The sequence below is a fragment of the Setaria italica genome, chromosome IX (assembly GCF_000263155.2).
Source record: "Setaria italica strain Yugu1 chromosome IX, Setaria_italica_v2.0, whole genome shotgun sequence".
Taxonomy (NCBI): domain Eukaryota; kingdom Viridiplantae; phylum Streptophyta; class Magnoliopsida; order Poales; family Poaceae; genus Setaria; species Setaria italica.
This window is the reverse complement of record NC_028458.1, coordinates 15,636,780-15,768,358: the sequence shown is the minus strand read 5'-3', so window position 1 is coordinate 15,768,358 and position 131,579 is coordinate 15,636,780. Positions and strand designations below refer to the sequence as shown.

The 131,579-nt window shown below is 45.8% G+C and overlaps 9 protein-coding genes and 2 pseudogenes across 12 annotated transcripts; 6 read left to right on the top strand and 5 right to left on the bottom strand.

Moving 5' to 3' along the window:
• Positions 1-1,946: 1,946 nt before the first annotated feature.
• On the top strand, positions 1,947-2,842 carry LOC111258438 (annotated as a pseudogene).
• Positions 2,843-19,203: 16,361 nt separating this feature from the next.
• LOC101773905 (probable N-succinyldiaminopimelate aminotransferase DapC) lies at positions 19,204-21,824 on the bottom strand. Its single transcript, XM_004982754.2, has 9 exons — positions 21,541-21,824; positions 21,329-21,459; positions 21,119-21,204; positions 20,931-21,025; positions 20,706-20,802; positions 20,452-20,566; positions 20,189-20,343; positions 19,964-20,089; positions 19,204-19,674 (listed from the first exon to the last, which is right to left on the bottom strand). Exons 1-9 carry the CDS (start codon positions 21,720-21,722, stop codon positions 19,423-19,425), a joined length of 1,239 nt encoding a protein of 412 aa, XP_004982811.1. The 5' UTR covers positions 21,723-21,824; the 3' UTR covers positions 19,204-19,422.
• Positions 21,825-25,319: 3,495 nt separating this feature from the next.
• Positions 25,320-27,369, top strand: LOC101773083 (type III polyketide synthase A). The gene is made up of 2 exons (XM_004982752.2): positions 25,320-25,615; positions 26,131-27,369. Exons 1-2 carry the CDS (start codon positions 25,321-25,323, stop codon positions 27,102-27,104), a joined length of 1,269 nt encoding a protein of 422 aa, XP_004982809.2. The 5' UTR covers position 25,320; the 3' UTR covers positions 27,105-27,369.
• Positions 27,370-27,507: 138 nt separating this feature from the next.
• On the bottom strand, positions 27,508-29,228 carry LOC101773489 (pentatricopeptide repeat-containing protein At5g16420, mitochondrial). The gene has a single exon (XM_004982753.3). It carries the CDS (start codon positions 29,145-29,147, stop codon positions 27,837-27,839), a length of 1,311 nt encoding a protein of 436 aa, XP_004982810.1. The 5' UTR covers positions 29,148-29,228; the 3' UTR covers positions 27,508-27,836.
• A 1,235-nt stretch (positions 29,229-30,463) lies between these two features.
• On the bottom strand, positions 30,464-40,454 carry LOC101772674 (pre-mRNA-processing protein 40C). The gene is made up of 16 exons (XM_004982751.3): positions 39,929-40,454; positions 38,750-38,896; positions 38,452-38,634; positions 37,716-38,349; positions 37,479-37,642; positions 37,329-37,366; positions 36,207-36,285; positions 35,263-35,730; positions 34,838-34,921; positions 34,487-34,627; positions 34,257-34,363; positions 34,057-34,168; positions 32,410-32,553; positions 32,179-32,325; positions 31,426-31,548; positions 30,464-30,945 (listed from the first exon to the last, which is right to left on the bottom strand). The coding sequence occupies exons 1-16, from the start codon at positions 40,355-40,357 to the stop codon at positions 30,649-30,651; spliced, it is 3,297 nt and encodes a 1,098-aa protein (XP_004982808.1). The 5' UTR covers positions 40,358-40,454; the 3' UTR covers positions 30,464-30,648.
• A 651-nt stretch (positions 40,455-41,105) lies between these two features.
• On the bottom strand, positions 41,106-50,358 carry LOC101772271. The gene is made up of 8 exons (XM_004982750.3): positions 50,056-50,358; positions 49,254-49,670; positions 48,302-48,354; positions 47,752-48,156; positions 45,148-46,831; positions 44,482-44,579; positions 43,476-43,617; positions 41,106-41,980 (listed from the first exon to the last, which is right to left on the bottom strand). The coding sequence occupies exons 1-8, from the start codon at positions 50,243-50,245 to the stop codon at positions 41,388-41,390; spliced, it is 3,582 nt and encodes a 1,193-aa protein (XP_004982807.1). The 5' UTR covers positions 50,246-50,358; the 3' UTR covers positions 41,106-41,387.
• A 4,509-nt stretch (positions 50,359-54,867) lies between these two features.
• LOC101771074 (protein EXECUTER 1, chloroplastic) lies at positions 54,868-63,896 on the top strand. 4 transcript variants are annotated; one of them, XM_004982749.3, is made up of 12 exons: positions 54,868-55,480; positions 56,690-56,806; positions 57,438-57,503; positions 57,657-57,763; positions 58,550-58,628; positions 59,368-60,087; positions 60,645-60,753; positions 60,949-61,115; positions 61,440-61,514; positions 61,590-61,682; positions 61,757-61,862; positions 63,324-63,896. In XM_004982749.3, exons 1-11 carry the CDS (start codon positions 55,007-55,009, stop codon positions 61,847-61,849), a joined length of 2,100 nt encoding a protein of 699 aa, XP_004982806.1. In that variant the 5' UTR covers positions 54,868-55,006; the 3' UTR covers positions 61,850-61,862; positions 63,324-63,896. The 4 variants fall into 4 exon arrangements, with proteins under 4 accessions (XP_004982806.1, XP_004982805.1, XP_004982803.1 ...); XM_004982748.3 differs by having other exon boundaries at positions 63,321-63,896; XM_004982746.3 differs by having other exon boundaries at positions 61,757-61,875.
• Positions 63,897-65,151: 1,255 nt separating this feature from the next.
• Positions 65,152-68,548, top strand: LOC101770675. The gene is made up of 3 exons (XM_004982745.3): positions 65,152-65,635; positions 65,825-65,961; positions 67,427-68,548. The coding sequence occupies exons 1-3, from the start codon at positions 65,375-65,377 to the stop codon at positions 68,112-68,114; spliced, it is 1,086 nt and encodes a 361-aa protein (XP_004982802.1). The 5' UTR covers positions 65,152-65,374; the 3' UTR covers positions 68,115-68,548.
• A 279-nt stretch (positions 68,549-68,827) lies between these two features.
• LOC101770270 lies at positions 68,828-74,830 on the top strand. The gene is made up of 2 exons (XM_004982744.3): positions 68,828-69,183; positions 74,402-74,830. The coding sequence occupies exons 1-2, from the start codon at positions 68,940-68,942 to the stop codon at positions 74,554-74,556; spliced, it is 399 nt and encodes a 132-aa protein (XP_004982801.1). The 5' UTR covers positions 68,828-68,939; the 3' UTR covers positions 74,557-74,830.
• Positions 74,831-84,707: 9,877 nt separating this feature from the next.
• LOC105915120 (endoribonuclease Dicer homolog 3b-like) lies at positions 84,708-95,929 on the top strand. Its single transcript, XM_012848973.2, is given in 25 exon segments — positions 84,708-84,920; positions 85,022-85,135; positions 85,666-85,800; positions 85,980-86,049; positions 86,641-86,717; positions 86,719-86,946; positions 87,092-87,244; positions 87,841-87,976; positions 88,765-88,835; positions 88,969-89,151; positions 89,227-89,387; positions 89,559-89,774; positions 90,025-90,290; positions 90,752-91,026; positions 91,109-91,614; positions 91,692-91,789; positions 91,912-92,120; positions 92,208-92,417; positions 92,803-93,279; positions 93,410-93,691; positions 93,919-94,245; positions 94,504-94,590; positions 94,685-94,760; positions 94,909-95,020; positions 95,392-95,929. Coding segments are annotated over 25 exon segments (4,881 nt in total). The 3' UTR covers positions 95,591-95,929.
• Positions 95,930-96,308: 379 nt separating this feature from the next.
• LOC101769868 lies at positions 96,309-99,928 on the bottom strand (annotated as a pseudogene).
• Between the last annotated feature and the right edge of the window lie 31,651 nt (positions 99,929-131,579).

Here is a 131,579-nt window from a genome sequence, read left to right as displayed (position 1 = left end):
GGACACTCGGCAAACGTTTTTCTAAAAAAAATTAAAAAATATCCAACAGTTTCAAAAAAATACCAAATTTTCACACGAACTAATATATATTCTCTATTGATTATAAAAAAAGTTTTGTAGTCAAATCAAACTCGACCGTCACTTCGACTCTAAATCTTATCGAATCCTCTCAAAGTTACTATTCTTCTTCTGAGATGCTTCGGTTTGTAATCATCGTACATGATGAAATGTGCAAAACCTTCTCAATTTTTTTCCACAGCCTCCACGTATTATATCATCACATCATGACAAATCTTAAGATTTTCAGACTTTGATTGTTTTTTTTACAATTTAAAAATACTACTGCCACACGTTCATGGTCGTGTTTCCTGAACAAGATGTTCGAAATTTCTTTTCATTTCATGGGTCAGGTCTCAAATTGGTCCAAATAACATGAATATCATTTTTCTACTCATTTTATTCCATAATTTGAATCACTTGCAGTTCAAATTTGACTTATACCAAAAATTCCCTTGAAATGCAATTAATTAATTAAATATAGCAAATAAATTCAAAAATATACCAAATTTTAACATGGAGTACCACATGTTGTATGTGGGGAGTAGAAAAAATTTCATGGTGAAAAGAGAAAAAAAATTATTTTTTTGCCGAGTGTCAAAAAAAAACACTAGGCAAACCCCCCTCTTTGCCGAGTGTTTTTTTTGACACTCGGCAAACCCCCCTCTTTGCCGAGTGTTTTTTATTTGACACTCGGCAAAGCCCCTCTTTGCCGAGTGTTTTTTTTTTGCCGAGTGTTTTTGGCTTGGCACTCGGCGAAGAGCTTGTTTGCCGAGTGTCCGAAAAAAAACACTCGGCAAAAAGAAAACACTCAGCAAATTTAAGGTTTCCCGTAGTGGTGGTCCGCCACGCTCTCCTCGGACTACTTCGTCGACCTCCACGCCCGGCGAGCAAACAGGCCGGACCGCCCCTGGTTTCTCCTCACCGCGGTCGGGGACTCCTACGACGGCTACCTGTATTCGTGGCAGCCCGGGGGTGCGGTCGAGGAGCTCGTGCCGGACGAATTCGGGAGAGCGGTAACTGTGCCTCTCACCTCCAAGCCCTGCCGCGGCCTCGTCCTAGTCCGGTCCTGTGACCATGGCGGCTATTTCGTCTTCAATCCTTCCACTGGTGAGGCCCTAGCTCTTCCCGACAGTGAGGAGCCATTGAAGATGAAGTTGCGCTTGGGAATTTCAAGATGGAAAAAACCTGAGCTACCGCACTACGTGAGGGTATCTTACGGCCTTGGTTACTGCACAATGAGGAAGGAGTATAAAGTAAACACGCTGGAGAAACGACGTCGCCGGCGAGCTCACAGCCAAGAACACAAAGAACTCAATTTGCATTGTCAACTTGGCAGCTTTTCCAGAGTCTATTGCATTGCTTGAGTAGACGATTACAAGGTAAGAAATTAGGCCCTCACAATTAGGCTAGCTGTGCCATCCTTAATTGCAAATTGCTAAATTAAGTTACTGGTTAAATAGGAAAGTATAAATCTAGCACCCAAGGATTATTCTTAACAATCTCCTCCTAAACCTTGTGGTGCAAACTGCATATATCAATAGAAAAATTGGTTCTGTAGCATCGAAAGATCATGACTTCCGTGAAATACCACTGAAAGACACCGGCCCCATAAAATACCACTGAAAGGTGCAGACCTCAACTGAAAATACCAATATGTTAGATTTCAGCGTTAGCTCTGTTAACCTGGACAAAAATGCCCCCAAACCGGTACCGGACGGACACCGGCGGAGGGCGCTGGGCGCGGGTCCCTGAAGGACGGCCGCGGGCACCGGCGGAGGGTGTCGGACGGTGGCTGCCTCTCTCTCTATTGCTTGTTGCTCAGTGGCCGGGAGGAAACAGACAGCGGAGAGAGAGCTTGCCCTGCCCCAGCGCGTGGCGCTCCGTCCATGGATTGGGATCTCAAGATGACAGTCTCGTGGCACCTGGCCAAGCTGGAGCACTACACCGTGCCGGCCATCGCCACACATCCCGCCGCAGCGTTGGGCATTGCGACTGTGGGTCTGTTCGCTTCAGCTTATTCAGCCGGCTTATCAGCCACCAAACAGTGTTTTCCTCTTACAACAAATCAGCCGTTTCAGCTTTTCAGCCGGCTTATAAGCTGAAGCGAGCAGGCCCTGTGGCGGCGGCAGCGGCATCAGCACCGAGCTGGGCGGAGTGCTCCGTCGACCTCAAGCTCGGTGGGCTGGGCGAGTTCGGCGTCGCGGACCGGATGAAGGAGCCAGCAGCGGTGGTGGTTCCGTCCGTGAGCCCGATGAAGCACCCGCGCTCGAGTGCTAGCAGCGCAGGCGGGGCGCAGTGCCTGTCGTGCGCAGTGGACGGGTGCAAGGCCGACCTCAGCAAGTGCCACGACTACCACTGCTGCCACAAGGTCTGCGAGCGCACTCCAAGACGCCCGTCGTCATCGTCTCCGGCCGGCAGAGGGCGCCGTCCCTTGTTGGTCATCAAGCCAAGGGTAAAAGGTCCTTTCATGTTCGCGTTATGTGCTGAAAAGTGCCAAAAATAAGTTTTCAATGAAAAAATATGACGGAATGCGAGTTTCAGTTAACATTTACATCTTTCGGTGGTATTTTACGGAGCCGAGATTTTCCAGTGGTATTTTACAGAAGCCGCAATCTTTCGATGCTACAGAACCAACTTTCCCTATATCAATCAGGCCAATCTTAGAACGCGGCTCATGGAACTTGGTCTTACCAAGCGGCTTCGTCAGAATGTCGCCCAGCTATTCTTCGCTTCTGATGAACTCTACCTTGATCAGACCTACTTCAGCAGACTCTCCGACTAGATGATATTTAACTTCAATGTGCTTACTCTGTCCTTGAAGCACTGGGTTTTTAATCAAAGCAATGGCAGAGTTGTTGTCCACCCTTAGCGATGGCACTCTTGATGCTGATCCTTGCACCTCTGCTAGCACTCTGGCTAGCCACAATGCCTGCCTCACAGCTTGACTGTGCCACCACCTTCTACTTCATCGACTGCTAGGTGATTGGGCTGCTGCTAAGGAAGAAAATCACCCCAGTCGTGCTCTTCCTAGCATCGACATCGCCATCATAATCACTATCACTAAATCCCATGTAACACCCGCCATTTTAGTCATCAAGGTGACTTTGAAGAATTGGAAGCAATTCGAGAAGAAAAGAAAAAGGAATTGGCCGAAAATCAAATTCGGGGCAAATTTGACCGAAAATTTGAATTTTGAATTTGAAATTCAGAAAAATTCGGCAAAAATATGGAATAAAAGTGTAAGAGTGATTAGAACTTGAGGATCAAGAATTTAGAATAGAACCGGTCCTAAATATCTCAAAGGAATTAACGAAAGAAAATGGAAAACTGAAATTACTGTTCATCGTCTGAAAATAGGAATTCAGAAAAACAGCAGCAGAGTCTATTTTCAAAATTGAATTCTGCTAAAATTTTCAAATAAGTAAATCAATAAAACTCTACCATATTGAAGTATGGACTTTGGACAAGTATCTTCAGGTGTTGTTGATCAGGAATAGTGGGGGGAACAAATTCAAATCCAAGCTCAAAGTCAGCACATTATCACAGGTGACTGTCTTGCCGAAATGGCTAAGTCTGAAACAGCAATATAAGGCTGACTTTGGATTTGATTTCAGAGAAATGTAGATCAAAAGGAGTAGATGTTCTTGAGCAAAATGGAAACCTTGGAGATGGTAGAACACGAATGGGAAGAAGTTGGACTGGAAAAGGAGGATTTGGATCACAAAATTCATTCACAAAGTGAGGCAAATGTCACTGTTGTGTTACTGACGAACTGAATGTCGATTTCAGTAAAGTTCAGACAAACACAAGAAACAATTCAAAATTCGACTATGGTTTGATGTTTATCTCGGGTCAGAGCTAAAATAAAATTTCAAGAGTTCAAGTTTATCTACAACTTCGGTTAAGACACATGTGCACCGTCGGATGGAAAATCAACCGTAATTTAGCTCTGAAGTTCGGGCGTCAGAAGAAAAGGAGGGAAACGGTGACAGAGCCGAGCTCGACGTGTCGCCGCTGCCGCTCTCGGTCGCTCGCCAGCACAACGGCTACGCCACCTCCTCACCACGCAAGCCTATGGGTAGACCACGGTAGCAACCATGCGCGCGGTAAACCGTTCGTATATCTACTGCTCCCGCGCCGCCCATTTTACCGCCGTTCTTTTTACCGCCGCCAGCGCCTCTGTCCAAGCCGCCGCCGCCGAGCAAATTCCATCGCCACACCGCAGCTCCTGTCGATTCCCTCCGTCCACACCTCCGCCCACACCCCACCAGCAACCCTAGCAGCTTGTTGCCCAGCTTCTTCGCCGGCACGCCATAAACCGCCGCCGTTTCTGTCCGCCGTCGCCGCGCCTCCCGCTCACGGTGAGCACCCCCTTGCGCTTGTTCCCTTCCTTCTTGGGTAGTCTTAGGCAGGTCCTTAGGATGCCAGGATGGTGTAGCCGTAGTCGTTGGGGTAGTTTGCGCCGTTGTCGTGCGTAGCCGCGACCGGCCGTGGGTGCCGCCGCCCGCCGCCGTGGAGGGAATGGCTCCGGCCATCTCCCGAGGAGCTGTTGCCACGTGCGGGTGCGTGAAGGTACAGAGGTGCTGTCTTGACCGAGTTCCGCCGCCGGTAGAGCGCCGGCCGGCGAGTCGCGCCGCCCCCTGTCGCGCGCGCGCGTTTTGGCGGGAGGAGGAAGAAGCGTCTGGAGCCTTGGGACCGCTCGTCAGTGGGATAGGAGAGGAGGAAAAGAAGGCCGAGTGCGGCCGTCTATTGGGCCGCGGCCTTAAAGGCCCAAGAGCGCGTGCGGACGACCGTGGAAAGAAAAGGGCCGAAGGCCCAGTAGAAGGCAGGCCGCGCTCGCGAGGGAAAAGAAAAGGAAAGAGGGCCGCCGGGTCGTCGCGGGTAAAGAAGAGAAGAAGGAAAAAAGAGAAAGCAGCCCAGTAAGGCCCGTCCGGGAGAGAAGAGGCCAGCGGGTAGAAGGAATAGGAGGAGAGGTGGGTCCGCGCCGCGGGCCCAGTGCAAGTGAGAGGGGGTAGGGTCGAGCCGCGTGAGAAAAGTTGCCCGGGGTGTTTTGGGGAAAAATTAGATTTCCTTTATAGAATAATTAGTTTAAATCCGAATTTCACCATTTAAATCACAGAAATTTCTAGGAGTGTCCAAAATTAGTGAAACCAATTTTGTTAGGCTTATTTTATTTTCCTTTATGCATTAAAATTTTTACACCCTAGAAAAATAATAAAAAAATTGGATATTTATTTAATGCCTTTCTTTTAAGGTAATTAAATAAATACTTAATCTTTATAAAATGCATAAAATATGAAATAACATTTTCATAATTACAAACTATTCTCAACTCATAGGAAATTAGGTTTTTAAGTTAGAAAATAATTATAACCTTTTCTAAAAAATAAAAAAAGGCCTTAAGTAAGGTTAAGTAGGAAAATAAAAATTGTGGGTTAATCTTTTGGGGTTTTTGTGTGTTGGCTTGCAACTTTATCATGATAAATTGTATAGTCCTTGTTGGCTTGCAACTTTATCATGAAGGAAAGTTGTATAGTCTTTTATTCAAAAAAAAAATTTGCATTCCTAACCCCTGCATGTGTTGTGCTATAGATCCCGAAGCACCAGAAGGAGATTATTTGGAATTTTCAGAAGGATCTTCGGAGTTCGAAGAAGTCTTTGAATTGGTCCCCTTCGAGGCCAACCCGTTGGACAATACTAACTTTTTAAGTGAACAAGGCAAGCCCCGATGCATTTATACCTATCTATTTTGGAGTATTATTTCATGTGTCCAATTATCGGTTATTTGCTTTATGTATGCACTAAGTCTAGGAGTTGCTTGAAACCTATTATTGTGTATGATCATGCCTTGCTTTAAGGACATCTTTGCCACTTGTTCAAACCTTTAGTAGATAACCCAAGTCTAGAATTGCTTAGTTGCTTACATACTTGGTTTACCAACCTTAAGGAAAACTTTTGAGTCATACATGTTATTTATGGGAAAATGACTTGGAAATTGAGAAGCGGACAGAAGCTAAGGATATAGTTCTGTCTGCTAGATTAATTTGGTTAAGGCCCGATTCGTTGTCTTAACCTTTGATCAAGTGATAAGCATCTGATCACTTACTGGGTATGGGACCAGTAAAGCCCAGTAGGTTAGTAAACTCTCTGATCGGGAATACTTCGTACCCGCGCTTGACGTGCTGGAGATTGGCAGGGGCGTAGCCTGAAACTCACATGGTGATCGGGCCAGACGTGGGGTCCCATGTGGGGGTGCGTCCCTGGGTCCGGGTAGTCGTATTCCCAATCATTGATCTTACTAATCAAAAAGTCGTTATGTACGACCTGGACAGCCGTATAAAACTGGTGATCAGGGTACTCTCCTGCAAGATGTAAATTGAGCCGGATCGCCGCAATTCTCGGTTATGAATGCACTTGATCACCGTTGAGCATCGTAGCGTAAATTCATGAATGATATACCTTTCTGATAAATGAGTGATGTATGGCTTAAATACCTTATTGTTGTATTTACTCTTTTCTCATCATCTAGAATGGTTAGGTAATCACTTAACCCAAATAAAAGATAAAACTAAGGCATCACTTGTAGTAAGATTTTCGGCAAAAGTTGTATTAGCCAAGTACACCAAAAAGCTAGCATATACTTCCAAAGAAAGCTATTATATTGGTTAGTCGGGTAAGACTTGCTGAGTACCCCGTACTCAGGGTTATCCCTTGTGGCTATCTTTCAGAAGCACCGCAGGAGTCTACTGAGGAGGAAGCCCCGAAGCCCTAGGGTATTGTTATGAGTCTCACAATACCCTTAAGAAGAAGTTTTTAAATGCCCATCTCCTCCTGAACTGTTTATGTTTTAAATCTTAGAACTCTGTCTAACACTGCACTGTTAAGTTTGCTTCAATCTATGTTCTGTAATAACTCGTACCTTTAATATGTATGTAAAAGTGTAATATTTGTTGATGTTATCCCATCGCGGATACTATCCTGATGTATGGCTATGAAACACAACGTGGATCTTTCAAGGAGTCCTAGGGACACTCGACGGACGATCGGACTTATACTGTAAGTGCGTTTCGGATAATTGCTGCGTCGGCAGCAATTAGGCGCATTTAAACCAGTTTAAGTTGGACGGTTCCGCTACATCCCGTCAGGTGAGCCTCCTTCTCCTTCTTCCTGCCAAACCGAGTCCCCAGTTCTTGGTTCCCTCCACATAACGCAGGATGTGCTTCACTACCACGAGATGATCTTCGCTTGGCTCTTCTAGGAATCGGCTTACATACCCAACGGCGAAAGCAAGGTCAGGGCAAGTGTTAACCAGATACCTTAGGCTCCCGACGATGCTCCTGTATACGGTCGCATCGACCAGCGGCTCTGAACTGAACTTGCTCCATGGGCACCTAACAAGGGTTGCACCCTGCCATGCCGCTTCTCTCCAGGATCTTGACGGCATAAGCTCCTTGGCTAAGTCAGATTCCACTCGCGCTCTGCTTCACTTCAATACCAAGGTAGTAGTGAAGTAGGCCAAGGTCGCTCATCTTGAATGCGGCCGCCATCTCGTACTTGAATCTCGACGTACACACCGACCACCAGCTGCATGTCGTCGTTCTGCCTAACGTACATGGTGTGTTCCGAGGGGCTCCTCTTGGAGCCATGCGATAGTAGTGTGTCATCCAGCTTCACGTTCTAGGCCCGCGGCGCCTGGTGCAACCCGTACAACGCCTTCTGCAGCTTGAGCATCTTTTGCTCCATGCCAGTGATGACGAAATTGGCTAGCTGCTCCACGTACACCTCCTCCTGCAAGTCGCCGTTCAAGAATGCCGACTTGACATCCATGTGGTGCACCTCCCACCCCTCGTGCGCGTGCAAGGGCAATGAGCAGGCGCACTGAGTCCAGCCGCACCACCGCGCAAACACCTCATCATAGTCGATGCCGTGCCATTGCGCATATCCCTTCACCACGAGACGCGCCTTGTGCTTGGACACCGCCCCTTGTACGTGTCGTCGTTCCTGCCGGCGAGTGGCAAGGCAAACTCCACTACTTGCGTCCTGCCTGACACTCTCGGCGCCTCCCCTGCAGTGGCGTGTGGCGATGGTGGCGGGGTCAGCTCGCCGTCTGATGGAGCCTTCCTAGGTGCCTCGACGGCACCCTAAGCCGTCGGAGTCGCCTAGCCCATGATGGAGTATTCCACCGTGAACACGTCGTCGTTGCCTCTCGTCACACCCGAGTTGCCACTCGTGCCCCAGTTCCACTGGGCTTGATCGTCAAACATGGCTCCCGCGTCACATGGACGCTCTTGGTGACGGAATCGTACGCTCATAGCCGATGAAGATCATCTTGCAGCCTCGATCCTCTAGCCTCTTCAGATGAGGCTTCGTGTTGTGGACATAGATGATGCTGCCGAACATCTTGAGGTGGTGCACTGCTGCCTTCTTCCCGTGCCAAGCTTCGAATGGTGTCATCCCATCCACGCTCTTCGTCGGGCACCTGTTCAGCACATACACCGCTGTGCTTACCGTTTCACCCCAGAACTAGTCGGGCATCCCTTTCTCCTTGAGCATGCTCCTCGCCGCCGCCACTACAGTCTCGTTCCGGCACTCCACCACGCAATTTATGTTGTGGGCTGTAGGGCATAGTGTGTTGATGGTGAATGTCGTCCTCCACACAGTACTCCATGAACTCAATTGAGGTGAATTCACCCCCTCGATCAGTTCAGAGAGCCCTCAGCTTGACTCTAGACTCGCCTTTTGCCCATGCCTGGATCTCCTTGATGGCAGCTGCAGCATGATCCTTTGAAGAAACTGCAGCTACCCACATGACTATAGGTCGCCAAGGCCTAGAAGTACAAGTGGTCGCCCTAACGGTCACTCTCAAACTCACTTGAGTGACGAAAGTCACTTAGCTTCTTTAATAGGGCTTGTTTCCAAATTAGTCCAACTTCGTACCTATCCGGCATAAACAGGACTTGCTCAGGTCGTCCACCAGCAACAGGAAGTACATGTTGCCCCTTGGCGTCGTTAGCGCGATGGGGCCGCATGGTCCCCATGCACCAGCTCCAAAAGTTGCCACGTACAGTACTCTGCTTGCATCGGGAAGGAGGTGTGCCTCTACTTGCCTGCCTGGCAAGCTTCGCACAACCACTCCACCTGGCCGAGCTCCGGTAGCCCTTGAACCAGCTCCTCCCAAGCCAGCTTCGGCAACGCCGCCATGTTGACATGGCCAAAACACTCGTGCTAGTGCCACGCTACCTCGTCGTCGCATCCGCGCACCGCTAGGCACACCGGCTGTGCCATCTTGATGTGGAGCATGTACAGCCGGTTTGCCCCCCGCGACACCTTCGCCAGCAACTGGCCTCCAATCTCCCAGATCCTCATGACTCCGATGTCGATCTTGATCTTGTACCCCAATTCATCAAGTTGCTCGATGCTTACGATGTTCATCGTCAACCGGGGGATGAAGTAGACCCAAGCGAATGAGCGAAGCTCACCGTTCTTTCACCCAAACGTGACCGTCACGCGGCCCTCGATCCACGCCACTGAATCGTCACCAAAACGCAAGGTGCCCAACACCGTCGTGTCTCGCTTCGAGAAGGTGTCCCTGGACCTGGACATATGGTTGGTAGCCCCGGTGTCCAGGACCCACGTCTCCGCCTCGTGCTCCGCCTCCTCTCCAAGCTAGGTGAAGACCTTCTCCTCCCGGATCTCGATCTGAGACCTGGATCTCGCCTCCGCCGCTTCACATCCGCCACTGCCATGTGCCTGCCCCGCCCTCTGTAGCGGCAAGACAACAAGCGGCAGTGGGACCGCTATCGAGGAGGTGGCCGCCGGTGACCCGGTCGGCATTGCTCCCTCTTCAGCTTCGACGGGCATTTGCGGCCCAGTGGCCCAGCTTGCCGCATCTCCTGCACTCATCACTAGTGGGCTTACTAGATGACGACCAGCTTGACGACCGGCCTCCTTGCCCACGGCCACGCCTGCATCCTCCTCCTCTGCGGCGTTCTGATCCACCACTCGTGCTGCCGCTGGAGTGGTTCTCCGCCTCTCGCTTCTTCCGCTAGGCGTCCCACTCCTCCTCCGTGAGGTAGAGCCACCCGTCGTGCTGCAGCGCCCCCGGAGCCTCCTCGAAGGTCTCCTCCACCACCTTCAGTCACCCCACCTGATCCGAGAGGGTGAGGGTTGACACATTGAGGAGCGTGGTGATCGCGAGAACGATCTGCTTGAGCTGCAGTGGAGCACTACGGATGACCTTCTCCACGATCTTGGCCTCCTCGACCCCTGCGCCAAGTGTGGCGAGCGTCGTCGCCATGCCATTCAGGCGCAACGCAAAGTCTTCGATGGTCTCACCATCGTTGAATGTCACTAGGTTGAACTTCCGCAGGAGTTGCACCGAGGCGGATTTCTTCATGCAGTCGTTGCCGAACTGCATCTTCAAGATGGTCTTCCAGGCCTCCTTTGCCATTTCCTTGTCGGCGATGGAGGACACCATCTCTGGTGGCACCGCGCTGTAGAGAGCATCGAGCGCCATCATCTCCTCCTGCGCATCGGCACCGCCGTGCTCGACGACGTGCCAGAGCACCCTCGCCTTCAACTTCACCTTCATCAGCAGCACCCAATCGGAGTAATTAGTCTTGGTGAGGGCGGGGTAGCTACTCCCGCTGCCCACCTCACGAATCACCCGCTGGATCACGACGCCCTCGCTGGAGGAGCCGCTTCTTCTCGTCACCCATCAGCACCCCAGTCTGGAAACCGGCTCTAATACCAATTGTCAGAAACACACCGGAGAAACAACGTCGCCGGCGAGCTCACAGCCAAGAACACACATGAACACACCGAACTCAATTTGCGTTGTCAACTAGGCAACATGGCAGCTTTTCTAGAGTTTATTGCATTGCTTAAGTAGACGATTACAAGGTAAGAAATTAGGCCCTCACAATCAGCAGGTTGGCTATACAATCACTCAATTGCAAATTGCTAAATTAAGCTACTAGCTAAACTAGGAAAGCATGCTGCTAAACTCGCTCTGGATTGCTCCAATTGGTATGTACTACTCAGGTGGCGGACAAAAGATCATGTTCAGGACAGGTTCTTGCAAGGTGTTTGCAGTAGACCCTGATGGTGGCGACCCAGAGATTTTATTCACACCAGACGATACCATGGTTGGAAGTTGTGAGGATGACTATGTACCAGCATTTGCTCTATTAGAGGAGAGCCTCGTGCCCGTAGGCGTCACAATTGAGGACATGATCTACTCATCGCCAACAACTGAAGCTTGGTTCGACATCCTCAAATGGCTGCCGGACACGTTCTATTTTGGAGCTGAGATTAGTTTGCAGGGAGTGGTGCGGAATGTTCATGACTGATTCATTTATCGAATCACATGTTATCCATTCAAACTTGAAAAGGAGCCCGCAGATTAAGTTCATCGTGGATCCTCGCTTCGGTTACTATATGGATCTGGAGGAATGGATCGGTCAACATGAAGAATATCCAGACCTTAATCTTGTATGTTCCTAGCCTTGTTACGGTCTCAATGTTGGGAGCTGCTCATACTGGGATTTCGTATGCAATCCAACCATAGGTTATTGTGAGCACATAGAATTTGATGATAATGATGGTACATTCTTTGCGGGTGGTATTGGATTGGGGTACAACACAGAGATTGACAAGCATATCATGGTGCATGTCACCTACACAGAGAAGAACCTGGAAACTGCTGGATAAGTCTTGGCTTTCTTGTGGGGTTGCTGGACAGTCTTGTGGGGTTGCTGGACAGTGGGACTGCTGTCCTCCTTGTTGACTGGAGGAGGACAGTCTTGTGGGGTTGCTGGACAGTGGAACTGCTGTCCTCCTTGTTGACTGGAGGAGGACAGTGGGGCTGCTGTAGATACTGCTAGTCCTTTGTTGACTGAAGGAGGACAGTGGGGCTGCAGCATATGCTTGCTGCAGCACCACTTTTGTTGACTACTTTTAGGGTAGGACAGTCCTAGGCATCTTAGACTAGATAGGACAGCATCAAAAAGGCATCTTAGACTAGCATATGCCTTGATGCTTGGCTGGTTGGCTGCTTGGCCAGCTATAAATATGTATCCTCAACCCTTGGTTGGATATGGTATTGTGGAAAGAAAACCCAGAAAATTGCCCCAACTCTTCCTAAGTGCCATCCTCTTGATGAGAGTTACAGTTCAGATCCTAACAACTGGTATCAGAGCCGTACTATCCTGTAGCTTGAACATCTCCTGCTCACAACCCTCCCCAGCCACCTTTTGTCCCCAGCCGGTAGCAGAAGCACCGGCTGTCCCTGCTCACTCCTCTCCCTCCACGCAGACGAGCGGCAGCTCGTCGGAAGCAGCCTCTTCCCCACGCAGCCCCCCGGTAGCGCGCTATGTCCGCAGGACAGTCTCAGCACTCGGTTGCCTCGAGCGTACGACGTCGGCAGGAGGCCGAGCTCGCTGCGGCAGAGGAGTGTACCCGAGTGGCGGCGGAGACCGCTGCGGCGGCGGCAAGGGCGTCGAGGCTGGCGGCAACGGAGCTGGCTGCAGCAAGGGCGGAAGCGGAAGCGGCGGCGGCGGCAGATGCCGCACGTGCGGCGGCAGCGGAGCTCGAGACTCTACGTGGCGGTAGCATCAGCAGCGCTACCTCTGTCGATGGCGGTACCGACGTAGAGCTCGTGCAAGCAAGGGAGGCGGCGCAGGAGCGGGCGGCGCAGTGGGCAGCCGAGCACACCCGCGGGCGCGGCGGCGGCAGCCTCGATGGGCGTGCACGCGCCGGCGGCGCTCCAGGCGGGGGCGCGCGCGACGACCGTGTTCCTGGCGGACATGGTGACCGCGACTTCCAGGGCGACCCGCACATCGACGTCGCACTGGAGGTCCAGCGATTACGGGAGAGGGCTGCCCAGCTGGAGGCGGAGATGGAGTTCGATCGACGGCACGGCGGCCGGGTCGACGGAGAGCGCGGCCCTTACAGGCAGCGTGGCTCTCCCTCCCCGGACCGTCGTCATGGCCGCCACGGGGCCCATGCTGTTGTCAGGGAAGTTGGCCCCGGTGGTGGGTGGCCTACCCTCACCAAGACCAACAACGTCGAGTGGGCCGCGGTGATGAGGGTGAGGCTCCAGGTGCGGCACATGTGGGAGGCAGTCCGGTACGGCGACGTCGACTACGATGAGGATCGACGGGCGCTGGACGCCCTCATCGCTGCAGTCCCGCCCGAGATGCAGTTCTCGCTTTCCCAGAAGTGAACTGCCAAGGAGGCTTGGGACGCCGTCGCTGCGGCACGCATCGGTAGCGATCGCGCCCGCAAGTCCACACTGCAAGCACTTCGCAAGGAGTGGGAGAACCTGGCCTTCAAGCCAGGTGAGGACGTTGATGACTTTGCTCTCCGTCTCAACACTCTGTTGCAGAAGATGGTGCAGTACGGCGACGACACCTACGGCGAGGAGAGAGCTGTCGAGAAGCTCCTCCGCTGCGTACCCGAGAAGTACAAGCAGATCGCTCGCTCGATCGAGTCTCTACTGGACCTCTCCAGGATGTCGATCGAGGAGGCGATAGGTCGCCTGAAGGTCGTCGACAGCGACGAGTCACAGCCTCCCTCAGGGCCTGTCATCATCGGCGGGAAGCTCCACTTCACTCAGGAGCAATGGGAGGCCCGCCAGGGTGATCGGAAGAAGGGGGAGCCTTCTTCCTCGATTGGCGGCCGCAGGCGCGGCAAGCCACGCAAGGCGCCCAAGGCTCGACGAGGTGCCGAGGGCGGTGCGCGAGGAGGCGCCCAGGGTGGTGCTAGCGGTGCACGAGGAGGCGCCCAGGGTGGTGCCGCCGGCGAGCACAGGCCGCCACGAGACGACACGTGCCGCAACTGTGGCAGGCTTGGCCATTGGGCTAAGGACTGTCGACAGCCAAGACGCGGCCAGGCTCACGTCGCACTAGCGGAGGAGGAGGAGCCAGCTCTGCTCCTGGCACATGCAAGCATCGAGCTAACTCCAGCGGCATCGGCCGCAGCGGTTCTCCTCCACCTTGACGAGCCGAGGGCACACGCCTTCCTCGGCGACGGCTCCAGCAACGATAGGACTGAGGGGTGGTGCCTCGACACCGGCGCTACCCAGCACATGACCGGTCGGCGAGAGTTCTTCACCGAGCTTGACTCTAGCATCCGAGGCACCGTCAAGTTTGGGGATGCCTCCGGCGTAGAGATCAAGGGCGTCGGCTCCGTCATCTTCACCGCCGAGTCTGGAGAGCATAGGCTGCTCACCGGAGTGTACTACATCCCCGCGCTGAGGAACTCTATCATCAGCTTGGGACAGCTGGAAGAGAACGGCTCGCGCGTGGTGATCGACGACGGAGTCATGAGGATTTGGGACCGCCGTCGTCGCCTCCTTGCCAAGGTAACCAGAGGCGCAAATCGCCTCTACATCCTTAATGTGCAGGTGGCACAACCCTTCTGCCTTGCTGCTCGTCGGGACGACAGGGCGTGGCAGTGGCACGAGCGCTTCGGGCACCTTCATTTCGAGGCCCTGAAGCGGCTCAGTGCCAAGGAGATGGTGCGAGGCCTACCATGTCTTGATCATGTGGAGCAGTTCTGCGATGTCTGTGTGTTGACAAAGCAGAGGCGGCTCCCATTTGCCCAGCAGGCGAGCTTCCGAGTCAAGGAGCGGCTCGAGCTCGTGCACGGGGACTTGTGTGGCCCGATGACACCGGCCACACCCGGAGGACGACGCTACTTCTTGCTGCTCGTCGACGACCTCTCCCGCTACATGTGGGTGATGATCCTCGGCAACAAGGGGGAGGCTGCGACCGCCATCAGGCGCACGCAGGCTGCTGCGGAGGCGGAGTGTGGCCGCAAGTTGCGCGTGCTGCGCACCGACAACGGCGGCGAATTCACGGCGGCTGAGTTCGCGTCGTACTGCGCTGATGAGGGCATTCAGCGCCACTACTCCGCGCCGTACAGCCCGCAGCAGAACGGCATCGTTGAGCGGCGCAACCAGACGGTTGTGGGGATGACTCGGGCCCTCCTCAAGCAGAGGGGGATGCCGGCTATTCTCTGGGGAGAGGCGGTGGTGACGGCCGTCTATATCCTCAACCGCTCGCCCACCAAGACGCTCGACGGCAGGACGCCATACGAGGCTTGGCATGGGCGCAAGCCGGCGGTGTCCCACCTGCGGGTCTTCGGCTGCCTCGCGTTTGCCAAGGAGCTTGGCCACATCAGCAAGCTTGACAACAGGAGTACTCCAGGAGTGTTCATCGGTTACGCGGAGGGCTCGAAGGCCTACCGCATTCTCGACTCGGAGACACAGCGTGTGCGCACAACGCGCGATGTTGTGTTCGACGAAGGGCGAGGATGGGCGTGGGACAAGGCGGTGGATGACGGTTCGACTCCGACATACGACGACTTCACTGTCGAGTACGTCCACTTCGAGGGAGCTAGGGGAGTAGGCAACTCTTCTTCGTCGAGCGTGCCTACCCTGGTCCCCGAACCTCCACCGACTCCGACGCCTGCTACTCCGGCAGTGCCACGCTCTCCAGCCGCGACTTCAGCTGCGACGAGCTTCTCGCCGGCACCACCACAACCGGCGACGCCACGTACTCCAGCACCGACGGCCACTCCTCCGGGCACATCTACTCCAACACCAGCTCATGTCGAGCACAGCCCGGTGGAGTTCGCCACTCCGCTCTCTCATGACGAGGAGCGCATCGACGCGTACCACGACGGCGAGCAGTTGCGGTACCGTACGATGGAAGACCTCCTCGGCGACCAGCCGGTGCCGGGACTGGTGCCTCGCGACCTGGAGGCACAGTTGCACCTTGCATGCGACGATGGCGAACCTCGGTCTTTCGCAGAGGCCGAGAGACACGCGGCATGGCGCGCTGCGATGCAGTCGGAGATGGACGCGGTTGAGAAGAACCGCACCTGGGAGCTTGCTGACCTCCCTCATGGTCACCGCACAATCACCCTTAAGTGGGTGTTCAAGCTGAAGAGGGATGAAGCCGGTGCCATCGTCAAGCACAAGGCTCACTTGGTGGCACACGGGTTCATGCAGCAAGAGGGGATCGACTTCGACGATGCTTTCGCCCCCGTGGCACAGATGGAGTCCGTGCGACTCCTCCTTGCGCTGGCCGCCCAGGAAGGCTGGCGCGTTCATCACATGGACGTTAAGTCGGCGTTTCTTAACGGCGACTTGAAGGAGGAGGTCTACGTACACCAGCCGCCGGGTTTTGCGACCCCCGGCAAGGAGGGCAAGGTGCTGCGCTTGCGCAAGGCCCTCTATGGCCTGCGGCAGGCTCCGAGGGCGTGGAATGCCAAGTTGGATTCCACGCTCAAAGGGATGGGCTTCGAGCAAAGCCCGCACGAGGCGGCCATCTACCGGCGGGGCAATGGAGCAAATGCCCTGCTGGTGGGTGTCTACGTCGACGACTTGGTGATCACCGGCACCAAGGATGCGGAGGTGGCGGCGTTCAAGGAAGAAATGAAGGCCACCTTCCAGATGAGTGACCTGGGGCCTCTCTCCTTCTACCTGGGGATCGAGGTGCACCAGGATGATTCCGGGATCACACTTCGACAGACCGCCTACGCCAAGCGCGTCGTGGAGCTAGCCGGGCTCACCGACTGCAACCCAGCTCTCACTCCGATGGAGGAGAGGCTGAAGCTGAGCTGCGACAGCACGACGGAGGAGGTAGACGCTACGCAGTACCGGCGTCTTGTGGGGAGCCTTCGCTATCTCGCCCACACACGATCGGACTTGGCATTCTCCGTCGGCTACGTCAGTCGATTCATGCAGCGACCGACGATGGAGCACCAGCAGGCCGTGAAGAGGATCGTCCGCTACGTGGCGGGGACCCTCGACCACGGTCTCTTCTACCCGAGGTGTCCCGGGGTGGCACACTTCGTCGGGTACAGCGATAGCGACCACGCCGGCGACATCGACACCAGCAAGAGCACGAGCGGGATTCTCTTCTTCCTCGGCAAGTGCCTCGTTAGCTGGCAGTCGGTCAAGCAGCAGGTGGTGGCGCTGTCCAGCTGCGAGGCCGAGTACATAGCGGCCTCCACTGCTTCGACTCAGGCGCTTTGGCTTGCCCGACTGCTTGGTGATCTCCTTGGCAGAGACACTACAGCGGTGGAGCTCATGGTGGACAGCAAGTCTGCTCTGGCCCTGGCAAAGAATCCCGTTTTCCATGAGCGGAGCAAGCACATCCGGGTGAGGTACCACTTCATCCGAGGTTGCTTGGAGGAAGGAAGTATCAAGGCGAGCTACATCAACACCAAGGATCAGCTTGCGGACCTACTCACCAAGCCCCTTGGGAGGATCAAGTTCCTTGAGCTCTGTTCCCGGACCGGGATGGTCCAACGTTCCCACAAGACGACGCACAAGGCTTAGGGGGAGAATGCTGGATAAGTCTTGGCTTTCTTGTGGGGTTGCTGGACAGTGGGACTGCTGTCCTCCTTGTTGACTGGAGGAGGACAGTCTTGTGGGGTTGTTGGACAGTGGGACTGCTGTCCTCCTTGTTGACTGGAGGAGGACAGTGGGGCTGCTGTAGATACTGCTAGTCCTTTGTTGACTGAAAGAGGACAGTGGGGCTGCAGCATATGCTTGCTGCAGCACCACTTTTGTTGACTACTTTTAGGGTAGGATAATCCTAGGCATCTTAGACTAGATAGGACAGCATCAAAAAGGCATCTTAGACTAGCATATGCCTTGATGCTTGGCTGGTTGGCTGCTTAGCCAGCTATAAATATGTATCCCCAACCCTTGGTTGGATATGGTATTGTGGAAAGAAAACCCAGAAAATTGTCCCAACTCTTCCTAAGTGCCATCCTCTCGATGAGAGTTACAGTTCAGATCCTAACAGAAACAAGATATTATGAACTGCAGTGCAAAATGAAGTATGTGGATGGCTGCAAGTGGGATCCAATAAACCCTCCTTCTAGACCAGTAGCTGGCATACCGGCATACCGCCGACCTTTGTCAATGGCAAGATATGCTGGATGGTTGACCCTACTCTCGGACCAGTCTCTGCAAGATGCGAAATTGTCGCATTCGATGTCAACAAACAGGAATTTGAAGTCCTGCAAGGTCCACCATGCACCCATGGTAGTGGGCATATGACCATCCTCGAGCTTCAAGGAGCACTTTGTATTTCCTATTCAGACCAGAGCAGGAACACGGTCGACCTGTGGATTATGAAAGATGACGGTATCTGGTTAATGGAGTATCATATAGTGCTTGACAAGTTAGCGGAGAACGCTGCACCATTGGCTGTTGACCCAACAGATGGACGGATTTTGCTGAACACTGGTTGGTCATTGGGCTACTATGACCCCAGGACAGCAGCATTTGAGACCATCTACACCAAGGCCTTTCCGGACTTAAAGTTCAATCCCATTGTCTGCCATGAAAGTTTAGTCTGCCCACTAAACTAGTTGCACTCCTATTTTGATTTTCTTTCACTGTTCTTAAATCTCGTACCTTTGTTTGAAGGAAGCATTAAACAAGTTTACCAGAGCATTTCTACAAGAAAATGTGTACTCCTGTTCATTGGTGTTTGTGGTCATGGAACCTTGACTATAGTTTCCTAAGCATATGCTGAGCAGTTGTATCTTCTCGTTTGAAAGGATCATGTATTCATGTTAGAACTCGGCTACTCTGCATTCACAGATTACTGAATATAGCTTATCATGGAACCTACCTTACTTTGGTTGCGAGTTTGCTCAGTATGAACGAAAGGGGTCAGTGTTTTGGTTGTATCTTTGTTTGAAAGGAGCATGTATACTCAGCCCTTGAGTCAAGGTAAATATGATTCTATTTGTGACGAGTCATATCTTTACCTGCATTGCAAATTCAAACATTATAAAAGAGTGGACAATATTTTAGCTGTATGAGCTCTAGCATTATTATTTGGTAGTTTTGAGATTCATTGATTTTGCTTTCTTTTTTTTTTTTTTTTGTTTCTATCGACTGATGAATGTCTGCAGTGGAACTAATTCATCTGAATTGGACATGTTTCACTGTCAATTGATGGGTGCCCTCACTGGTTCTTATTCACCTGAGACATGTCACAATTTTATCATCGAGAGAAGAGATGAATGCCCCCAAAAGGTTCTTATTCTTGTGTTCTCGTTACAGTGAACGTGTAAGAACTCTAAAACCCTGTATGTTGACAGACAATGGCCACACAAGATGTTATCATATTGTTCATCCTTCTTGTAACCATTTTGAATGCATGAGAAAGATGAAAGATGTCAGAATAAAGGTTTAGTTTATGTTTTTTCTAGTATTGTGCGTAAAGAAGCATGTCATAACATCAAACTTCTATCCAGAAAACTACAAAAAGAAGAAATCTATTCAAGCAAAACCGCACCACGCATGGACATTCAACCAGAACCGCATCAAAGAGAGGCAGAGGCAGTCTGATCTTCTTGTCTGGCACTGCCACTGCCAGTAAGCCACGTTTTCACCTTGCTGTCCGCCAGCTTCCTCATCCTGAGAGCAGCAGCCATCAGTGTGTCATCGCTCTTGCAGAAGGCAAACCTGACGTACTGGTTATGGTAGCTTTCACGGTCGCAATTATCGTGGAAGAACCCATGGCCAGGCACGGCTGCCACACCAGCATCGTTGATCAAGTTCGTCACAAAATCTATCTGCATTGTGTTTTAATGCGCCACTGGTTAGAGTGCTTGCTCGATATGACAATATGGATGCAAGCTTATCCGCAAACATACATTGATACATCTTGATTATCTACCAATGCCCAGTAAGTTCAGTCAGATCATCGTGAATAATAGAAGAAGCATGTGAAAGTACCAGTATCAGAATATCATGTTTTGCACATAAATTTCCTGCACCAACTAGTTGTTCCAAATTCTATAATTGTCAGATATCAGTAGCATCTCCTATTCATGCTTCAGATATGGTTCAGTAGGGACTCACATCTGAAAGTTGCCAGGACAGGGGCAGCTCAGCAAATACAAAGACTGAACCTTGTGGCTTGAAGCTGATGTGAAAGCCAAAATCTTTCAGCAACTGAAGGATGAAGTCTCTTCTCACCTCATAGTCCTTATACCAAAGTAGATAACAGTTATATGGTGAGAGAATTAGATTTGAAATACTTGTGGTAGATTGGTAAACGTTGGAGGTTAGTGTGTGAAGGCTCACTTTTTTCAGGGATGAATAGAAGTCCGGTGTGCTTGTCAACGCGGTCAGTGCTGCTTCTTGGAATGGTGCAGGAGCTGAATCTGTTAGTTTGATATGGATATTCCTTATTGCTGAGGCAATGCTTGCTGGAGCACAAGCCCATCCAATTCTCCAACCTAGTTGGTTCAGACAGTAGTGTTATTAAATTGCCCTGATGATAGGTTGCTATTTGTATTGCTGCTTGCATCAAAACAAACTTCGCCACAAATTCAAGTCATGCTCACCAGTTACACTGTAAGTTTTAGACAGTGAGGATGTGATGATGGTCCTCTCTTGCATCCCTGGAAGAGAAGCCAGTGAGATATGCTTGTTCTCATCGTAAGTAATATACTCATAAACCTGGAAATATTCAGACACATTAAGGCAACATGTTGATGAAATTTTGTTTCAGAAGTCTGTCCACAAAGCTGAAGAATATTTAGTATACGTGCAATGAAAGAGAAGAAAGAGCAGCCTTTACTATTTGTTGCAGATCTACCTCATCTGTTATTGCAAAGCAGTCCATTTTCTGACAAGCTTGGGCGATAATCAGCAACTCCTCTTTGCTGAAGACCTTCCCTGTTGGATTATGTGGGCTGCAGTGGTGAGATTATGGAACTCGGATCAGTCGGCATGTCCTGTGCAAACATATATCTCCATATGCAGATAACGGCATCGATCGAGCATTCAGCCAATTCAACAAGCACCGGTGGGGATCAATCACCTGTTCAAGACAACCGCCTTTGTTCGACTCGTAAAAGATTTCAAGAATTTATCTTCGTTCAGAGTCCAAGAAGGTGGATCCAATCGCACATACACCTAATAACAAATTGAAGATTCTTCTGAATTCCAAATCACCAACCTTGCTCGGAGGAAAAAACTCTGAATTCTGAATTAGAGGAGCCATCTTACAGGGACACCTCGGGCCAGTTCAATGCACGTCTCGTACGTTTCGTAAGCAGGGTCGAAGAGCAAAACCTCATCCCCTTGATCAATTGCTGCATGGAAAGGAAAGGGGAAATCGAATATCCATCAACAAGGGCTCAGCAAGGAAAAATCTGCTCTGAAACTACCATAATAATTCAGTAGCTCGTACGAAATGTGCATTATTAGCTGTACTACTTGCAAAGATAGCAGCGGCAAACGCTTCCGACTGCCCGCAGCAGATGACGAAGTCCGTGAGCGGGTCGGCGTCGAGGCCGTGGTCCCGTCTCGCCGTCTCCGCGAGGACGTCGCAGATCCCCTGCACATGCCTACGCCACCGCTGCAGTAAGTAGTTTGTACTACTTGCAAAGAGAGGAGAGGAGAGGAGGTCGGTGGCGTGGAGAAGGGACCTGTACTGGTTGAGGTCGGCGGCGATGGCGGCGGCGGCGGCGGCCTTGACGCGGGGAGGCGCGGGGAAGTCCGGGAAGCCCTCGGCGAGGTTGACGGCGCCGACGCGCTGCGCCAGGTGGGACAGCTGCTGGATGGGCGACGGCGCGGACCGCCTCGACGCCGCCGACAGCCTCCGCTCCATCGCGTGCTGTCAGCTCCAAGCAAAGCCGCTCCGGTTTCGCGGCGTCGCGTGTGAGTGTGACCGTGTGAGAAAGAGTGTCCGGATAAGGTGAGGTCAGCACAGCTGAGCCAAGCTAAGCTAAGCTAGCAGTGTGCTACGCGCCTACGCCCGCTGCCGTGCGCACGGACGCGAATTCAGTGCCGTCGAGGCACCGGGCCTGGTTGGAAGGAGGTGGTTAAATTTTAGCCCGTCGCATCAAATGTTTGGATACTAATTAGGAGTATTAAATCTAGACTAATTACAAAATTAATTACACAACCTCTAGGCTAAATCGTAACATGAATCTATTAAGCCTAATTAGTTCATGATTTGACAATATGGTGTTACAGTAACCATTCGCTAATGATGGATTAATTAGGCTTAATAGATTCGTCTCGCGATTTAGCCTAGGGGTTCTGCAATTAGTTTTATAATTGGCTTATATTTAGTCCTCCTAATTAGTATCCGAACATTCGATGTGATAGGGCTAAAATTTAGCCTCTGGTATCCAAACGCCCACTTCTTCTACCAAATCTACCGTGAATCAACTACAGCCTAGAATCTTCTCCATCCGAGCTTTTTTTAACAGGGAGTCCATCAGCAAGCGGGGCGCGCTGCTCTCTCGCACGTTGCGCCGCCTCCGCGCGCCACGCTACTCTCCCGCAAGCTCGCGCGCTGCGCCACCCTCTGCGCCCCCGTGCGCTGTGCTGCTATCCCGCGGGCTCGCGCGCTGCGTCGTCCTCTGCACCTCCGAGGAAAGGGCGTGTGCAGGGCGTGTGCCGCCCTCTGCACCTCGCTGTCGTTGGCCCGCCAAGTCGCCATGAAGGAGAGGGATACGGCCCTCAACAGGACGCCATTGTCAGGTATATTAGTAACCTCTTTTCCTTCTCGTGACCTAAGCATGTGCACAAAACAACTAATTCACCTCGCACTCACATTTGTATCATTCTGAGATCCCGTGACTATAGAAGGTTAATATGCTCAATTTCATGGTAGGAAAATCATACGCTCTAATTTGTTTTTGGCCATATTTATGGAACTGTGAGTGATGTGGAAGGCAATGGCAGAATTTGAGAATAGATGAGGCTAAGTTTTGGGTTGCATATAGGGGTTGTAGAGGCTTTAATATGAGAAAAAGGTATGCAAATATAATCAGCTATGATAGCAAGGTAACTTCGTGTAGGTTTGTTTATTCTAACGAGGGTCATAGAAGAAAAGGGAAAATAAACAATGTGACCACTAAATCTGTTGAACCAAAAAAGAAAGAACCAAAGGTACGTTCTCAACTTGCAATATAGAAATTTCTATGTGTTGTTGCCATTCATAGGTAATTAGTGATACTTTTGTTGGCAGAAACAAAAGTAAGATGATGGTGTACAACCTCCAAAGGAAGTGGAGAATGATGGCAGTAATAAAGGAGCGATCATGGACGTTGAGAGTACAATATTATTGCCAATTTTACCTAACTCATGACAGCTCCAATGTATGATGATGATATTATTCATGTTGACAATCTATTCTAGTATGTGCAAGTTGGTTAGGTAGTTTTTTGGACTGCATAGGACTGACTATAGTATTTTGTATTTTGTGAAGTAACTATAACATTTATGACCTAATTGTACTAGTGAATTGTCAAGTAATAGCATTTTCTATACTATAATATCAATTCGAGAGACTCAAAGTGCCATGTATTTACATGGTGATGTATTATGAATGTCACTTTCAGTGATTCAAAATGTAAGCTTTATTTTACGTTACATGCATGTATGAATGTCACTATTGTTTGCTATTTTGTGTGCTTCTATTTTGTGTGCTAAATAAATAAGGCCTGGTTTGGTTTCCCTACTTATTTTTAGCACGCGTCACATCGAATGTTTAGACACTAATTAGAAGTATTAAACGTAGGCTATTTACAAAACCCATTACATAAGTGAAGGCTAAACGGCGAGACGAATCTATTAAGCCTAATTAGTCCATGATTTGACAATGTGTTGCTACAGTAAATATTTGCTAATGATGGATTAATTAGGCTTATATTAGGCTTAATAGATTCATCTCGCCGTTTAGCCTCCACTTATGTAATGGGTTTTGTAAATAGTTTATGTTTAATACTCCTAATTAGTATCTAAATATTCGATGTGATACGTACTAAAAATAAGCAAAAATAACCCAACGCCCCCTAAGTCAGATTGTCTGAAAAATACTAAAGATGGGAGGCATATAGACTTGAGAAGCAAAGAAGCAAAGGTACGATCGGGGAGAAGACCGGAAGGGCCGTTGCTTGCTGCTAGCCCTGCTATGGAAGCGTCACGTGATGACCATTCACCTGATGGCATGCAGAGCTGGGAAGAAAGCAGACGATGACGGCGGCGCAGGGAGAGAGGCTGCGGCGAAAGGACGGATCAGCAGGCACTTTGGAGGGAAGAGCACAAAAGTTGCAGGCTGCAAAATTAAGCTTGACGTTCAAACCAGGAATTTTGCAACTAGAGGCTGCACGCCTGTCAAATTCCATACAACAATCTGATCGAACTGGAGTATGCTCTATGGTAAGCACTACCCCAACCCCATCGCAGCCGTTGGGTAGAGAGCGTTGTGGGATCGGATCCGTTGATTCTTCCCTAAATCAATTAGCAAGTCCTCCTAGTTGACTGCTGTAGTAGCTGTTGGGTCAGGGACTCGGGGGGGCAAGTCGATCACTTGAAAAGTAGCCTTTGAAATTCGTACACTGAAGTCGTGTGTGCGACCTGCAACACAGTGGATTACCAAGCACTACTTTGAAGAAGCTAGTACATGAAGACTGACGTGCTATACTGCTATGCAATTTGCGAGCCAATCGCTCCACGTGGACTTTGAAAACCAGTGCTTATATGCAATTTGCAGAGACGATTTGCTCAGTGCACTTTGAAACTCTTAAAAATCCGTACGTTACCTAGCATATGCAATCTGCAAGATAAACTGTACGTGTGGCGTGTACGAGGGACGAAAAGGGCTAGTTTTCTCATGTACTAGCTTGAGAAATGCACTTTGAAAACTAGCGCTTTCCATATATTTTGTGGCGTTCCGTCCTGTGACCTCAGTACCTCCTCACCCATCAATGATCGAGGCGCCTTCCCTATTCTGGACGCTCCCGGTCTCGGGCCTCTCAGCCGTGTATTCACTCCTGAGAGGCCTCTGCCTCTCTGCAGCGACCCACGGCTTAACAGGAGTTCATCAAAGAAAAATGGCCAACAGAAAGAGCGCCGGAGGTTTCACCGTCAACCACACCACATGCATGCCATGTAAACAGCATCACAATTCACAAGCATCTGCCTCTGCATTACAAAACGATATTTTCCTAGCACCACACGTACGGTCACACTCACACAGGGTAGTCAAGATCACACCGGCTGGGTGGGCGAAAATACTGGGCAGACCAAAGAAAGGGGCGGAAAGAATGAACCATCTCCCCCAGAAAAAATTGGGAGAACGAGACGACCGGCCTGCGACCTACCGCGCTTTCGCCCATGCCTTCTTCGTCTCCTGCAGAACCGAAACCAAACAAACCCCTGCCCCTCCCTATTAAAGCACCCAAGATGTTGCCATGGCCTCGCCGCGCAGACGCAACGGGATCACAGCAGCAGAACACTTGGAACAGAGAGAGAGAGAAAGAGAGAGGCCGAGGAGAGAAACAGTGTGGGGGGTGACGATGTCCGGCAGCGTCGTCAGCGGGGGCGCCAATGGGAAGAGCCAGCAGGGCTCCAGGGGCAAGGCCATGCTGCTTGCCCTGGGCAAGGGCCTCCCTGGCCAAGTTCTGCCGCAGGAGAAGGTTGTGGAGAGCTACCTCCAGGACAGCACCTGCGACGACCCCGCCACCAGAGCCAAGCTCGAACGACTTTGTAAGCTGCTTTCGTGTTTCATTTCAGCGCAGTTGTTATTTTCTCAGAATGGTTTACTTTTGATGCTGAAATCTTTGAGTTAGCGAATGTAGCTTCAAAATAATTTATCTTTATGCCGAGAACTTTTGAGTTGTCAAATGTAGCTTAGCTCTCCTCATACAGATCTTTTGGTCTAAACAACTTTCTGTTGTCAAAATATCACACAATTGTAATATATCGGATCAAGTACTCATCTATTGCAAGTAGAAAATGCAACTGGTAAAATGAAAGAGGCGTAATTTTCCATTCAGTATCGAAAAAAAGCACATGCACAAAAAATTTCAGAACCTCTTTTGCTATAAGAAAATCACTACAATGAGCCAATTCAGTTAACATTTTGTTTCATGTTCCTGGTGATGCTGACTGGATTACATTATGAGCATAAGGTCACAATACATAGCCTTCAGCTGTTATGCGATTGCTTCCATCATCATCCAGCAGACAGATGATTATTGCCCAATGATCTTCTTTTACAGGCAAAACGACTACAGTGAGGACAAGGTACACTGTCATGACCAAGGAGCTCCTGGATGAGCACCCAGAGCTGAAGACGGAGGGCATCCCAACACTGACGCCACGCCTTGACATCTGCAACTCTGCGGTGATCGACCTTGGTGCTGCCGCAGCTCGTGCCGCCCTTGACGACTGGGGCCGCCCTGCAGCCGACATCACCCACCTCGTCTATATCTCATCCAGTGAGCTTCGTCTCCCAGGGGGCGACCTTCACCTGGCTGCCCGCCTTGGCCTCAGCCCAAACACCGTGCGCACTTCCCTCCTCTTTCTTGGCTGCTCCGGTGGCGCTGCTGCCCTCCGCACAGCCAAGGACATTGCCGAGAACAACCCAGGGAGCCGTGTCCTAGTAACAGCTGCTGAGACCACTGTGCTAGGCTTCAGGCCACCAAGTTATGACCGTCCTTACGACCTTGTTGGTGCTGCCCTGTTTGGTGATGGTGCATCAGCTGTGATTGTTGGGGCAGGACCCATGACACCAGCAGAGAATCCCTTCTTGGAGCTTGAGTTCTCGACGCAGGAGTTCCTACCTGGGACCGACAAGGTGATCGATGGCAAGATCTCAGAGGAAGGAATTAATTTCAAGCTAGGGCGTGATTTGCCTGAGAAGATTGAAAGTCGGATAGAAGGGTTCTGCAGGAATCTCATGGACCAGGTCGGGATAAAGGATTTCAATGATGTATTTTGGGCTGTGCATCCTGGTGGACCAGCAATTTTGAACAGGCTTGAGTTCTGCCTTGAACTTCAGCCGGAGAAGCTCAAGATTAGTAGAAAGGCCTTGATGAACTATGGAAATGTGAGTAGCAACACAATCTTTTATGTGTTGGAGTATTTGAGGGATGAATTGAAGAAAGGGGCAATAAGTGAAGAGTGGGGGTTGATCTTGGCCTTTGGCCCAGGCATCACCTTCGAAGGATTGCTAGTTCGAGGTGTTAACTGAAACTGAAATACCTCCAAGAAGACCTTCACACGCTAGCATAAGGGAGGACCATAGGGAAGATTTACAAGGCACACATAAATACTAAGTATATATATACAGAGACATCTCATAAAGAGCATAGATGTCTGGGTGGCAGCTGTGCACTACATAGTACATTGCTAATGTTTTACTGTATTTATGTGTTTACCTATGAAACAATGTAAGGTACTTGAGTTTGCTTCTAAGACACTTGTAGAAATAAGGCACTATACATCATGTTGTTCCACTGTGCTATGTACTAATTACAGGATTAGTTCTGTACTGATTGTATACATGAGCGAACTGATTACAGTACAACAACCATCATTCCAAAGGAAAACAAAACAATTGCGTAATGAGACGTCAAAGACTGAAACACACATTATAACAAACATGTAACAGTGACAGATGGTAGATGCATCATCTATAATGGTCTCCTCGCCACTTCAACGTCATTTTAAATATTATTAGAAGACACAAAAATAGAGCAAACTCTTACAGTAAACGGATTATGGAATGGCACCTCTTACCATTCAGCTTTAGAGAGACATCTATAACATCCTGATCTAACCATGGACCTTTCAAAAAAAACAAGCTAGTGATAACTCGAAGACGACACTGGATCCCATATGAAAGCTTATCTTCATCGTTGTCATCATCGTTCAAGGTCCAAAAGACAAATCAATCAGAAGTAACAAAGATGCCTCTAGCAAATCATGGATTTGAACTTGGTGCTCCCTCTTCAAGAGACAATTCACCAACAACCTTCCCCCAAGCAAGCTTAGCATCACCTTTCACAAGTAAATCCATCTTGGCAACAACATCCCTAGCCTCCGCAGACCTCCCAGCCTTCACCAACCCCTCAACCAAACCCTTAACAGCCTCAAATGGTGGTGCTGCCTTCATCGCAAAGCAGCTCTTACAAATCCACAATGCATCATCAAGCTTCTCTTTCTCCACCAAGCTCCTAAACAGCACCACATATGTCTGTGAATGCGCAGACACACCCAAGTCACTCCTCCCCTCGCGCCTCTTCATGACCTTCATCCTCTTGAACACCCGCATCGCTAGCCCGACATTCCCCTCCTTGCAATACCCCTGCACGAGAGCATTGTAGGTAAGGTAATTCGGTGCTACCTCCTTTGACTCCATCACATCAAGCAGCTCCTCCCCCTTGACTGTCTCGCCTTTCTTGGCGAACCACTGTATCCTGCAGTTGTAGGTGACAACATTTGGCTCCAGCTTCCTAGCATTGATCTCCTTCAAAAGATTATTAAATCCCTCATCATCGTCCTGCGCGGAGTACCCGGCGAGGACAGTGTTGTAGGAGATGATGTCTGGGGCCGGGCGGTGCTTCAACTTCTTGTTGGCCATTTCGTCGAGCAGCTTCTGGGCAGCAGCGAGCTCAGAGTTCTTGACCAGGGCGTGGAGGAGCACATTGTGGGAGGCGCGGTCGGGTGCGACCCCGAGCGAGGACTCCGCGGAGGCGAAGGTGGACTTGAGGTCATCGAGGCGGCCGGCGCGGAGGAGCGCGGACAGGAGCGCCGAGAGCGAGATATCGGATCGGGCGGCGGGGGGTGAGGAGGAGAAGGCCCGGAGCGCGTCGTCGGGGCCAGGGAAGAGGGAGAGCGCGCGGGCCAGGAGGCCCGGCGAGGGCGGCGCGGAGGCGAGGAGGTTGTGGAGGAGCGAGGCGGCGAGGTCGGGGCGGCGGAGGCGGGTCAGGCGGGAGGCGGCCAGGGAGAAGAGCTGGCGCGAGGTGTGGAGGCGCGGGAAGTCGTGGCTGGAGAGCGCGGAGGCGACGAGGGAGTGGATACGGGCCGGGTCGGTCTCGGCGCGGACGGCGAGCTGGAGGTTGAGCACGGAGGCGCGGGCGGAGGTGGGCGCGGCCTGGGTAGAGGTTGCGGCGGGGGACGCCGAGGGATCAACGGCCGGGAGCGCGGAGAAGGCGCGGAGTAGGCGGGTTGAGGCGGCGGCGGCGGCGGCGCTTCGGTGCGCGGCGTGGCGGCGGAGGAGGAGGGACGCCATGCTGGGGGCTCGGGGGGCTCGGGGTTTGGCAGGGTTTGGGTGCCTCTTTTCCCCTTCTCAGTGTGTCAACTGTCAAGCGTTAGGGTTTGGGACAGCGAATCGATTGGCCCCTCGCAAAGCTACCCACGGCACTGCAGCATTTTTCAGTAGACTGCGTTCCTGGTCACCTCAAACTGCATATGACGTAATTGTATTTCTTTTTAAAATGTTTGATTCGAGTTTCCAAAGAGAGATGTGGACTAAAATATAATACCATCTTGCATTTTGTTAGGAGATACCTTCGCTCTCGGTAAAGACTTGAGTAAAATTATTAGCCTGCTCGGTACTGCAATAGCTGATACATCAACTGCACAACGGCTGCTATTTGAGCCTGCAGCTGCAACCGCTCAATAAGCTGCAGCTGCTGCAATATGATTTTCACAAGGTACCGTGTATAGCCGTTTATTTCGTTGCCAAACCTATATGAATAACTTGACCTTTTCATATTTTTGACGGAGTTGTATGTCATATCGATCTATGCATAAAGTTCTTATCAAATCAAACAACAAAGATTTTTTCACCATTCAGATGATAAAGGAAAAAAATGCATATACGTTTGGAATACACGTTAGGAACAAGATTGCACAGATCTCAACGAAAAAAGGATCAGGATAGAAAATCATTAATGAGGCTCCCGGATGTACTCAAATTTTCGAACAGAGGAAAGATAGGGGAAGAAGAAGCTCCTGCTAAGATCACAGGCTGCATTCGCTACTAATTCTAAATGACAAACTTAGATGGACTGCACTGAACTCTGCATGGATATTGATACTACGTACTCCCTCCGTGCTAAATTATTATTCGTTTTGATTTTTCTATATACATAACTTTTATTATGCATCTAGACATATATTATGTCTAGATGCATAGCAAAAGTTATGTACCTAGAAAAATTAAAAAAATAGTAATTTGGAACGGAGGGAGTACTCACTTTTGCTTGCTTAACAAAAAAGTGTAGGTTTCTTCGGTTCAAGGTTGAGACGTTCAGTCCATTCGGACGTATCTTCCGGATGCAAGAAGGCTGCGGTCCATTCGGATGTGTCTTCCGGATGCAAGAACGTTGCGACTAGACCGCATCCGAAACTGAGATTGCTGATCTAGTTAAAAGAGGAGCATTCATTTGACACAGAAAGTTTATAGATCCAGTAACCAAATGATACTCCAGGCACGGGCACTACCAGTATTTATGGGCTAAAATTCAACCGGGAATATCACTACTTGGCCTAGTAAACTAGGTTTTAGACAAAAGACATCAACTGCAAGATGTTGCCCGAATATACGGCGTACGATAGCTCCAGAACTTGCTGTGATGATGATGGTGATGATGAGAAAAAAAAGGAAGCTCTCAGTATCAAAACTTGCTGTGATGATGATGGCAGCTCAATATATATTACAAAAGTGTGTAAGCAGGAGCTTAACTACCAACAGCAAGGAAGTACTAGGTGGCTGTTACTATAAGCGGCTACCTCCGCCTAGGTGGATCAGAGGACCTACGTTGCTTGCCATCTGTATCCGATTTCTCCTTCTCCTTCTCCTTCGTGTCTGATTGTTTGACTTTCCTCATCAAGTCATCAGCATAGCGCCGCCAAATAGACTCTCTATCTTTACTCGCCAGTTTGTTGTACCTTGGATCAGATCTTAGAAGACATTTTGCTTCACTCCAAGAGTTGACCGCAGTCCTCCCCTCGTCTGATGTCCGTGCTGCTACCTCTGGAGTGATAACCTCAGATAGAAGTGCCCGGAAATCACGTACACAGCGCTGGGTGAAATTATAGCAACATTGGGTCAAAATGATGACACAATAACAAAGCATCCGAGCAGAATTACAAAATGCATAAAAATGATGATCCTATGACAGCCGGTTGATGACAAGATATTTAAGTACCAAACTACTCAAGCATCAAGTGCTACAACCTCAAACAAAAGTATGCAATAAGATTTGTGCCTACTACTCATTATTAACAGGCCAAAGGTTGTGTGCCTAGTGCCCAGGCAGTGAATGTGTCCAACACAAGTAAGGCTTTAACAGGTAGAATGTGTGCACAGCAGAAATAATTTGGTAAATAAAGAAATTGATTTGGACAGAATGGAGACCACAAACATGGTTATCAAAATCTTGATTCCGTCATGTGATTTCATGAGTAATATGATCCAGATTGAGTGAACAAACAGCCATGGTGCCAGAGTAATTTCAAATTCTTAGTTCAGTAGCTACATGAACTTACAACATTTGGATTACCTCATATAGGTCCTTGACATGGTCACGGAATAACTTTTCTGCATCACTTTGGCCCAAGTCAGGATTTAGAGCACGACCTTGCGGATCCTTTTCAAGTTTTGGTTTGGATTCTGTCCATGATACCTATAGCACAAAAGTAAAATTGTTGAATTCTACAATGCATAGTTACCAACTTGCCAATATGAAGTGAACTATAGAAGGTACAGCAAAACTATGTCAGTCAAAGGCTAACAGGAAGCTTAAACTAAGTTTAAAAAAAGAAAAAGTAAATGCACTAATGCAGACAAACAGGACCAGAGAAGCTATGACGCATCCTAGCTACAGCATCATAGACCAGATGACAGCGAACGGCTGTTCATATTATTGTTCTTTACAATCAGAACCAAGGATTCATAGGTCTCATGGAAAAGGTAGGGATTTATAGTTGGCAGCTAAATGCCTAAATCTCTCTGTACACCTCTCATGGCTTTTCTTCATTTCTAAGGCCAGTAGCAACTGGCTAGTCACATCTAATTTTGCTTTCCATTGGACACGGCACTAGGCAATATCTTCTAAATACGAAATGACACTCCGTCCATCCTAGTAGTAACTTGCCAATCAAAACCAGTTTGCATACCAAAGAAAAACACCAGTGAAGGGCACAATAAATAGTATGACACTATTCTGTCAACAACAATGAAAGACAGTCTATAAGTGCTTCGTTGACAGGTAAAGATGAGCATGTTCAGAAATTTAACATGTAACTCAAATCACCTTGGGATCCTTAATCATTTCAACAAGCAAAGCTTGGTATGATGACACAGCCTCTTTTCTTCGAACCTTCATTTTTACTCTCTCCATTTCCTGTTCCTCCCTTTCTTTCCTTTTGCGTGTTTCACGTTCCCTCTCCTTTAACTTGGCCTGGATAAATACCAAAGTATATGTAAAGCTATACATAGTTTAAAAAAAAAAGGATCACGAAGTTCATCAGTTAAGTTGACTGACTTGCTCATCCACTTTGGCCCTGGCAGCTTGTTCAGCTTCCTGTTCAGCAGATTTTAGTTCCGCTATGTACTCGTTAAATATAGTCTCCCTCTCTTCGTGCTTCGTGGCTTTGTACCTTGGATCACTCCGGAAATTTTCTTTCACCTACATGATTCAGTGTATGAACATGAACATTGATTCATAAGTACAAAAACAACCCATAAATTACACTGCAAGGTCCTACTACATCCAAGTATCCAACAATAACAGTATGCTATTATTACTATTGGTGATAAATCCTCCCAATAGGCTTCTCCCACACTGTTTCCTTAAAAAATGGCATTCAATAAGATGTTGCAAATAAACATTTAAGTTATAGATTTATGATGTTCTGAATAGAAGGAGCTGTTTCAGGGCCACGCACAACTGTAAATTGACAGATGTGAAGTGCACAGCTTGTCAATGTGAACATCAGGATGATGCAATCCGATCAAATGTAAGCCAGACAAAACTATCATACCAAAACAGACTACCATTACTTTATAATGTTTCAAAAAGCACTAGGCGCTAGGCAGGTGGTCAGGCTCTGCCTAGCTCCATTGCGGTCCTAGACAGTTATGATTTTTCTAATTAGTAGGAATAATGACTCATTAAATAGAGAAAATATCACACATATTAAAACAAAGAATTTGATATTATCATGCATCTACAAGTTGCATGACCACAGTTTATCTTCCTTCATGTCTAATTTGTCTAAGTTTGATTTATAGGTCAAATCCTAAATCAATTTAGGCAAAAAAAAACGCCTAGATGCTAGGACATCTAGCACCGCCTTTTAAAACAGGTATGAAGTCTATTCAGGTGACATATTGATATCAGGTTCTTGAGAACAGATATCATATCAGTCAGCAGTAGATCAGTATGTTAGTTACTAGACAGAACACCTCCCTAGATATGAGGTAGCTCTTGACTTGTGGTAAATTGTCAGTCTCAGAAGAATTCAGTTCCGTCAAGTCATGCACACATTACACATATGTCAAGTTTAGAGCTTCTTGGATCTCAAAAGAGGACACATCCATCCCTGCTAACATGAATAGAAGGTAGCAGAAACGAAATCTGATACATAAAGGGTCAATAGAATCACACACATATAAGATTATAATATGCTAGTGTAGATATGTGATGTCACATGGATTGGTTACACCGTATTTACATGAATCCATGGTTCCTAAAGAGATAAGGCATCCTGTGGCGCCTTGGGTATGCCTTATCGCCTAGGCGACAAGGCGTAATTAGGCCCTTGTGGCACCTCAGGTACGCCTTGTCACCTGGTGACACCTTAAGAGTTAAGATTTAAGAACACTGCATGAATCAGATTCAGGTGCAATCCTGGGTGTGATGAGCGAAATGTAGACAAAGAATTACCTTACTTGGATTAAGCATGTGGAAATTAGCAATCTATGTGCCAGAACCATGATTTAGAATTTGAGGTATTTATTTCTATATTGTAAATAGTTGGTACTGTTTTTAATTTAATCCTACAGTTTTTGGTCAGTTGGCTCTTATTGCATTTCATCTCTTGCCAACCCCAACTTGTTTGGTACTTCGGTGCTAAAGGCTTTGTTATTGCAGTAGTTACATTCAGTAAAATAAGAACAAAATACATACTTTTGTCCATCGGCTAGTTGAAGTTACATCTTTACTTTCTCGAAGCATTGATTTGAAGTCGGCAACGACAGCTTTGCGCATTGACTTGACTTTTTCTTGAATAGCCTTTACCCTGCTCAAAAGTGATGCATTACATAAACGTATAGCTCACATAATTAACTTAAATAAATTCAAAATCATTTGTTCAGCGTTAGGCATACTTCTCACTAAAAAGAGCCTCCCTTTCCTTTCGATCCAAGGCTTCAAACCTAGGATCAGCACCCCATTTTCTTTTGAATTCCTGATACTCTGTTTTCTCATTGATGTCCTGCAATATATATTTAAATGGCATGACACTTATGAATGCTATCACCTTTATAGGCGAGCCATTTCGCTATCATTACATGGCCAAGTCAATTTACAGGGAAAACAATCAAAGTTGATATTGGACCTTGGATGCTTCTTCCAGTAATTCTTTATATGCCTCTACTGCAGCCTTCTGTGCAGCTTTTTTCTCTTTCCGTTCCTCTTCAGCACGTGTGCGAACATAGTGGTCAAATATAGCCCGCCTTGTTGAGTGACTAGGAATAGCCTATAAAAACAAAATATATACATATAACTTGGACCTAGTCACTTGTCATGTTTATTACTTGCCAAGAAAATTACCAGTTTGTAAAAGCTAAACCGTAACCAATCTGCTTTAAATGCACATTCAGAGGGGAAGATGCATCTAATATAGTAAGTGTTAATCAACTCAAATGACAGAAGGCCAGTCACATGCAAGATCACAAACATAGCACACCTTAAAGCGTGGATCAAACACTATTTTTGGAAGTTCCTTCTCCCATTTCGAAAATGGTGCAACTCCTCGTTCCTTTAGCATCTCCTGTGAAATTTAGCACACAAGCACATCATGTAAACATCATAGTATATTCATCTATTCTGGCCAAAATGTAACCCTACAGTTTTAGTCGGCTATCCTAATTCTCCAATTAGAAGTGGAAACCTAGCTGTTTATCTCAGAAAAGACCCAAAAGAGTCCACGGTACATCAGACCCAACAAAAATGAGCAAACATCAAGCTTCATTATTTCAAATGATCATCTCCATTCTAGAATGAAAAGGAATAACAGAAGGTATGGGGTAGCATAGGAAAAAAAACTCATGGAGAAGCAGTGAACCCCCTCAGCATCTACACTAAAATCCAGAGAAATGTCACAAGAACCACCTTAAACTGACGAATGCAGTCCTCTTTACTTGGGCCATGTTCCTCATCATCTGAATCTGAAGAGGAATCAGACATATTCGCATCGCCATTGTTATCTTTTGATTTCTCACAATTATTCGACACTTGCTGCCCCTTAAGTGCAGCATCAGCTGGTTTGGATCCATTCAATTCAGAAGCAGCAGATGAAGACGTAGCGAGAGGTGAAGGCGCACTGGAAGCACCAGCATCCTGCAATTTCTTCTTTATTAAATCCAATGCAGATGGCGATGCAGGGGCAACTGTTTGCCGAAGTGGCAACGAATCACGGCCACCTGTCTGTATGGCAGGAGTACTTGCATCAATGCTTATTACTCCCTTATTATCTATAGTAGCAGCATCCTGCAGTGAAGTTGAACCTTCTTTTAAGGAGTCAGATTCCACATTCTTGAGGAGTTCAGCCACCTCTGGCGGAAGTTGCCAGCTGCTAACCTGTTAAGCAACTCAGCATTCAGCAACAAGGCATACATAAACTCCTGACATACCCAAAGACCTACGCAACTCCGATACTGCATGCTGCCAAGCTATTAAGGGCAGCTCCAGCGTGATAGAAAATAAGGTGCCAAGAGGACAGAGTGATTGCGCCCTGTCCATACACTGGAGTAAGTTTTTCACGGGGGGCTAGCATAGAACCTTAGCTAAGTTCAGCACCCAGTGCCAAGGAAAGAAAGGCATGCATGAGCCAAGTGTCAGTCAGAGAAGAGGAATCTCGAAAAGATTGGATGCGACAGCTGAGAAGATATTTTTCCTTTTAATTATATCCAACTGTAGGTCCTAATTTGCATATGACAGTAGTGCTAAACACTCAAGCATTTTGTGCCAACCTAGTACCTTACATGTGGGTCCATATTAACAAAAGCGAAGATGCAATACACTAAAGTTGCCCTAGGCCATGGTCAAGATCTTACCTTTTGCTTGTTATCATAATAATATTTCTTTCCATCGCTTGTAGTTACTATGCTCCAGTCAGTACCAGCCACTTTGTCCCTGGCAGGGTAAAAAATAGATTCCATGTCGCATTAAATTCGTGAACATGGACAAATATAGAAGACAAACCAGAATGCATTGATCAGATAAAGAGCAACTGAAGAGGATACTGACAACCATGCATATTTTCAGCTAGTAATTTTGCAATCTACATGGCTAATGATCAATCATATAATAAACAGTACATTTAGGACCATCATTACAATTGCACCATTTATTATAGCAAATTGGAATTTTATGCGGCTTGGGTTTTCTTTATGTCTAATTAAACAGACTATATCAAACATGCAATGTAGTGGCATATAATATTTTTTTCTCGAACACGCAGGAGAGCTGCGTATCAATATATTAAGAAGAAAGGGTTTGTAGGGAAAAACCCAGGATACAGCCAGGTTTTTATGGAAAAAACCTAAGCAGAAAAACCAAAACACTTTACAAAAAACTACTCACCCTTTTAACACAAAAGGAAAGACCAGACCCTATGAGACCACTGCTAAACTAAACTGTGGAAGCACCATGGCAAGGAGATGAGAAACTCCTCTAGCCCCAGCCAGCTTCCACATAAAAAGGAAATTAGTTAAATATTATATATTTGATCAAACAAAAAATGACCAAGGGATCCTGTAATTCAGCAAAAGTAAGGTCTTTGTTACACCAGCTCGCCGCACAACCAAGACATATGCGGTTATGCATTATAGCAAGGGAAATGCTATTTCTAGTGCAGAATTCTGAGGCTCCAACAGCCCTGATTCTAGAATAACGATCAGGCTGCTACCATAACCTGTAGCTGGAGAACTGTTAATACAAAATGAATCCTAGCTTTAGAGACTGCCTATTCATGTAGGCTGTAGCATATGCAGTTATAACTTTTCAGTTGATGCAGAGGCAATCAGAAATCATGGCAGCCATTCAGACTAAATTGGTTGTGCCTTCAAGAAAAGGGACAGATAAAAATGCTTGCAAAGTTCACCCACCAAGACAAAACTCCAATTGTAAAATCAGTCAAACATAGTTTAGAATAAGCACGGTAGTTTCAGACATACCAAGAAACTGGAACTGGTTGTGTTGCAACCTTCTCAGGCTGCAGTAAACAAAGAAGAGAGAAATTAGTTAAATTGTGATGCTAAATTGCCATGTCCCCATACTAGAATGAAGTCATATTACTTGATAAAGCTAGTCCTCTGTGCAACTACCTCCCCCTTATAACCAGGTGGTTTCTGATAAGTCGATTCTCCAGTCAGGGCATTGTAATAGTATACAACACCAGTTTCAGTTTTGTGAGCAGACCATGCATCCGAACCCTGAACAATAGTACTTCTTTTGTCCTCCAGCTGTTCATTGACTTGACCTCCATGTCCTGCAGCATTAAACATTATCATGAGAAGAACTATGAAAACCAAGACCAAATATCAAATCGAGTAAAATATTACCTGTAGAATCTGGCCCAGCTGAAGCATGAGTGGGCTGTTCAGATCCTGGATTTGTTGACATCTGTTCTTTCCGATCCTCACCAGCAGTTGGGTCACCAGATGGTTGGACATTTGCAAAGGCCATAGTCGCAGCAGAAGCCCCAACCATTGGCTTGCCAAGAGACCCTACAGGACCAGGATAAGACTGGAAGGGAGGCTGCTGAAACCCAGTAGGCTGTGGAGGATGGAGGTGTCCCCATAATGGTTGAGGTGGGACAATACCATGCCCTGGATAGGATGGGTAAAATGTTGGTTGAGAATTCTGCAGCATAGCACCTGGGTTTGCAATTGATGGTGCTGTTTGGGGCAAAGGAGCAGCAGATGGAACAATAGGCCTCCCAGGGAGGCTTGTTGGATTAGAGAAGATTGGAGAAGGTTGTCCAGGTACAGATGGTCTAGCAGTTCCAAATACCTCAGGCCGAGGTGGCAATGACAGATTTGATGGCATCTGAATAGGGATTGAAGAACTTCCAGAAGCACTTGCAATTGTTGAAGGGGAATTTGATGGCGGGCCAGTAGGCAACTGCATAGTATGGGGGTTAACCTCTGGCACACTTGGGGCATCTGATTTCGAAGTATTAATGTCCAAGTTGCCCTGTGATAAACTAATCAAGTTACTCCAAAGGTTATAAAATACAAAAGCAAACAGATTGATGTATAGTATTTAACGGAAATAGAAAGAGGCTTGGGAATGCACCTGTTGCGCACTAGCACCAAAAGGAATATTGGATGGCCTTGGCACTGAAAATGGCAACTGAATAGATCCAGGAGTAGGTGCAATAGCCCCTGGGATACCTGGCCGAGCTAATGGCCCAGGGGCAGGAGGCTGCAAGGAACCTGGTGGAATAAATCTAGAAGCTTGACCAGCATGATTTGTTCCCTGCAAGAAAAATAATATTAAGAGTTAGGGCGTCAGATAATAGAATCAGGTCACTAATTTAAGACAAAAAAAGACTAGTATCAATGGTAATGATAATAAAGCCATGAGAAATTACAGTGCCAGGTTGAAACTGCTGACCAGTAGGCAATCTAGCATTAGCATGTGAGACTACGTTATATGAGAAAGAAGGCCTGTTCCCAAAATATTGCCCTGGAGCTGGTGGCTGAAGAGCTGCTGCAGGCATAGGAGCAGCCATGGGTGCCTGGAAGGGAAAAAAATCCATGAGATACAGGAACGCCAACCCAACTGTTGACTAAGTTGGCTTGTTTGTAGTTTCCATCCTTCCTTCTTTAACAGAAAGATTATGCTTCCGTACACAATAGTAAATTTGGGTTGTCAACTTTGTATTAGGCCTCTTTGAAAGTGGCAGGATTCACAGCAGCGTATCAATAAAAATAATAAAAAATGAATTGAATATTTGACTAGCTTCTCCAATAATGCACAATCATAAGCTGTTGCAAACAGGACCTCAATCTTCTAAATAAACTGTTGCCAAATATGTTCCATGCCATTAATAGCTATCAGTTAATCAATTTCAAGCACTTATAGACACAACATAATGCAAAATTATCACTGACTTGAGTAAGTTTCTAGACATTTGACAGATTCAAAAAATCAACGTGCAAAGACTCCACAGGCTAATAATATATACGCAAAATAAAACAAAATGAACTTGCTATCTATTATCTTCGATCACAATAAAGTATGTTTTAACATAAAAAAATCACAACACTAAAATAATAACATGAGCTATGCAACATACAGTTAAATTGGCAATGCCTTGACCAAAAGCATGGTCTAGCAATCTTCCATTGAAGCTAACCAGGCACTGATAATAGTCGAGTATTGTGATCATCAGCTCAATATAGAAACTGAAAGACTATGTTGCAATTCAGCTAGCAAACTCATAGGTGAAATTACTAGCATTGAGTCTCCATGAGTACAAAAGTCTTCTATAGAAAATATGTTTGTGGCTTCATGATGTTTGCATACAAAAATAATCAACTATGGTAACCTGTCTGAATGTCACTGCACAATGCTCATCATCAAAGCTAATCAATTGAGTTCAGTTGCAAAAGCTAGCATTATCTCATTCTAGACAAAATCACAACATTAAACATGTAGATATATACAGTAACGCAAGAGCGAAAAAGTAAACCTCCCTAGCAAGCATGTACACCATTGCAATGGCAGGGCTGATAAGCTGCAGTAGGGGATAAGACAAGATGCCTACCGGAGAAGAGCCTGGCTGTACTGAAGCTGCACCGCTGCCAACTTGCTGGGCTGGTGGCGCCCTCGGCAGTACATTATAAGAAAAGGCTGGCGACGGAGACGGCCCAGGGGGCGCCATGTAGGCCGGGGAGCCTGCAAATTGCGGCCGCGCCGGCCCTGGTGCTGCGGGCGTAGCTGGAGAAGCCGGAGGAGGCACCACCACAGAATCGCAAGCGGTGGTGGGAGCGGGAGAGGGAGAGGGAGCGGAGGAGGCGTCTCCAGGGGCTGCCGCCGCGACGGCGGGCGGATTGGATGCCCCTGCCGATTCCGCCGCGGCGGCCGCTTCTGACTTGGGCCCTTCCTGTTCCGCCGTGGCGGCTGCCTCAACCTGAGGGGATTCTTCGGCTTGTGGCTCGGCCACGTCGGAGACGACCGACGCCGGCGTCGCCATGACTGGGTTGGTGGTTGAGGCCTAGGGTTTTGTGAGGGAGGAGAAATCGATAAGCGTCGCGGCTCCCGCGAGAGATGCAGGGGCAGTCGAGCGAGGAAGAGGGAGGACTTCAAATTGGCCCGTGGGCCGTAGCCTGACCGCTGGCCGGGCTAATTCTAGTGAAACGGGTTGGGTTGTTATCGTTTGGAACAGAAAAAATGAGGATTCGGAATAAATAAGTCAGAATGGCTAATGAACAGTCAGCGCCTTGTTACTACCGTTCCAAAAAATTCTCATAAGCGAACTGTGCACCCGAGTTGCGCTGTATGGTAGGCAAGTAGGCAACGTACACCCTTTGTCACGTGTACCAATCCAAAAAATTCTCAAAAGTGAACCGTCCACCAGGTTGGATTCCAGGATTTAACGACGTTATATGGTAGGGCTGTAGGGGACGTATCCCTTGTTACGTACTAATTCAAAAAAAAATTCTCATAAACGAACTGTCCAAGTGATGTACCTCCTTGTTACGTACCAATCCAGAAAAAAAGAATCTCATAAGCCAACTATCTACTCGAGTTGCAATTCAGGATTTAACGATGCCATATGGTAGGCGACCTACCCGTTGATAACTAGTGCGATCTCGTCAATCTCAACATATGTTGATCAATCTTTTGTAGAAGCTCATAGGATGGTGTACTTATATGACCGAGAGCACGCGCATGTATATGAGCGGCTGCATTTATAATGTTTCCCAAAAAATCTCATAAAATTGAAAAGAAAAGTTTCCTTCAAATAACTTCCACTAAAATTTTTGAAGATAAATTCACATGGAACAATAGCAGGCAGCCTTCATTATCAAAGATTCGACGTACTATGTCTAACAAATTTGTGACACCGTAGTACAGTGTGAACATGATCTGAAAACACAGGGCGCGATGTCTCTGATCCAAAAAGGTGAAGTACAATGCTATGTTGCAGTGTGGGGAGGTATGTGCAAGACGGACTGAAATTTTTTGTTGGAGCAACAATAGAGGTCGCCCAGATAACCTTTTCAGCTCTCCGGCCAGTCCAAATGCTCAATCGGCTTCCCGCTGACAAGCCATGCTCCTTCGGATAGTTCATCAAAAAGTTGGTTGTATCCCCACCCCGAGTAGCCTAAGAAGAACCACAGGTCATCAACAGATTGCTCGCCTGACTTGATCCGTGTGACTACCCGGCTTGTGGCAATTATGTTCCCATAATAGACGCCTGGTATGACTTGCATGTACCCCTCCCAGGCTACTCTTGACAAGCTAACAAGGTGATAACCCTGCACCACAACAGGGCCGCCGTAGAAAAGCGGGGCGTGCTTGATAGAATCCATCGAGCTGTCCAGATTCTTGAAGACACCCCAGCTTAATCGTTTGTTGATGATCAAGCCATGGAAGCCTCCATGAGAATCAGAAGATACAATGAGCACTTTAGCGTTATCAAATGGAACTGCGGTCCCAAGCTTCTCGGTGGCAGTGAGGATGGATCCTGTAACAACATTTGAATGATTTGGTAAGTCAGAACCAACATCGCCGCTGCCTTTATCGCTGATGTGAAATGGAATTGCCTGTGGTGCATCTTGCTTTGTAGCCATTCTCTTCTTCCACATAAATCCTGAGTACCAAGGAGAAAATAGGCTTTAGAGCATGTATGAACCGCTCTAAAATTGACCAGTATGCAAAAAATTTATATGGTTCATTATCTTCGTTCAGGTGTAGGAATGCATGTGACGTTTGTGAAACTTTTTTGATTTAAAAGTACCAGGAAAACAATACCAATGTTTTGGAAAATAAAGCAAATGGTGACTGATGAGGCAATGACAAGCCTCTAGGGACACAGCTCTTCAAACAAATCCTCATTAGTATAATGGCACCTTAGGTTTGGGGGACTTCTAGAATAAGGCCCTGTCTGTTTAGGCTTCCTGCCAGCTTCTTGACCTCAAAAGCTGGAAGCCCAAACAAACAGCTAGCTTCTTGGACTAGCTTTTGGAAAGCAAAAAGGCCCCCAAAGCTACAAATACACGGGAAGCCCGGAAGCAATGAAATGTGAGCTTGCCACAGCTTCCTACGCCAACTTCCTCAAAATTACCCACCTGCCACCACTTAAGTTATCAAATCGTTATTTTTCTTTCTTTCCCCAGCCTCCGTCGCCTGTCTCCCATCACCGGCCCCAACCAGCCCAACCGCCGCCGATGCCCCCCTCCATAGATCCGCCGGCGGCATGCGGCGCTCCTCCTTGACCTTGCCGGCGCACGCACTGCTGCTGCCGCACGGCGCCCCTCCTCGGACTCCGGGGCAAGGCAAGCTCTAGGCCGGCACAGGGGAGGGGACGGGGTGGGGGATCTTCAGGCTGCAGCTCTAGGTCGACACGGAGGAGTGCGCCGTGGGGGCGGGGGAGAGTGCCGTGGGGGCGGGGCATCCAGGTCACGCCTCCCAGCCGACGCGGAGGAGCGCAGGGGCGGGGAACGTGTGGGGTGGCGTGAGCTCCAGGCAGCGGGTCCCCGCCGACATGGAGGAGCGCATGGAGAAGGTGGGGGCAGGAGCATGGCCTTGTGGGGCGGGGCGAGCTCCAGGACACGGCTCCACGCCGGCGTGGAGGAGCACGGGGAGGGGCGGGGGGCAGGAGCATGGCCGTGGGGGAGCACGAGCGCGACCATTGGCAGCGGATGAGCAGGGGAAGAGCTCGGGCGCAGCGAGAGAAGGTTGAAGATAAGGATGACAGGTGGACCACACCGGACGGACCATCCACCTCACCATCCAAAAAGCTATGTTGCCAAACGACCTCAGCTTTTGGAGAAGCCAATTTTCAGAAAGCCACACTTCCAGGAGCAAAAGCTAAAAGCCAGCTTTCAGGGAAGCCAAAGCTCAAACAAACAGGGCCAAGCATCTGGCTGTCCAGAACTCCAGATAAGAGTGGTAAACTAAATTAGCATACCAGACAGGTGACCAGCACATGGACAAGGTAGACTTCCATGTGTTATAAAAAGATTAACACAACTTTAAGAAACAATAATGTTGTTAAGTGTAAGCTAACATATATTACAGAATTATAGCACATCTAAATATTTTAAGTAGAAACAGATGCAATTACAAGATGTTTTGCCACCAACCTTTATAATCCAATAGATGGTGAGAATTGCTCACATGAGACTCCAAAAATTCGATTAAATGAGCCACTGACATTCCCCCTTCGTATGCTATTGCACTTTTGTTTTCCGCAGGGAAAAGCAACAGTGTAGGATAAAGCTCTTCCTGTGCGTAGATGAAGGAGCAATACAGTAGCATTAGTAAGTGCATCAGTACTAAAATATTCAGTTAACTAAGGAGGTGCTGTAGTAGTTGTTGTTAACTAAGGAAGCTCAAGAACATACATTCTTGATACTTGGGCAGCATCAAAAGGCCTTTTAAAAAATCTATGCATTTCAGAAAACTGATTGCTGGATACCACCCCATAATAATGGGGGGATTTCCCAATTCCTGAAGGAAAATGGTATGTTCCCTATAACATTCACATGTTCCAAACAGGGTCTGAATTGATTTGAGTTTAAAAACTTGTGCAGGCACAGCTTTGAATTCAATACTTTGAACTTCCTGGGAAGGAACACACTACAACATTACGTTAGAACCATATAAATAGTGTTAAACAAACTGAACTGTGTGGGTCAAGGCTGGTTGGGGCCATAGAGGGCCCTACCAAGCTTGAACCAGTTAGCGTTCGACCACTAGCAAACTCTAGATATCATAGTTGTTCAATGGTCAAATGACGAAGTCCTCTGAAGTTATATCTATATCCAGATAACCCCCAAAAAAGACTGCCGTGCTTGAGTGTTGCTCATACGAGTACCTTTTGACACAAGTTATTAGAAGACACCCCTTCATATCCCACACCCACTTACATCCCATGCACCTTGGCTTATCAACAAAGATTATGAGTTTCCCAAACACAATGTTCCCCTAATCCTCTAAGCCACTAGCCCCTGATCCAACCTATTTCATGTTAAAGAATGACAACCAAACATAGAAAGTTCCTAATTGATTATATCCATAGAATTTGTGCTGTTACAGGAGGGAGCAAACTTCAAGAGATGGGAATATATGATTAAAAATAAGTATTACCATGCCTGCAGATTTTAGTAAATGGTGGCATTCATTTGATGTGCAGTCTATCATGTAAATCACTGGAAAGCCCTTCATGGCATATTTTTTGTTTTTCTCTGCAACCAAAAGGATGATTCTTTAATACACAATCAATAATTATCATTTGATATGCAGGGAACATAGGGAATATGAGTAACCAATGTTCTAAACTCAAAAGGAAGATACTGCAATAAACGGGTTCTGCTGACTTAGTGACTTTACGATGCAATGATGTGGCATGTATATGCTTCGATGGCACTGCAGTAATATTGCAACTTACACATGATTTGCTACCCTTTTTCTTTACATTGTCATTTTCACAATTAATGGTAACATGGCTCCACACTTCTGTCATTGAAAACTTTGAAAGTGAATTTCCAGTGATTTCTGGCATTTGACTTGTGAGCCATTGGTGTCAGTCGTGACATCTAGAAGTCTATAACAAGGCTACATTTATGACGTTCACCATTAAAGATGGGAGGTAAGCAACTTAGCATGACTTGCACTAGATGCAAATTAGTTCTAATTCAATTTACAGCATGACCCTCAAATCTCAACTAAAGAGAACAAACTGTTATCACATTTCTGAAGATAAAGATAATAATGCGAGCTCTCAGCTAACAGTATAAGTAATTCAGGTATTACCTTCAGTGTGCACATCTTGAACATTTGCAAATACAGAATCTGAATAACTGGAAAAGCTCTTAAATGATCGGTGTAACTCACGAACCACCAGCTCTGCTCGCTGGCAAAACCCACACCAAGAGTTGCTGAAAAGAACCATTACATCCTTGTTCCAACCCAATGAAAGATTTTCAGTGTTTGAAAATGATAATTCACTTTTTGAATTGCAGTCTGCGGATCCGAAGACCAACGGACAAAAACTATTTGTTGTCAACTGAGGGATCGAATTTGCCTCATGGAAATCATGATTAACAAAAGGTGGTCTTGGAAGCTCCTTTGAACTTTTAGCTGATGAGGTAACATGGTAATATGAAGGAAGACTTCCATTCATAAAACTGTCAAGATAATTCTGTAAAGACGCATAGCTATACTTGATTTCCTCAGGAAAGACGTAATGTTTTTGCTGAACTGGATCAATAATTACCAAGGATGGAATTCTTGATCCACCAGTTAAAGTTTTCAGGAGCCTGTAACTACCATCAGAGAAGTAGAAAGAACCAGCAAAACGGTCCTCGGATATACCTGTAGTTACCTGCTCAGTAATGTCTGTGTTATCTCTTACAGGACTGCGGGAAGATCTACATGTTGCATGATGCGGACATCTTGTATCACTTTCTTCTGAGCCTTGATGTAGATTGAATGCGTTCTCTTCATAAATGGCATCTTCATTTTTTCTGAATTCTTTACCCAGTACTGAAGACCCATCATCTTGCTCGTTTGATGATACCGATTCCTCTTGGTCAGCGTGCATGTTTCTCTCATCAGGTTCCAAAGTTACTGTAACCGTTTTCTCCACTATGCGTTTATGCAATGTACCTCCAACTTTACTACTACTATACGCATTATAGGAGATGTCTTCCTGAAGATCAGGGCTCATATCTGAAGCTTCACTTTTGCTTTGGTCTTCCACTTCTAAAGCATCAGGTTCAAGATCATTATCATGTTCATTAGGGTAAGTTGCCGGAGTTTTCTCAAGTATACTTGGTGCTTGCCCATCATCAATATATTCAGTTTCTTCTGCAGTGTTTTCATCCACAGAAACTTCAGTAATATCATCATTAGAATTATCTGCAGTGGCAACTGAATTGTCAGTCCTTTTGTATTCACTCCCTTCGACTGATAGAGACTCGACTGCCTGGATTTTAGAATCATCTGACAGCATATTTAGGCCAACGTCTTTTGTAACTAAACTTATCCTTGTTTTCTTTGACCTATGCCCTGGTCTTGTTTTGTGTAGCAACTTAGTCAAAACGTCATATAAAGGATTACCACCACTACCATGGCTAGAACTTCTGTACAAAATATTATCTCCATCATTAACCACCATAACTGACATTTTGTCACCAAGTGCCATAAGCTTAGAGGCCCAAGCACTCAGCCTTCCTGTTTCAGAATGGGCACCTGAAATACCTGCATTCCTCAAAGAAGTGACTGTTTTTGAGCGTGTTTTGGAGGTACCACTACTTAGAACTCCAGTACTGACATGAAATGGATAGTTAGTTTGGACATACTGTCTTAGTAACTTGTTGATGAATTTGCTTTCATCCCTGACTTTTGAAGAGTGGGATAATCTATCAATGAATAGAATTACCGAGGGTCTGTTTGAAGGGAAGATAGCCTCGGCACTACTTTCATCAGCACCAACCTATGCATATAACATGGAAACTCAAAGTCATGGCCTGGTGCATGTAAGAATTGAAAGTATACTATAGGCCACATCAAAACCAAAATAAGATAGCATTCTCCACAAAAAAAGACGACATAACTACAAATAATTCATCCAAGAAAACTGTTTTCCCAATGAAACAAGATGTTAAGTTAACAAGATCAACAAATCAATACTCAGTAACGTATATAGTAAGTATAAAGCATAATCCATGCATTCTCTCACCTAGAGGCCACAGTTTAGGAAAGTCTTTCAAGAAAGAAGCATATATTTGCAAACATTTTGAAGAAAGTTCAAATAACAAGTATCAAACAGTGGATAAACAAAGGAATTGTAAGAAGTATAACAAGAAGACCATTGGCACTGCTTTTTATTCCTCCAATATCTATTCTACTAGCATATTTATAGTTCACAGACACATTAAAATTGAAAAGAAATAACTGCCCATACTGTTGAATGTTGGCAATGGCCAAGGTAAGCTCCCTGAGCTTACTCCCTAACACACACACACACACTCGGGCTGGAGGTAGAAGAAAGGTGAGAAAGAGCACAGCACACACACAACTCTCTGTTGCTGTTGAACTGCCTGAGCTGCAGCTGCTCATCCACTCTTTATAGTGCACAAAGTCAAAGTAGAGTACACAAAGCTATGAGTGTATCTACCAACTACTAGTACTATGTACATGACAGGGCTTACTGACCTCTACTCATGGCACTGCTGCCTTATACGGCAGGCAGTGGCCATACAGGCCATACAGCCGGCCAAGGAGCTCTACCTGCTCCATTGACTTTGCAAAAGGAAGAGAGAAGCAATGAGCTGAGCAATTAACTAACATTGAATAGCATTTAATGCATATTTGATTCTATTTCAGAAGTGCATAAAATCGTTATTCACCTACCTCCTTAATGCCCAGATTATGGTGGGACTGCACTAGACTTCCCAGGTCATCCCCATCTTTCACAATAACAGAACAAGCTGTGCATCCCAGATAGTGAATGATGACGAACCACGTCTCTGGGTTGCCTTCATTAGAAACATCCAGTGATGGCAACAATGATCTTTCGGTTATAAGACCAAATCTAGCTATTTCTGGAGGAAGAAAATACTCTCTTGCTATAGCAGTAAGCTTTGCATAGAAGCTTTCAAACTGACGGAACTTCTGTATTGTACATTTTCTATTTCCATCGTCTGTGTTTCCAATTTGCCCAGAGAGACTTTCATTTGCCAAGGTAAACCCACCTTTCCAAGAAGAACCAGTAAGCTGACCCTCACCTCCAAAGGTTAGTTCTTCATCCTCTATAACCTGTTTGTCATCTCAAATAAGTATATTTTCAGAGATCTTTCTTCAGATATTTGCTGAATCTTCATAGTTCAGATAGTTCTTCTCAAAGAAACATAGCAGCAGGTAATTAATCAGATACAAATGGAACCTTCTTCAGTACACTTACAAGCTCTAGCGGCCCATCTGATTCTCTGGATAGTGTCTTCCCAGAAATGTCAACTGTAGCACATCAAAAATATATAGAATCCAGACATCAGAAGATGAAAGGCACTATCATTTATTCAATAGATTTACGTAAGAGAAATCAGGGAGCGAGTGGTGCATAAAACGGACAATGACTATAGAAAATCAAATTGAAAGAGTAAACCTGATGGAATAGAATCCTGGCAGATCATGTTTCAAAAGAAGCTCTCATCAGGACACCGAGGCATCGACCATGCCTTGTCAGCTCAGCATGGTGTCATATTATTGGCACCTCGGCAAGGAAACACAGTGGATTTAGACTGAAAGGAGTTTTCGCTGTGGAGTCACACTGGTGCCTTGAGGAGTTGTGGTTGTGGACAGCGGCACCTGGCTTAAGGCGTGATAGCATAGCTGCCAATGAATGCGGCAATGAGAGAGGCAAAGATAGCAAGGCAAGCAGCCTACTCTGGTTGGGGAAGAATTAAGAAGGGCAGAACTAGGAGATTCATTAGTCATGTCCGTGTGGCCGCGTAGGCATTCGGCAACTTGTGCTTGCAACTACAACTCTGCGAGAACAAAGAAGGGGATGGCGAATTGGAGATTAGGAGTGTTGACGCACTGCCTCGCTGGATACTACCAACTTGGCATTGCATGGGTGTTGGTAATGCATCTATGCATGGGAGTTGAATGGCTGTGGGTTGTTAAAGATGCCCGGTTCACACGGGGATTTATGCCATATATTGCACCCTAAAAATAACACTTTTTGTACACAATGTGTTTTACATACAAATTTATCCATACTGCTGTAGCCTGTAGGCTCACAGCTATCAAGCCCAATATTAAGGTTTTTCTCTCCCTCCCTCCCACAAAAGAAACAAAAACATATGCTTTAAAAGCTGAATAAAACATGTAGGGAAGTTGGAGAGTTCACAAACCATTTTCTGTGTGGTTATTTGATGAAGCCGCCTCATAACTTTGGTTGCTTCCACCATGAGCCAATCTAGTGAACCATCCACAAGATTCATAAAGGATTACAGCTTTATCTGTTGATTCGATGAAAGTCTCCACATCTTCTTTTGTATGCAAAACCTCAAAAGGGGCCTCCTCGTGCTTAAATGACATGATATAGCGCACTGAAGACAGTATATCTCGTGCACGAAGCTTCCCTTGATATTTGAATTGCCTGGAACCTTGGTAGTATACAGCCTTTATTCCTTCAGTGGCACCAATAGCATCTGTCAGCAACTTCTCAGAATTCCTGTATACAACCATCAGCTTGAGGCGACCGAGCTCCTCGTCGGAACCAACCAAATGTTCTATGTCAGCCATCAATGCTCTGGACTCACCATACCCTACAGATCAAGATCAGTAACAATATTGGTTAGGCTATGGCATGCCATCCCCACATAGTCTATAAAGAGCATCAGAGCACATTATACCGCAAATGCAAGAAGACACTACATTTTGGCAAATTTTAATTTCGCAACCATGTGAACACTGAGCTTAATTACGCAGCTCCAATGCAAAGGGAACCAAACTGACTGCATAAAGCATCTGGGGCACAGTAAAATTCGCGTTTTGCTTTGTCATTTCCCGTAGAGTTCAGTAATAATCTTAAAATAGATGAGTTCTGCTATCCAAATTCACCGGGAGACAGGAAGTTTGTCTCAGTTGAACCACTAAAGCGACTAGGCAACTCATCAGAGATCAGAGGCAGGCACGGGCAGTAGGGCTCACAGGGCATCGTGGCGAGGAGGAGGACGTGGGGGTGGAGCCGGATCTGGGAGGAGAAGTTGGCCCTGGTTAGGACCTGCCATTCCGGACGGCCGGCAGCGGCACCGGGGCTCGCAGCCGCCGGCGCCTGTAGTGCGCTGGCAAGGAGGAAGAGGATAGCGCACGGCCATGCCGTGGCCAGGAGGGGGAGCATGGCGGCCGCCGTCCCCGCGGCGATGGCCGGGTTTTAGTGGCAACACCAGAGCGGCAGAGCGCACAACCTCGCGCGACTCGAGCTCGGCCGCGCGGGGGGACCGGTCGGTTTTTGCAGATTTTTGCCAGGTTCAGGACTTCAGGTCATGCCTCGGGCCCGTGCGTCCTGCACCATTCAGCCCTTGTTTACTTTATCCCCAACTCCCAACTTTGACACTATGTAAAAAGAAGATTCTCCATCACATCAAACTTGCAGTACATGTATGGAGTACTAAATGTATACGAAATCAAAAACTAATTGCACAGTTTTATTGTACTTTGCGAGACGAATCTTTTGAGCCTAATTAGTCAATGTTTGGACAATAATTCACAAATACAAACGAAACGCTACAGTTGCGCATTTATGGCAAAATGCCAATTTTACCACTCCCAAATTGGGAAGTAAACAAGGCCTCACCAAAGTGGCGAAAGGCTCGTGAGTTACGGGCGTTTGGCAGCGATTCATTCAAGGAAAAATAGCTTCACTTTATCATTTTCATAAAATTATCTGTCAAACACGTCTACCTCCACAAACTTCAACTCCAAAAAAATATGGAGTTAGAGATCATATCCACATTTTTTCTGAAATACCTCAAAGGTGCTTCAAAAACATAAGTTTCAGACTTCCTCGTGGAGTTGGAGGTTATTTACCCACATTTGCCACTTGTTACACAACATACCGGTTCGTTTCTAATTTTTCCACTCTCGGCGTCCTTCTCATCGAGCTCGCCTCCGCGCGTCGCCCCATTGAAGCCAAGCGAGAGATGAAGGAGCACCTCACTGCGCGCTAGGCCATGGCCAGGTTCATCGCCGGAGCCTCTGCCGATGTGCTCGGCCTGCACCTCGCCCGCATGCCCGCCACGGAGCACGCGCTCGAGATGCTGCTGGAGCTTGCGTTCCTATGCATGGTGCCCGTTAGGAACGACAGGCCCACCATGAGTGAATGCTGCAAGGCGCTCTGGGCCTTTATCGTGGAAGTTCGAAACTGAATATAGAGAAACTGAAAGATTGAATGACAAGGTGAGGCCGCTATAGCATTAGATCTCATCTCTAGATGATAAAATGTCTTTCACTAGTAAATTAGGAATATGACTTGTAATCAATCTTTGCGCTATTCTGACTTGTTAATTGTCATGCTTTTATACCATCGGATTGCTGACAGTCCCAAAGGTTCCGGGCATTGTTCTTGATTTCGATCTTTCCCGATGGTTTTTGAGAGGCGCTGACCATCGACTCATTCGTGAGGATTCGCGCTCGATTGCAGTAGTCCGGCAGTCCATGCCGAAGCCGCGGAGGCCTTTCCCATGACGTTTCAGGTCACCGGACGCCGGAGGTCATGGTACGGTGGTCCGCCGTCACCGTCTCGAATGTAGGATGGCCTAGGTTCAGGTGAGCCCCAACTTCGGAGCCGTCGTGAAAATTGATGGATGGGGCCACGAGGCTGCGTCGTTGCTGTTGTCGCCGTGCTCCGTCCTCCACCTCATCACCACCGCGTCGCCGTCCCATCCCGCCCCGCGCCTAATCTTCTCACCGAGGCCGCCGTCGCATGCGCCCCACCCCTGCCACGGGAGGAGGAGGTGTCGATGTTTTATACCCAGCAACCTACCATGGGAGTACTCGGAGTAGTAGATTGGTTGGTGGGAAATTGCCGGACCTAGAACTCGAAGGTAAAAGCGAGGACACAAGATACGGATTTATACAGGTTCGGGCTGCCAAAGTAGAGTAATACCCTACGTCCTGTTTAGGGAGTTGTACATTGCGCCCTACGCTTGGGTGTTGAGTAGCCTAATTGTTGGCTACTGATGGTGGTTGAGCTGCCGATCTAGGTACCCCTGCCCTCCTTTATATACTTCAGAAGGCAGGATTACTAATCGATTACAAGCAGGAGTCATAGTATGACTAAATGGTATGAGTCCTAGTAGGATTACGATGGAATCCTAGTAGGAGTCCGTCTTCTTCCTTTTTTGCGGGTACTGGGGATCTATCCCCAACAAGCCCCTGAGCACTTCATAGTCGAATGCAGCAGTCTTCGAGTACTCTTAAGATTCTCACCGAGTAGTTTTGGTACTCTTCGAGTACTTTATTTGGCTGAATCTTTAAAGTTTCTCAAAACTGCCATGAGGCTATGGTGTGCTCAAAGCCTTGATCGTCTTGATTCTATAATATGAGGGCGGCGAAAGTCGCCCTCCATATGGAGTAGCCCCCGAGCCTTAGGTTGAATCGTAGAATCAGACTAAGGATCAATTTATTTTCTTCTTTCAACTTGAAAAAAAATCAATTGTTGAGTGTAGCTTATCAGCCCCGATCCTTGGATTGATTGAATAATTAACTTAAGGATTTTGAATCTTCACGCAAGTCATCATCCGAGTAGTTTTACGACGTTCCAATACATATTTAACTATTTTGCAGTTTTTTTCCTTTCTTCCGATCATATCCTCGTTTCCTCCAACATACTCTCACTTTCTTTCCATCTCTCTCGTACATGAACACGAGGAAAAAGAATATTGTAGATTCCCACCAAGATGGTCGCCAGGATGATGTATTTTGATATGGAGAGAACGTGGGATGGGATCAATCAATCCCTATTTTTAGGATGGCTCGTCCAATTCTCGTGTTTAGTTAGAAGGATATGTTGTCACAGTTTGTATTTGGTTTGAGTAATGAAGTGGGATGAAACTGCAGGTGCTAACATGCGGGTCACCGTTGGCAGACTCCGAATCCCTTTGCAAAAAAGAAAACAAATCCTCCATCGATATCTTTTCCCCATGCCCGGTGCCGCTGCGTCCTTATCTTCTTCCACGCCTGCTACGAGATTTTTGCTTCTCCCTTCTCCTCCACTCACCGGAGCTAGTTGTTGCCTGTGCCGACTGAGCTCCAACAAACGGATGGGTTCGAGCGATGCCATGCCCACATCTTGCCTGTGACTGCGATGAAGAATGACGAAGAAGCACGGCGTGGATCGGGGACGAGTCGGTCCGCTCATTTTTTCCGGACGTAGTGGTTCCGCATCTACGACAAATATTCACCCTGAGATGATCGGGGGCGCTCGGTTGTGCTGGCCAGCCAACAAACGTCGCAGCCAAAGAACAGCTCCTGCAGCCGGCCAACGAGAGCTGGAGCGCTACTGCTTATTTGAACAACATTTCAAAAATGGCGGGAATTTGAAAACTAAACATGTTAATGCACGCTGATTCCCCGTCCAAGACTCAAAATAGAAATAAATCGAGATTTCAGTAGACATGTTAGTGTGAAATAAATCTGTAGGTCGATCCGAAATAGCACAGGTACAAGATACCAAATCTAACTCTGAATAATAGTTACAAAGAGCACAAGTAAGAAATAATCATCAAGTATACTAGTCACATTGTTGCAGAGGCTGATTATTTCCACTAGAAAACAGATTGCGGTAGCATATTGAAACACACAACACAACTACTCGAAGCCTACTCACCAGATTCCTCTTCCTAGGAAAGTACTCCGTGGGCTTCGATGGAGCTTCCCACATCTTGAATGAGCGGACGTTGGAGGCTTGAGGTGCGCTCTGCGGTGCTGTTGTCGCCTCCTGAGAGCGTTGGCCGCCGACTGGGACGGCGGAGTCCAAACTCTAGAGGAGTGCCTCCCCCTATCTGCTTCGCTCCTCTGGGATCTCTAGCATCTGCGTGACTCACGAATGGGGATCACTCAACACAACGGAGGATGCTTGCCCTGCAGCCGAGTTGCTACGCTACTTGGGCCTGCAGCTGAACGGCTGGGCTGCAAAGCAACAGTTGCAGCTACAGCCGCAGCGGAGAGTAGCTGCAGCGAGTAGATCCGATCCAATCCTGCCTCACCTCGCTACCAAATGCCGGCAAACGAGGTCCGTCCCGTCCCATCCCAGGTAATCCGCGGAACCAAACACGTGCTTAGAAACAATGTTTTGTTAATGATTTCAAGAGTGCTATCGGGATTTGCTGATCCTGACAAAAGGTTTTAGCTACGCCGCCCTAGCGTAGGCACGTAGCCCTTGTTTGGTTGGGCAAGGATGGGTAGAGCTTGAAATAGAACCACAGGATGACAGAAAACAGTTCAATTTGGTTGGGCAAGGATGGGTAGAGCTTGAAATAGAACCACGGGATGACAGGAAACAGTTCAATTCAAGTCCCTCCCAGTAATAATCCACGTCAAACCAACACAAGGTCACAGTGGGTCCAACTTATCATCCTAATCTATCCAGCTGACTGTGAGTGAACCAACGGGAAACACCCACGGACCCACCCCACGAGCCCCCTGTGTACCTACTGACCTGCTTGTCCCACCCGCGCCAGAACCTAACATGTGGCCCACAAATCATTGTCCAGCACCACCGAGGCGAAGCATTTCCCGTGGCCCCCGCATTTCCGTGGACGCAAGCAACGAACAAAAGAAGGGACCGTAAAATGCAAGCCGCTAAAACTCGGACGCAACGCCGCCGCCACGCACGAGCGCATGGGCCCGCCCAAAACCAACTGTCCCCATCCAAGGCCCCACCTGTCTGTCACGTTCTCTCGCAGGAGGTCGTCTGCTCCCCGCGCGTCTTATCACCCCTGGCCTCGTTCTAATCCACACGAGCAGAGACGAGGCCGAGCACGCCTCCAACCGCAATAGAAGTAAACACGCGCGAACACGAGTACGAGCACGAGTTCTCCCCCTCCGCCACCCAGTGTGCATCGCGCCGCCGTCGCGGCCGCCTCGCTCCCCCGCGTCCATGGCGTCCGTGTCCACGGCGCCGCGCGCGCCGCTCCCCGCGGCCGCGTCCTCCTCGTCCTCCGCGCGGCAGCTGGATCCGAACCCTAGCGGCAACCGGTTCCTCGCCGCGCGGCGCCTCCGCGCCGTCCGGCGCCTCGCCGGCGCGGCCCCGTCGCGGCGCGCGCCGGCGGTCCGGTGCTCCGCGCGTAGCCCCGAAGCGGACTCCGGCGGTGAGCGGCGCCGGCGGGGTTGGGACGCGATGCTCCACGACGCCTTCCAGGGCGCCGTGCGGCGGTGGAGCGAGTACGTCCGCAATTACTGGCCCCCGCCGCCCGCTGTGAAGGAGGCGGGTAAGGGGAAGAGGGCCGGGAGTTCTCACGAAGGGGAGGCGATGAGTGGGGATGAGGAGGAAGAGGGGAAGTGGAGCTGGGAGATGTGGAAGCGTCACTTTGCTCTCATTGAGGAGAGCGAGCGCCTCGTTGATGAGCTACAGGTTTAATTTTATCCCTAGAACTTACATGTAAAGCTGCAAATGTGGACGGGACCTGCTCACCACCCAACACTGGATCTTTGACACTACTAATCACTTACTGGTTAGCATAAGTTTGAAGAAGTTGTTGAATGGTGACAGAAATTTTCATTTATGAGTGGCACCAAACTTGGATTTTGATCCTTAGAAATTGCCTCTGAGGACTGTGCTTAGAACACGTTAGGTTTTTGTAAAGTGACTAACAATGGCAGTTGCACTTGCACACAATGCGGGTGCACCATGGGGTGAATACGATGTACATAATTGTTTGCCATTTATTTTCTTAGCTGCTGCATTACAGTTTGTGGATTGAGTGACGAAAGTTGCCTGATGTGGAATTGTGGCTACCTTACAGTTTACACACAGCGTTCATGCTAATTAGCTGTTATAGGAAGCTTTGCTCAGGAAAATTTAGTAACCCACTCAAATTTGAACAGGACACTTGGAAGCTATTGTGCTCTTTTTTTTTGGTGGAATAGGAGTGCGAACTAGCCCCAAAGGTTGTTGGATGTATTATATGGACCAGCTTGTATGCTGATTAAAGGATCATTCATCAAAACCATCAGCAAATTGCATTTGTTGCCTATGTTCTGTCACTGCAGCAATGACTTGTCGACTTTTAACATGTTGTAAACAATACACGTTTAAAGTTGCAAGCTGAATCTCAAACATTGAAAAATCCATTTCATGATAGGCTTAATCACACAATAGGTTCACAAACCATGCATCATGCTGTTGCTTGAATCTGTAGATAGAGCCCCTCTGCTCAAATATAGTTATGTAATTGCAGCGATTTCCATGGAACCCATGATCACATGACTTGAAACTGGCTTATCACTTTTGTAATTGCTAGCAAGCTGCACAATTCACCATCTAATGTTTTCAAAGAGGTCTTTGGTTCTGGTTCATGCCAGTGTTGCAGCTTATTTGCCATTTGGGTGATGTGTGATGTGGTTTTAAATTTTTGAGCTTCAATTCATGTGATATCTGAATAAAACTTTATAAAGTACATGCATATAGAACTTTCTCTGTGCAAATGGAATGGCTGCTTGCCTCGTCCACCAATGTATACGCTGTATTTTTGTTCAGATATCACACTTCAAATTTCATAGTAGCTCTATAATCTATATTTTCAAATTGCAAATATCTTGATTCATGTATATTGCATTTCAGCTTCAACTCCGAGCTGCTGTTTGTAGAGAAGACTACAGGAGTGCTCATAAACTGAAGCTGGCTATTGCGGCTACGGCAAAAAACGACACAGTTGGCAGAGCTATCTCTGACTTAAATGTGAGAAATGCCTGCTGTTTCTTTATGTAGTTTTTACTGGTAAATAAAACACTTCTGACCCAATGTTGAAATTGCCCCTCTATACATTAAGCGCTAAGCAGATCCCCTCTACCTGTTCAAGTGTAACATTGGTCCTATGCTACAAAGGGATGAATGTCAGGCAAAGTTGGTGGCTTAGATGTCCTCCCTCCAGTAAAAAAAAGTGACATTTTAGGATCCCTGCCTCCATACAGTTTAAACTTGGGTTCCCATATCTCTATGAATATTTAGTTGGGATATAGAAAATGATAGTGTAGATTTGCTATAAATGTACAATACTAGAATTTTAATAAAGTATGGTCAGAGTGGTGTTTTGGAGATCTTATCAGTATCCAAAGTGCCTCTTAGTTGTGACTGAAGGGAACAATATCTAAAAGTTTGCAGCTACCTGAAATTTACTCCACTTATGGAGACAACTAGTTGTTCTTGCTTCCACGTATTCCAACTATTTTATTTACACACCCTCCATTGTAAGCAAGATACCATGATATATCTAACTCCTTGTTAACAGAAGGGTGTTGAACAATACAACACATGTAATAATCAATTTGAGAGATTAAGATTGTTATTTATAATAATTTGGTTTTTGCAGAGGGCCATAGAAGAGGAGCGCTACAGGGATGCAACATATATCAGAGATCATGCTGGTGCAGGACTGGTTAGTACCACGGAGTTCCTCTACATTGCACACCTTGCATTCGCAAAGAATGAATCTTAATCATGCTTTGTAATTCACAACTACTATTTCCACATTATTTCTTTCCATCTGTGCAAAATAATGGTATTTCCTAATCCATTAGAGCATATGCAGCTGGGGTGGTGGTCTGGAATTTCTGGAAATTTGTCTGACCCATATGGTCTTATAATTCGTATAAGTGCTGAACATGGTCGATATGTGGCAAGAAGTTATGAGACAAGGTATTAATTTTGCTACTTATTATTTATGTGCATATTACATTTTTTAATATTTATATTTTGGTTTGTTATTCTGTGAGTGGCCGTGCTGCCTATGTTTCTGCTTTTATTTTAATGGCTGGTATTCTCGTATTCATTTCGTTTTACTATTTCATTGGTGCCTAGGATAATGTAAGTTCCTACTGAATTATGCTCCAGTTTAAGGAGCTGTTGGCATTGTTTTTTTGGCAGTTAGGGTACATATTCGTAGTGATTTGAGATATTAGGAGTGCCGCTCCTGGAGAAATTGACGGGCGTGGCAGTAGAGATGTGTTGTTTATGATTAACTTAGCCTAGTTGATGTTTCAATCAGTCACTGAAGCTTATTTGTGAAGGATTGTTTGGAATTATTATACTCCATTGACAAAATGTGTTATGAACTCATAACATATAAGAAATTATTTTTTAAACACAAAGCAGGTCTCACTATGCTAACCATAAGTCATAAGAATGTTTTGGGGGGTACTGCTACTGCAAGAACTATTTCCTTTATCAGCTGTAGTTGGTGAGATAGTGTAGCAAGATGCTTCAACAGTAGCAAATATATGTCTCACAAATTAAGACAACCGGCACTATAGTTTTAAACTTTCTTCAGTGTATGCATGGGTCATCCATATGCATGTAAATACTATAACGGCTCTTATCTGTTTTCATTTTACTGACGTTAAATGTGTTTATTTTGTTGTATGAAATACTTGCTTTTCATAATGCATGCTAATTGGCTTTTCAAAATTCTCTTCTCATGTTTAGACAGCTGGCTTCAGATGGCCCTGGTTTCCCTATATTTGAAATATTCTTTGCAGAGGAAGATGGAGGATACAAACTGCAGGTATGTTTTATGCTTAATATAAGGAAAAAATATGCAAATATTGAAAAAATCATCTTGGTTATGCAATTCTGGGTGTCCCCTTTTATGGGGGAAAAAATTGAAATAAGCTTTGATATCATGGGGCCGGGCAGCCCCCCCCTTCCCCCATAAAAAAAGAGTTCCTGGCTACGCCCCTGACTGCTTGTTAGCAGTTTCGTGATCAGAATTTCAAGTTATCAATTTATCTTATGCCCTTGGAAATTCTGGATGGCATCCATTATCTCTTTTGATATGATAATAACATTGTAAAATATGATGACATCTGGAAGTGCGTATTCTCATATTGGTCAGCATGGTTGAGTTATATTGTTGTAGGTCTGTCCATGCAGGCATGCAAAAGTCCCTCAAACTTGATAAAACATGCAAAACATGGTTTTACTTTCACAGTTGCTGTTATGTTGTCTTTAGTCTGTTATAGGCTTTATTTCATTGAATGAAGCCAGCAGCCTTCCCATTATAGCTGACCATTAGTTCTCTAGTGTCCACAAATCCATGAAATTGAACTCTGGTGTTTGTATTGTACATGGCATGCATGGTTTCTTATATTATATTTCTTGATATTCCTAGTTGAATAGTTGATTTTAGTTAGAAAAACTGTAAGCTTTAGCAACTATGAGTAAGGTCACAAGAAGTGTTATCTTGTTAACTAATGTGTTTAGTTTCTATTCATTCTCTGACAAAACAGGGCTGTTATTTTCAGGCAGTGCATCTGAAACCAGATGATAGTGGCTCTGACCAATTGCCAAACATGTTAAGAGAGAAACTTGGCATCGACAGTATAAACATATCTAGCAGTTCAGTAGGGTCTAAGCATGAAGAATTTGATGGAAATATAAACATGGATGATCAAGATACTGATGATAGTAATATTACGGCCGGTGGCCCAGCTGGTTTGAAAAACTTGTCAAGCGATTCAACTGCAGTTCCCAGGATTAAAATCTTGAAAGTGGTACCCATGGAAAATGTCAACCAAGACTACATAATCAATATTTTTGATCAAATTTCAGAGGAAGATGATGACCATGATGATCCTGAGATCGAAAATGAATCTTCACATGATATTGGTGATGAAGATAACAATGTAGGAGCAGAAACAGTTTCTGCAGAAGAGAATGGTGATGAATCCAGTGATGAAAATGATATCGAAGCCTTGATTTCAATTGATTTTGTTAGTGAGGATAACAATGATTATGCTTCTCATTCATCAGCTGAAGCTTTTGAACGAATGCCTGCTAGATTAGAGAAAACAGACCGCTTCTCATTTTCCTTCTATACTGAACAATACAGTAAAAAACTAGATGCTGGAAAAGCCCAGGAGACTTTGAAGAAAACAGTTGGTTCGCATACTGATCAGCAGGATGATGATGGTTTTGTCCAGCTTGATCGTATAAAGTTGAGTGGCAGCAACAAGAAACTATCGGTAATTATTTTATTAGTATAGTGCTCCGCATTAGCTTTTTATGCCCTTCATTGTGCTTGATTCACTCATCTGCATGAGCATCAATTATTTGTCTTGTTTGTTAATTGTTAATGATCTGTTCTGATTTAGTTTCTCTTTAGATGGGCTGTATGAACTGGTAAAACATGGAACAAAACTTTTTTATGATTTGAGTCCCAGTGAACTTTGTGAACCACATTCGTTTTGTAACCTGTGCCACCTTGCCCTTTTGTTAAAGAGCATGGATTTGTCAATTATCTCTCTGGTACCTGCTTTTCTATTTTGCTGTTGATTGTCAGATTGTTAGAGAGATGTATCAAGTACCTCTGAACATTTTGATAGTGTGAACCCATGATACTTCATGTCTCTTTTGTGCTTATTCTTGCATGCACGCATTCAGTTCAGCAATTGAAAATTGTATCATCATGTGTGCATGGAGTAAGAAAGAAAACGAATTTTTTCAATGGTATTGTGGACTTGCATAATGAAAATAGACTTTGAGACTGGTTGTTGATATCATTTCAACTTATCTTATGCAGATACTGCAACTTGGCATCAAACAACATGATAACAAGGCTCAGCAAAAACTGCATGGAGTTACCCACTTCAGCCGTATTCAGACACCTATCTCTTCAGATCCTCTTAATGGTATATTCTAAATTGTACCACTTGAGCTTTTCTTTTTCTCAAACACTGAAGAGCTGGGTATCATTGCATTAAAAAGAAATAGAATTGGGAGTGTAAGAAACCACCCGCACACCCACCACTTGAGCTTTTCATGGTACCATTCTCCTTGTTTTCTCCTTTTTTTGGGGTATTGGCTGAAAGACATCCTTTGGGCAGGCTTGTACTTGACTGCATCAGGATTTGACTCAGAAATTCTTAGTTTGCAACGAAAATTTGGTCAATGGCGGGAAGATAATTCGTCTGAGGAGCATAGTGACCTACTGTTCTATGAGTATGTTGAAGCTGTAAAATTAACAGGGGACAATCTTGTGCCAGCGGGTCAGGTGTGATGCCTTTCACTCAGTTCTTGTTACCAAATATGTTTAATGATTGTAAGTAATATATGCGTTCTGGTTTACGCCCTTCCCATTTTGACGTGTAGTTGAAAGTTGAAACTTCATTTTTTTATTCCCATCCAGATTTGCTGTTTTCTCTCTTCAATTCTTTCCTAAGAAGCGTGATCATTTTATCATAAATGTTTTTGGAGTATCTTATCTGTCAATTTCCTTCAGTTTTCCATGGCCCAGTTGTTCTAAATAGTTATTTAATGCATGGTTTCATTAAAAAGCATAATAATTCAGATTAACCTGATATGATTCCTATGCCAGGTTGTGTTCCGTGCAAAAGTTGGTGAGCGCTATCAGCTTCCTCATAAGGGAATCATCCCTAGAGAACTTGGAGTGGTATTTCCATAATCTAAATAGTGATTTTTTCTTTTCACCAGCAAACATCAAACCTTACAACTCAACATGATGTAGGTTGCTAGGTACAAGGGGCAAAGGAAAATTGCAGATCCTGGTTTCCAAAACCCTCGATGGGTTGATGGGGAGCTTTTGATACTAGACGGAAAGGTGAATTCAATAATCAGAGCACATCTTTGGTCCTTATTATTTTTTTTAACATATTTCTATTGTGCAACTTGCAGTTCATCAGAGATGGTCCTGTGATAGCTTTCTTTTACTGGACATCAAATTTTCATCTTTTCGAATTCTTTAGGCGGTTGAGGCTTCCTGACTAGTTCCCTATTAAAGGTAGTAATTGAAGGTAAACTGCATTTCATCTTGCAGTGGTTCATGATACATCTATTATTCTAGTAAAGTAATATTAATTCACTGTTGTGCCTTGTGCTTTCCAAACACATATATTTGTTTCATGCAGAGGTGATGCTTGTTGGCTGTTGCAGGCCATCATTGATCCAAATTTGGCCTATTTCCCTCTGGAAATGCTATATTCATCCTAAATGGTCGTATTATTTGTTAGCCTCCTAATAAGCATTAAAATGGATGCAATGGATCAAACTGACCTAATTTTGTTTGTCACGAGTTGGTGCGGTCATAGGGTAAAGCCATAACTAAACAAAGTATGTAATGTTTTTATATTTATTAGGATAAATACTACTGCTGTAATTTTGTGATGCTTTTGACTGTTAGCCACCATGAGTTTCTTGTTGGTCTGTCTGCTTTGGGCAAAGTTGCGTTACTTGTAGCAAGAAGCCGAGAACATGGTCAATTCAAAAGTCTCTCTGGGCATTGCTAGATTGGTAGGGAGTTTAAGAAAACATTGTTCCTGACTTCTCATACAAAGTTTCATTTGGAAGTAGTATCTTAATAGTTAAAAATGTTCTAGCAAATTGATGTTTCTTAGGGAACATATCGAAAGGTTACTGGGTGAGCATTTAGGATGCATGCACCCAGGGCCCAGAAGTGCTGGTGCCATAGAAAGACACCTTGATAGCCATTCTGCTCAGTAGATGTTAGACCATGTGTTGACGACCAAAATTGGCAGACCTGTCCAGACCGGTCTTCCATGTATTTCGATACTTGTTTATTTTATTGTGAACAGGCTAGCTTGTACTTTATAGTCAACACTATAGGAAGTGTCCCCTATGGTGCCTAACAATTACAATTTCTTTTTTTTTCCTCGAAAGAAGCAAGAGAGTTTCGTGTCATTTCATTAAGATAGAGAAAAGCGTACAGCTTGACCGTACTGGGCCCTTGAGTACAGAACTCACACCACACACCCCACAAGAACTAGATTACATGTGCCTCACAGAAACACTACAAAAACAACCTAAAAAAATGCCCCAGCCTAAACAGCAACGGGCAGTGACCAGAATTACAATTTCTTATTATGGTTCATTGCTGAGACTGTTGAGCAGAAACTGCTTCTAATAGCTGCATTGTGCCTGCTTTATCATTTTTTGGTCACATGTGGAGGGCTGTTGCTAACTAATATGCCTGGATGACCCTGTGACCTGAGAGGGTTGAGTATCATAAGTTTTAGTTCGATGTATGTTCCTTCTGGTTGTTTGCTCAGGGGTTGGGGGGGGGGGGGGGAGTTTGAGTATCATATAAAGTTTATTTCAATGGTATGTTCTGAGTCTTTTTTGGTTGTTTGCCGGATGGTCCTTTTGCCCTAACTCAACATTTCATTTGAGGAACATCTTCGTAATGTAGGCAAACTTAACATCAGATTTGTTTACCTTTTAGCAGGTCATTCCCGATCTCACCATGATGTTGTACATAGTTGCCCTTCGGCGCCAACTGGAGTCCCTCCTTGCCTGTACATTCCCTGAATACAGGTTTTGATGTGGAGAATATGGCGCTGGATGTTGCGCGAGTTTATATGTGGCTTCTCTATCCACTCAGAAAACTTGCCGTAAGGGTGAAAAACAGCGCACGACAAGAGAAATAGAGAATAGCATACTGCCAACATGGGTGAGCCGTGAGCCGTGGCTCATTCCATTTCTGCTCTGCTCGTCCACCTGGCCAATGTATTTCTCAGTACAAGTAGAATTAGCTCTGAGTAAGGTAAAAGTTATGCAGCCACAAAGGTAAAGTTATGTAGCTGCAAATAATCCAAGGTTTTGGGCGCATCTCGGTATGTGAAATAGCAACGGCTTTTTGCAGTGTGATCGAATAATCGAGCTATGATTAGCAGTGCCCACCTTGGCTGTACATGTATTTCAAATTTTCAACCGGCAGCAGAGGCGTGGACTGATGCGCGTATGCAGCTCAACCCAGACTTGTTAATATATTGAAGTTTGTTTAACATTGTCCTTTTCCTACGCAAGCCTCTCAATTTTTTTTATACTAGTTTTTGGCCCCTCTGCAACAAGCAGGGTGGAAAAAGGCTATGCTGTCGCTGAAGCAAGCGGTAACCTACCAGGCTACCCTTCATGTGTCATTCGCGTGCTTGTTTCGCACGTAAGCGACAGAACCGTGACTATAAGAAAGATCCATCCAATGTTTCTTCGGAACTGATCCAATGATCTTGTATTGTTACGGAAAAGATCGTGTTTATTATCGATCGAACTGTCAGCGTCGTGGTTGGCTTAGGAGGCAAGCCGACGAGGGGGTTATTTCTTCTTTGGATCAAGCATGCCTGGACTGGAGCTTGATGGGACCTTGGCTTGAGATACCTAGTTTTGTTTTCCCCAAGTCATTGCGTCGGCCCAAAGGTCATCCAATGATTATTTCGAAGTAAAGGGGTGTTTGGATCTTGGGTTAAAGTTTAGTTCGTGTTACATCGAATCTTCGGAGACTAATTAGGAGGACTAAATATGAGTTAATTATAAAATTAATTAGATAGATGGAGGCTAATTCACAATAGGCTTAATTAATTCATCATTTGCAAATGGTTATGGTAGCAGGACATTGTCAAATCATGGACTAATTAGATTTAATAGAGTCCTCTCGCGAATTAGCCTCCATCTGTGCAATGGATTTTATAATTAGTCTATGTTTAATACTTCTAATTAGTATCTAAACATTCGATGTAACATGGACTCAGAATAATTGAACGAAAATGAACAAGAGAGTAACCTAAAACTACATCCGGCTACATATTGCGTTCCTAATCCTACACGTATGTTTTGAAGGCTTGCCTTTCTTGTAGTGCCATACCATGCATCGAGGATTTTTCCGATTTCTCAACCTGTAGAACCAATACTCGATTATTTTATTTGTGAGAAAACCGCTCGGTTAGTTGGGGATGTGCGTGTGTATTGGGGGGAGGGGCGAAAGGTCGAGGAATCTGCTGCCATGCGAAAGGCAATAGCCCAAGTCTTCTTTGTAACTTTCAATCAACGACCTAAAATATCAAATTTTCTCTTAAAATTATCTACTGCAATGGTTTGATACGATGGGATTTGCAGATAAGGGACCATTTGAAACACGGGGAGAATCAATTTCAGGTGGATGCTTCCACTTTTAAAACAGCAGTCGAGATTCCACTATGTTTTATGATGCGATAAAAAACGTCGAGGCTTCGAGGAGAGGAAAAATCGCCCGTGCGCCACGTTTCTAGCGCCCCTCCGTTCTTCCTCCTTCCCCGAGCCGCGTCAAACGAACCAAACCTTGTGAGAGCTCCCGTCTACCCCTCCCCACTTCCCCTACCCCCCCTCCTCTCACCACGCCGATTCCTCGCACTATCTCCTCCCCTGTATCCTTCCGCTGCCGCCACCGACGGCGAATCCGCGGGCCCCCGCCCCGAATCCGCGCCGCCCGCGCCCAGATCTCCCCCCTCCGCGCCTCCGGATGTGATGAGCCGCCCCCATTTGCCCAAGGACCCGGCCTTCCCGCGCGCCAATGGGTCCTTGGACGGCGGAACCCGCGGCCTCGGTGGCGAGATCGAGGAGGTGGGCGCGGCGGCCACCATAGCCGTCGAGCAGTCGCCCTCGCAGTCCTCGTCCCCGACGGCGTCGTCGCCGCCGGCTGCGATGTCGTCGTGCGGGCAGTACATGCTGCACCGGGTGCGCAAGCTCGACACCCTCGCGGGCGTCGCCATCAAGTACGGCGTCGAGGTAATGCGACGGGAGTGATGTCCTGCTGTATTTTTTGGGGGTCTCTGGTTTTAATATTACGTGGGAGCATCAGATGGGATTTAAAACAATCGCATTCTTTAACTCGTAGCTCGTCTGGGTGGAACGCCCTTCAGTATTGTATTTTTGGTGAACTGATTTTGGATTGGTTGCTGTAATCGGATTCTGCAGGTAGCCGACATTAAGAGACTGAATGGCCTCTCAACTGACCTCCAGATGTTTGCACACAAGACACTACGGATTCCACTACCGGGGAGGCACCCTCCGTCGTCTTATCAGCAGAATGGTTCAGACGAGAGTGATGACAGGTAGCTGGAATGTGAAATTGTTCATCAGCATGGCTGGCTACATAAACCACTGATACCAGTGTGTCACATGTTGTGGTGCTCCTGAGCAAGTGTTTTGATTTGTTTTGTGTTGATTGATATTCGCTAGTTATTTACAAAATAGAAACAAGTTCACTCAGGAGACGTGTAGCAAGGCCAAGGTCAGATTAGGGTACTGTTGCAAGATTGTTGAATATGTGCGTATGCATCTCCACTATTTCCATGTGAAATCCAAGTGTATAACGTTACTCAAAATAGTAACTGAAAGGGGGAAGCTTAGTCTTGTAGTTCGTGCAAAATCTTTCTTACCATTTCAAGTTTCAACTGCATGTTTATTGCCAAAAACTTTTCTACAACCAAATGTCTCCCCATCACATTGAATCATTGATCATTGAGGTTGGTTTGAGATTCGTTCTTGGAGAGAGAAGCTACCTGCTACACCCTGAATATGAATTATGAAGTCCTCTTGTACCTGCTAGTTCCAAGGAGGTGTTGAATTATGGATGTGGTAGGATGTTACTCTAGTGATACAAAAAAAACACTTCCCACATTTGCTATAATAATCTAGACATGCAGCTGGAGTTATTAACTTTTGTTGTGACCTATTTCCGCACTCAATGCGAGCATCAAATTTTCTTTAGCTATTCCCTTTTTTATACTGTAGAGTGCTTTGAGTTGTTTTGGTCTTTTGTACTATTCAGATGATTTGGCCTATAAGTTACCTGTCACCCCATGCACACTAGAGCTTAATTTGTTTTTTATGGAAAATAATGATTTTAACTAAATACGCATGCACCGTAACCTTGTGTTGTGTGGGATCTTTCAGCAGCAGGCAGTCCTTGAATCTTTCTTTAGCTACCTTTTCTTTTGGCGACATGCACTTAATCAATCGGGTGGGCATTTCACTTGATATTTTTAGGCTCTTACTGTATGGATGCTCATGTGGCATGTTTAAAATGGTCATTACCATATCTCTTTTGGCAATTTTAAGCCATCTTCAAGTGACTGCAGTATTAGTTATGGATGTAAGTCAACTAGTGAAGAGCACTATAGGAGCTAAAGGTTCATGCGATGATGTGAACCAACATGTGAATACATTGTAGTCATCTTGTGCTTACATGGCTTTGATAATCTCCTTCATCAAGCATTTATGATCTGTACATGTATAAATAACGTTAGCAAAGTGGCATGTACTTCAGACATGTCAAGACATTTTTGGGTGAATTCTACAGTGGCCGTGTTTTTAGTCATTACGCACCACAAATTTTAGCCGTATTCTTGAGTTGCCATAGCAACTTGCAAGTGCTTCTTCTTTCTAGATTATCGAATCTATAAGGCTTTCCAAAATATTTGTTAATTACATTGTATAAAGTTCCCTCCAGATTAGCAACCATCTTTTCTATGTTTACACTATGCCTTACCTGATATAGTGATATTATTGTTTCAGGGAATGTACTCCACGCCGCATTCATGATGATATCTTGGATTCAATATTGAAAACACCAAAGCCCAAAGTTTCACCAGCCATGAGTCTTCTGCAGGGATACTATGGCCTTGCACCACCTCCAAAGAGAGATCAAACAGGCGAAGGCACTGAGATGGCAGTCTATGGAAAAGGCAAATCTGCTTTTTTGGATGTTGAGCCATGGCTGGAGCCACCAAATTCCGAACCGTTCTCTCTTCAGAATAGGAAAACCAAAAGCTTGACAATAGGTTCTTCTCTTCTTGATGGTGATACTGATGAAAATGGTGATAGTGAAAGGTTAATAAGGCGGCGCCAGAAAGCTGATGGTGAACTGTTACCTAGGGAGGAAAACGGTGGTGACTTCCTGGCAAGCGCTGGGAAAGGTTTGGCACTGAGGCCAAAGTCGAGCAATCGATCAGACATGAACAAGAGTCAGCAGAACCTTTTTGCAATGGCAGAGCCTTTGTTCAGCAATGGTGTGCAAACTGTAAGGAAATCATCCAGCACTCCGGAGTTCCAAGAGCCAGAGAGCAACACCAGTTCGTCCATATGGTCAGCAAGCAAGTGGAGCATAAACACAGATGCTTTTGCTCTTCCTCTCCCCATCCCTCGCTTTGACAACATCCCAAAGCCGATTGCTGCTTGGAGAAACAAGGCGGCTCGTGATTAATCATGTGCTATATCTTGGTTATGTGCATGATTTTCCCTGAACACCAGGAGGCCCAGGAAGTGCCCATGAAAGAGCTTACAGCTTACGTTGGCACCAGTCTCCACAGCTGGAAGCAAAGCAGGACCTTGATTGGTTCCTGCTAGTTGGAACATACTGAAGATCAGATGCATTTCGTCTATGTTCCCAGATGGTATCTAGATTAGGTTTACATGGTTCTCATGTTATATTGGACATGTTGCGCCAAGAGTAACAGCGTTAATATTCTTCATATAAATTATAGATGTTAGATGACATAGAGGAGACTTGGATATTTGAGGAGGATATTCTTTTGTACACAATGAGATAATGTAGAGGATCAAAGGGCGGTTACATATGTGCTGTATGTGGGATCCCGTATTACCTAATATAGAAGAAGTTGGCTTCGTTTAACTTGAGATTGGTTCCGTTGTCTTTCCATTGCGCGTGTTTAGTTGCGAATAACTTTGTTTCTTTGTCAGTCCATGTGATTGGCTTACTGTCTGGATCAACGTGGACAGTAGTTTTCGTGCGTTTATTATACGAGAACAACCATGGCAACGATACATTTTTTAACGGAGACAGACGGCGTAAAATTTCTAAAACCTGTAAAGCATCGACTTTTATGATGCTTTTAACGAACTTTTTTCTTACCGCTACAGGGGAAATCAACGCAAACCTGCGCGCGTGTCGCATCATCATCCGCGCCTTGCAACTTGCACGTGGAAGCGCCTCCCTCGCGAGCTCCGTCGCCAACAATCCACAGTCCACAGACGACCACGCCTTCCCCCACTTTCCAGAACCTTCCCGATGGCGACGCCAAGCTCCCCTCCAGCTGCCCCCGCCGCCACCGCCGCCGCCTCCGTCTCCGTCTCGCGCCTCCCGCCACTACGCCCTTCCCTACCCCACCTCCGCTTCTGCTCAGCTCCAACGGCCGCCGCCGTCGCGGCTTCCCCCATTTCCCTGGGGCCGGGCTGTCGTCCTTTGCCTAGTATCCGCTGTCGAGCCGCCGCCGGGCCGTCACCGCCCTCCTCTGAGCCCCCTCCTCCCTCAGGTAAACTCGTTGCTTCGTATTCAGTTTCCCTTCCGTTTCTGCAACTTTTGTTCGAAGGCTTGTGATGGTTATTTATTGTGATGGTTTTCTCCGTCATCTTATAATATGCAAAAATCTCACTTGGATTCGAAGGCTTGGACAGAAAGCTTCTCTGTGTTTTTGGGTGCTATAAGCTATCACTTTTGAGGAACCGAATGCTGCATTTTTTTATATCCCTTGAAAGTTGAAGCCATTACACCGTACATGAAAAGTTGGTTTGTATGTAATATGTATAGTGTTGTAAAAATGTCAGTGTTCCGATGGGTATGTGAAAGAAAAAATAATCTAGTTTAGTTCTCTGAATAGTTAGATCTGGCAACCTGTCAACCTATGTGTCTAGATGATTGGTTATATACAGAAATACAGTGTAGTCTTATACAATTGCTTGATTAGAATTAACTTAACACTCTAACATGACTTAACAGGCATAATGGATCAATAATAGATACAGTGGCGGACGCAGCAGAGGGACACACCCAATATTTTTTTGCAAACTCTAACAGCTTACAGCTAGCATGTGTGCGCTTACTCATGGTTAGTCCAGAATATGTATATTTGAGCCCTAGCACTAATATAATCCAGCCAGTCTGGAACTCTTCATTTGCACGTAAGCCACCGGTCTGCTGCCTGCCTGCCTCTCTCATTGCTTCTACCACTGAACAAAAGATGAGACGTTTGACGAGCACTGGAATCCACCTCGGTAGGCAACCTGGTAGGGGAGTAGAAGGTGAGCGCGTGGGCAACATCATCTCATCTACAGAAGGTTTATGTCCTCTAATTTTCATCTGCAAACGGATACTGATATTGGAGAAGAGAATCTGAAATTGCAAGGACAAAGCTTCATGTCGATGGGACATCATGTGGCGTTGATAGTTCATAAAGATTAACATGACTAAATGAGTAAATTTTAAGATATGTTGGACAATTTATGATGTTAACAGGCTTTTGTATGATCATGAGTAGAGGAGTGCCATATTAGATTGTGATGTCAATGAGCAAGTTGCTGCAAGACAAAGATATACTGCATTAGGGCACCAGCAACGTAGGGTACCGCACCTGGTCCTAACGTGGGTCCCACATGGATTTGATGTTACCTGCTATTTTGCGGACAATGTGTAGGAACGAGCTATTGAATCCATGCGTGGGACCCGCTCGATTAAAAAAACAGCTGCTCAGTTAAACTTGAATCGGCGGTGCTGTTGAGTTGGGCGTTGTGTACTTGCGTCAGATTTTGGTGTCAGAGTTTTGAGTTATTTATTCGCTAGTACCCGGTTCCATACATGGAGCTGGGTTCTTCATGGAATCGCCCACACAATGTCTAGAACCTGGATCCTTGGGAGCATTAATTGTACAAGACCAGGTTTTTCTGCACATTGAAGAGGCCGTTAGCACCATGTCAACCTCTAGGGTATGGTTTTCGAAGAGTGTAATATCATGTACTCCATCTGTTTCAAATTGTAGGTCTTTTTAGCTTTTGTAGGTTCATAGATATTATTATGCATCTAGACATACACTATATCAAAGTACATAGTAAAAATTATGCACCTAGAAAAGCCAAAACGACCTACAATTTGGAACGGAGGGAGTAGCACCGAAAATCACCTAGACGTGAGATTGCTTATATGTACTTTTCCCCCCTTATTTTATGGAGCTATATATATTTTTTGGAATCTCCGTACACCCAATTTCAAAAATCCTGCGTCCGCCACTGAATAGATAACTAGCTCCACATATTGTTTGAACATCAATATAATAAACCTGATGAGTAAATTTCTTTGTTTGGGGGACCCACGCGTACTAATACTACAACTATCATCAGGTTCTAACAATAATCAGGTGAACTGTTGGGATGGTACTGTAGACAGGTTTTAAGGACCACCTTTCCCGTATGATGGCATGTAAAACAAAAGTTGAGATACAGGTGTTGCATAAGCCTGAATCCAATCTCTTTGGACTAGTTTCTCAAGGACTTGGGTAAGCACATCTGAATTTACTCATATTTGAATGATCTCTGTTCAGATTATCTGTTTTGTTAACGATTATGAAATTCGTGACATACAGTTTGCAAGTTCACATTAAAATAGAATCAACAACCAAATGCATAATTTTTGAAGTAACCGGGTCAACTAATTAAGACTTGAATAGATGAACCAGTGATACTTAACATCAATTAAGTTAGTTTAAAATTTCATCACTTGTCTGCTGTATAGAATGCAATTGTATTCAAAAGTCACCAAATTTGTCGATGTTGTGATTTCATCACTTGTCTTATTTGAAGTAAGGTTCAGAGTCTTTTTTGTGATCTTTTAGAGTTCTTTTTCTATATTTCCATGTCATTATTACACATTAGTTTTTGCAAGTGATTTAGTAACTAGCCAGTAGCCCTACCATCTCCTTGTCTTTTCCTTTTTTTACTTCTGGTGAGAACAAGCCAGTCCTAGTAACCAGCAGCTGATTTTTATGGTGTTACTGAACATATGACAAATCTTCTGACACATATTTCTTGGAACATCCTTATCTCTAATCTTGGTAATAGTATCCTGTTGGTTGGTTTGCTTCATGGTCTGATACATCCTTATCTCTAATCTTGGTAATAGTCCTGTTGGTTGGTTGGCTGGCTTCATGGTCTGATACACCTCATTCATAAATATTTTCCTTTTTGAGGTCTATTCAGTTCCAAGAATACAATGTACACAAATTAGTAAGGATGGAGTTGGAAATTAGGAATAAAATAGTAACTGTGGTGCACATAAAGTCTTAAACATAAAATTGGTAACTTGGTAAGGCTATTTTTGTAAAAGTCCCAAGTTAATAAGTTAAGGCTCAACTATACTTGGTAATAACTAATAGGGGTGCGGGTATCATTTCTTTTGGGTATACGAAGCTGCTAGCGCCCGGACGTCCGATCCGGGCGCTAGCGTTGGACGTTGTAGCGATGGTACGATCGGAGCAGCGTGACCGTACAAGAAAAAAAATTCCCGCCGCAACATTTGGTGATGTTGCATGCAGCAAGCGCTATTCCCCCACTCTCGCAGGCTGCATCTGCTGACTGCTGCAACCAAGCAAGCAGCACATCCATATAGAATAATAGCGTGCCAGTGCTAAAACAGATCAGAGAGGCTGCACTTTTCAGCACGGAAAAATCATCTCCCTCCAAAACAAATCAAATTAAACCAAAATAGATGAAAACTTTTGCAACATCTCAAATCACCAGGTGCCACATTGATAATCAATTATTGAAACATCTCAAATAAAAGGTTAAGTGTATGTTATAACTTGCAACCTCTACAACAAACAAAGAAAAGAAACTGCAACATATAGAAACACTTACCAAAACATTAGAAATTAATTATTGAAACATATGAAAAAATTTAGTGCAACAAGTACAAATAAATGAGTTGACTAATTGCACCATTTTCAGAGGTATCTCACAACAAATCAAATGAATTGTTGCAACATTACACATTTCTATAGAAAAGATTGGTTGAACAAGCACATGCAACATGAAAAATTTATTGTTGAAACAAACTCAAAGAACACCTGCAACATGAAAAAATTATTGTTGAAACAAACTCAAAGAACACCTACAACATGCCTACCGATAAGTCCTGGAATGGAGCACTGAATTCCCCAAAAAATCATGGGCCACCCCAATCTTACTGAAACTCATGGCCATAACAAGACATTCATCGAGGACCATTACCTAATCATCACCGTGGGGATGCTATTGCCTCCATGAACGAACTCCATGACCTCGCACATGAATGACTACCACGCCATTGACGGCCTCGTACAGGGAGAGCTAAGCTGCCACCTATCTAGGTTGGAGGAGGACCGTGCGCAGCGGAGGGGCCACGCCACCGGACCTCAAGCGTGAGCTCGTGCGTGGGGCCGAGAGAGACAGAGGGAGAAAGGAGAGAGAGGAAGGGAGATGAGTGGTTGAAGAAGAGGAGGAGCACAAGAGTATAAGGGTCAATGGGGGAGGAGGGAGGTTGACTGTTCTGGGACAGGTTCAATTTTTTTAGCTGGCTGACCGTCACGTGCCATCCTGCCGAGCGCCCCGCCGCCTCCGTCCGATAATTCTTTACGCGTCGGACGTAGGAAGCGTAGCATTACAGTTGGGTATAAAAAGTGATGGTTATGTAAAACTTTGGTAATGAAGCAAGAAATTAATCTTCTAATTCTCAGTTGTCTGTTGTCCTCTTAACCCCCACGTTTGATTATGCCACAATCTCTGCGGTAGACATACCCACATCAAATGTGATCTACTCAGTTGTACAAGCAATTACATCTGATAAACAGTCTAGATCAGAGAAATTTTTGTCTTTGATAACTGCTGCTATACATTTTTGCATGTTTCCGACATACAACATCATAAATTTTGGTTTCAGACTTCCATGAAGCGGCTATGTGTCGTTCATGGGCCTGTGAATTCTCTCTCACCACTGTGAAGGATGAGATTGCCAGAAACTAGCTCCTTACCGCTCCTAGTTGTTCCCTGGCTTACAGTGGATTCTGAATCTTTTCTCTGTAGATTTCTAGCTAATTTCTTGTGGTTATGGAAAAAGCAGGAGGCCTTTATAAGAAAGAAGTGCTTTATTTGATCAAAACTTTGGTAGGCGCGGCAAAGGTGTGCCCATAGGACATGTGGAAAGAGTTTTTATATTCCCGGGTAGAAACAGCAGGTTTGCTGGATTAGTATTTTCTTGACTTTGCTTTCTATAGGATAAAATGTTCAAGATCAAGAAACATTGTAATTCTCAGAATACTTGCATGTCTAACATTATTTATAAACCTAGTTGGACCTCAGTCATGCCTTACTAGTTTGGCATACAGTTTCTTAAACTTCAATTGAAACAGAAATATAGGTAGAAATTTGTTGCTTCAATTGTTTTGTGATATTTGTCAGCAGATAATTGACCTTAAGTATGTATATGTTGGGTGTGTATCAATAGCTCACAGTAACAAAAAAATGTTAGGATCTTATAGCTATTGAGGAACTATCTTGGAACAGTCAATCTAGACTTAGTTTGTGGAGTTTCACTTTAACGACACGAAATATTCCTGTATTTTTATCATATGGTTTCCTACTACAGAACCCATTGTCACACTCAATATTCTTGCTTAATAAATGCATGCACACACCTGCATCTAATTAGTTTTATTTTCCTTTTGACAGGTTGGCAAGAGAGGCTGTCAAGGTTGCAGGATAGAGCACGTATATTCTTTGCAGTTCTGTTCTGGATGTCATTATTTTTCTGGGGAAGTGCTTGGGATGGAAGTAACAATTCAGGAGGCAAGAAGCGCCAACGATTTAGAAAGAAATCGAAGTGAAGATGCCCTAGGATTGTCATTTCTCTGGGCATATAGCTTTCCATTTTCAAGGACTTCTGAATATACAATGGCGCCGTAGTGTGTAGGCATATAAAACTGTCATGTATAGTTGCATTTCAAACAGTACCCTGAAGGAAATTACTTGGTCGTGTTGTGTATATATATTGCCGATCGTTGATATGGAGATATGAGTGGCATCATAAATGATTAAAAGAGACATGTATGCATGTCCCTTATATTATTAGTATTATTCTGGCAGCAGAATTGCATGTCATACAAAGTCTTGAAGCTGGTGGTAACTTTTGATAGCCAAGCGGCCTAAGTTAGAATTTCAGCTCTAAATTCTGTTTCAAACATGTATATAGTGCTGATCAACAATGACTCTGACTCTGGTTCGGCCTTAAAGTTGTTGCTGCAAAAGTTGTTGATTCAGAAGCTTCAGTCTTCTTACAAGTTTCGATTATGTTGGAACCGTCACGGACACCATTAGGAAGGTGATCACACAAAAATGACGCTTGCCTCAGTGGATTAAATTGACAGATGTGGCGGCAGAGACATCAGTGAGAACACATCCCTAGCATTCAATTCTACTTTTGATTAAAAAAAAGTGACCAAACAAAATCTTGATTCTCATTACAAAGGGTCTGTTTGGAAATCTTGATTCTCATTACAAAGGGTCTGTTTGGTTCTTCTTGCTTATCATAAGCAGCTAAAATTGCTTATTTGAAGTTGCTTATTTTTAATCTAGCTGTTTGGATACCCTTATAAGCATTGAATGAGGTGGACATTGTCATATTTGCCCCTAATCATTGAGAGAGAGAGGGAGGACAACCAGGCATTCAATTAGGGTAAGAGGTGTAAAGTGCACCTTTTAGCCCCCGCAACCCATGGGCTAAAAATAAGCAGCCCCATAAGCAACGGATGTTTGGTATCTTTAGACTAAAAGTTGCTTATTTTTAGCTGTTTATGCATAAGCAACTCAAACCAAACACCCCCAAAGTGCAGAGAAAATATTGGATATAGAAATATAGTACCTCATCAAAGCTAGGCTTTTCATCCAAGTCACGGTCGTGTGTGTTGCCTATAAAAAAGACTGCGTTGTCAGACCCTCAGATGAACCGTGAAGACGCTGACAAGCAAAAGCTACATGCATAGTGCAAGGACTAATTTACTACAATTAGTTTAGTTCGGATGGCCCTTCCCCTACCACCCCCTCCCCTCTCGGTGCTCTCCCCTCCACCAGCCCCACACCGATGCCTACTCCAGGCTCGACAACCACCCTCCTAGCCGCGGCAGCCCCTCGCTCGACATTTACCCTTCCACTGGTGCCAGGAGAACCCTCCCTCTTGGCAACTCTCCCCCTTGCCCCTTCCTTCTCCACGGTAGGGCGCTCCAAGGCAGAGAGATGGAGTGACTCCTCCCTATCCTCTGGCGAGTCTTTTGGCACCGGGCGCACCTCCTTCAAGGACGTGCTTCTCGCAGGCATCCATCCGGCGGCGGCCTCGCATGCTCCTGGTTCTCACCAGGCTGCCTTGGCCATGTCAGCGCAAGGAGCTTCGCGCGTGGTGCCACGTATCATTCTGCGTCATCACCCAAGAGAGAACATCGGAACAGCGTGTGGTCCTGATAAAGAAGGTTGGGAGGTGGCGGAGGGCCACCGTGCTTATCAGGCTCGTCGGAGATAGAAGCTTCGCCCCCCAAGGCCAGTTCCGGTTGACCTCAAAGGTTGCTGCTTCAATCGCTTCTCGTCGGGACATCGTGCGACGACGTGCAGCTCTGGACCTCGCTGCTTCCATTGCCGGGTTCTAGGGCATCGTAGCTATGTTTGTCCTCATCGGCGGCCTGCCTAGGAGTTGGTTCCTCACCATTCCCAGTGCGTCTGGCACCCTGTTTCTCGACCGACGCTGCCTTTAGCCCCTCTGGCTGCTATGGAAGATTGCAACGTCATCTTGGATGGTTCCCATGGGCGAAAGAGGCAACATCGACCATGGAGGAAGGGTGGACGTGGCGCCGATCAGCCGGCTGTCATCTCTGATGACGACACAAGTGTGGAGGAGGGAGATACTAGGGTCATCAGTGTGGTGCAATCAGCTGCTGCCGTGGTTCGTCCCTCAAAGCCCCGGCATATTGGGGACCGTTCGGCTAGCATCTCTCAATGGGAGGATACTCTTGCCCGTGCGCTGGTCATCTTGGTGATCAACGGCTTGGTTGACTCAATTCCCACTACCATTGCTCATCGGTTTGAGATCAAGGAATCCTCGCTGATCCTCCAGCGTTTGGGACCTTCTAGGATCCTCTTGATCTTGCTGAGTATAGAGGCAATGGAGAGGGTCTTCAATGGTGGCCGGCCAATCATCACATCGTCGCTCCACCTCCACGTCATACGCTGGACGCGCTTAATGCAATCCACAGTAGCGTTGTTGTCCTCTGCTGTCGAGGAGGGCATTCCTGCTCATGCATGGGAGCTCCCAATGGCAGAGTAGCTGCTCAACGAATTCTGCTGGATCAGTGGAATCCATTCGGATACACACGATCAACGGGAAGTGTTCAAGGTGGCTGCCTGGTGTTCTGATCCGAATAAAATCCCGCCGGAGATGGAGTTGGAGATCACCAAACCACCATCAGTTGAGAAGGAGATTCATTCTGTGAAGCGCACCCTACTCTATCCTGTCAAGATCAAGGTGGCGTCGTTCATCCTGCCATCTTCATAAGGAAGTTCTCCCTCTCCCTCGCCTGAAGACAATGATCAGGGTGGAAATCGTCGGCAGCGGCGGCTTGGGTCTGATTCTTTGTCGGCGCTTGGAGTTTTTGCGGCAGCGAACTTGGGATCCCGTGTTCCAGCGCATGCGAGGCTGGGCCCACGTTTCAAAGATGGAAGCCACACGCCATCAATGGATGTTAAGACTGGTGCCTCGACTCCCGCCACGCTCGGTGACTCGGCAGTGGCGGCTGCTCCCTCGACCTCCTCCACGCGTGTCAAAGTAAATCCCGCGGTGGCCTTGGTTCCACCCCCACGCATGGCCTTGGTTCCTGCATTAGGCCATAATGGGCTAGCAGTCCCCGCTTCTCCCAAAGAGCTCTCCCGGCTGCCACGATTTGAAGACACCCAGCCGCCGAGACTTGAAGACGCGGCCGCCTTGACTGCCGCACCGCGAGCCATTACTGCAAGGGTCCATAATGGGCCAGTGGCCTTCTCTTCCCCTGAAGATATTCCGGGCGCGGAGATTTCAAGTCCCAAGACTATGAAGAATGTTGTTCTGGAAGGCTCAGGGATCAAAACGCCCAGCCCCTTTATCCCTTCGGGATTGGTGCCTCTCCTTGGAGACGGCGGCGCCTGTGTGAAGGATGGATTGGTCACCACTGGGCCTAGTGGGCTGCCGTGCCATGAGGGCCAGGTACTAAATGGAATGGCTGGATCGGTGCACGCTGAGGGGATTCAAGATCTGAGACTGCTCCGGTCTATTGAGGGATGTTCAGAGCAAGCAATGCAGCCTGGTGGGGTGGAGGCCAGTGCCTGGTCTCCCACGCTGGAAACCATGTGGGCATCTGAAGAACTGTAGGAAGAACTGCAGGCTCCAGCATCATCATCAAGCAAAGCTAGAGACCCTACAGTGCTAGGATGGGACTCTGCCCTACCAAGGGGCAAGGGTGCTACAGTGTCCTTTTCTGCTGGTGCAAAGCTATTCAAAGATCTACACTTGGCGCCGTCGTCCACCGGTGGCCGGCCCTAATGCTGAAAGTAATGACACCTCCCCGGTAGTACAGGAGAGGAATCCTCTATCCCCATCGGTGAGTAAGAAAGCCACTTTCATGTCCAAGATCAGAAAGAGGACAACAAGAATCCTTCCCACCCCACGCGGCAACAGAACAAGGCAAATGGCCCGTACTCCTGCAGCTCCTCCGCATCGCAGCTACCGTATTGCCGGAGTTGAGCTGTATGGGCCAGTTGTGACAACACCAACAAGAACAAGGAAGAAGGTTATGCAGGCACTGAATATTATTGGTCAAAATGAGGGTATCGACCAACAGGCTCTAGATGAGTATGGCACGATTTTCACACAATCCTCTACTTTAGCTGCTACACATGTCCAAGCAATGGCAGCACTCTTCGGATGGGCGACACCGGATGAGGCCGAGTTAGAAGAGGGAAGGAGTGGGGGTGTGGAAATTTGATTCAGCCAAACCCTCCCTTCCTATCCAGGTCATCCACCTTCTGTGTCATAATGAATCCTTCAACTATTTTGTGCTGGAACATTAGGGGTCTTAATTCAAGAGCGCGCCAATATTCTGTTCACACTTTGGTTAACAACTCAAGAGTAGATGTAGTCTGTATCCAAGAGACCAAGATGCAGGGGTCCTCCCAAGGAACTATTTTGTTTATGTTTGGTTCAGATTTTTCCTACTCGATTGAGCTACCATCTGTAGGTGCAAGTGGTGGTCTGTTGATTGCATGGCGTCACAGCCTTGGTCCTGCCACTACTACCAAGGAGGATAACCACATCATCTCGATTCAGTTCAGCCTAAGCAGCGGGCTCTCTTGGTGGCTTACCTATGTATATGGACCTCAAGGGGATGATAATAAGGTTCTATTCCTGCAAGAATTGAGAAATATCATAGCAACCTTTCAGGGGCCATGGCTAGTCCTTGGGGATTTCAATCTTATAGTAAATGATGAGGATAAGAACAATGGCAATTTTAATCGTGCAATGATGGGTAGATTCCATCATTTTATTAATGATTTAGGCTGCTAGATCTCCCTATACATGGTAGAAAGTTCACTTGGTCGAACCAACAAGAATCCCCTACACTTGTTAGGTTGGATAGAGTCTTGTACTCATCAGATTGGGAGGAGCTCTTCCCAAATTGTCTACTGCGTAGAGCCTCTTCTAATGGGTTGGATCACCGTCCTTTGTTGCTTGGGCTGAATGACACTAATCCAGGAAAAGCTCGGTTCCACTTTGAATCCTTTTGGACATCTCTGGATGGTTTCAAAGAAGCTGTTGAGGCTGCCTGATCTTCTGAACCTGCAACCTTCTGCCCTTTTGACACTCTAGAAAGGAAATTCAAAGCTACTGTTAAGGTTTTACAAAGTTGGAGCCAAAAAAAGTCGGACATGTTAATTCCCAATTGGAGCTGGCAAGAGAAATCCTCCATCAGTTAGAAATTGCATAGGATGTCAGACCACTCTCTAATCTTGAAAGGTGGCTGTGCAATCAACTCAAAAGGTACTCCTTGGCCCTGTCTTGTTTACAATGGACTATTGCAAGAAGCCATTCCCGGATATCTTGGATCAAGGAGGGTGATGCCAATACAACCCTGTTTCATATGCATGCCAGGCACCACAAGAGATGTAATTTCATAAGTAAGCTTGTCTCTAAAGATGGAAGTTTTGTCACAAACCATAAGGGAAAGGAGGAAATTGTTTGGGATTTTTATCGTGCTTTACTGGGAGAGAGTACTGATAGGGAGGTCACCATCAATTTAGATGAGTTGGATATCCCTATCTTTGACCTATCTGAGTTGGAGGCCCCCTTCTCGGAAGAGGAGGTATGGAAGACCATCAACAAGCTGCCATCAGACAAAGCCCCAGGACCGAATGGGTTTACAAGAAAGTTCTATAAGGTATGCTGGTCGATAATCAAAGTGGATATCATGGCAGCTGTCTTTGCTGTTTGGAGCAGAAAGTTGGGGAATTTTGAGGTGCTGAATTCAACCTTTATTACCTTATTACCAAAAAAAGGATGATGCTACAAATATCACGGATTTTAGACCAATAAGCTTGGTCCATTACTTTGCTAAACTCATCACAAAAATGCTGGCCAACAAATTGGCAGGGCGACTGAATCAGATGGTCACTCCTAATCAAAGCACATTTATAAAAGGGCGCTTCATACAAGACAATTTCATGTTGGTATAGCAAACTGCTCGATTTCTTCACCAACAGAAACAAGCCCATATATTGCTGAAATTGGATATTACAAAGGCATATGATTCGGTGTCATGGCCCTTTTTAATTGAAGTCAAGCAAAAGTTGGGATTTTAACCTATATGGTGTGATATTTTAAGTGGTCTTCTCGCTTCTTCATCCACTAGGGTACTTCTTAATGGCTCCCATAGGGACAACATCTCACATCGACGGGGGCTCTGGCAGGTTGATCCTCTGTCTCCGATGCCCTTCATTCTTGTGATGGATGTCCTCTACTATATGGTGAAAAAGGCTTCAGAGGAAGATTTATTGCAGCCACTTGCTATACGAGCTTTACATCACCGTATTTCCTTATATGTGGATGATGTGGTGATTTTTCTCAATCCTTCTACCACGGTTATTGGAGTCACTTTGGATATTTTACGGCTATTTGGAGAAACTTCTAGTTTACAAACAAATATCCAGAAAAGTAGTGTCTTACCCATCCAATGCTTAGAGGAAGATAAGAAGATAATTAATGAACATCTCCCCTATCAGAGATTGGAATTTCCTTGCAAATATCGTGGAGTGCCTCTTTCCTTATGCAAGCTTCCAAGATCACACATACAGCCGATTATTGATAGAATTGCACATCAGCTACCAGGGTGGAAGGTTGAATTGCTTACTAAAGCTGGGAGGAAAATCCTTGTATAGTCTGTCTTCACCTCAATGCTTATTTATATGGTAATGGCAATGGATCTCCCACCTTGGGCTCTTAAAGCAATTGATAAGATTAGGAGAGCTTCTCTTTGGAAAGGAAGGAAAGAGATAAATGGAGACCACTACCTAGTTGCTTGGCCTAAAGTCACGCGACCTCCAAAATTGGATAGCCTGGGCATCTCTCATTGACATAATCTGGGATGGGCCCTCAGGATGAGATGGCTCTGGTTGCAAAAATACGGAACCAGAAAAACCATGGGCCATGTTCCCCATCCAAGTTCATCCTTTTGTCAAGGTCTTGTTCTTGGTGGCTGTTGCTTCAGTAGTAGGGAATGGAAAAAACACCCTATTCTGGTTTGATAGATAGCTGCATGGTTAGAGGCTAGATCACTTGGTACCTCATCTCTATGGAGCAATATCCAACAGAGCCAAGAAAAGAACAGTTTATGAGGCCCTATCTAACAGGCAGTGGGTTTCAGATATAAGGGGAGCACTTTCAGCTGCTGTTCTTTCTGAGTATCTTCAACTATGGGATCTCCTCGTAGAGGTTCTTTTGCAACCAAAAGTTGCGGACCTTCACTTATGGAAATTCTCAACAACTGGGTAGTACTTAGCGAAGTCTGCATATGACACTTTTTTTATTGGGTCTACTCATTTTGGACCCTATGATAGGATTTGGAAAAGTTGGACCCCGAGCAAGTGCAAATTCTTCTTGTGGTTGGCTGCACACAACAGATGTTGGACAACGGATCGTCTATCTAGATGGGGTCTCCCACATCCTGATTAGTGTCCCCTTTGCGACCAAGAGGATGAAACAATAAATCACTTGCTTGTCTCATGTGTCTTTACTCGGCAAGTCTAGTTCAGGCTGCTTCAAATGGTGGGCTTGCAAATTCTTTCCCCACAAGAGGATGAAGCTTCTTTTGATGACTGGTAGGAAAAGGCGAGTGAGAGAGTTTCAGATTAGATTAGAAAATGGCTAAATTCTATCATCAGTCTAGGGGCATGGACTGTTTGGAACCATCATAACTGGTGTGTGTTTGATGGTCTTCGCCCTGACTTGAATGGAGTCCACAAAGTCATAAGAACAGGGCTGTGTCTTGGGGTCATAGCAGGGGCTAGAGGAATTTCCTTTCTCCTCGCCCTAGTGCCCTTACAAGAGCAACCTGGGTCCTAGGTCTAGTTTAGGTCTTGTGTTGTTGGAAGGTATAGTTCCTGTTTTTGCTTGGGGCTTTCTGCATAGGTTTGCCCATTTTCATATGCTGTAACTTTGGAATTTTCTTTAAACCCTCCTCTTCTTAATATATTGATACGTAGCTCTCCTGCGTGTTCAATAAAAAAAATTACTACAATTTTGTATTAGCTGTAGTGCATATCTATCTTATGTTATTCGTAGCTTAAGATAATGTCAGAGAGCAGCTGCTCTACGACTGGTGTGACTAAATTTACTCCATGTTCTTAGATATATAAAACTGACATACTATTGAGCTTTTAACAACCAACAAATATTTATTTAATAAATTAGTTAAATAAAGTAAAATAGTACCATTACATCTATCATCAAAAGTACTTCAAATTTAACTTTATATTTATCTGATTATATAATTATTTGTAGAAAAAGCTAATAGTCAAACGAATGAAAAAATAATATTGGTGGACATGTGATGTTTTAGGAATAGCCATGCCACTGGTTAAATCTTAAATCCCTCGTATGCCACTGCCGACTATGGTGGGTCCCACATGTCATAAACACATCGATGGTATATAAGGGATTGTAAATTTTTTTTGGCAAATAAGGAAATTACCCTACATATTATGACACCTGCTTGGATCATGGATTGTGCCTTCGTAATTCATCAGTATCGATGTTGCTTGTTTTTACCCTGGGGATGGACTTAACTTCGTTGGAAGTATTAAAAATCGTTTCTCTTCTTTGAGTTTTTGAGTTAGCACATGGAAGATCGCTTTGTTGCTTTTCTCTACTGATGAGCGCTTTGGTGACCGTTTGGGTGTTGGAAAACTTCAGAAGTGGTAAAAAAGTCGAGAAAGAGGAAGGGTGAGGATAAGTTAGCTCGCCCATGACTCGGACTCACGACCACCACCTCGCGTCTTGATTGGAGGCGCAACCAACTCGTGGTTGTGGCCCCAAATCGCCCAGCGCCACAATAAAAGGGGGGCCCGGCTAGTTTTGAGCTAACTAACACACGTCAAAATCCACGCACACCCCCTAACACTGCCACCCCGATCTCTGGTGGCGTTGGAGCCATCTGAAGGCCGTTGCCGTCCTACTGTTGCCGTGTCTGGCCAAACGAGATGGAGGCCAAAGGGTCGACGCGGTCTCCTACGAGCTAGTACAACTACGACGTTTGCATCTCCAACTTCGTCCCCGACTCTCATGGCTGGCTGGGTCATCGCATAACATTGCTTCTAGTTTTCTACATTGGATGCATGCAGGTGCGTGTCCCTGTCCCTATGACATTACTAGGATTTAACGAAAATACCTTAATAAATGTATTTTGACCAGTAGTTTCACTCAAAATATCATTAATGGCTACATAATCAAGGTTATATTAAAAGATTTGTGCAGTAAGAATGGACACAAATTGTATGGTTTGTAGATATAATTTAATTAATTCTTAGCGAAAGTTTATGGGATCCATCATTTTTCGAATCTTAATAACACGACTGTAAAAAGAAATTGAGAGAGTATCGAAAATTTTCGAATAACCCACCCTAGCTTAATTAATTGTATGTGTTTATGGTAATCTGTCGTGACGCCATTGTATTGTATCAAAGCACGCAATGCACACTCTACACTCTAGTTACTTCGTATGGATCAACATGTATAATCTTATGTTTCATGCTTCTTTTTAGGGCTATGTTTCATGCTTTTTGTTTGCACAGGTGGCATGATCAAGCTTCGGAATCGAACACAAATGGCATTAATCAATCAATCATCACGATAACATGACTGGCCCGCCAAGCGAAAGCATATTCGCGTTCATTTCGCAGGCACGTGCCATCTGACAATATGGGTCCACATGCCAGCCGCCCAGGAGCGCGAATCCGTTCGTGCCTCTGGTCCCTCCCTCCGCCTCGCCAACGGTAACGGCGGCTGCCTCCTCCCCAGAACGCAGAACATTCCCCCCACGCCGCGCCCCGCGGCCGCGCCAACGAATAAACACCACCGCGGCGCCACCCACACCCACCGCCTCACGCACTTCGCCTTCTCCTACTTCTCCCCCACCTCAGCTCCGATCCTCTCCCTTCCGCCGCGTCTCTCACCTCCCAGCCCCCGCACCGAACACTACCGCCCCACGCACCGCTCAATTCCATGGCGGCGGCCGCGGCCATGTCCGAGGACGCCGACCCGCCGCCGCCACCACCTCCGCCGGCGCAGCTCCCGCCTCCTCGCCGCCCGCACAAGCTGCTCCAGCCGCGGGGGTACTGACCGACCGCTCTGATCTCGCGCTACGGGGCCGAACATATGGCCCGTGGCGGCGCCTGATGAGCTGAGCTTGAGCTGATGCGGGATCGCTCGCGCGCGTGCAGGTACCAGGTGGAGGTGTTCGCGGCGGCGCTGCGCGGGAACACCATCGCGGTGCTCGACACCGGCTCCGGGAAGACCATGGTCGCCGTCATGCTGGCGCGGGAGCACGCCCGCCGCGCGCGCGCTGGCGAGGCGGCCCCGCGCCGGATCGTGGCATTCCTCGCGCCCACCGTGCACCTCGTCCACCAGGTGCGCGTCTGGTGGTCTGTTTGTCTTCTCCAAGCGGGAATGTGGGTGGTGGAGGCTGTGTTTTTTGATCGGGAGGCGGTTGTGTGTGCTTTGTGCTGTAGCAATTCGAGGTGATTCGGGAGTACACGGACCTCGACGCGGTGGAGTGCCATGGGGCATCGGGGGTCGGTGACTGGAACGCTCGTCAGTGGAAGGAGGCAATCGGGACTAAGGAGGTAAGCGCCAGGGTTCACTGAAGCCCTTGCTATGTCTGAGTTGAGCAATTGTATGCACTGTGAGATTTATGGACTGCAGTGTATGCCTGCCAAGTGCAGAAGTGCTTGATGAACGGTTTGGGACCAACAATCGTCCCGGCGTGTTGATGGCAATGTTTTTTTTTTGTCGAGAGTGGTGGTTCTTAATCGAGTGACCGAGGTTATTATTCACATATGTCAGAGTTGCTGACAAAATAATTCTTGAACTTTGATAAAAACACATATTGGTTTTGCTGCCACAACCCTACAAGGATACTCGACTTACATTCACGAGATCTTGCAACCCTGTAAATGTGCCACTGTGATCAACTTAATTATCTGATGTTTTATGGCTTTCTAGTGCTGTTTCTTCTCTAGGATGTTATAATCATTTACAAGATCTTTCAATTATCATTTCGAAATTAAAAGTCCCATACTTTGCTTATCTACTATCTGCGATTTGAAATATGTGTTTGCCTTGAGTAATGGATCTTTTCCTTTTTGTCTCTCAGATAGTTGTTATGACGCCACAGATATTGTTGGACGCTCTGAGGCATGCTTTTCTAACTATGAGTGTGATGAGCTTGCTAATATTTGATGAATGTCATCGTGCTTGTGGAAACCATCCCTACTCACGAATAATGAAGGTAATGGCCTAATGGGATTGAAGATCTTTTCTTCGATTTTGAGTTTGACAATATCGATAGATAAGCTTTGCCCTATACCCTCTTGCATTTTTTAGGCTAGATGGATTGCTTAGGATCACATTTCTAAATAAGTTTCATGCAAAATTTTCTAATGTTTTACAACCTACTTGAGTTTAAAGGAGTTTTACGTTGATTCTGATTGGAGGCCAACTATATTTGGAATGACGGCATCTCCAGTTGCTACAAAAGGTAGGAGTTCTGTACATGACAATCATGTGTACTCTCTCTTTTTGTCTCATTGTCAAAACTATGCTTTGTGTCATGTTTTTAGACTGTAATTACTTTCATTTCTTTGTGTCATGTTCCAGAAAAAACTCTTTTGATGGATTCTATGATACACCAATACTCCATTTTGGTGCGATATCAGTGCCGAGACCTTTTCTGACACCGACACATGTTGTTGAAGTGTGATGCTTCACTTTTTTTATGATTTTGTGCATCGGACTTAACTCTTCTGTGCACTTGAATTTCGTTGTTAATAATTATTTTAATGCTGCTCTTCATCCTACTGGAAGCTCACACGATCAATTTACTGAAGTTATCTTCTGATCTATGACTGTTTAATTAGGCGTATATTTTCCAACTAATTGTGGTAGGTGCACATTTTGGGGATCCTTGACTATTGTTTGGGTAGGTCATGCAATGTGCGGCATGGCAACCCCTGCTAGGGCATACTGTCATCTCGGATGGCAATTCTTCCATAAAACGTGACATGCTATTCTAATTTGCGTTTGTATTTTACATAACCTTTTATTTATTGAAGCCTTATATTTTTGTCAGGAGCTTCTACTATAGGAGATTGTGAAGCACAGATTGCTCAACTTGAACTGATATTGGATGCCAAGGTTCTTTCTCCTTGCAGCCAAAACTTCTGTAGTTTTGAAATTTATTGAGTTCTTTTAGGAAAGCCAAGTTTGCAGCAAATTGATGTCAATATCTTACATGTTATCCCAGGTATATATTGTTGAAGATAGGAATGAACTTGAGAGATTTTCACCTGGTGCAACAATTGTTAATAAATACTATGATCCTTACTTGTTTGATTTGGATGATCTGGAATCAAAGTTACAGACACTGTTTGAGGAGGTGATTTAACTAAACAATTATATTTCTTCTGATGTGCTAGAAAATTATGTTGTTCGAGTAGTCATAACCTAGAATACCTAATATAGTATTTTAAGTTTGCACTTATGTATATTTTTACTTATCTAAACATGGTACTTTTGGGCAGTTTGATGGTTTGTTGGTTAGTCTACAAGAATCAGCCCCTAATAAATTTGAAGACACTGATAGTATCTTGGAGATGTCAAGAAAGAGCTTGTCCAGGTACCATGGGAAGATATTGTATGGACTGAATACTCTTGGTCCAATTGTTACCTTGGAGGTAATATTTTACTTAAGCGTTGAGCGTGTGTATCTTTCTTTTTCTGAAGGGTTGTGATGCGCTAATGGCCATTATGCTGCATCCTATTTGTTGACTAGTAGCCACACAAATTCCTTTCATCCTGTGTCCCAAGTGATTCGGACCTTCCAACACGTTAACTGTCGCTATTGACTCTTGCTCAGTCAGGGAATTTACTGGATTAAAAAACAAATGGGAGGTGTGATGTAATAGGTCGTCTTTGTTGTAGGAAATACCATTAAGATACCATACCTTTTCTCCTGTTTCACAAAAAAGAAAAAATGGCTCCACTCAGCAGATACATTTCGCTATGTGCCCCCCTTTATGAAAATTTGCTGATTCTTTCCCTGCCAGGTGCCAGTCTTAATTGTGTAGCACTTGCACTGCTCACAATACCATCTTTTTTATTAGAAAATATGTGGTCCCAATCCTATGTTCACAAGTATTCTCTCATTCTGTTCTTTTCTACTAGAAAATACATACATGTATTTATCTTGCAATCTTATTAACCATACCAACTATTTGTACAATTTGAAATACTTATATGCTAACTCTTTGTTGTTGTTTTTTCCTTACAGGTGGTGAAAATATATAATGAAAGCATCAATGCAGTTGGTGATTCTGAAGATTGCCTCTTTTCTAAAGCTAGCCAGAACTTACAGGTGTCCTATTTTAAAGAAGCTTTATTTTTGATAGAGGAAATTCTGCCACAGGGTATGATGTGCTCTTTACTTGTTATCTTCAGTTTCTTATTTCTGATGATAACAGCATAGGTATATCTCAAATGTATGTTTAATATCTTACTGTTTCCACTACATATCCTACATTGAAAACTTTACAATATCTTCCCTATTTATTAATGATAAAGTAATAATACAGTTTACAAGAGCAAGCGGGAATTTATTTGTTTCCATGTGTTTAGTTGATATCTTTAATTTGTCATGTTAATAAAAAATAAAAGAAAAATAAAGGCATGCTTTTATTCAGCTTTTCTGTTTCTTGCATGCTTGATTCTCTAAAGAATCGTGCCACAGAAATTTCAGCACTCCCTATTGTGTCCATCTGTAGATTCCTAGAGTAAATCCAGTGCGACTGTATGCATTCTTGGGTTTAAGCATTGCCCTTAGGGCACTGTACTGGACTGGTTATTTCTTATCTCTCTCAAAAAACTTGACCACTGGGGAGACTCCCTCCGGGCTTTGTTGGTGCCATGCTTCGCACACGTTCAGGACGGGTGAATTTCAATGACTTCTGGAGTTCAATGCTCTAACCAGTCCACTGTGAGAAGCTTGGGTACTTATCTCTCTCTAATACAAAGAGGCGCAGCTCTGCTGAATGTTTGATAAAAAGAATTTCATCGGGAAGTTGTTAATCTGCATGTTCCCGGGTTCATCCTTTTTAGGATTTTATTTTACTGAACTCTCACTATACTATCGCCAGCTAGGAAACTGCACTTTATGCATTGATATGCTTTCTAATTCTTATGGCATCTCCCATAAAAGGTTATGAGGAACTGATGAAATCAGAATCTGGTTCTGCGGAACTAACTAGGAGGGGATATATTTCTTCTAAAGTGGAGACACTGATCAACATTTTCAAATCATTTGGGTAACACCTTATACTACTCAAGATGTTTATTTTTTGCCTATTTTTTATTGTTAATACAAAGATACATTTATGTGTGTTTTCTCCACAGCTCATCAGAGGAAGTCCTTTGCCTGATTTTTGTAGAAAGAATTATGACAGCCAAAGCTGTTGAAAGGTTTATGAGAGGAATTGAGAACTTCTCTCGCTTTTCAATTTCTTACTTAACTGGAGGGAGTACATCAAAAGATGCTTTGAGCCCAGCAGTACAGAGATTTACTTTGGATTTGTTCCGAGCTGGGAAAGTATGATGTGTTACTTGTCAAATTTGATTTAAAAAGGGTTTCAACTGATATGCTAACTTTAATGTCAATATCTAGGTGAATTTGCTTTTCACAACAGATGTTACTGAAGAGGGCATTGATGTACCTAACTGTTCTTGTGTGATACGCTTCGACCTTCCTAGAACTGTTTGTAGCTATGTCCAGTCTCGTGGGCGTGCCAGAAGAAGCAGTTCGAGTTATGTTCTTATGATTGAGAGGTACAAAGATTGCCAGACTTAATCGATTGCATTTTGATATGATTTTAAAAAAAAGTGATATAGGTTATTTATCTTTAAAAAGTTTTTCATAGTCACTGATATTTACTTCAATCCTAAGTTACACCCATGCATAAATCTCTCTTCTTTTGATGCTTTGTCTGGAACTTTCAGGGGAAACTTGGTGCAGCAAGAACACATATTTCGTATAATACGAACTGAATACTATGTTAAAAACTTCGCACTGCATAAATCGCCCAATACTCCATCCCATGATTTGCCTCTCGAAGAGAAGTACATATACCATGTTGACTCAACAGGAGCGACTATCACCGCAGACTGCTGTGTCAATCTAATTCATAAATATTGTGAGAAGCTTCCAAAAGATAGGTATTACTTACACTTCCCTGTAACTATTTATAACCTATCTCGTGCCTCAAGAAAGTTTCGTTTTCATCTAGTTGCATGCTTAGAATCTCAATTGGTTTTGTTGCTGTTATGGGTTGCATTTGCATGTGGGCTGAAAAGTTTATCAGACTTAAATGTCAGAAATAATACAACAACTATACATCCTACCCCATGATTTTCCTGTATTTTCGTCGCATAAAAAATGCTTGTTCACTATAGCACTCTTATGCAGGTATTACATGCCAAAGCCTTCCTTTGATGTGGGTCTCAAAGATGGGTCTTATCAATGTACCTTGACAATGCCTCCCAATGCTGCATTTCGAAGTATAGTTGGTCCTCAAAGCAGTACATGTAATTTAGCTAAGCAGCTTGTATGCCTTGAGGCATGCAAGAAATTGCACCAGCTGGGAGAACTCAATGATCATCTGGTACCCTTGACTGAAGAACCTAATGATATTGATACAACTGTAACAGATGGAAAATGTCTTTCTGGACCAGGTATGGTCTAATGTCTTGCAAGTCTTTCACTCTTGCTTCCATCAAGATTTCAAGGATAGGAACGTATATTTGTCTATTTTGCTATGATTCAGCACTAACAGAATACTGTGTACTATGATTATGACTTGGAATGGGCCTAAAATTTTGCATAGCAAGATAAAACTTGATGATGAACCTGTGCTGGTAGAATGTGTTTGATGTGTTACATGTTGCATCATAATTACTTGTGCACGATATCTCTTCATATATAGTGTTATATGTTTGGACTTGTTTATTAAAGAAAAAGTCTCCAGGCCATTGAGCTCAGTAGGTACTCTCTCATGTTTGTTACTTTTAGCCATATGCGGCATACTTTAGTCTGCAAAAATGAAGTTGACAGTAGCATTCCTGTACAACAGCTATGAGCGCTTCTTTTGAAGAAAATTCTGTATCTTTTAATTACCCTTTCACCATTTTGGCAGGAACAACTAAACGAAAGGAGCTTCATGGAACTATAAATGTTCATGGTCTATCTGGAAATTGGATCCATGGAAGTGAAACTGCCACTCTGAATACTTATAGATTTGATTTTGTTTGTGATCAAGAAGGTGAAATTTATGCTGGGTTCGTTCTCTTAATGGAATCAGTACTTGATGATGATGTGGCAAATTCAAAAATAGATCTCTTCCTTATACCTAATAAAATGGTCTACACCACTGTAACTCCTTGTGGAAAAATTCAACTGAACAAAGAGCAGGTTGTTGACAACACTAGTTGTATCATTTTTGTTAGAGTTCTGTAAACTTTACCCATGGCTTACTTTTCCTTGTTTTCTTCAGCTGCATAAAGGAAAATTATTCCAAGAATTCTTCTTCAACGGTATATTTGGTAGATTGTTTCATGGTTCCCGAACGAGTGAACTGCAAAGGGAATTTATTTTCAGAAAAGGCCATGAAATACAATGGAGCTCAGACAACATGTACTTACTTTTGCCTTTGAAGCATTCTTCCTATATACAGCGTGATCTAAACATACCGTGGGAAGCTGTTGAATCTTGCTCTGATGCAGTGGAGCAGTTGAGAAATTTGTATATGGAAGACGGAAATCTCAGTTATGAAAAGTTAAGTCCAAACAAAATAAACGAGGGAGAAGAAATCATTCATCTGGCCAACAGATCTCTTCATTTTTCTAGGGTCAAAGATTCAGTTGTGTTATCTCTTCACACTGGGAGGATCTATTCTGTTCTTGACTTGATTTTAGACACAACTGCAGATGATTCATTCGATGAGATGTATAATGGGAAAGCTTCACCATTTTCTTCATTCGTGGATTACTACCATCAAAAGTAGGTGTTTGTTTTTACATGTCTCAGTTTCAAGAATGATCCACGAATTTCTTAGTTATCTGTTTACGTCTGTGTAGGTATGGTATTGTTATTCAACACCAAGGACAACCTTTGTTGCTGTTAAAGCAAAGCCACAATGCACACAATCTACTTTTTTCAAAATTGAAGTACACAGGTACTGCAACCTTAATGTAGTAACATTATTTCCTTCTCTGTTGTAACAAACTTTAAGTCTTTGAGATAACTACGTTACTTTTGGCTCTGGTGTTACATGACATTCCACTTGACTTATGGCAGATGGTTCAACTGGCAATCCTCTGCTCTTGGAGAAAGAGCAAATTCATGCCCGAGTGCCACCTGAACTACTCATCCACATTGATGTCACAACTGATATTCTCAAATCATTTTATTTACTCCCTTCTGTAATGCATCGGCTTCAGTCTTTAATGCTAGCCAGTCAGCTTCGCAGCGACATTGGTTGCACTCAACACATACCGAGTAGTTTGGTTTGTTCTTCTCTCATGATATTACATATCGTTTTATTTTGTGAAGATAGTAATGCACCTCAGGAATCTGATTTCTAGTCATGTCAGATATTGGAGGCTATTACAACTTTAAGGTGCTGCGAGACATTTTCTCTTGAGCGGCTGGAGTTATTAGGAGACTCAGTACTGAAATATGTAATAGGATGTGACCTGTTCCTAAGGTATCCAATGAAACATGAAGGTCATCTCTCCGATATGAGATCAACAGCCGTATGCAATGCAACACTTCATAAACATGGAATATGGCGATCCTTGCAGGTAGATGCTTTCAAGCCTAAAGTCCATTTGTATGGTCTCAATTTGCAGAAGTTTATAATTGATTCTGTCAATATTCTTTACATCATAATTCAACCATTTCTGTTTGAGAATGACACCAATAAATTCCTTGTCATCATGTAACAAAAGTTGATATTTCCCAGAACCTTAGTCCTAATGGAATAAATATGCATGAAAGTATTCATGCTATCATGACAGCAGGAGTCCAGTTACATTGTTCTTTCTTTGAAAGCATATAAAGTGTGCTACCCTCCTGAAGTTTCCTAAAGTTATACGAGGGGGCTGGTGTCATCTGATTGATTTCTTTGAAACCTTTCCTTTTTATTAGGTTTTAATTTTTTAATGCCTATCTATTTCATGCTTTCAGGGTTATGTACGTGATAGTGCATTCGACCCACGTCGTTGGGTTGCCCCTGGACAGATATCATTGCGCCCTTGTCCTTGTACCTGCGGAGTCGAGACTGCATTTGTTCCTTTTAGTGGAAGATATATCAGAGACGATCCATCTTTTGTTGTGGGAAAACCTTGTGACAGAGGTCACAGATGGATGTGCTCGAAAACAGTATCTGATTGTGTTGAAGCACTAGTTGGAGCATATTATGTTGGTGGTGGCATCGCTGCTGCACTTTGGGTTATGCAGTGGTTTGGTATTGATATCAGATGTGATATGAAACTAGTGCAGGAAGTGAAATCTAATGCATCTCGTCTGTGCTATTTATCAAAATTTAAAGATATCGAGGAACTGGAAGCAAAACTGAAGTACAACTTCTCGGTTAAGGGCCTTCTGCTTGAAGCCATAACACATCCATCTCTGCAGGAATTGGGGGTCGACTATTGTTACCAGGTTAGTGAAACAGAGTAGTTCTTCTCATAGGTGTAGCAGTGCTGGACTTTTACTACATTAGATTATTGAATTCAAATCACAAATTGCTTGAAAATAAGATGCATATCTTAATATTTTTGCTTTGAATCAGCGGCTGGAATTTCTTGGTGATTCTGTACTGGATCTACTAATCACACGGCATCTATATGCTTCCCACACTGATGTTGATCCTGGAGAATTAACAGACTTACGTTCTGCTTTGGTCAGTAATGAGAATTTTGCACAAGCAGTTGTCAGAAACAACATGCATAATCATCTACAGCATGGATCTGGAATACTTTTGGAGCAAGTAACAGAGTATGTCAGATTTAATTTGGAGTGCAACCAGAAAGAGAATGAATTCCTTCAACAAGCTATATGCAAAGTACCCAAGGTTAGAAACTTAGTTATACTTACGTTCATGGTTTAACAACCTAGTTTTCAATGTTGTATTTTTATCTCTTTGAGTGAATGATGTGTAGCTCTCCAGCATGTTCTTGATAAAATTATGAGTTTCCATTGTTTCCATGATGTCTATTTCTCTTTACTCCGCAATGTGAGCTTTCCTAAGCTGACAGTATCCACACAAGTTAGCAAGCTAATTTTATTTTTCTTGTACAGGTTCTTGGAGACATCATGGAAAGTATTACTGGTGCAATATTTATAGATGTAAATTTTAATGTTGATCTGGTTTGGAAGATTGTTGAACCGTTGCTTTCTCCAATGATTACCCCTGATAAGCTTGCATTGCCACCTTATCGTGAGTTGCTGGAGTTATGTAGCCACCTTGGTTGCTTCATAAATTCAAAATGTACCAGTAAAGCAGAAGAATTAATTATAGAGATGACGGTGCAGTTAAAAGATGAACTTCTGATAGCACAAGGGCATGACAGAAATAGGAAGAGTGCAAATGCAAAGGCAGCAGCCCGAATTTTGGTTGACCTGAAGGTACGTTTTCTCAAACAGGCACAAAAATAGTGAGAAACTGTCTAGTTCAAGGGTTGGGGCATATCCCTCGTGATGCTAATGGGTATCCCAACGACACACCTTGGGTGTAAATTTCTGGCCTATGGCAATGTGAATATTCATCTCTTGCTCACTCTTCCTTGGGTGTGCAAGTGTTTTGCTGCTTTGGCAACAGAGCTTTTGTTTCGTTGGCTATTTATTCTACCATGCTGGATACTGATTTTTGTATCTTTTAAGCAGAAAAGGGGTCTTTCACTTAAACAATGTTTATCTAAGGCTAAGCAATTGGACACTGTCTCCTCAGAACTGCAATCTCAATTGACAAGTGTAAGCTTCTAGAGAGTTCTCCACAAAATGGCACTTCAAATTATTCAATTTAATTATGACTTTCTGAGTAATGACCATTATTGCATCTCTGCAGTTGGAATTCCGACATGATTTTCCGGATGTGAACGGAAATCTTAGCCTAGAAGGTCTTTCCTCAGTGGGAACAACAGGTGTGTCCTGTTTTGGTTGTTATATGGTACTCTATGGCTTGCTGTCTGATAAACTGGGAAATACTAGAAATTAAATTTGTTTACCTAGTTCTAGTTTCTGCAAAATACTTAATGTACTCAGATACCATGCCCTTTCATATGCTCCCAGTTGTTCTTCCTCTCAAAATGGATAAAGGTGGACCTCGGACTGCACTTTTTAGGCTATGCAAGATTTTGCAGTGGCCAATGCCGAAATTTGAATTTGTGGAACAAAGGTTTAGGTATGTATACGAAAATTCCAACATATTACTCTATACTAAAGAACATGAACCTTGGTAATGCTTATTCATTTGGTCTTCCGTAAATTTTATGCTTTTTCCTTTTTTTCTTCTTTGTGTTTTCCTTTTAAGCATCACAGTTACATGACTACCAGCAGAAAATAGCAGGCTTCTAATACGATATCAGATGGTATAGCTGGTTTAGTGCTTTTCAGATGGTATAGCTGGTTTAGTGCTTGCTTATACATGATAGAGGAGCTTTTATTCATGAAGCAATATAAAATGATCTGAGCATCAGCTTTTGTATGCTATATCAATGATTAAGTAGTATTGAGGGTATTTTCAAGATATTTATTTTATTTTTTCTGGAACAGGACTCCTATTGTTCTGGATGGGGTTACAACTACAAACTTCAATAGCTTTGTTTCAACCATCACCTTGCACATACCTGATGTGACAGTCATTACACTTCAAGGTGATCAACGAACTGACAAGAAGAGTTCACAGGATTCAGCGTCGTTGATAATGCTTGAGAAACTCCAACAACTCAAGGTCTGCATGTGCAAGATGTAGCAAAGCGGCATGCATGGATCATTATGCCAGTTACTAAGCTAATGGATTCCGTTGATTAACGAGTGACTATAGGATGTGCCGTCCGAAACACTCGATTGTGTAGGCTGACTACAGGATGTATTAGTGCTATGCTGTACAAAATAGCGGGTTATGAGATTTAACATAGAGTTGTGCTCAATCTCTATAGCTCCGCTATAGCCCACTATAGCGTCGCTACGGTACATTGCTTTTTATAACCTCAGTTATAATACCTGACCACTTGATTCTCTGGAGTGTAGTCTCTACTCAAAAGTCCAAAATACTACTGTATAAATAGGCTAGAGCGCTACAGATATTGGAAACTACTACCTACGTATTAAAATATTTGTCGCTATTCGCTATTGACTTTTTCACGATGTTTGACCATTCGTCTTATTCAAAAAATTATGTAAGTATCATTTATTTTATTTGTGGCTTACTTTACCATGTATTTTAAGCACGACTTACCTTTTTCATACATTTGCAATAAATTTTTGAATAAGACGAACGTTCAAATATTGCAGAAAAAATTAACAGCGACAAATACTTTGATACAAAGACTACCTTTTTAAAGTTTACGATCCATAGTTTCGTGAAGCTATAATGGAGACAGACAAAAAATACCGGAGTAGCAATACAGAGACAACAAAGCAAGTGAGTGGATATGAAACCGCTTCGTATCATTGCATTCATCACAAGATCGATGTGAATGATAAGAAAAAAAAGATAATAACAAGGAAGAAATTAAAAGCACTTTTACTTACCAATCAACACATTTGAACTAACAAGATAAACAAAAAAGTACAATAGTCACCACAAATTAAGATTTAATTTCAACATAGCTTGAGTCATGGAGACACGGTCCATGTAAGTTGGGGGCCTGCCAGCTTACCCTGTACACGTGCTTACACACCGACATCAGTTGAAGGGCATTCCTTGCCAGTCAAGTCGAACCACTCAACCGGGGACCAACGCGGCAGCTTGGGGCTGAAATGGTTGGAAACCACGCGGGAGCAGGGCCGGCTCTGCAGTTTCGAGGGCCATTGAGCAAGATTAAAAACTATAGGCCTTTTAACATAAATATTTATTTTTATTTATAACATAAAAAGAAAATAATAGTACTAATATGTATTCTAACAAATGCTATATTGGTTTTGATTATTCTCATGAGAATCCGGCAAATTCTTCTTAGGTAACGATTCTAACACCTAAATTGCAAAGGGAATTAAACATTGGAATTAGAAGTTTAAAACGCTAGAAATCTAAGACATCAAGTCAATAACCTGCTAGGTACTAACTGCTAAGAGCAACTACAAGAGTTTTCTAAAAAATTCTTCATCAAAAGTATGTATTAGGGACTTTCCAAAAAAAATTTCTCCAAAAATATATGAACCCATAGTAGATCGCTAATAACTAACTCCAAATATTTTTAAACAGGCTACATCATCTTAATTGGACCTATTAGTTGGGCTGCCCAAATCCCCCTCGATCAGCTCCCTCCCCCTCGTGATCTCCACGCTGCCGCTAGAAGTCCCGTCGCGCAGGAGCACTTCGCCACCACCCTTGCCCAAGAAAAGCAGTTTCTACGATCTCCAACTCCGATTGGAGATCCAACTCTAATTGGAGATAGGTAAAATGAATTTATTATGAGTCGATGAAACCTTTCAATACAACTGATGCTGGATTCGTCGTGAGATGATGACCATGTGATCTTGCTAACAAATTCACCGCAATAAGCTCAGAGTGCCCCCCGTCTTTAACACTCATCACCGGCCGCTGGAAAATATCCTCCCTCAACAGTTGCTCTCTCAGTGCCAGCCACCCACTCCCCACCGGCACCGGAGCTCCAAACATTCCCAGCCAGCTTCCTTCCGGCCGCCGAGCACGAGCACCTCGCCACCTCCCCACGCTCGGCCATGGAGGACTGGCTCTTCTACTCCCTCACCACGCTCCTCTGCCTCCTCTGCTCCCTCCTCCTGCGCGCCGGCCGCGCCCGCAGCCTGGGCGGCAGCAAGGCCCACGCCGCCGCTGACTCGCTCCCTCCCTTCCGCCGGAGCCAGCGCCGCTGCCGATGTTGGGCCCGCTGCTCTTCCTCGCCCGCCGTCGCTCGGGAAAGGCCTGGCGCCGCGCCGCTCGGGGAGGAATGGCGCGCCCGGAAAGAAATAGCGCGAATGGCAGGCGCGAGCGCGCGCGGGCGGATTGGGGGAGGGGAAGCACCGCGCAAATTTGCTGGCGGAATAGCTCTCGATGTGGGCGGATGCAAATTTGCGGTAGGTTCGAGGGAGCAACTTTTTTCCCTATTTCCCTCTAATTAAGATTTTAGAAGTAATTTAAGGGAGCTCTTGGACTGCTTCAAGGAAGTAAGCTATTGGGGCAGAGCAGGATGAAGGAGACTCATCAATCTAATTTGCTAATCTCGTTTCGATTTCACGGAATCGCGGACAAAGTATCATGCGCGGTGCGGACAAGACGGCAGGCGCGAGCGTTGAGCGCGTCACTTCAGTTTCACGTGTCACTGTGTCAGGGACGGATGGGCGCTGGCGGGGGCCGAACCACGATTTGTTTCCATGAGCTCCTCGAAGGTGCCCGACCGGACAACCCGGATCTCGAGCGGTCCGCGACCCGGCACTGCCTGTATATCGCGTTCAGGGCCGCCTCCATCTCCAGGCAGCACGCGCCGAGCGTCTCCCCGTCCACCGCGGCGCCTGGCATCAGCTCCCAGTAGATGACGTAGTGCCCCGGGACGCTGGCGGCGCACGCGCGGCTCGTGTAGTCGACCAGCGGCGCGCCGTGGCCGTGGCCGTGCGTCGGCCGGAGGAGCAGCGCGGACGCGCAGTTCACGGCGCGCTGCAGCTCGGCCTCGTCGGTCTTGTCGATGGAGTTGAGGGAGAGCAGCACGCCCGCGCGGCGGACGAACCGGAACTCCGGCGCGGCGTTGTGGAACCCCGTCGCGAGGAGGACTTCCCCCAGGCGGTAGCGGCAGAGCCCCGCGTAGGTGGTGACCACGGGCTCGTACTCGCGCCCGGCCTCCACGCGGGCAAGCTCCACGAGCTGCCGGCTCCTCTGGCTCGGTGCCGCCGCGTCGCCGCCGCCGTCGTCGTCGTCCAGCGGGAGGAACTCGAAGTAGGCCATGTTGGGCATGATGGTGTAGGACACCTCGGAGGGGTCGCACATCGGCCGGAGGTTGAGGCCGATGTAGCACTCGGAGGCCCCGTAGATGGTGGAGACGATCGGCAGGCCGCCGCTGTAGAAGTTCAGGGTCGGGACGTACTGCCTCATCGAGCCGGTGGCGATGGCGTGTAGGCACTTGGTGTTGGGCCAAATCCGCGGGATGATGCCGGCCCAGCGATCGCCGGAGCACTCCGCGCGGATGAACCTGGCGAGCTCGGGGATGCCGGCGACCGCCTCGCGCACCGAGGGGTCGGTGACGCGGCGGGTCGAGGGTCGTTAGCGCACCGGCCTCGATGTCGGCGGCGAGCTGCCTCCAGTTGAGCTGCAGGAAGCGGATCGCGAGGAGGAGGCTGTAGGCGAACACTGTGCCGATGCGCCGCACGCTGCCGCGGTGGCACAGGCCGCACAGCATCTGCGCGTACATGCCCTGGGACGTGTCCTCGCAGAGCACCGCCGCCGCGGGGCTCGTGTACTTGCGGCGGGGATCGTAGGGGAGCTTCTTGAAGTGGTCGCTCCTGAAGAAGCTCGTCATGACGGTCCGCGCCGGCAGGCCTCCTGGCGTCTTGGTCTCCGACTTGACGAAGTAGAAGTAGAAGCCGCTCCCCTCGTCGAGCAGAGGCACGTGCCTGCTCATGACTGGCATGACGAGGCCGTGGAGTAGAGCGCGGCGGTCGAGCTCGTCCTCCACGGTGGGGATCAGCTTGGGCTCGCCGCCGCCCGACGTCCCGGAGCTGGCGAGGAGCTCCGAGATGGGGTGCCCCGGCCCCGACAGGATGGGCGAGCGGTCGCCGTAGACGATGCGTCGGATGTACGGCCGCAGGTCCTCGTAGGTCACCATGGGTACCTTGGCCCGGAACGTGGCGCGGTCGGTGGCGCCGGCGAGGCCGCACTGCTTGGCGAGGTACTCGGCGTCGGCGTTGCTGGTGAGGATCTCCTCCAGCACCCGCTCCTGCACGGCGTCCACGTTGGTCGTCATCTTCTCCATCTCCTTCGCCGGTGGCGACGAGCGAGGCTGCTGGGTGTGGGTCGTTGCTGCCATTGTCGGCTCGCTAGCTCCAAGCACGAATGCTAGGCTAGGTAGGTAGGTAGGTAGTAGCTGTACTGTACGTATAGATAGTGTGAGGATCAGAGGGAATTGAAGAGTGGGTTGGATTCAGAGGGTTTTGAGTGGCCGTCGCCGGCCCGTCGAGGTACTTGTAGCCACAGAAAATTGTAGCATGCCCACCCGGTGCAGGTTCGATTATTGGTGATGCACACCGGTGGAAATATATGAATTCTCAGGAAGGATGGTCTTCTTTGCTGTACTTTAGATGGCAGCGAGAACAGTATGTAGCTGAGAGCGACTCTAGTTCAGTAGATGAAAATATTTCTAAATAGTGTTAAAAGAAGCCGTCACGTTCGGGAGGTTCTAAAAATTATCACAAAGAAAAGAATCCGGGCCGTTGATTTTAATGATCATCCAACGGTCATAACTAAATTAAAGAGTCCATGGTGAAAGAAGAGAAGAAAAAAATCTATACCTTAAATACTATAGCTATAGCGGCTGGGATTCATCTCTCAATTTTAGAAAGGCAAGTAAGAAAAGAGCCCATGCTTGGCACGGACACAAGTCCTCATTTGAACACAATTCAACAATATGGGTGGGGAAGATAGAGAATGGTCAATATCTATGTGACAGTGCAGCGTCAAAAGAAAGAAGGAAAGGTGAGCTCAACCGAAAATTTCAATTTACTCTATCATAAGAGGTAAGAGGAGCTAGCTAGGGTAGCTAGCAAAGTAGTGTGCATACATGAGCATATGGTCGAATAGTCGATGCAGGTTTCCTTTCAAAAAAAAAAATAGTCGATGCAGGCAAAAGTTGTTTATTTTTTAACTGAATATCGATTGGGTTGAGCACGAAAGCCACGCCAACAAAATGCGAGTAGCAGCCAGCAGGAGTTTGCCAGAGGCAAGAGTAGCAATTTATATATGCACAATGTCAGACTATAAACTCACACTAACGTCAGATTACGCGGATTACGCGCCCTGCGACGACGGCTTCCAAAGGCACCTGTCATTCGGCAGTCCATATAGCATAGAGCGTACCGTGGCAGCAGTTTACATGTCCAGGATAGGGATTCCAGTGTCAAAAACTCAAATGCCAATGAACACCAAGAAAAACCAAGGTACGGTCTGATGATCAAGGCAGTGAGAAAAAAATATATAGCCGCAAAGAAAACACAATAGCAAAAAAAATTAATAGCACATGCATCCAAATATTGTGAGGAAACACATATGAGCCCAGTAGCCAAAATATCGTTTGAACATGAGAGAGCAGCAAATCCAGAAGAGAGATGGATGGCACAACAACCGAAAGAACACAATGTAATTTAGCGGGAGAGACGATGGGTACAACAAACGATAATGGCTAGCCCAGCAAACGAATTTGGCACAAGAAAATATATAGCACTACTGTAGAAAATGATTTGTAAAAGCATATTTTATTAGAGTCGGATGAATAGTTTTACTACCTCAGATAACAAGGGGCTGCACAGTAGCAGCCAGTCCGCGTCTAGAAATCATCCGAATTTCCAAGGGTGGATCGAAACACAACCGCCCCTAGAATATACATTTCTAGGGGCAGTTTGTCCTACCATCAATCCTTGAAATCGAGCATCCATCAGGCACGAGCAATGTTTCTAGAGGCAGTTCATAGAAATATTTTCCTAAAGGCGGGTCAAGGGGTTAACTGCCACAAAAAATGCATAAAATCCTTTTCTTCCGCCCCAAGCAAACCAACACAGTTCCAATACGAAAATTTGGGAAGCACCGTCTAAATTCAAAAAGAATAGGAAAAAAGTGTTGAGGCAAGTTTTTCTCTTGATTCCCTTGGAGTTGGAGGCTATAGGAGGTAAGTCTATTCTAATCCTATGTATATTTTAAGTTTGTTCCATATATATATTAACGCTCAATTCGGGTTTGGTCACCACAACTAGCTTCATGGTGTGGCTTAATCATTTGGACCTCAATTTAGCCCAAACTTTTGGCTAAAGTTTTTTTAGTAGAGTAGGACCCTAAGATCCTCCTATTATTTTGACTCAATGTTATGTTTTTAGCCTATAGTTGCTCAATCATGTTGAACGAAGAATTTTCTAGAACCATGGGTGGAGAGAGTATTTTTTTTATGCATGAGTGGTTCTTGCCACTGATCGTTTCCTGCAAATACATTGGCAGGGGTCGTGGACACACCCCTACAAATGTTATTTTACCCGCTCGTGAAAATTGCTTTTTAGTAGTATAGAGCATACCTAGCAGGTAAAAAGAAATTCAACGTGTTACTGAGGCAGCCTTCCAAAAATGTGTTTGGTTAACACAGCATTATAAGAGAAAAAATAAGTATACTAAATGATTTTGTAGGCCTACTAGGCCAAGATTGTGCAATGGAAATTTAGCTAAAATAGGCGATCCAAAAATCAAAATAAGTCAATATAAGATTTTGTAAACCAAAGAAAATTTGCTCTTAGGGAAACAAAACCAAAGGAACAATGCAATCACGATTTTCTTCCTCAACTCTTCTTTTTCTATGTAGTCCAACCTAGCAATACTATACCGACGAAGACATGGAATGTTTAATAGGACAGGATAATTGTGGCATTACATCAGGCTTGGGTTGTGCAGCTTTAGCTCACAGCATGAAATACATGGAGGGAAACAACGTAGTGGAGGCACAACCTGTGACTATGGCGATGGCAACTGTTCATCAACTAGTTTGGGATGAGTACAGCGTTCGCTAGCAACGAGATGAGCGCTCCCTGTAGGATCGCCGGGGTTCCTCCCTGCTGGTGACCACCCGGTCCCGACGTCCACCCTCCCCTCCTCCGCCGGTGACCACCCGGTCCCGGCATCCACCTCTCCCGCCGGTGACCACCCGGTCCCGGCGTCCACCTCTCCCGCCGGTGACCACCCGGCCCCAGCGTCCACCTTCATCTCCCCTTCTGGTGACCTCCCGGTCCCGGTGCCCACTTTCTTCTTCCTCGACCTCTCCTCTGGCGACCTGTGCAATGCTCATGGATTCTTCCAATGTTGACTTGAGGCCAGGCCTCAACTTTTCGACCAAGGTACGATCTCTTCTCGGAGCTAGGGTCTCGCCCCTCCCCACAGCCTCTTCCTCAAGGTTTTGGCTTCTGGCCATGTTCCCCCGTTCTCGCCTGAAGCTCTTAGTGGAAAATGTGGGTCTTCTTCTTCAATTAGTTCTAGGAGGCTCGGCTCCTCTCTTTCATGTTGATGAAATTGAGGATTGGATTTTCAAGTTCTGTGTTTCATCCAAGGAAGTTGGTCTACTTGTTTATCAATTGGGTTTCTTTCAATGTGAGGATTTCAAAGTTGTTTTCAATCTCTAGAATGATCGTGGTCTTCATTTTGCTAAATCAGTTTTTGCTAAAGCTCAAGGTACTCATCATCCATGGAACTTTGTTTCTTCTAACAGGTTTAGAAACTCTTCCTCGCAACCATGTCAATCAGGCTTTCCTCCCTTGACGGGAGAAAATTCAGTACCTGTCAGACCTTCTGGATTGTCTTCAAAGGATTTTGCACATCATCAAGTTCATCCAAATTTGTTTTTAGTCGCATTGGCAAACATTGGATCCCGAAAGGACATAATCCAGCGAAGAACAGAGCCAATTATAGGTTTTAAAATTTAAATACAACTCTCAATGGCATTGATCTAAGTCTTAATTTGGGGACTTTTAAGCCATCAGTTTCTAGTCAGGGAGTAAGCACGAAGTCTCCCTCTATGGCACCATTTTCAAATTCGGATCCTGATTCCCAGCTGGGCCGGAAGCATTGTACCAGATGCTTCTCTTCTTCTCATCCACGAGTTGAATGCACAAGACCCATTTGTTGTGGGCTCTGCTTCCGTTTGGGCCACATTGCTTCTCTCTGTCGGTTCCCGCCTCGGTTCCCGGGTCTCTCCAAAGACAGACAATTTTCTTCAACCATGCAACCAGCCGACTAGGAAGGAATCCGGGTTGACTCCTGATTTTCGACACACCCCCTATGATTGCTGGGGCCGGTAGTTGTGGACCCCCAGTGATTGGCAATTTTCAAGATTTTGGTTACTCTATCCTAGGTGTCTTCCCTTCGCTACCGGAGACAACCATAACTTGGAAGTGTATCTCCCCGACCACATTCACCGGAACAGTCACTTCGTCTTCCTTGTGTGCCTCGACGCTGTCGTCGCTGCCGCTTCCGCCCTTCCCTCCCAGCCCTAGCAGGCAGAGGCGGGCGCAGGATCTGGACTATGGGTATTCAAAATTGGAGATGGCAAAAAAATATTTTTGACAGAATAAATTATAGTTTCATAACACAGAATTAAGTGGTAGCATCATTGATTAATAAAATTGATCACAAATTGAAATTGTCCAGCTACTAATGATCAACATATCAAAGTGGCAACATGTGAAATAAATAGAGGCTAAAACAACAAAATGGTAACAAAGATTATAACTTACAAGCTATAGGACAACTTTCCGTTCTGCCATGCTTTGAAAATGAGCGATGATGTCCTTATCCTCTTCATGGTTCAAACCTAAAAGTTACACAATTTCACATTGAACTAAATTCATGAGCATCCATATTTTGCAAGTTGATGTGCTATCCTAATTTGACAAACAATTGAAAATGCTCACCTCAATTTCACAAACAATCAGGAATAGCAGTTCACAAATCACAAAATCCTCAAATCACTATCGGACAGTAGGGGCTCGATTCAACCGATTGGACTTGCAGAGGGCGCTACGCCTGCGCGCCCGCCGCCGCCCGACCGCCGGCCCGTGCGGCCGTGCCCGTCGCCCTACCGTCGCCCGTCGGCCGCCTGCCGCTCGGGCGCTCGGCTCCAGCAGTGCCGTGTGCGCACTGCCGCACTGGCAGGCAGCGCAGCAGGCCGCCGGGGCCGGGCGCCACCGCGCCGGCCGGCCGACTGGCCGAGCCGCCGTCCGCCGAGGGGCTGCCCGAGGGGCGACTGGGCGACAGGCGTCAGGGCGAGGTGGACGGCGCCGCAGACTTCCGCCGCCCGCCGTCCGCCGAGCGCGGAGCGCCGCCGCCGCCGCCGCCGCCGGACGCCGCCGCCGCCGCCCGGCTCCAGGCGCAGCCGTGCAGGCGACCACAGCCCGCCCGCCGCGCCACCTCCAAGGCTCCTAGCCCGCCAGCCGCGGCCTCCCGCCGGTCCGCCGCCGCCGCCGGAGGCCGGACGCCGCCGCCGCCGGACCTGCACAGCTGCGCTGCGCCCTAGCCCCTAGGGTTCGCGCCGCGCGGTGGACTGGTCACGGGTCACTGGAGCTTGGCCTGTGGACCGTGCGTGTGAACTGTGAATGTGCTCGCGTGGGCCGTGGGGTGGCCGGGTGGGCCTGGTGGGCCGGTGGGGGACTGGGGCAATCGAGGCCTCGAGGGAGCATGCGCACAGGCCGGATGGCGGATGGGCCGGATGGTTTGTGTAGTTTTATTTTTTTCATACATATACCTAAAATACACTATATATATGAATTTTTTTTGCAAAAATAATGGGTATTCAACTGAATACCATTGAATCTACGTGGGCCCGCCCCTGCTAGCAGGACGGCCCCTCAAGACCCTCCTCCTCCTCCTGTTGCGCCCAACTCTACTCCTCACCTCCACCTACATTGCATTCAATAAAACCCCAATCCTTCAGTTCATCCACCGCTCGAATCAGGTCCCCTCTTGGACTCGATCATGGCATGCAAGTTCGTGGATCCCATCCCTTTTATGCCTAGAGGTTGCCATCGCCAAATGGTGGGTTTTAAAAAGCCAATGTCCAGAGTGGTTCTTGGAGGCCTGCGTAGGAACAACAGTGATGTGGCCATCGCCTCCATTGAGCCTCTGTCGGTTCAGCAGGTATCTTTCAAATCCTACGAGATCTGCTTGATGATTTCTTGAGGAACAGACGTCGAGTTGGGGTGCATTCCATTCAGCCCTGCCCATTTGGTCAGGCCTATGTTCGGTTCCACTATGTGCATGACAAAAATTTCCTCATTGGGGGTAGACCGCATGAATATGGCAACTATAGAATTACTTTTTTTGAGCATAATAGGGGATGGAACAATAGGACCATAACCATGAACTGTGAAGTTTAGATAATGCTTTTGGCATTCAACATTGATTATTGGACTAAAGCAGACATAGAAAAAGGTTGTCTCTGAATTCGGTAAACTAATTGTGTGGGAGGAAGATCCCAATAACTTGGCTAGAGTTGTGGTAAAAATTAGAGTTGTTGATCTCTCTGAAATTCCTTGGTTTCTAGTTTGCTCTGAAGGAGAAGATTTTGAGGGTAGCTCTTAGACTGTTCTGTATGAAATTTTGCAATACCGAATGCTAGGTGGGGGGGCGTGCTGATGAAGAACAAACCCCTGATGATGTTGATCCTAATCTCTTTGACTTCTTTGGTTATGGACAGCCTAGCAATGCAGGTCAAGGAGATGATGATCATGCTAATAATCAGAATGCTAATGAAGGTCCTGCTCCTCAATGGGGATTATGGTTAGATGGGCCTAAAGCCCAAGCTGATGCTCCTTTTATTGAGCCACAAATGGGCTAGGATGTCCAAGCAGTACGGGGCCTTACAGCACCAATTGGCCCAATACAACCTATCAATGGTAACCCGGGGTAATGATTTTTTGGAAGTTAATGACATAGTTCCGAATGGGAATCCACTGGATATTGATTTGAATATGGCTGTTGATGATGATTTAGGAGGTATTGAAAATCTTATTCAGGCAGCTGAGGACCTAGAAGCACAGGTTAATGAAGAGGAAGTACAAATTATTGATGCCACTAACTCATCTGATAGCTCCATGGCTAATGGACCTGCCTAGAACCTAGATGGTCAACCTGTGCAAGTTGAGGTCTTCATTCCACAAGTAGATGGCCAACCCTTTCACATGGTTCAGGAAGATATAAATGAGAATGAGCTAATGGGAGGCAATCCTAATCAGGAGGTGCATTAAGTAGAAGAAGGTAATAATATGCAGTTGGGTTTTGTCGAATTCATAGAGCCTAGTCAAGACCCTGTGTTTGCCCAAATGGCTGCCTGCAAGCAAAGAAATATTCTTCAGCCAAGTGCAAAAGTCATTAGGCAATGGGCTAAATATTTCTCTTCAGGGATGGCTACTCAACAGGTAGAAATACCTCTGACATGGTGTGATTTTTTTACTGCTTAGCTTGTGAATCTATGGAGTCCATGATATAGAAAGTTTCTTCTTCTCCTGGCCCATGGTCCAAATCCCTACTTAATTAGGTTGCATAGATAAAGAAGCCTTCAAAGGATGCAATAGTCAGAAACATGTATGATGAAGACCTTAAAAGAAGCAGAAGAAACCTAAATCATAATCAGGGTTTCAAAGCCACAGGGTGTAAAGATAAAAATTGTATTGGTTGTTCAGTGGAGCCCCCTCTTCTGTCTCAAGCAGTCATTCGCAGCCTTGGTGATGCCTTTTGTAAAGTGGAGACTTCCAAACTCATTTCTGCTACCCTTAATAAGAAAAAGTTTATAGCTCCCCCTGGTGGAAAGAAGCTACTCAAGAAGAAAAGTGAAAGCAACGGTGATGATGTTGGTGCTCCAAAAGCTACCAAGAAAAAGCCCAACAAGCAGTAGTAATTGCTTGATGCTTAGGATTACTCTTTTGTCAGCTTGGTCTTATCTTATCTTGAACTGTTTTAATCCAGTGTCTATTTTTTATGAAGGGTCTGTAATATTATTTTGTTACTATCCTGGGATTTCTTTTCTAGTCTCCTATGGTTATAGCATGGGTAATGTTCACCGTATGCTCTGGTTAAATGGATCTTCTGTGTATAAACTCAGATATGAACTCTCAATATAATAAGAGATTATAGAAAGTAATGTGTTGGAATGTTAGGGATATCTATTCTGAAAAAAGTGGAATTCACTTAGAGATAAAATTATTGAAAGTCAATATGATATTCTCTATTTGCAAGAAACCAAAAGGGAACTTATTGATAGTATGTTTCTCAGAAAGTTTTGCCCCTCCCCCCCTCTTTTGACAAGTTTGAATTTTTGCCCTCCCAAGGAGCCTCTGGTGGGGTGGCTGTTATTTGGAAGTCTGCTCTTTTTGAAAGCCACATGGTGTTCATGAATGAATATGCCAATTCACTTCTTGTATAAATGATTGTGAATGGGTTCTAACTAATGTGTATGGCCCTTGTACTGCTGAAGGAAAGAGAGCTTTTATGTAGTGGTTCAAACATATCCAAATGCGTGATGATATTGACTGGTTGGTCCTGGGACATCAATCTAATCAGAGACTGTCGGGCATACACCCCAGGTCCATGAGTAGGCCTTGGACGGCCCACCAAGGGACGTACTCGGACAAGATCAGAACAAGGATGAGCGTATCCTACTCGGACTAGTCAAGTAAGTTTATGGAAAACTACTCGGGCCATTACCGAGTAGAACTCTGTAATAGTACCTGACTAGGACTCAGACTTGTAACCCTGCCCTCCCGTGTATATAAGGGTGGGCAGGGACCCCCCCCTCAAGGACATGCCTGGACAGACCTCAACACACGAGGACAACTCCAGATCATCAAATACAAACCAACATACAGGACGTAGGGTATTACGCGATCTAGCGGCCCAAACCTGTCTAAATCGTGTTCCTTGCGTCACCATTGATTCCTTGATTCTCGACGACCCTTACCGCATAAAAGACCACCTAGGGTACCCCCTAGGTGGGTTACCGGTCTAAAACACCGACAGCTGGCGTGCCAGGTAGGGGAGCTCGTCGAGTTTCTCAGCGCGAACTCAATGGCAAAGGTCATCATCAGGCCCGTCTTCTTCATCGAAGCCGACGCCACCTTCGTTTTCGGATCCTGGCTTTGCGTCGCCGAAGGCTCGGGATCGTTCCGGCGCCAGATCGTCGACGCTTAGGAGAAGAAACCAGAAAATCTGATCAGAAAAAACCAAGATTTCAAAGTCGACGAGTTCGAGTTCGACTTCGCCTCGGGCTACTCCAACCTTCTGCTCCAGGGTCGAGTGCACCCAACCCCAGGACTCAGGGCCGGGCGAGGCGGAGTTCCTCCACTCAGGGATCGGGCGCATCCGACCCCGGGACTCAGGGTCGGGCGAGGCGGAGTTGCACCCTCAGGGGTCGGGCGAAGCGGAGCTACTCCCCCCAAAGGGTCGGGCTCAGCCGACCCCAGGACTCAGGGTTGGACTCGCCTCAGACTAGTCAGTCCCACCCAGTGTCCAAGTCGGTTTCGACTTCAAAGCGGTTCCCGCACGGACTCCGCAACGCAACCAAAGTCCACCAAGGTTTTCTTACTCGAACTCGATTCGAACTCGGGCATGACAAAGACGTTGACTCCGACTCGTCCTATCCACCAGAGATACCATTATCTGGTCCAGCCCAAGGATTGATAATAACTTTGACATCACAAGGCAGATTCGTCCACTGGCCGGGATTGCGACCACCTCTTCTCGACCGTGACTACGACTCGCGCCTCGTCGCCCATATAGACAACCTACCATATCAAGAAGGCATTCCCGTCACTTCCAACCACGAGGAAAGTTCCACAGAGATTGCAGCATCAAGCTCCGGAAGCTACTACCCAGACAGGGAGATACTTGTTATTACTCAGAATAACAACTCGGGTACTAGCCAGAACAGAACCCCCAGGCGATTAGCACAAATCGACAACATCTCCGAAGATGAGTCTACAACTGACGCCCCTCACGATGAAACCTCCGAGCAGCGCAACCAAAGAAGGGCGCGCAATGCTACTCGAGCCGAGCGACGACAGTTGATGGCTACAAATATTCCCATCACAAATCTTGAAAGGGCTTTTAACGCAGTCCATGCTCAGGAACACAATACTCCACTCGCGGCTATCGCCTCAATCAACCTTTTAACAACATTGATGGCTCAGAATAGGGATAACGCAGCTACAGCTCAACTCGTGCAGCGCGGCAACGGACTGATCGCGCAACTCGCGAAACAAGCTTACAAGCTACTCGACAAAGAATCACCAATCCCGTCTGTTCCTCGTATCACATCTCATCAAGAAGATAGCAGGGGAGCTGCAGACAATAACAACGCCCCACGAAACGATAATGCAGTCAACCAACCTCGGCAACACAGCCAAGGTCCAAGCAAGCATAAGGCCCCTGCTCGACATAAGGATGTTGGTGAGGTCAGCTGCACCAGCTCAGTTAAAAACATCCGGCCTACTCGGAAGAACCACAAAATATCCAACTTCAGTGATTTGCGAGAAATTCTCAACAGCCGGCGCAAACGGGAAGTCGACAGCTACAACCATTTTCCTGCTTTCACAAACCGGGTAATGAAATCAAAATTACCCGATAAGTTCAAGCCAACCAGAATCACCAAGTATGATGGCAAGCAAGACCCAATTCAATGGCTATGATGTTACTCGCTAGCCGTCCAAGCAGCCGGGGGCAATAACGACACCAAAGTTATCCATTTCCCCATATGCATGGAACCCGCACCACTGACCTGGCTTGAGTCACTCAAACCCAAGTCCATTGACTCTTGGGCAGACTTGACAAAGGCTTTTACCAACAACTTTGCCAGTTCCATGGCTAGACCAGGCAACAAGATCGACTTACGTCAAATTAAGCAAAAAGAAGGCAAGACCCGACGCGACTATCTGCGACGGTTCTTCGAAAAGAAGGCTACCATAGTCGACATCTCCGAAACAGACGTCATTAAGTGTTTCCAGAATGGACTCTATGATCGATGAACATACCAAGACTTCGGTCGCCGACGACCAGCTGATGTCAAAGAACTCAAAGTCATGGTGCAACAGTGGGCGGATGAAGAAGACAAAGAACGAGAACGGTTTGGCTCCCACCGTAACCGCGAACGCAACAGCAACCACAACAATGACCCAGATAGAACTCGGCATAACGAGGCTCGGAACACCTATTTGAGTAACCACAATCACAAAAGGAAGCCCGACAACACTGTTGCCGCCATGACCAACTTCGGGAAAAAGGGACACCGCAGAAATGATGAAGGGCCAACCTTCACTGAGCTACTCAAAAGGCAGTGCCCATGGCATTCGACTAGCAAGCACTCGGCGATAGACTGCTACAGCATGCGCCGAGTCATGCAAGACTTACCCGCACCACCACCCCCTGAAGAGTACACCAAGAATAGAGATAAGGGAAAGAATAAAGCTCACAACGACGAAGATGAAGAAGGCGACTTCCAGACAGCTTCAAAAACCGTCAACGTCATTTTCGGCGGTATCCCAGGCACTACATCCAAGCGAGCCAACAAACTCGTACTCAGGGAGATCATGGCCATCGAACCAATGGACCCTACACTGTTAAAATGGTCAGAAGTTCCAATTTTTTTCAGCAGAAAGGATCAATGGACAAAATTTTCAGAACCAGGCCGTTTCCCACTAGTCCTGGATCCAGTTATGGCAGGATCAAAGTTAGCCAAAGTACTCAACGATGGCGGAAGCGGCCTCAATGTTATCTTCACCAAGACATTAAGGAAGATGTGCCTCGACGTTACTGAAATGCTTACCTCAACGGATTCACCTTTCTACGGCATCGTGCTTGGAAATGCGGCTGTACCACTAGGACAAGTCGTCCTTCCAGTCACCTTCGGCACTAAAGAACATTACCGTGCCGAGTACATCAGATTCGAAGTCGTAGACTCGAGACATCTTACCATGCTATACTCGGACGGCAAGCACTCGCCAAGTTCATATCCATACCACATTATGTCTACCTGGTACTCAAAATGCCAGGCCCCAATGGGGAACTCACGCTACGAGGAGATCTACGGCGATCCTACGAATGTGACACCGAAGCCGTGGAAATTGCTGCGACTACTCAAGCACCTAGTCCCATGCAACAAGTCTTCACAGCTTCAAAGAAGCTCAATCTAAACGAAATAGAAATCCTGGAAAACAAGTCGGGGTCTGCAAAGGTGAAACCTGCTAGTGAGCGAGACTTCAAATTAGTTGACCTCCAGACGGGTGATCCTTCCAAGACAGCCCTGATCGGAACAGGGCTGGATCCTAAATAGGAATTCGCGCTCGTCAGCTTCCTTCGGGCTAACCATGATATCTTCGCTTGGAAACCGGCTGACATGCCAGGTGTGCCCAAGGAACTGATCGAATATTCTGTCAATGTCGATCCCAAAGCTACTCCAAAATGGCAACGACTACGCCGGTTCGCTCAGGACAGATGAGAAGCAATCAAAAAAGAGTTAGCCAAACTACTCACGGCAGGGTTCATCAAAGAAGTCTTTCATCTTGACTGGCTCGCCAATCTTGTGCTTGTTCGTAAGAAAAACAACGAATGGACAATGTGTGTTGACTACACCGACCTCAACAAACACTGCCCAGAAGACCCTTTCAGGCTATCCAGGATTGATCAGGTGGTCGACTCCACCGCTGGGTGCACTTTGCTATGCTTTCTTGACTGCTACTCCGGCTATCACCAGATAAGCCTCAAAGAAGAAGATCAAGCCAAAACAGCATTCATCACGCCCTTCAGAGCTTTTTGCTACAAAACAATATCTTTCGGACTAAAAAATGCAGGGGCAACTTATCAAAGGGCCATACAGATGTGCTTCGAAAAGCAGCTTCACCGCATTGTCGAAGCTTATGTCGACGACGTCATCGTCAAAACAAGAAATTGGGAGGAACTCATTGCTGACTTGGAGGAAACTTTCTCTAGTCTCCGTGCTTTCCGATGGAAACTCAATCCTACTAAGTGCGTCTTTGGAGTACCTTTCGGTAAACTACTCGGATTCATCATTAGGCATCGCGGCATTGAGGCCAACCCGGAAAAAATATCTGCCATCACAAACATGTAGGCACCAGCCAGCAATAAGGATGTGCAGAAACTCACAGGCTGCATGGCCGCTCTCAACCGGTTCATCTCGAGACTTGGAGAACAGGGACTACCCTTCTTCAAGCTTCTCAAACGCCAGGACAAGTTCAAATGGACGGAAGAGGCAGATGAGGCACTAATACAACTCAAGACTTTTTGTCAAAGCCTCCTGTATTCACCGCTCCTTCTCCGAATGAAGACTTGCTCCTATACATCTCAGCTACTACTCATGTCGTCAGCACGGCAATAGTAGTCGAACGGTCTGAACTGGGCCATGCTTACAAGGTCCAACGACCTGTCTACTTCGTCAGCGAAGTACTCTCGGACTCCAAAACTCGGTATTCACCGATACAAAAGCTCTTATACGCTATTTTGCTCACCTCCCGGAAGCTGCGCCATTACTTCCAAGAGCACAACATCACAGTCATCTCCGACTTCCCGCTCGGTGAAATTCTCCACAACAGAGATGCCACGGGTAGAATCTCCAAATGGGCAGTTGAACTCGGCGCTCTCATGTTGAACTTCAAGCCAAGGACAGTCATCAAGTCTCAGGTTTTGGTCGACTTCATGGCTAAATGGACTGAAAATGAAGTTCCGACACCAGTCGAACGACCAGAACATTGGGTAATGTACTTCGACGGATCCCTCAAACTTGAAGGAGCCGACGCAGGCGTATTACTCATCTCCCCCAGGGGAGACCAGCTCAAGTACGTGCTGCAAATATTCTAGGAAGCATCTAATAACGAAGTCGAGTACGAAGCACTGCTACACGGCCTTCGCCTCGCAATCTCCCTCGGCATCAAACGACTACTAGTGTACGGTGACTCTCTAGTCGTTATAAACCAGGTTAATGACGAGTGGGATCAGAACAAGGACAACATGGACGCTTCCTACAAAGAAGTCCGTAAACTGGAAAACAAGTTCTCAGGCTTGGAATTTCATCACATCGTCCGCGACAACAACATTGCCGCCGACGTTTTATCCAAAATGGGCTCAACTCGTGCAGAAGTTCCAGCAGGAATTTTTGTACACGAACTGCGCAAGCCGTCCATACCCGAACAAGTCACACCGCCAGTAGTCCAGGCTGCTGACGTCTCCCGAGAAATCATGATGATAGAAGTCAACTGGAGGACGCCCTTCATCGACTACATCAAAGATCACCAGTTACCATCCGACAAAAATCAAGCTGAGCAGACCTCCCGGCGAGCAAAAAATTATGTTCTAGTCGGAGACAAGCTCTACAGGAAAGGTGCATCATCTGGAGTACTCATGAAGTGCGTCACCAGAGAAGATGGCCAAGAAATCCTAGAAGACATTCACAGAGGAATCTGTGGCAACCACGCCTCCTCGAGGACGCTAGTTGGCATGGCTTTCAGAGCAGGTTTCTACTGGCTAATGGCTTTGGCCGACGCCAACCAACTAGTTCGGAAATGCAAAGGTTGCCAATTCTTCACAAAACAGCAACATGTATCGGCCTACAAGCTAGTCACAATACCTCCAACATGGCCGTTTGCCTGCTGGGGGCTCGACATGATAGGTCCGTTACCAACTGCGCCAGGAGGATTCAACAGAGTACTCATGGCAATCGACAAAATGCACCAAATGGATCGAGGTCAAACCAGTCACTTGCCCTAAGGCAGACCGGGTCCTCGACTTCTTGGATGAAATCGTACACTGCTACGGTTTTCCCAACAGGATTATCACAGACCTAGGGTCAAACTTCAATAATCACGACTTTTGGGAATATTGCGAGAACAGCGGCATCGACGTCCACTATGTCTCGGTCGCTCACCCGCAAGCCAACGGACAAGTCGAGCATGCTAATGGCATGATACTCGACGCCCTGAAGAAAAGACTACATGACGTTGGCAACACCAAAGGTGGCAAATGGCTCAAAGAGTTACCAAACACTTTGTGAGGCCTCCGTACCCAACCGTGCAAGACTACGGGGCTATCACCCTATTTCTTGGTATATGGTTTGGAAGCCATACTACCCGCTGACATCATATGGCAATCACCATCCGTTGAACAATACGACGAAGAACTGGGAACAGAAACATGGCGAATAGATATAGACAGCCTAGAAGAAACAAGATGCGTAGCACTAGTGCAATCTGCCAGATACCTTGACGGTTTAAGGCGTTACCACGACCGCAACGTCAAGGAAAGATCTTTCAACTCGGGCGATATGGTCCTTAAGCGTATCCAAGACACGTTAGGGTTGCATAAACTCAATTCACCATGGGAAGGTCCTTACACCGTATCAAAGGTTACGGGACCTGGATCTTACAGACTCCAAGAGCTTTCAGGAGAACAAGTACCGAACTCTTGGAATATAGAACATCTTTGTCGCTATTACCCATAGCAGTATCTGAGTAACTATTTCAAGGCAATATCTCATGATGACTACTCGAGGTAACTGCCCGACTACCGACTTCAAGATATCTCAGCTACGACAAGAGTTTTCAAGCTCAACAAGGATCATTGCCCTGGTATAAAATATCCATATCAATATTTCTTTATTGAAACAAGGATACATCCGCTTACATACGAGTACAAGTACTCGGAATACACAAAGACTACAAGCAACTGCCTACTGGCGGGCTGCATTTAAAGCCTCAGGCTTTTACTATATCACAAGGCCACTCAGGTCTGCCGACCACAAGAGGAAAGGCCCACACGCAAGGAAGTTGCGCAAAACGCAGCCATACCCAGGTACCCTACCCAAGGCAACGCCAGGAACTCCAGCATTGCCACTGCCTTGACAGCGGCAACGATGAACCCGGCACGACGCGCCTAGAGGGAACCAAGGTTGCTCTTTTGCTAGCCTTGCGGAGCCAATCCAATCTACGGCCACACCTCCACCTCTCAGAGAGCGGGATGAAGACCGCGGCACTCATCACCCATCACTCGCGAGTTCCAGCGCGTACCACTGGATCACGAGCTGCAAGATGAGGCGCGCGACAAAGCCTCCTACGAGGATTCTTCTAGCATCGCAGCTATCCCTATGAGCGCAGGAGTCTGTGGAGGGAAGGTGGCCTCAATCTACGAGGAATCTTCTAGCACCGGTGCACTCTTTGATGGCTCTCTACACTCAAACAGAAGCAACCGAAGGCAATCCATCGCTACTCAGGAACTTGAGTTGGTTCGCTCACCAGATGGCTCTATTTATAGCCGAAAGCCACAACTACCACCTGCCCAAGAGTTACTATGCACCCGTGATCAATGTCTGACAACTCCTGACTCTGCCCATGTGATGGTACTCATGCCACAAAGGACAAAAGAGCATAGTACACCCGTGCATCCACAACGAACAAAGGAGTACAGTACACCCGCGTCCCTCAAAAAGCAGAATACTCGGCAGCATTGCGACTACTCGACACTTGGAATCACTCCAAGTCAAGCGCGGCCTATGCTCACACCATTATCTCGGGGGCTTGGACTATTCCGATCATCTGCTCAAGGGCCAGGCGCACCAGACCCCAGGACTCAGAGTCGGGTGAAGCGGAGTTTCCCCCCTTGGGGTCGGGCACACCCGACCCCAAGACTCAGGGTCGGGCGAAGCGGGGTTTCCCCTTGAGAACGGGCGAAGCGGAGTTTCCACCCTTGAAGGGGTTAGGCTTAGCCGACCCCACAACTCAGGGTCGGGCGAGACGGAGCTCCTCCCCTAGAAGGTCAGGCCCAGCTGACTCCAGCGCTTTGGGTCGGACAAGATGGAGTGAAACTACTCTTCGCAAGACAACAAACTTCAAGCAACAAGTCCAATGGCCAAGTATTCATTTTATCAAAAGTATCGTTCAAAGTAATCGACACAAATATAAGAGTACATACAAAGCTCAAGGCTCTTCTAAAGAGACGAACTCTGACATCTTCGATGCAATAGGCTCCGCCTCCTCGAGGTACTGCGCATATGCTTCTTCTGTGCAGTTGCAAGCCACACCATCACCAGCTGTCGCCAAGTCTTCCCTCGGATAGTAGGACTTCACAACTGCAAGGAACTGTTTGCAAATAGTCTTGCAAAGTCCCGCTACTCTACTCGGGGCAGCCCTCAATCGCTCGACTAGTGATTGCGGCCCTGCGCCTTCTTCCGCGGGGGCTATGGCGTTCACCAAGTCTTCAGCTGCTACAGTTAGCTCTTGGAGTTCGCCCCGAAGTTTTCCCATGGTCTGGGCATGATCTCTGCATGCCACCATGGCCATGGCAAGCATCACGCCATTTTGCATCTTTCGGTCCCGCTGATGGTCGCAAGCAGCCTGTGCTTCCGTCAGCGCGGCCCGAAGATGTTCGGCTTCATCCGCCACTCAGTCATGAGCGTTTCTCCAATCAAGAACTTGGCTCCTTGCAGCCGCCTCTTGCTTCTTGAGATCTACAGGACAACAAGTTCAAATCACCACCGACCACAGTTGGGCATACTCAGAGTAGGCAAAATACTTACCCTGATACTTCTTGTTCAGCGACTTGTAGCGGCTCTCTAGTTTTTGCTGCAGGACCGCATGATCCGTACGCACCACAGCAAAAGATTTCGCTCCAACTTCATGAACCTTTAGAGCTTCTATCAGTCGGGCACATTCCTGCTCCAGTTGATGACTTCGTTCCTGAAAAAGCCCGAATATGGAGTGATGAGTTTCAAGCCTCACAACTACTCGGGTCATGCAACAACTCAACAAGGAAATTTACCTAGAAGCCCCGGAACACATCGATGGCCCTCTGAAACTCCAAGTCAGAGGGCAGGCTAAGTACTGGTCTTTGGATACTCTCTGCAAGATGAGGAATCGTACCCAGAGTGGCACCTACAACATTTATCATGTCAGCTACCTGCTACGACTACAATAAAAACACTACACAGACATACCTGGAGCAGTCGCTTGTTTGGCTTTTTCAACACCTACTACGGCCAGCGATCCGCCAGTAGATGTTGATAAGGTAACACTTCTTAAGCCCGATGCAGTGACGGGAACTTCCGCCGAACGGATGACATCTTGGAGCATCGACATGGTAGCTCCAAGACGACCGGCAACAACCCCGGGCACCTCCTCAACGACTAAATCCTCAAAAGGAATATATATTGTAGTCGAAGGATCCGGCCCTACCCCTATTTCTACAGGGATAGTTTCCTCTGCATCTCTGCACCAAAATGTGTCACTACGTGATTTCAAGCCAACTCAAAGTCGTTCAAACAGACAAGAAAGCTCACCGGTTTGAACGTGGCGGCAATAGCACACGTTTCTTCTCGGCGACAGGCGGCCGAGTACTCGGCGCCGCAGGAGCAGCTACCGGCGTTGTCTTCTCGCCAAGGCCTATAAAGCCGAAGTCAAGACTACAGTACCACTCAAATAAATACAATCGGAAGGGACAATGCTTACCACTGGCAATCACATTGGACAACAAAGTACCAGTAGCAAGTACTGGCGACACCTCCTTTGCAACACCCGCTATTCCAGCAGGCAGCCCCAGGACTGCCTGGTCAGCAATGGGTGACATGGCAGTCGATGGAGTTGGCACGGATAGCTCGGGGGCTACTCCAGTTTCTGTTGATGGCACCTTCTCCGGCACCATGTCAACAGATACATTACCGACTTCTGGGTCGGTCACAGCCATTTCTTCAGAAACAGCCTCATCATCACCAGGCGTCGTATCTGTAGCCTTTACGAACAAGAGAAAATTCGTCGCATCAATAACAAGTTCAAAATCATCAGCAACAGATAAGTTCACGACTACATACCTTGGTACCCCGAGACTTCTCAGGGGTTGAAGCAGACTTAGCAGTAGACATCCTGCGGACTACTCTGCGTCTCTTGATAGGAGGAGAGGGCTCGTCCTCCGACTCCTCAGCAACAGTTTCTGACTCTTCTTCCGACTGCGCCAAGTAGCCGGCAAGAACTCGAGACTACAAACAACAAGTCGGTATCAACAACTAGTATCACATACAACAAAAGCATACAACAAAAGAAAAGTCAGGTGCAAAAGACATACCACTTCTAGCTCACACCAGGCGTCATACTGACGCAGAGCCGCAGGGATTACTGGTACTCCCTGATAGTTCCTGAAAAACTTGGCCAGGAGCGCCTCTACGTCATCATCGGATATATCCTCATCGGACATACGCGATGGGTCCTTAAGACCTGCATACTCTTTTCCCGAGTGAGCACGTTGTTGAAGTGGCTGGACCCTTCTCTTCAGGAAGCTGGCCGCCACATTGATCCCAGTTAGACCGAGTGCCTTCAACTCGGTAATCTGCTGCATCAGGTGATCCAGCTCGGGAGTGTCTTCGGGCTCGCTCACCCAGTTTTCCGCGTGTTTGGGCGCGTGACCAGTCACCACAGGCAGGCGAGGATCATGGTTCCCAATATAGAACAACCTCTTCTTCCACTCACCATGGGAATTAGTCAAGTTGTACTCAATGTATGCGCCCGAGTTCCTAAGTTAGAACCCAGCGCCTCCGAATACTTCCGTCCTTTGGGCACTTGGCTGAGGCTTACAACGAAACAACTTCCTAAATAACTCAAGACTCGGAGGAACTCCCAAAAACACTTCGCAGAGGTGGACGAAAATTGACATATGCAGTACCCTATTGGGGTTCAAATGCACGAGTTGAAGCTTATAGTACTCGAGAATACCTCTGAAGAAGTCGGAGGTGGGCATTGCCAACCCCCTTTACACAAAATGCGCGTGCATCACTGTCTCGCCTGGATGTTCCTCAAATTGCCACGCATTAGGAAACGCAGGGCGCCACTCAAGAATCTCTTTTGGCTGCAGGAGCTTTGCGTCGACTAGTGCTTGGACCGCTTCCTCCTTCATCACCGAATGTTGCCACGTTGCCCCAGGTGGCGGCGGCGCAGTCTGGTTCGTCGGCCCACCTTCAGCGCCGGCAGCACCAGCTCCTTCCCCTTTTTGGATTTCGCCTTGCCCGACGTCGGAGCCTTACCCTGGATCTTCTCGGGTTTCTTGCCCATCTTCTTAGTGCGCATCCAACGGACTTAACTTCAAGCTAAAACGGCACTCTCCCTCGGATCTCCCGGCAATGGCGGCGGCGGCACTTGCAGCGGGGCAAATATGGAGCAGAAGGGGAGGCAAAAAAAACAGATCTGATTACCGTACGGCGTAAAACCAACCGAAAGGGGACCTTCCAGTTTTATCTCCGCCAGCTCCGGTTTCCATGCGTCAGTTGCGCAACGGATAGATTAATTGCAGATTAATCGCCTTTAACACTCAACGGCTACTCTTTTCAACGGACTGCTGACCACTTCAACGACAGAGATCGCCCAAGTGTTCGGGGGCTGCGGGTACCGTACCCGTTGGTCAGTTTTTTCTTTTTTCCAAGATCTCCAAGGGTAAAATGGACAAAAGCTGATTTGACCCTAAGCCTGACTCTTTGACTCAACCTAAGGCTCGGGGGCTACTCCATATGGAGTGCGATTGAAATCGCACTACCATATAAAATTACTCGGAACGGAAACAACTCGAAGGAGCAAAAAGAGTACCTTCCAGCCATGCGACGGTACTCGAGCACTTCAGTCTACAACCTCTACGACTAGCTACTCGGACAGTGCCCGCAGTGTCCAAGACTGTGGCGCACGACTACAAAGTACTCGGGGGCTTGTTGGGCATACACCCCAGGTCCACGAGTAGGCCTTGGACGGCCCACCAAGGGACGTACTCGGACAAGATCAGAACAAGGATGAGCGTATCCTACTCGGACTAGTCAAGTAAGTTTATGGAAAACTACTCGGGCCATTACCGACTAGAACTCTGTAATAGTACCCAACTAGGACTCAGACTTGTAACCCTGCCCTCCCATGTATACAAGGGCGGGCAGGGACCCCCCCCTCAAGGACACGCCTGGACAGACCTCAACACACGAGGACAACTCCAGATCATCAAATACAAACTAACATACAGGACGTAGGGTATTACGCGATCTAGCGGCCCGAACCTGTCTAAATCGTGTTCCTTGCGTCACCATTGATTCCTTGATTCTCGACGACCCTTACCACATAAAAGACCACCTAGGGTACCCCCTAGGCAGGTTGCTGGTCTAAAACACCGACAGAGACCCAGCCAACAGAAACAAACCTGGGGGAAATCACAGTGAAATGTTCATGTTTAATGAAGCCATCAGTGCCCTAGGTCTAGTTGAATTCCTCTACAATCAAAACAGCTCACCTGGTCCAATAAGCAACAGTCCCCCCTCCTAGAATGCTTGGATTGGTTCTTTACTTCCAATTCCTGGATCCTCTCCTATCCAAACACTACAGCATATCCCTTGATAATGGAAACTTCGGATCACTCACCCTGTGTTATCAGCACTAGCACAGATATCCTAAAAGGAAAAAAAATTAGATTTGAGAACTACTGGATGGAGCATGAACACTTTATGGATGTGGTATCTCATGGCTAGTCCAATCCTATTCAAGCTTCAGATAAAGCAAAAATTATCACAGAAAAGTTTAAAAACTTGAGAAGAAAACTAAGGGCTTGGCAAGCTCAAATTTCTAGTCTAAATAATCTCATTTCAAATGTGAAGCTGATTATGTCCTTTCTGGAATTGGTAGAGGAGTACAAAGACTTATCTCTTATGGAATGGAACTTTAAAGAAATACTGAAGGACAAATTGCAAACTCTTTTGCATCAGCAGAAAATCTATTGGTAGCATAGAGGGACCATCAAAGGGGTAAAATTTGGGGATGAATCTACAAAGTTTTTTCATGTCAATGCAACCATTAAGCACAGGAAGAATTTTATCAGAACTTTTGAATATGCAAATGGTAATCCTCAGTCAAACCACCATATTAAAGAGTCAATTCTATGGGAGGCATAAAAGGAAATATTGGGCACTACAGACTCACATCCTATGACCTTTGATGTCCAACAACTCCTTTAGATATCTGATAATCTACAGTGCCTAAAAGAACCTTTTAGCCATCAGGAGATTGACTCTGTCATTCATAGTTTGCCCAATGACAAAGCTCCTGGACCCGATGGGTTTAATACAAATTTCATCAAGAAGTGTTGGCCAATTATTAAACAAGACTTATGACCTCTGTGAAGCCTTCCACTCAGGAAATATATGCCTTCAAAGTATAAATGTTAGATTTTAGGCCAATATCCCTGCTGAACATCTCTATGAAACTCCTCACCAAGCTTTTGGCAAACAGGCTGCAGAAGGTCATTATGGACATGATACATAAAAATCAATAAGGGTTTATTAAGTTAAGAACAATTCAGGATAGCATGGATCTTTGAGTATCTTCACTTATGTCACAAATCCAGAAAAGAAATAGTCAACATCAAATTGGACTTAGAAAAGGCTTTTGATAGAATAGAGCATGCAACTATGTTGGAAATTATGAAGCATAAAGGATTTAGGACAATATGGTTAAATTGGATGTAGAAAAATTTTGGTTCAGGCACTTCATCCATGCTACTTAATGGGGTTCCAGGAAAAAGGTTCACTTGTAGAAGAGGGGTTAGGCAAGGAGATCCTCTTTCTCCTCTCCTTTTTGTCTTGGGAGCTGATTTATTGCAATCCCTACTGAATGATGCAAAGTATTAGGGGCACCTTCAGCTGCCCATCCCTTTATCATACAATCAAGACTTCCCCATCTTGCAATATGCTGATGATACTTTGAATCATAATGGAAGGTTGTCCCTCTCAGCTGCTTCATCTAAAAGAAATCCTGCAATCTTTTGCCTTATCCACAGGCCTCAAGGTCAACTGCAATAAATCAATGATGGTACCCATTAACATTTCAAAGGACAGGCTACAAGTGCTTTCCCAAACCTTTGGCTGTGCAATTGGAAAGCTCCCATTCACATATTTGGGGTTGCCTCTAGGCTTAACAAAGCCTAAAGTAGAAGAATTCCTTCCAATGGTATCCAAATCTGAAAGAAGACTAGTATCCACCTCCACTTTCTTGTCTAAAATAGGACGTCTCCAGCTTACCAACTCAATCTTCACTACTTTGCCTATGTTCCATATGTGCACCTTCATACTCCACAAGTCAGTGTATAAGCAGATTGACAAATATAGAAAATATTATCTTTGGAGAGGTTGAGACATTAATAACAAGAAGTCACCTAAAGTTTCCTGGGAAATGGTTTGTCTACCAAAGAAGGAAGGAAGTTTTGGTGTCCTGAACCTCAAGACTCAAAATGAAGCCTTACTACTCAAATACCTTCATAAATTCTTTAACAAAGTAGATATCCCTTAGGTACACTTTCTTTGGGAGAATATTACTCTAATGGAAAACTATCAGATCCTGTGAGAAAAGGTTCTTTCTGGTGGAAGGATATCCTAAAGTTGATGGATATATTTAAAGGCCTAGCAATGGTTACAATTAATGATGGAAGTACATGCTCTCTTTGGTATGATCTGTGGAATGATTGTGTTCCAGCTCAGTTTTACCCCCAACTTTTCTCCTTCATAAAAAAAATAGGAAATTTCAATTCAGAAGGCCCAAAAAATTGTAGATGTTCAACATTTATTCCACCTACCTCTTTCAACTCAAGCTTTTGACCAGTTGAGGAAAATGAAGCCTTATTACTCAAATACCTTCATAAATTCTTTAACAAAGCAGATATCCCTTAGGTGCACTTGCTTTGGGAGAAATATTACTCTAATGGAAAACTGTCAAATCCTGTGAGAAAAGATTCTTTCTGGTGGAAGGATATCCTAAAGTTGATGGATATATTTAAAGGCCTAGCAATGGTTACAGTTAATGATGGAAGTACATGCTCTCTTTGGTATGATCTGTGGAATGATTGTGTTCCAGCTCAGGTTTACCCCCAACTTTTCTCCTTCATAAAAAAACATGAAATTTCAATTCAGAAGGCCCAAAAAATTGTAGATGTTCAACATTTGTTCCACCTACCTCTTTCAACTCAAGCTTTTGACTAGTTGATGCACCTAGCTGCCAGCCTGGAGGAATTATCTCTCAACAATAATTTAGATGGACATACATTTGGGGAAGCCCTTTCTACTCATCTTCCAAAGCTTATCGACATGTCTCTGGTCATAGATAGATTCATCCGGTCTTTAAGTGGCTTTGGAAATCACGCTATCAAAATAAGTACAAGGTCTTCTTCTGGCTAGTCCTAAAAGACAAACTCAGCATAAGAAATATTCTTAGAAGGAAACAAATGATTCTACCTACATATGACTGTGTTCTTTGTCAGCATGGTGAAGAGAAAACCCTTTTTTACCTTCTGCTCGGATGCCCATGTGCAAAGGAATGTTGGATTCATTTAGGCCTATTCCCTAATCTATCTGATGAGCCTTATGCAATTCTTCACAGCTTTAGAATTCAGCTGCAAGTTCAATTCTTCATTGAAGTCATAATTATCATGTGTTGGAGTATTTGGATGGCTAGAAATGATTGGATTTTTAAAGGGATCACTCCTTCAATCCAAGGGTCTCTGTTTCGTTTTAAAGTTATTTTTACTCAGGTTATCCATAGAGTAAAGGATGATTGGAAACCACTCATGTCTTCATGGCTAGAGTAGACATTGTAATCTTTTTAATCTTCTTCTTTTTCTTTCTTTGTTTCTTGATTTGGATCTGTACATTTCTTTTTTATTTATAATATATAACCAGCAGGGGAACTCGCCCTCCTGTTTCATCAAAAAACCTATAACTATGACAAGGGTTAAGATTAGCACTAGAGGCAAATTTTGCCATTGTCGTTTAATATGTAAGAAATGTACATCAGAATAAGGAGCATAGCTACTCTAATCAATTTATTATATTAATGATCAAAGGCAATATTTGAGAGTTAAAAACCACCATGTTCGCTCTTAAGGTTAAAAATTGCCACGACAAAAAAAATAATCTACACAACTGATTTTTATGATAATCTAATTGCTTAGAATAATCAATGGATCTATGCCAAATACAAATAATAAATAACTAAATTCGGAATAAAATAATAAAAAAGTATTATTTTTTTTTTCCAATATGGACATGAAACCAATCATATAAATAAAAAGGCACATGTTGAATGTAATTATGAAATAGGTAAATTCAGAATAAAAAACATCTATTTCAATTTCCACTCAGATTAGGAAGAAAAATCCTAAATAAAGAGTCAATGTAAAATATAATTGTCTAAAAGCTAAATTCATGACTGGTCTAGGCTTGACATATGGCTTGATGTCATGATGTTTGAGTTTGAGTGGGGGAGGTGCAACTCAAGCTGCAGGGCTTGAGAAGTTGAGATGCAAGAAGGGTGACCTATGACAATGGCTTCTAATATAGACAATAATGTTGTGAATCAACAAGTCATGCAAATCACCGGCCCATCAAAGGTAGAGGCAATATTCAAGCCTTTAATGATGACAAAAAAAAAGAACCCCATGCGACAATGCTTGATTGAATTTGTAATGGAAACTATATCAAGGCCCATAGGAAATGACATGGGCCGGAAAATGGCAAGCACAACAAACAAAGTTGTTGATCAGCAAAGCAGAACATGTGTTGGAATTGGACTTATGTGTGTCGTGTCTCATTGTAAGTCTACGATTGTTTGAATCTAGCCCGTGCTATTTGCGCGGGTCCTTTTACAAATATCTACAAAGTAAACATTAAATAGATTATGTGATGTGATGCAAACCATAAAAGCTAGTTTCAAGGTTCAGCTTGAGTTTATTTGTGGGATACTGAAGCAGACAAAAATCAAAGGGAAATGTCAGGAGGAGAAATCTTTTAATTGTGTGTTGATATAAAACGATGCATTTTCATTCCTTCACTCTTTTATCATCAACTTTATATCTCACAGAAGAGTTCAAGTTTTCAGTTGAAATTTTGTATGGCACGGTAGTAATAAAACATCACCTCCCCAAGATAAGGATCCCCCTACCCAAACTTTACATATGTTTTTTTTTATGATTTGCACCTTTTGAATCTGGTATTTTTTAATCTAGTCACTACTGAAACCGAAAATTTCCTCACGTGTCCAATTTTCCTGAGAGTTTTTTTCTTCTTCTTATTTTAACACGTAGAGGGACATTGTAATTTCCTTGTTAGCTTTTAAAGGAACCCACAGGGAAAATTTCCTATTTCCCTGTCGGTTGTGCATCCTTAGGCAAAATCTCGTTTTCAAGTGTCAGTGTGTAACTACATTTCTCCCCTGACTCTGGATGGCATGCATGGTACGACATTAGTTTGTGCCAGTCACAATCAGCTCATTTCACTCAACTCAGCGCTTTTGGCAGCGGGGTTAAAGAGAGTGAGAATAGCTATCCAGCATGTGTACGTGTAGCGATTTGCATGTGCCAATTATTCACTTCTTGTCCTCTAATAGTCAGGTACGTATCGCGTGAAGGATTGCTGGCCTCAGAGGCCATCGAGTTACTGTCGGTAGGTGCTAAAAAAATTACCGCTCTCGCATGTATGTGTGCAAATATTGTTTCTTGCAATCTTTGGAAGGGGAAGGATCGGAATTCTGGGTGTACATGCACCCCATGTGCAGCATCAGCATTCTCTTATGTGTCCTGCTATTGTGTTTGACCATAGCTATTTTTGCACCAAAATAGTTAGAGAACATATGACACAGTTAGGCCCCGTTTGGTAGGGCTTCTCAAAGTGCTTCTCCATCGGCTTTTGGTGAAGCCCTACCAAAGGGTCAATTTCAAAACAGTTTCACCACCAAAACCCGGGAGAAGCCGCAAAACGGCTTACACTAGAGAGGAGAAGCCGAAAAAAGTGGCTTCACCGGCTTCTCCTCTCTCTCCAAGTATTAAGTGATCATAAAATTACATATATTGCCATTGAGAAGCCGTTTTACCAAACATTTTGCAAAACGGCTTCAACTTCACTAAAAAAAGCCACTCCACAGAAGAAGTCGAAGCTGAAGCCGTATTACGAGAAGTCGAAGCTCTACCAAACGGATCCTTACTCTAGCAGGTATTTGCCATCCAAACTACACAGTTGTGCTTCTTTGGTATACGACCTACGCAGTCTATATAGGCGCGGCGTTAGCGCGCCTTCCGTGCTAGCTAGAGTCATATCGCTGGAAGGATTCAAGGCCAACGGGAGCCCCTGCTACTGTTGACGAACGGAGGTCTGGCACCTGTCCCACCACGTCTCGTGCGTTCTCTTCACGCGGTGTCGAATTTCCTTTTTTTTTTCCCTGCAAAACGTACGCCCATCAAACGTGTCGTCTGTCCGTCCCCAAAAAATCGAGGCGTTCCTGGAAGTGTCAAAATGCGCACAACTGTAGCATTTCGTTTGTATTTATGAATTATTATTCAAATATTGACTAATTAGGCTCAAAAGATTCGTCTCGCAAAGTACAATAAAACTGTGCAATTAGTTTTTGATTTCGTCTACATTTAGTATTCCATGCATGTACCGCAAGTTTGATATAATGGGAAATCTTCTTTTTCATAGTGCCAAAGTTGGGAATTTGGGGTAAAACATGGCGCAAACTGCTTGGTGATCGCTGGAAGGATTCAAGGTCAACGTGCTCCTGTTGACGAACGGAGGTCTGGCGCATGTCCCACGACGTCTCGTGCGTTCTCTTCACGCGGTGTCAAATTTCTTTTTTTTTTCCCTGCAAAACGGACGCCCGTGTCGTCTGTCCGTCCAAAAAAATCGAATGTTGCTCGCTACTTGCTCTGCTGTTTTAAACGTGTCGTCCGTCCATCCCGAAAAAATTGAACGCTGCTCGGTGCTTGCTCTGCCGTCTATCGGAATACATATATATGTTGAAGTTCAAATGTAATAATGTTACAACATAAATTTATATATTATAGTTTGCATCAACATCTGTGCTAAGTTGAATCAAATTTGCATTATTGGTAAAATTTCGTAAGTACAACCGCTGGAAGATTCATGCTAGCGCACATCGCCCGTGACAAGATAATTAACGATCTAGGAGATGAAGTTGAGATTTGGCGGCGGACCCAGGATGAGAATTGAGGAACTAGCTTAGGGGGTGTCCCGCGCATGGATTCGTTGTGACAGCAACGCAGAGCTTGTGCTCACCGCAACCTCGGCGAAAATTCTGCAGCGAACTTATGGATGCTGCCACACTTTGTTCAGCACGCCGAGAATCCGGTCACCGAACAAACACCTGCCTAAGAAAGTGCGGCACGCCGCAAGTTTTGCGTGGCAACATGTGGGAGCCATCCAAACAGGCTGCATGACTTCCAATTTCCCAACAGTAGCGTCCAGAGAACGATCTGATAGACAAGTGGTAGGAATGGTTGATCGCTTCCTGTCGGTGAGTGTTCGAGCTCCAAGCTCTGCACTCGTGTTTCATCAGGGTATGCCCTCACAAATAAAGCATTGCCTCTCACACGTGGTATCTCAAGGTCAGTACGACATTTCAGTTGTAACGGTGTGAGTAACTATTCGCTCACTATTGAGCAACTGAATATCACTTTCAGCAACTATATCTGCTTTCAGCAACTATTCAGCAGATATAGTACACGTGTATATATATATAGACACAGAGAGAGGGAGGGGGGGCGCACACTAACGGTACCCATTCACTTTCAGCAACTATTCAGCAGATATAGTACACGTGTGTATATATATATATATATATATATATATATATATATATATATATATATATATATATATATATATATGTTTTTGTGAAGCGAGCATGCATAGAGAGAGAGAGAGCGCGCTGCAGCTTTGTCAAATTCATTTTTATATATATATATATATATATATATATATATATATATATATATATATATATATATATATATATATATATATATATAGACACAGAGAGAGGGAGGGGGGGGGGGCGCACACTAACGGCACCCATCAGTAGGAAGGAAACGGTATGAGTGAGTAACTGTGCATACATGTGGTGTGAGTGCACATATGAACAACACCCATCCAGTATAAAGGTGTAAAAAAATAGCCGGCGTATGGTGATGATCTCAGTCAGCGGGTGTTCACATGCACCACCCCGCTGGTATAGGTTGGCAGCACTTAATCGATTAGGGTTTTATCTAGGGATTAATAAGGAGGCTTTCCACTTTGGCCTTTTTTAGATAATGGATGAAATTATGAAGGCATCCTCTTTTGAGAATGCATCATTCCACACTTATTATAAGAATGTAGCCACCACATACCAACATCAGCACATGTAAGATGTAAGTAGCTCAATGTCGGTGTTTTAGTCATTGAATTGGATCTTGCTTGCCGTCGTACTTGGTGATTCTGGTTGGCTTGAACTTTATCAGGTAATTTTGTTTTCATTACCCGGTTTGTGAAAGCAGGAAAATGGTTGTAGCTGTCGACTTCCCGTTCGCGCCGACTGTTGAGAATTTCTTGCAAATCACTGAAGTTGGATATCTCGTTGTTCTTCCGAGTAGGGCGGATGCTTTTAACCGAGTTGGTGCAGCTGACCTCACCAATATCTTTATGTCACGCAGGAGCTTTATGCTTGCTTGGACCTTGGCTGTGTTGCCGAGGTTGGTTGACTGCATCATCGTTTCGTGGGGCGGCGTTTTTGTCTGCAGCCCCCCTGCTGCCTTCTTGATGAGATGTGATACGAGGAACAGACGGGATTGGTGATTCTTTGTCGAGTAGCTTGTAAGCTTGCTCCGCGAGTTGTGCGATCAGTCCGTTGCCGCGCTGCACGAGTTGGGCTGTGGCTGCATTGTCCCTATCCTGAGGCATCAACGTAGTTAAAAGGTTTATTGAGGCGATGGCCGCAAGTGGAGTATTGTGCTCCTGAGCCTGCACTGCGTTGAAAGCCCTTTCAAGATTCGTAATGGGGATACTTGTAGCCATCAACTGTCGTCGGTTCGAGTAGCATTGCGTGCTCTTCTTTGGTTGCGCTGCTCGGAAGTTTCACCGTGAGGGGCGTCAGAAGTAGATTCATCTTCGGAGATGTTGTCGATTTGTGCTAATCGTCTGGGGGTTCTGTCCTGGCTAGTACCCGGGTTGTTATTCTGAGTAATAACAAGTATTTCCCTGTCCGGGTAGTAGCTTTCAGAGCTTGATGTTGCAATTTCTGTGTAACTCTTGTCACGGTTGAGTGGAACGCCTTCTTGATATGGTAAGTTGTTTATATGGGCGACTAGGCGCGAGTCGTAGTCACGGTCGAGAAGAGGTGGTCGCAATCCTGGCCAGTGGATGAATCTGCCTTGTGATGTTGAAGTTATTACCAACCCTTGGGCTGGACCAGATAATGGTATCTCTGGTGAGTAGGATGAGTCGGAGTCATCATCTTCGTCATGCCCAAGTTCGACTCGGGTTCGAGCAAGAAAACCTTGGTTGACTTTGGCTGCATTGCGGAGTCCGTGCGGGAACCGCCTTGAAGTCAAAACCGATTTGGATGCTGACTGGGGCCGTCGAATCCGAAGCGAGTCCGACCCTAAGTCCAGGGGTCGGCTGAGCCCGACCCTTTGGAGGAGTAGCTCCGCCTCGCCCGACCCTGAGTCCTGGGGTCGGGAGTGCCCGACCCCTGAGTGGAAGGTTGGAGTAGTCCGAGGCGAAGTCGAATCCGATGCGTAGTCGAACTCAAACTCGTTGACTTTGAAATCTTGATTTTTTCTGGTCAGATTTTCTGGTTTCTTCTCCTGAGTGTCGACGATCTGGCGCCGGAACGATCCCGAGCCTTCGGCGACGCAAAACCAGGATCCAAAAACGAAGGTGGCGCCGGCTTCGATGAAGAAAACGGGCCTGATGATAACCTTCACCATTGAGTTCGCGCTGAGAAACTCGACGAAATCCCCTACCTGGCGCGCCAGCTGTCGGTGTTTTAGACCGGCAACTCGCCTAGGGAGTACCCTAGGTGATCTTTTATGCGGTGAGGATCATCGAGAATCAAGGAATCAATGGTGACGCAAGGAACACGATTTAGATAGGTTCGGGCCGCTAGATCGCGTAATACCCTACGTCCTGTGTGTTGGTTTTGTATTTGATGTATGTTCTGGTCTTGAGGACAATCTGTCGGGGGGGGGGGGGTCCCTGCCCGGCCTTATATACACGGGAGGGCAGGGTTACAAGTCTGAGTCCTAGTCGGGTACTATTACAGAGTTCTACTCGGTATTGGCCCGAGTAGTTTTCCATAAACATACAAGACTAATCCGAGAAGGATACGCCCATCCTTATTCTGATCTTGTCCGAGTACGTCCCTTGGTGGACCGTCCAAGGCCTACTCGTGGACCTGGGGTGTATGCCCGACACTCAAGACATCAGAATGCCAAAATACATCGCTGATGTAAACAAGAACTACAACAAAGAAAAAGAAGGAAAAGAGAGCTCAACAATCTGTAGATCGAGTAGCCAATGTTTCATAAACTCGACTTCTGATGATCTTTGCCCCAACTAGGGCAATAGCGGAATCATAGCTTAAGGCAGTTCTAACCATGAGAGGTTAATTCATTAGCTCAATAATAAAGGCTATGACACAGACCACACTGGATAGACAAAAAACCAATATCCATAGCTACCATAGAGTACAGATTGCTTGAGAACTTATAAGGTAGTGCCTCCAAGAGGGCACAATACACAATACCACTAGTGCCTACATCACCCGTCCCATATGGACAAGGTTTTCATTAAGAAGAACCAAAGAAGCCATCAAATGCAAAGTTTTGGGCTCCTTTAAAACTCCTTCTCTAACTCTGGTGCCATCTTCTTCAACTTCAATAAGCTTCCCCATCTATCTCCAGTGACTCCTACTTCCACTCGTCGCCAGCTAATGAACATAATCAATCTCCTCAACCCCTTCCCTGCCTACTGTCAATAATCCACCATTACGGCTGGTGGAGCCGACACCACTAGCATGAACATATTTGCTAGTATTTAACAAGGTAGAAAGAGGAGGTAAGAAATTTTGATTATCAACAACCTAATTTTTCATAAGTTTTTAATACTTCTATCTCTAAAATTTACGAGCCTGTGCGGGGCACGGTTTGAGGGACTAGTAATGAGGGTTAC

Coding starts and splice junctions, on each gene's coding strand:
- LOC101773905 (XM_004982754.2), bottom strand. CDS start 21,722: ATGGAGCGGAGGCTGTCGGCGGCGTCGAGGCGGTCCGCGCCGTCGCCC. Junction 20,567..20,705: donor GCTTTGCAATAACAGATGAG/GTAGATCTGCAA, acceptor GAATATTTCCAG/GTTTATGAGTATATTACTTA. Junction 20,090..20,188: donor TCTATTCATCCCTGAAAAAA/GTGAGCCTTCAC, acceptor CTTTGGTATAAG/GACTATGAGGTGAGAAGAGA.
- LOC101773083 (XM_004982752.2), top strand. CDS start 25,321: ATGGCCTCGCCGCGCAGACGCAACGGGATCACAGCAGCAGAACACTTG. Junction 25,616..26,130: donor AGCCAAGCTCGAACGACTTT/GTAAGCTGCTTT, acceptor CTTCTTTTACAG/GCAAAACGACTACAGTGAGG.
- LOC101773489 (XM_004982753.3), bottom strand. CDS start 29,147: ATGGCGTCCCTCCTCCTCCGCCGCCACGCCGCGCACCGAAGCGCCGCC.
- LOC101772674 (XM_004982751.3), bottom strand. CDS start 40,357: ATGGCGACGCCGGCGTCGGTCGTCTCCGACGTGGCCGAGCCACAAGCC. Junction 34,922..35,262: donor ACTGCATTCGTCAGTTTAAG/GTGGTTCTTGTG, acceptor TAAATTTCACAG/GAGATGCTAAAGGAACGAGG. Junction 34,628..34,837: donor TGTTTGATCCACGCTTTAAG/GTGTGCTATGTT, acceptor TTGTTTTTATAG/GCTATTCCTAGTCACTCAAC.
- LOC101772271 (XM_004982750.3), bottom strand. CDS start 50,245: ATGCTCCCCCTCCTGGCCACGGCATGGCCGTGCGCTATCCTCTTCCTC. Junction 48,157..48,301: donor CAGATGGGCCGCTAGAGCTT/GTAAGTGTACTG, acceptor GATGACAAACAG/GTTATAGAGGATGAAGAACT. Junction 44,580..45,147: donor TCAAGATGTGCACACTGAAG/GTAATACCTGAA, acceptor TTTTGGTTGCAG/AGAAAAACAAAAAATATGCC.
- LOC101771074 (XM_004982749.3), top strand. CDS start 55,007: ATGGCGTCCGTGTCCACGGCGCCGCGCGCGCCGCTCCCCGCGGCCGCG. Junction 57,504..57,656: donor ATCATGCTGGTGCAGGACTG/GTTAGTACCACG, acceptor GAGCATATGCAG/CTGGGGTGGTGGTCTGGAAT. Junction 61,116..61,439: donor ATCTTGTGCCAGCGGGTCAG/GTGTGATGCCTT, acceptor TTCCTATGCCAG/GTTGTGTTCCGTGCAAAAGT.
- LOC101770675 (XM_004982745.3), top strand. CDS start 65,375: ATGAGCCGCCCCCATTTGCCCAAGGACCCGGCCTTCCCGCGCGCCAAT. Junction 65,636..65,824: donor CCATCAAGTACGGCGTCGAG/GTAATGCGACGG, acceptor CGGATTCTGCAG/GTAGCCGACATTAAGAGACT. Junction 65,962..67,426: donor TCAGACGAGAGTGATGACAG/GTAGCTGGAATG, acceptor TTATTGTTTCAG/GGAATGTACTCCACGCCGCA.
- LOC101770270 (XM_004982744.3), top strand. CDS start 68,940: ATGGCGACGCCAAGCTCCCCTCCAGCTGCCCCCGCCGCCACCGCCGCC. Junction 69,184..74,401: donor TGAGCCCCCTCCTCCCTCAG/GTAAACTCGTTG, acceptor TCCTTTTGACAG/GTTGGCAAGAGAGGCTGTCA.